Source organism: Paroedura picta, chromosome 7 (genome assembly GCF_049243985.1).
Source record: "Paroedura picta isolate Pp20150507F chromosome 7, Ppicta_v3.0, whole genome shotgun sequence".
Classification (NCBI taxonomy): Eukaryota; Metazoa; Chordata; class Lepidosauria; order Squamata; family Gekkonidae; genus Paroedura; species Paroedura picta.
In genome coordinates this window covers 34,278,163-34,422,341 of record NC_135375.1, presented here as the reverse complement: position 1 = coordinate 34,422,341, position 144,179 = coordinate 34,278,163, and the positions used below count along the sequence as shown (strand labels likewise).

The 144,179-nt window shown below is 42.9% G+C and overlaps 5 protein-coding genes across 12 annotated transcripts; 2 read left to right on the top strand and 3 right to left on the bottom strand.

Annotated features, from left to right (window-relative positions):
• Window positions 1-24,560: 24,560 nt before the first annotated feature.
• Window positions 24,561-40,936, bottom strand: ENC1 (ectodermal-neural cortex 1). Its single transcript, XM_077347415.1, has 3 exons — window positions 40,599-40,936; window positions 32,301-34,103; window positions 24,561-28,145 (listed from the first exon to the last, which is right to left on the bottom strand). Exon 2 carries the CDS (start codon window positions 34,089-34,091, stop codon window positions 32,322-32,324), a length of 1,770 nt encoding a protein of 589 aa, XP_077203530.1. The 5' UTR covers window positions 34,092-34,103; window positions 40,599-40,936; the 3' UTR covers window positions 24,561-28,145; window positions 32,301-32,321.
• A 28,179-nt stretch (window positions 40,937-69,115) lies between these two features.
• On the top strand, window positions 69,116-88,483 carry HEXB (hexosaminidase subunit beta). Its single transcript, XM_077347413.1, has 14 exons — window positions 69,116-69,437; window positions 71,551-71,699; window positions 74,780-74,845; window positions 75,485-75,531; window positions 77,005-77,115; window positions 77,778-77,879; window positions 80,504-80,633; window positions 81,205-81,385; window positions 82,682-82,768; window positions 83,597-83,669; window positions 85,440-85,614; window positions 86,312-86,402; window positions 87,258-87,362; window positions 88,122-88,483. The coding sequence occupies exons 1-14, from the start codon at window positions 69,190-69,192 to the stop codon at window positions 88,183-88,185; spliced, it is 1,629 nt and encodes a 542-aa protein (XP_077203528.1). The 5' UTR covers window positions 69,116-69,189; the 3' UTR covers window positions 88,186-88,483.
• Window positions 87,709-105,499, bottom strand: GFM2 (GTP dependent ribosome recycling factor mitochondrial 2). 3 transcript variants are annotated; one of them, XM_077347403.1, is made up of 20 exons: window positions 105,132-105,499; window positions 104,760-104,835; window positions 104,060-104,105; window positions 103,696-103,793; window positions 102,884-103,009; window positions 102,554-102,642; window positions 101,696-101,784; window positions 101,144-101,204; window positions 100,833-101,018; window positions 99,768-99,848; window positions 98,935-99,083; window positions 98,022-98,162; window positions 97,852-97,951; window positions 97,223-97,412; window positions 95,340-95,416; window positions 93,255-93,393; window positions 92,943-93,128; window positions 91,649-91,764; window positions 90,698-90,880; window positions 87,709-89,279 (listed from the first exon to the last, which is right to left on the bottom strand). In XM_077347403.1, exons 1-20 carry the CDS (start codon window positions 105,192-105,194, stop codon window positions 89,151-89,153), a joined length of 2,325 nt encoding a protein of 774 aa, XP_077203518.1. In that variant the 5' UTR covers window positions 105,195-105,499; the 3' UTR covers window positions 87,709-89,150. The 3 variants fall into 3 exon arrangements, with proteins under 3 accessions (XP_077203518.1, XP_077203519.1, XP_077203520.1); XM_077347404.1 differs by lacking the exon at window positions 104,060-104,105 and having other exon boundaries at window positions 105,132-105,149; XM_077347405.1 differs by lacking the exons at window positions 87,709-89,279; window positions 90,698-90,880; window positions 91,649-91,764 and having other exon boundaries at window positions 92,941-93,128; window positions 95,335-95,416.
• Window positions 105,500-105,649: 150 nt separating this feature from the next.
• Window positions 105,650-111,292, top strand: NSA2 (NSA2 ribosome biogenesis factor). Its single transcript, XM_077347414.1, has 6 exons — window positions 105,650-105,870; window positions 106,799-106,986; window positions 108,486-108,636; window positions 109,686-109,865; window positions 110,057-110,249; window positions 111,060-111,292. Exons 1-6 carry the CDS (start codon window positions 105,868-105,870, stop codon window positions 111,125-111,127), a joined length of 783 nt encoding a protein of 260 aa, XP_077203529.1. The 5' UTR covers window positions 105,650-105,867; the 3' UTR covers window positions 111,128-111,292.
• A 1,072-nt stretch (window positions 111,293-112,364) lies between these two features.
• Window positions 112,365-143,674, bottom strand: FAM169A (family with sequence similarity 169 member A). 6 transcript variants are annotated; one of them, XM_077347409.1, is made up of 13 exons: window positions 143,297-143,674; window positions 127,771-127,908; window positions 126,927-127,026; window positions 125,985-126,070; window positions 124,248-124,419; window positions 121,889-122,068; window positions 120,678-120,806; window positions 120,431-120,546; window positions 118,614-118,668; window positions 117,881-118,004; window positions 117,208-117,355; window positions 116,451-116,666; window positions 112,365-115,644 (listed from the first exon to the last, which is right to left on the bottom strand). In XM_077347409.1, the coding sequence occupies exons 2-13, from the start codon at window positions 127,903-127,905 to the stop codon at window positions 115,147-115,149; spliced, it is 1,959 nt and encodes a 652-aa protein (XP_077203524.1). In that variant the 5' UTR covers window positions 127,906-127,908; window positions 143,297-143,674; the 3' UTR covers window positions 112,365-115,146. The 6 variants fall into 6 exon arrangements, with proteins under 6 accessions (XP_077203524.1, XP_077203522.1, XP_077203527.1 ...); XM_077347407.1 differs by having other exon boundaries at window positions 143,214-143,673; XM_077347412.1 differs by lacking the exon at window positions 143,297-143,674 and adding an exon at window positions 142,502-142,520.
• Between the last annotated feature and the right edge of the window lie 505 nt (window positions 143,675-144,179).

The following is a 144,179-nucleotide window of genomic DNA, read 5'->3' as shown; positions in this document are numbered from 1 at the left end:
CCACAGGGGGAAATGCAGACGTGCACAACTATCATATGGATGTTCAAATCAGTCACAGATACTTTATGTCAGATATATCAACTCAGATAGTGTAGTAATTGGCATGTACTTAGTAACTGCCATGTAATCTAGCTGCTATGATATTCTATGGCTTTTTGTGCTTTTTAAGAGCAACTGCATTTGAAAGAGGCCAAACAACTAAGATGTTGTAGAGACATGTTAAATTAAGTGGAAATATTTAATATGAATTTCACAAGAAATAGATTTCAGATCTGTACTGTGATTATTATATACTGACAGAATATGATTGTGAAGCCTATATCCAACGACAGTATTTTTAAGTAATCATTTTACAACAAACTATTAATGCATACTCTTTACATCACTATAATAATATTTTATGTGCCCCGTAGTGTTCATCTAGATTTCAGTCCCCTCAAATATATGATTGTTAAAATCCTGTTTGAGTCTCATATGATTTTTCATATAAGTCTATTGGGAGCTTTATAGTCAGCTCAAAGGATTTATTCCAAGTTCCAATTTGCGTACAGAATTGTTCTACCAATAACTTCCCATTTTAATCCAAGAGATTGTCAATTGACAATTGCATTCCTTTGCATGTGGCACCCTCCATTGTAGGGACCACAGAAGGTTGCCAGATCCAGGTTGGGAAACTCTTGGAAATTTTTGTTTTAATTTTATTTTCAAATTTTTAGACTGCCACTCCCAGAAAACCAGATTGTGGTGGTTTACAAGAATCTAAAAACCTCATAAAACATTAAATTCCCAATAAAACCCCAAGATGACGGTAAAAACACAACAGCAGGATGAGCCACCTCTGGCGATGGAGCCTGGGGAGGACAGGTAACTCAGAGGGGTACAATGCCATAGTCAAAACATCTATTTCCTCTCGATTGTGGGAGAGAATGCTGACTAGGTGTAGTAGGTTGTTAGTGATTGAAGAAGTTTTTAGGGTTGATGGAATTGACAACATATTTAGGAGCCCTATTGTCCTGCAGATATGCATTGTTCTTTTGACTGGGAAGAGAATGAGGGCTTTTTCGCACATTGTCCATTATTGCGTGAAGCCTGCTGTATGGCAAAGCACTAGAATTAATCACGACTCACCAGCACTCCACACCTCTTGAACTGTCTTGCATGTTTGTGGCTGCTTTTCGCATGTCTTGTACTCCTCACTCGCTTCTGGAAAAGCGAGAAGAAAGAGCAACGCGCTTTCGGCTTGTTGCGCTTTGGCCTGCCTACCACTGTCAATCACTTTGGGCAACCAACCCCCTTCTGGCACTTCCGGTGATTGCCGATTTTTTTTCTAAATATACTTATTTGTTTAAATAAGTATATTCACATATTCATAGAGGTGCAGACAATCTTGGGGGCGGGTTTTTCCCGGGCACACAATGAGAATCTTGCATGGGCAAGGCTGTGTTAAACTGTAACCCGTGTGAAATGGGAACCTGATTGTAAAGTGCTTCTGTGTATCTGCAGATTCACCAAGGCAGTTCACGAAAGAAAGAAAGAAAGAAAGAAAGAAAGAAAGAAAGAAAGAAAGAAAGAAAGAAAGAAAGAAAGAAAGAAAGAAAGGAAGGAAGGAAGGAAGGAAGGAAGGAAGGAAGGAAGGAAGGAAGGAAGGAAGGAAGGAAGGAAGGAAGGAAGGAAGGAAGGAAGGAAGGAAGGAAGGAAGGGACATTGACGGTGGGTGTAGCGCTTCTTCGCTTCCATACATTGCTTATTCTGGTGTCCTGCTGGTTGTCCGTTGTGTGATAGCACTTTTTAGGTTGATGAATCCACTTTTTGCGATTCCCCAACTAGCGCTTTAAAATGGCGGATGTAGTAAGCAGTTTGCTGGCCAGACATGGGAGGTTGGCGACGTCATGTGGAGTGGCCGGAATATAGTGTCTTCACGGGGTAAGCATGATGCTACATTTATGGCATGCAGGAAAGCCCTTAATCAGTGGTTAACAGCCCCTATTGGTCTACAATGGTTTAATCTGAAGAGCCCAGGCTGCTCCTCGAAGCATGGCATAAGGCTGGTGTGCACAGTGTCATCTCTACTTGCAATCAAATAGTGCAATTTGGTCTGTTTAAGATCAGGGGTAGTCAAACTGCGGCTCTCCAGATGTCTATGGACTACAATTCCCAGGAGCCCCTGCCAGCGAATGCTGGCAGGGGCTCCTGGGAATTGTAGTCCATGGACATCTGGAGAGCCGCAGTTTGACTACCCCTGGTTTAGATGCAACGGATATCCATTTTGTATGTTTCAGCCTGGCAAGGCGATTGCAGAGCAATATGAACACAATGTGCGGGAAATATGAACGTGATGTGAGGAAGGATGTTTGTTGGCAAACTTGCCCTCAAAGTGAGGAGGGATCTGGCCATTAACATATCCACCTCTGTTCCTCATTAATGGCTATTGCTGGCAGCCGCAGAGAAACAGCCAAAGTAATTAAGCTGCATTTCCTACTATCTTCTCCAGGGCATTAGAGCAGGTAAAGGAAGAACTCATCACTGAAGGACACTGAAGGTAAAGGAAGAACTCATCACTTTAGGCTATTTCCCAGGGCAGAGATGACATCTGTATTTGACTGAATGTTATAATAAAATCAGAGTCCAGTGGCACCTTTAAGACCAACAAAGATTTATTCAAGGCATGAGCTTTCGAGTGCAAGCACTTCTGAGGAAGAGTGCTTGCACTCAAAAGCTCACGCCTTGAATAAATCTTTGTTGGTCTTAAAGGTGCTACTGGACTCTGATTTTATTGTGCTACTTCACACCAACACGGCTACTCATTTGAATGAATGTTATCATGTTTGTAAGGAGACAGTTTCATCCCCTTTTTTGCCTTCAAATAGCAACCCTACACTGAGCAGAATCAGACCCCCACACTGATCTTTTAACAGTTCATTCAGGTCTTATTCAACTGAATTGCTCCCTTGTTTCCTGAATGATTCTGCATGCTGGCTTCCTCTAAAATGATATCAGCGCAAACTAAGCAGAAGCATTACATCACCAGAACCATCTCTCATTGGATGTTCAGTGATGCAGTAACTTCTGTTACCTAGCAACTTCCTAGAGTGGTTAACTCCTTTTGCAGGTATTCCACACAGTACAGTAAATCTCTTTGCAAGGATCTGGATGGAAGAAATTTCAAAGAGATGTAGAGATTGTTAAAATGACAGCCTACTGTGAAGAATGCGTTACAAGGAAGATAATTCTGATGCTGCTGGAATGAATGTGTCCCTAGACTGTGGAGGGAAATGTTCCTGAACATCCATTTTAAAAATAGAAATCATTCATTAAATCTGACCTATAGCAGACCTCTTGTCTGAATATCTATGATAGATTGCAGGAGCTGATTAAACAGGGGTGGCTCTGAACATTCTTGCTCTTATAATTTTTAGAGCAGCTAGTCAACCCATCTGACTTTGGGAGGTACTGACGGTGTCAACATTATATGAACTAAGGTATCTCTCAAGGTCTGCTCTTAATAAGAAGCAATGCTTTTATTGTTGCACAAATGGAAAGACTTCTCAGTTTGGCTTTGGTGCACATGCTCCTACTGCCAAAAAGAAACAAAAGAAAGCTAGATAGCCTAGTGCCTTCACTAGAGACAGGCAAGGGATCTCAGCCAGAGGGAGGCTGGGAACTTCTGAGAGCTAGCAGGGGTAGTCAAACTGCAGCCCTCCAGATGTCCATGGACTACAATTCCCATGAGCCCATGGGAATTGTAGTCTAGGGACATCTGGAGGGCCGCAGTTTGACTACCCAAGTGGGTTAGAAGAGCAGCAGTAACGGACTGGGTCCAGGCGGGAGGGATTCCACATTACATCTGGCAAAGATAATAGTGAAACACGGATCTCACAAGGGTCTGAAAAGCCGTAGACTATCCATAGAAAGTGTGTTCTTACATTTGGATATATGGGGCATAAGTTTTTGAAATTGTTTTTCTGTTGGGCTCCATCTGAAAATGTTTTCTCTCTGCATTTCTTTGTTACCTCCTTTTTTCACCCTTGTCTTCTGGATCTGGAAAGGTAGAATCCATGCCTCCTCCACTTTTAAAGAGCAGATCTTCCCCATGTTCTTCCCTAATGTACACAATTGTATGTACATAACACCCATTATATTGTACTCAGTGACCATCCCAGTTGCACACAGAAGCTTCCCTCTTAGGACACTGTCAACTGTACATTAGTAAGCAATCCAAGTATCTCCCTTTACAGTTTTCTTTTTGTACACAACTCGAGAATTCTATTGATTTTTTTCCCCATTGTGTATACATTCCAATCTGCTTGCTTATTTTTGTGCAAAATGCATAGAGAAATGGCTGAAAAACTTTGTCCCTTTAATGTTGTTACCAGCAAGGTATAGCAATGTATATCAAATTACCACTTACAGGTTTTGTTCTGTAAAATAATGAAAAGAACCTTGGTCAAAAGACAAACTCCCATTGTCATTAATTTTATGTTTCTCACTGAGTTTTCAAATAGTAAATTTATTTATATGCAGCCCACGTAGAAGGTCCAGAACAGCTGTCCTCATGTGGGACAGAACAAAGCAGGAGGAGTCTCCTTCCCTTAATTGCTAATGTATTTTAACTATAATAATATACTATTTTCCCTGCAGTTTCTCAGACCTACCATTATTTCCGGTATTAAAGCAGTAGAAAAAGAGAATAATACATTTTATTCCAGCACATTACGCAGCCAGCCTTCTGAATCCACCCGTCAGTTTTGGCTCACTAAAAATTCCAGTATTACATTCTTTTCTCCATTAGAGAGATCCCTGCAGTTCAAGAAGCCATTTGGACCACCAGTTCTTTCCTTACATGCAGACCTACTCCTCCTAATAGCAGACATAATAGTAGGATAAGGAAATGGAAATATCCACAGATAAGGTCTAGGTTTCTGCCTACTCAGGGGTCTACTCAGATATGTAGGAAAATTATGTCTGTAATGTTTTTAAATGGATCAATCGTACTAATTGCAGGAGATGATGGGGGGGGCTATTGATCATCAGGCTGCTGAAGTGGGAGTGGGGAGAAAACAGATGGGAGATCAAGTCACTAACAGCTTTGTAGAGTGCTGGAGACACCTGTGGATTTCTTCATGAGATCCATATTCCCCAACCCGAGGCACCCTCCCCAGCCTTTAAGGGTTCTCTACTTTACAGGTGAAAGATTTGAGAATTAGGGACTGGAGGACGTCTTCTCCAGCCCTAATCCACCTTGCCAAACTAATTGTATCCCCCAAGGAATTTTTAAGACAAGAAAGGGCAAATCCATTAACAATGTATCCTAAAATGGGGAGTGAAATTAGAGTGAGGAATGCATTGCCACACCATACCCTCTCCCCCCCCCCAAAAAAAAAACACTTCTGTATAGCACAGGGGAAGATAGGTAAAATGCTACTCTCCCCAAACTGTAGCCCTTGGGTTCAAAAGGAGTTAGATTAGCAATTTTATTTATTTGTTTAGCACATATTTTATCTTACACTTCCACGCAAAGCATCGTTCTCCCCACCTCCATTTTATTGTCACAACATCCCTGTGAGGTAGATTGGATTGTAAATTTCATAGTTTTGTAGCAAGCAGGGATTTGAACTCTAGCCTTTCAGGTCCTAGCCCAATACTCTGACCATTAGACAACACTCGTTTCCACACACACACCAATTATGCCACAAAGCTAGATAGCTGAGCTTCAGAGCTGGGTTTCCACCTCCAGATTGAGAAATCCTTAAGAATTTGGGAATGGAGCCTGGGGAGAGAGGAGCTTACAGAGGGGCTAGACCTCAGCAAGGTATAATTCCACTGCGCCCACCCTCCAAAGAAGCCATTTTCTCCAGAGGAGATGACTTTTGTCATCTGGAGATCATCTGGAGATTGTAATTCTGATGATGTTGCCAAGTCTCAGAATTTGGCCCTGAGTTTCAACAGTTGCACTCAGGGCCACACATTGAGATCAGGGTTGATTGGTTCACTGGACAAGCCAGTGGGGCATGGGTGGAAAGTTACCTGGGTGTAGTCTGCACAGGGCTTTTTACCCAGTCTCTGTCTGAATAAATCCCTACCATCTACAATTAATCCAATTTCCACTTTGATTTGGGGCAATTTAAATTTTTCCTATGCAACATGCCTGATTGTCAGTCCAGCCCCAAACTGCCAATCAGCACAGCGCGGCTGCTGATTGGCTGTTTGCCCGGCAAACAACCAATTGGGAGGTGCAAAGCGCCTCCCAACCTACCCCACCCCCCACGAGAGCTCACCTTTGCTCCATGGTGGCCATTACTCTGCTGGCCGCCGAGAGCGAAGGTAGGACCGCTGGCCCCCGCCGTCTACACGAGAACTGCTCCCCAGGCCCTGGGGAGGCCGCTGGCCGGCTCGCTGAGCCACCGTGCGCCCTCCCTGGGGCCTGGGGACCGTTCTCGCTTGCTGGGACGGAGGCTAAACGCTCCCCAGGCTCCAGGAAACATGATCCGCGCCTCGCCAAGCCACGGGGCCTCCTCCCCGGGGCCTGGGGAGCCTTTTGCCAAGTGCAGGGGGGATGAAAAACACTCCCCAGGCCCAGGGGAGGACACTCCACCGCTCGCCGAGCCGCAGAGCATCCTCCCCAGGGCCTGGGGAGCATTTTGCAAAGCTGGGGGGAGGAAAAACGCTCCCCAAGCTCCGGGGAGGATACTCCGCGGCTCGGCGAGCGCCAGAGTGTCCTCCCCGGGGCCTGGGGAGCAATTTGCAAAGTCCGGGGGTGTGGGGCTGCGGCCGCCTACGTTGCCTTCTCCCCAGCCCTATACATGCCCATTTTTATAAATGGGCTTTCTCCCTAGTTCATAGCATAAAGTAGTAAAGAGAGCTAGGGCAGAAGTGCATCCCTACTTAATGCCACTCATTACAAGAAAGGGTTTAGGAAATCCTTATTCTCTGTCCCACCACCATCATTCCTGTTGTGAGCTGTCCACTGTCCCACGCAACCAGAGGTCCAAGAGCAGACTGTAAAATTCAGTTTCCTTTGGATGAAAGAGAGCTCCAGAGACTCAGACTGCATTTTATTCAGTAGATCTTACTCTCAGGATGGTGTCCTTAGGATTGCATCCTTGCGGTATCTTTGCATGTTCCTCAACGTTTAATAAACTAAAATTGGGAGGCACCTGTAGCATTAAGCTTATTTATTGTTTCACTTATTTATAGACCATGTTTCAACTGAAAGTTCCAAAGTGGTTCAGCTTTGAGTTTATTTAGGGATGACTATCTGACTTCCTTCACTTCACAATTACACAATGCTTCATGTTCTGTCCATGATCTGTCTGTATACTATATTAATTTTCTCTGCAATTACCTGCCTTTCCCTGAAGAAGAGTATTTGTTCTTTGGGTTAAAGATACTAAAATAAACCCCAGAATTGTCCTACAGCAGGTTATCAACAGTTCAAATTATACTTCAGCAGCTGCAGCATCTGAAAAGGCAGGCTGTGGCCTGCATAGAGCCTCCATGCCTGACAAATGCAATGATACCACAGACAAATAAGATACACACACCCTGTTCTTTTATATTTCCTGAGAGCCTAGGGATAGCAATTCACACTAAAGAATTATATTATCAAGCACCCCCATTTACAAGGGTCAGGTAGCTGAACAGAGACAATTGGCATGTGTCCCTCTGTGACCCTCTCCATATCTAGTAGTGAAGTGTGGCTCCCATCTGTGGATACATAAGTCCTCTGGTTGCGACCACACTGACACTAAACAGATTTTCCTGCAAACGTAGGTGACATCCGAGGGTGGCAGAAAAATCCATGGAGGCCCAAGTCACAAAGACTGCTCACTGCTAGGCATGGCAGCTCCCACTTTACTTGTCAACACCCAACCCAGCCGTAGTGATCCACACCATGGTCATCTCCAAGCTGGACTACTGTAACTCACTCTACACAGGGCTGCCCTTGAGGCTGCTCTGGAAGCTTCAACTGATCCAGAATGCAGCAGTGTGGGTCTTTACTGGAATCCAGTAGAAAATACATATTCAACCTCTGCTCCCTCAGCTGTACTGGCTCCAGATTGAAGACCGAATCAGGTTCAAGGTTTTGGTTATCATCTTTAAAGGCCTAAATGGTCTGAAACCTTTGTATCTGCAGGATTGCCTCCTTCCGTATGTCTCCCCAAAGGAGATTAAGATTGAGTGAGCAAAACCTGTCCAAAATCCCTGGCCCCAAAGAGGTTAAATTAGCCTCAACCAGCCTGGTGCAATGCTCTACCTAGAGAAATCAGGCCCTGTGAGACCCAGGACAGTTCCAGAGAGCCTGCAAAACACTCCTTTTGCCAGGCCTATAGGTGAAGCTGGAAACAATACCAAAATTCTGGCCTCCCTGCTCAAAACATCAGTCACATCATCACCTCATGTTTACATCTCCCCTATCAGTAGAAGGAGGAGGTGGCTTTAAAATGAATTGATTTTTAACCAGATGGTCTTCTGATGGCTGGCTGGATATTATTGGTGTTATTATTATTAAATGTATTGTGAGGTTTAAATTCTCCCCTCCCAAATAAAAAAATCATTCTCTACCCCTGCATGGTCATTGGTGGCTGTGGTAGAGCCAGAAGCCATACCTTCTCTGGCAAGAAAGTGGAAGAAGGAAAGATGGGATTTCCTCATGAGTCTTATGAGCCCATATAAACCTGCATATTCTAATTGTAAAGTCATCCAAATCTGAGGATACTTAAATCCAGTGACTGGACCTGTGGATGGGCAAGACAGTCTTTTCTACAAATCTGAAAAATTTTTATGTTTTATGTTTTAAAAAAACATAAAAAGAATGCCCCATATAAACCACCCCTCCCCCTCCCCTAATACTAACTGTACAAAAAGCTTTTTGCTAGACATGGATGCCCAGACAAATGTATGAATTGTGAATTTGAATGTTTCAGTGACTATGAATGGGATTGTATGTTTGCCTTCTTAACTGCCAGGAGATAAGGATAGTTGTTAATTTCCTGCAATTGCTCTCCTACGCTCCATTTACCAGAATATGAGATACTATTAAAAAAAACTGGGGGACCTGCAGGGACTCACACTGGTCCTCCCTCTCCTCCTTCCTACATTCTTACCATGTTCCCTTCTTCCCTCCCTCTCACAGCTTGTCCACTTCCTTTGCTTGCATGCTTCCTTCCCTTCCACCTTCCGCTCTCAGTTCCTCCATCTGCTGCGTTCCCCCCCAGTCCTCCCTTTTATTGCTTCATTCCTTCCAGCCCCCATGTTCCATTTTTCTTTCTCCCCTCTCTCACTCTGACTTTGCTTCCTTCCCCTCTCTATTTTCCTTGTCTTTCCTGCTTACTTACTGCACTTCAGGTTTCAGAATGATCACATGAAGCTGGCTTGTACTGAATCAGCCCATCAAAGTCAATGTCATCTGCTAAATACAGCAGCTCTCCAAGTTCTCAGAGGGAGGCCTTTCACATCCCCTACTACTTGATCCTTTCACCTGGAGATGTCAGTGATTGAACCTGGGACTTTCTGCATGTAAAGCTGATGCACTAGCACTGAGGTTCTTCCCCTAAAATGAAAGTACACTGGACATTTGGGGTTATCTACCCAACAATAGGCTGTTGGTTGCCTAGATCTTATTTATTTAATTTAATTATTTATTTGGATTTTTATACCACCCTTCCCTACAGCTCTGGGCAGTTTACATGGAACGTTGCACAAAATTACATAGAACATTATGACAATCTGGCATCTTTTATAAAATTAATTACAGATTCTTAAACTTTGGTCATGGCCACAGTCTCTTTCAGCAAGGAAGAGGAATTGTGGGAAGATGTATGCCAGTTGTCTGGATGGATGGATGGATGGATGGATGGATGGATGGATGGATGGATGGATAGATGGATAGATGGATAGATGGATAGATGGATAGATGGATAGATGGATAGATGGATAGATAGACAGACAGACAGACAGACAGACAGACAGACAGACAGACAGACATGGGCTAAGCTTTTGGTTCCATCCCCAATGGGACTTTCCATATGACTTACTATTGTTGGTGGTGTTTTGCTTTACATTATTGTAATTTAATGCATTTTTATGAATGCTCTGTATACTTTAAATTGGTTGTGAGCTACCATTATAGCTTAGTTTGATGCATACTTGAAATAATGAATGAAATATGGCCACTGCTGGGATATTTCCAAAAAGCACATTAACTGTCAGGTAAAAAATTCTCATCAAAGTATGTCTGAAAACAATTACTACTAATTATTAAATGATTCTTTAAATTTCACCTAATAAAATACATATCTGCAATTATGTCAGATAGCTGGACGTGTCTTTCCTTCATGACATATTTGATGGATAAATTTACCAAGATATTAAACAAGATATCTGCAAATACTTGGATCAATCACTATCAACTGACTTTATATTAGAGTAGGAGTTTTGAACATATGGCTTTTAGGGGCAGAACCAGCCTGTCCAGGGCTCTTATCTAGCCTGCAAGCAACTGGTGTGAGGGACAGAAGGCAAGAGGCTGCTTGGTGGGGGAACAGGCACACACTGTGAGATACACATGGTCAAAGCTGTGAATAAATAGAAAGGAAAGTGCTAAGGGGGTTGTGTTATGAAGCTGTGATAAAATAGTGTGGAGGGAATGGCAATGAAGGTGAAAAAAGAAGCAGCATGATGTTTTTGACCCCACACACCGACCCACTCACAAACCTCTTCCAATCACAACTCAGAAAGGACTAGTAAAGCCACAACATGGAAGAACAGAGCAAGTGTGACTGGCACTGCCACCATTGCACCAAATAGCAACCATGAGGGTGATTGGCAAGAGCAAGCTTGTGCAGTGGCCATTTGCTGAGGAAGGGAAGGGGCTTGTAGGGGAGAAAGGAAGAGGAGGGCCAGCACATGGATTGGAAGGCAGCTGGTCTGTCTTGTGCATGCCACCCTGAGGAGAAAGACATTCCAGCCTTGGAAGCAAGTGAAAGAGGGAGGGGAAGAAGAGTGGCTACTGTCACCACCATTCATATGAACAGCTACAGGGCCAAGTGACATGGTGAAGGCTGGAGCAAGTGGGGGACGGGGACCTCCTTTCCCTTCTCCCCACCCACCTGTTCTCTTGCTTGTGTTTTGAATAAAAATTAATACATTTAACTGAATTGGTGGCCTGTGTTGTTTTTATAGTATATATCTCTGGTACTTGAGATTACATTTTATGGCATACATGACTCGGCCCAACAAAGAAGGGTTTATGTCTGGTCCAGCCCTCCTAACAGTTGAGTTCAACAGAGCTGCATGAGAGGATGATTCAGTGGCCTTTACATCCCAGCCCCAGAGGACTTGTGGGCCAGAAACTGATTTTTATCATGCTGAGGCAATTCCTGGCTGATTAAAGAGTCGTTCTTCTAAATGTATCGAGAATGTGCTGACTGTGTTTCAAGAAGAAAAGATCACCTCCTTCCAAGTTCATAAGATGAGAAAAACAATGGATTGTGGACAGTGGCAAAGTCTTTATGAAGTGTTCATTGACCAATGAAACAATGAAGGCATCAACATGTGCATCACATGCTTTTATAAAAATGAGGATGGCAACCAACCTATGAAGAGAATTAGATATTTTAGGAAGGCCAGTGCACGGCTACAACCAGAAGTCACAGTGCTACATCTCTTCCTCCTTTTGGCCCAGTAATTGTAAAGAGGGCCCATTATGCACGAGCCATAAGGTCCGCACTTGCAGCAGCAGCGCTTCGGTTAAAATCACAGAGAACGCACGCTGCCACCGCGAGTGTGGGCGCCTTCCGGCCCCGGGCTCCAGAAGACTCTTCCTGAGCTTCCCGAGTAAGCTGGGGCTGCGGTGGCCCGGTGCTGTGCATAATCGGCAGTGCCGGGCTTGTTGGGCCGCCCAGCCTCGACCTGCAGTGTCCCTTAAGGGACACCACTCGCCCCTGCGGGCTCCATGGCAGCACTGAGCTGGCAGGTGCCACCCCCTGCCACCCCCCACTCCCCCCACCTCCCCCACCCACGGCGTTGCACTTACCTTGGCCGGGCCTCCTAGCCCTTGTGTAAAGCGCGCGCGCGTGCACTATGCCGGGGCAACCCAGCATGCCCCGCTCCCGCACATTCACGGGAAACGGCGGGGCATTGTGCCCCGCTGCAATGGCATGGCGCTGGCGTGCGGAATCTGGTGCCGTGCATAAAGGGCCTATGTGACATACCATTTCAATGTAAGTTCCCTGGCCACAATGGCATTTGGCAGGTGGGTGTGTGACTGCTGGGTTCCTCTTTAACCCCCTTTCCCCCATCACCTTCAATAGCTATGGCCCATTTTTCTCAAGCTGCTGTAAACCTGGTCCCTGGACAAATTAAGGGAGCTCTTCCAATACTTCCCCCTCAGTGTAGCAACACAATCCCAAGTTCATACTGATTGACTAGCAAAGACTAGTATTTAATGAATGTTTGATTGTGAGTGGCCAATAAGGCTAATTGTAATACCTGAAGAATGACAAAGAAGTCAAGATAAATGGAGGAAATTCTCCTGTCAATTTCCCCAGCAAACTTTAGTCAGTTTCAAAGTTTTGTTTTCCATAGACCAGTAGTCCCCAATATGGGGCCCATCAATATGTTCTTGATACTCTCTTCCTTCTTACCCAAAACATCTCTTTGCCAAAGCATGGGAAGCCCTTTAGCGGTATACCCACTACCTGTTCTCAGGGTTCCAGTGATGCCTCCACAAGCTTAAGAATCCCTGCTGTGGATAATTTTACTTTACCAACCAGCACTGCAACCATGATGAACTGATGGTATACAGTGAGATGACACGTTACCAAAACGTACTTAGCAACTTGGTGCCTCTTGTAGCACAGAGTGGTAAGCAGCAGAAATGCTGTCTGAAGCTATCTGCCCATGAGGTTGGGAGTTTGATCCCAGCAGCTGGATCAAGGGTGACTCAGCCTTCCATCCTTCTGAGGTCGGTAAAATGAGTACCCAGCTTGCTGGGGGGTAAAATGGCAATGACTGGGGAAGGGAATGGCAAGGCCACCTTGTATTGAGTCTGCCATGAAAACACTGGAGGGCGTCACCCCAAGGGTCAGACATGACACGGTACTTGCACAGGTGATACCTTTATCTTTACCTTTTACTTAGCAACTAGAGCAGCTCAAGATACAAATGTATTTTACCTGTCAGCATTACGGTGTCGAGACTTCTGCAATTTCTACAGGCCAATAGAAGTCTGCCTTCTTGAAAGGTCCACACAGCTGGGAACTCAGCTTTGCTATATTACAAGGTTATTGATTTTGCTGGCGATAGAAAGTGTGGCTCCTATCAATCATATAGCCCTTAAAGTTCTTTTTTTTCCTGGTATTCAAACCCTAAACACGTTACATGGAAAGGTCCCATGGATTTCACTAACACTTAGGTTCAACGAGTGACCGTCAAGTGTGTAGAATAGCTTGCTCCATTTCAACTGCCATAAACACGTGTTCACGACCGGTATAAAACAGATTTTTTTTCAGCCTTGAAATTAAATGCAGCAAACCTGTTTGCCACATGTCAGAATTCTTAGCTGTGTCTGCCTTCCAAATGCATATTGTGCACAAAGAGTTTTTTCCCCTTCTCATTTGACATCTTTTGTTGCCAGCAGCATGGGGGAAATCTTTTTTTTTTTAAATGATAAAATAAGGCATTTGGTATGTCTGGGCAGCAGCCACAGACACAGGACAGATGGCTCCAGGCAGCATCTTTCCTCGGTACCTGCTGGGAATTCCAGCCTGCCTGTGTGTTCGGATAAAGCTGAAGGGAGGTCCTGGGACCACCTGCAGCCTCTGCACAGGCCCGCCAAAAGCCCTCGCAAACAGTCCCATAGAATTGGCAGGTCCTGCTGGACTCCGTCCTAATCCCTTTCCTAACAAGGCTTCCATTCAGGCCTTCCTGCAGATTAGAAGCTCTGGTTTCTCAAGAAACTTTTCGAATGAAAACAAGGCTCTCCTGCTTTCAGAGGTCAAGATCCAATTACAATGCCAAGGAATGTATAGGCAGCCACAGATTTTGACTCTATACTTGTGTTCAGTTTTAGATGGCTACAAATAAGACTGCTAATCAGATGAAGAATCGTTTTCCCCCTCACCTCTCTCGCAGGTTTTGTCTAATTTCAGAAAGAATGTTTTTAATGTTTTTCACCAAGCTTAATTTTAAAAAACTTTAATATTCTAAATTAGCATAAGAAACAATTATAGATAACTTTTAGAACATTTGAACTTCTCTGCTGGACTGCTGGCGGTATGTGAACAAGCACTAGGAGAACTTGAAGAACAAGAGCATTTCTCTTTATGCCTGGTTTTTATCCCTAGAAATAGGATCATCGGGCTATGGGATGTGACATCTACCAGAAGCTATTATGAAAGGTTATCCAGAAATAAGTGTCACTAGCATGCAGATGACACTTCACCCGACTCCTTTCCAGCCAGTTCAGGTAAGGCAGCAGGAATTCTGGTAGGGAGAGGGCTAAAGTGAATCACAGTCCAGATCAGACTGGAGTATTGCTGGACAATAGTGAAGCCTACAGAGACTGAGATGTCAGCCTATCCAGGAAGAAGTTGTACTCCCCTTGAGTGGGTGGGTACTCTCGGACGAGTGTCTACAGAATCAGGTTTAGCTGTCATCTTTGGCCCATGGCACCTTTAGCCAGCTTCAGTGAGTTCATCAGCTGTGCTCCTTCCTAGAAAGCAAGACTTGGCTCCATTATCTATGCTTTGCTAACAGCTGAATTAGACTACTGCAGACCTGTCTAGATGGAGACGACATTTTTAGTCTGTCTAGAAAGTTCCGCTGGTCTGGACTGTAGCCAAAAGATGTAATATTTTGAACATACCTGATAAGTTCTGGAAGAATTTCAATGGCTTCCAGTTTGTTTCCAGTCACAATTAAGAGTGCTGATAGTAACCTTTAAAGCTCAGAAGGTATATAACTGGAGCTTCTCAAAGATTGCCTGCTTCCATAACGTGTCCAGGCATTAAAATCTTCACCCAAGACCCTGCTCTGTGTCCTCAGTTTCTGAAGTAATCAGTGTCTCCTTCTGTGAACTTTTCTTCGTGTAGCTAGCGTGCCCTCTTTTGAGGTTTAGGCACGTTTAGGCATTCTTATTCTACAGGTGTTTGGCAAGATGAAAATTAGGTGTCCACTGTGTTGATTGGTTTTAATTGTTGTGGCTACTGATTTCATTGAACTTACTGATAAATTTGAATCATTCTTTTTTACTGTTATTATACCTATATTTTTGTAAACTTGGGAACTTTATTATTCACAGTTCTGCAGCTGCATCCGGACGGTGGTCAAGATTCTGGATCCAAACCATCAGTACAACTCCAGTTCCAAATCACCGTCAGGCTAATTTTATATCTCCACACTGACAGCATTAGGACACAGAAGAATTACTTGTCGCTGTATTGTCACATGGTTAAACGTTATGTCTGAAAGCAGACTGAAGAAACACTAGAACCAACAAGGGCCAATGAGGACTGTGTGACAGCTACTTCCATTGCTTGCATACCGGTGTTCACCATAAGGAACACTGTAAAATGTGTAGGGGACACACACATAATATACTCTATGGACATGTGCCAGGGAGTCACAGCAAGTTGGGTGATGGCAATGTATACACAGCATGATCCAATATGTGAAACAGATCTAAAAGCCTTGTTAAAATGGCACAGATAAGGAAAAGCAGGAAAGTTTGAAACCTTTGTTAGTCTCTTCTTACAGCATTTAGGGTCCCTGTAAGTGCAGCTGCCCCCCAGGTTTGGGCCAAGTAGCACCCAAGAAATTAAGTATAGGTGTTTGATGTGTACATGGGAAGGAAGACATCTGTAGTTTGGAGGGACTGTAAGCTGCACAAATTTATACCAGGCAGCTGGTTCCTTGGCTCACGATCTTTATTTTAAAATAATGGAAGGAAGGAACGGATTAATGCAGAAGGGTGGTTTGAGAATGAGAAGCCAGAATTATTTTTCATTGCTTAGCAACTACTTTTGATAGTGCCTAAATCTTTTAATATCTAAGGCACCATATAGTAGTTGACAGCCCACATCAGCCCACATCTCTCTGTCTTCGTGTGTATTTATGTATGTTTATGTATATATATATATATATATATATATATATATATATATATATATATGTATGTATGTATGTATGTATGTATGTATGTATGTATGTATGTATGTATGTATGTATGTGTGTGTGTGTTTGTGTTTTCAGTCTACTCTTTTTAAGTAGCCAAGGAATAGCAGTATTCCTGAAAGAATCAGGGCACCTCCTCTAAGCTGTTCTGTGCAAGAAATATGCCTTCAGTATTGAAATACCTGCCAATATTGCTATGATCTATGCCTGTATGCAAATCCAGAAGAGACAGAAATCTTTTTTTTAAATCATTAACATGAAGGAGGAATCCCCCCCCCCAAAAAAAAATATATCCCCAGTGTTGGATCACGGATATAGGTACCAGGAAACTTAAGGTAGAGTTCTTATCCCTCCCACACGTATCTACTTCATTAATAGTTTGGTGTCGTGGTTTAAGAGCGGCAGCCTCTAATCTAGAAAACCAGGTTTTATTCCCCACTCCTTCACATGCAGCTAGGTGACCTTGGGCCAGTCATAGAATCATAGAATCATAGAATCATAGAATCATAGAATCATAGAATCATAGAAACATAGAGTTGGAAGGGGCCATACAGGCCATCTAGTCCAACCCCCAGCTCAACGCAGGATCAGCCCAAAGCATCCTAAAGCATCCAAGAAAAAGTGTGTATCCAACCTTTGCTTGAAGACTGCCAGTGAGGGGGAGCTCACCACCTCCTTAGGCAGCCTATTCCACTGCTGAACTACTCTGACTGTGAAATTTGTTTCCTGATATCTAGCCTATATTGTTGTACTTGTTGTTTAAATCCATTACTGCGTGTCCTTTCCTCTGCAGCCAACGGAAACAGCATCCTGCCCTCCTCCTTTCAAATACTTAAAGAGGGCTATCATGTCCCCTCTCAACCTCCTTTTCTCCAGGCTGAACATTCCCAAGTCCCTCAACCTATCTACATAGGGCTTGGTCCCTTGGCCCCAGATCATCCTCGTCGCTCTCCTCTGTACCCTTTCAATTTTATCCACGTCCTGCTTGAAGTGAGGCCTCCAGAACTGCACACAGTAATCCAGGTGTGGTCTGACCAGTGCTGTATACAATGGGACTATGATATCTTGTGATTTTGATGTGATACAGCCCAAAATGGCATTTGCCTTTTTACCACTGCATCACACTGCCTGCTCATGTTTAGCTTACAATCCACAAGTACCCCAAAGTCTCTTTCACACACAGTGTTACCTAGAAGCGTATCCCCCATCCAGTAGGAATGCTTTTCATTTTTCTGACCCAGACGCAAAGCTTTACACTTATCTTTATTAAATTGCATCTTGTTCTCATTTGTCCATTTTTCCATTGTGTTCAGATCTCTCTCTCTCAAAACTCTTTCAGCCTCACATACCTCAGAGTGTATCTGTTGTGTAGAGAGGAAATAAAGGTGACTGTAAGCCACTTTGAGATTCCTTCAGGTAGTAAAAGGTGGAGTACAGAAAACAAACAGATCTCAGGATGAAAGCCTGCTAGGTCTAACTCAAGGGTTGTCACTCTAGAGATGCTTTGACTTGCCCTCATTGGTGTGTTGCTGCTAGATGAGGACTACACCGAAACACATGAAGTCTTTGCGGCTCAGAGAAACCTGGGTTCAGATCTCTGGCTTTAACATGAAGCTCACCAGGTAATCTTGGTCCAGTCAGTATCATTCCATTTAGCCCACTTCACAGAGTACCTGTGAGGATAAAAATTCGGCAAAATGAGCTAACAGTCATGAACCTCATCCTACACTCCTCAGAGAAAGAGTGAGATACTGGATATATAGCGCAGTCTAGGTATGCTATACCCAGGCAACTGCTCCATGTCCAGCAAAGATACCTCACTTGCTAAATTTTCATAATCCTCAATCTTCCATCTCCTAGTGTGGTACCTGAAGAACAAATGGAAGGATGATGTGATGATGTACAACAATTGATTTCACCCCTTCCTGACATGGGGTCAACCTTCAACCCTCAGGTGGCAGCATGAGATCATGTGAGCTGTAAACATTTGTGAAGAAGAGGAGGTCTCTGAATTATGACCCTACCAATGTCAAGGTCAGGACCCTGACCTGCAGACTTGGGAAAGGAAACATAAACCGAACACCAGAAGATGTACCATAATGAGGAATAAGTCAAAGGTCATAGCCATAGAGGAACTCTCTATTGCTGCATGGCCTTGTATCACTCCCTGTCCAGCTGTCCCTCTCAGCTGGACAGAAGCAGAATGCATGGAGCTTTCCTTCTCTAAATGTGAGTACTAACAGCTGGTCCTTCCATAAAGCAGCAAAAAGGTCATGACCCAGTAGGTGGATTTCCTGGGTCTCCCTGAGAACCCTGGCCTGTGGGTTGAAGACTACTGGGTTAGAGGGTGATTAGAGGGTTCAGACATTCTGACCAACTCTGGTCCTTGGAAGCTCTGCAGCCTCCCATAGAGGCTTCAGTAGCTTGTCGCCAAACTCTTCCATCTTTTCAGCTGAGATATGAAGCTGCTGTGTCAACAAAGATTACATTATTACCATTTTGTACAAATGCAGTGAAACATGTAGTTGTCTTCACATGAATATTTGAAGCCAGCAATGGGCTTTTTCAGTGAAATTACGGCACCCCATTCCCCTCCCAAAAAAAGCCCCCCAGGTACAGGGACAATATTTGAAAAGATCCCCTGTGTGGCATGCAAGTTAGGCAGCTGCCACCAACATTTGACAACATAAGAGAAGGATTAGCCAGAGTATTTGCTGAAATGCCTACTGCTTCCCTTCCTTCAAGGCTCCCTCTTCAGAGATAAAGATTATGGTTGCTAAGGTAACTGAGCAAAGTAAAATAGGGGAGAAAATTTTGCCTAATTTAGTTTCTAGAGATTCTCAACGCACTATTGATGCAAAAGCCCAGCCTAAACCTGATTATAAGAGAGTGCTAATTTACTTAACCAAACTCATTATAATGCCTGGTCATGCCTTCTGCTCCTGAGGTTCTGTTCACATCCTAAGATCTCAAATACATAAGGATGCTTTCAATTCACAGACTGTTTTGAAAGTCACATACAAGACAGATGGCCTGTCTGTCTACATGCACACTTCAGGCATCACGCAAAATGGCATCTTGTGCCATTCAAGAAGTAGGCAGGCTCAGCTGTGTAGCTCAATGGTCAAACGCATGCCTTGCATGTAGAAAGGCCTGGGCTCAGTTGCTGGCATCTCTGGGCTCAAGGATATAGAGTTGTTGGGATGGAAGGGACCTTAGAGAGCTATGCTACTGCTAGGTAACAGGAATTAATAGACTGATTCTATACCTTCTGTTATCACCTTAAAAGAATTCAGAGTAGCAGACATGCTTGTCCTTTCTTTTTATTTTTGTAATTTCTGTGAGGTAGATTAAACTGAGAGTGACTGGCCTCCTAGCTGAGCTTCCTAGCTGAGTTGGGATTTAAACCTGCATCTCCCCAATACTATTAAGACACGATTCACCCTTATGCTCCCACATATAAGCTAGCCTAAGCCGTAGAATCATTTTACTACCGACACAGAAATAAAAGCCCTATATATAACAGTGACATATTTACTTAAAATCCTATAATAAAAGTCCAAAGAGCATGGCAATGCTCAGAGACTCAAGAGAGAGTCAAGAAATTCAGATATTGCTTGTTCTTCTCATACCATTTATGCTAGAAGTGATAGTGTTCTCTAGGAGTGATAATGCAAAACCAGAAAAAGGGGTGGGGGTAGACTAGGCATCACAGAATCAAGTTCCAGTTTAGCCATGTCACTGACACATGTAGGACTGATTGAGTGAAGGAAGGAACATGAAGGAACATACAGTTATGAGAGTTCTTAACAGCAGGCTGAGGTAATGTAGCTGAGAAACAGGTTTAAAAGTGCCTACAGGGTACACAGATCCTGTCTTTCTTTGACCCAAGGAATGGTCTTCACTTATTTCAGGAATTAACCTTGTTCAGGTCTACACATACACTTTACAAATTCTCCTTTATAATAATGACCACAGCTCTCTGGAAGACTCTTCTGTATTGGTTCCCGGGGCTAGGATTCTATTGTTCTTTCATCTACCCGCCTCACTAATAGGTGACCACACAATGCTGCATATTCATACCTGTCCAATACAGTTCTATGGCCTGAGGTGGTGGGTCTCCTTTTGCCATCAGGTATCTAGCAAGAAAAACCATGGTTCTTCACTCTAACCAGGCAGATGCCTTACTTTCTCCCACAATGAGCTCAGATTTGTGAGAAGTTTCCATAGAAGTTTATCTATGAAACAAGAAATAGGTTTTGCATATTGCAGTGTAATATCATAGTTGCTTGGATTAATTTTAGCTTTGTTCACCTCAGGATGCCAACAAAATACATGGGCAGTAGCTACTGTTTATTTTGTGGAATATTTTTAGTAGCTGCTCACGCAGATGGTCATGCACCAACTGACAAGAACATTATTAAGTGAAAAAACAATAAATCATAATAAAATATTAGGATACATGACCGCAACATACTACTATCAATCAGCCCAGAACATCTGGTTAACTTTCAAAAGCCAACCTGAACAGTTCTGCCTTACCAGCCCAGCAGAAACTAAGCAAATCCCACCTGAGATTTGTGTCACCAGAGATGGGTGTCGCCATAATGAAGAAGGCCCTTCCTCTTGTTAACAGCTAACCAAACCATCTTGGGCCAGGCACCTACAAGGGGCCCTGAGTGGATGACTGAAGGGGACATGAGGGATTATAATATGAAGGGTGGTCCCATAGGTAAGAAGGTCCCGGACTATAAAAAGTTTTAAAAGTTACTAACACCTTTAATTGGATCTGGAAATTAACTGGTAGCCAGAACAGCTTTACCTATGCCTGTCTTGGATGATAACCAAAATATTTTGTTGACTGTTCCCTTTCTGGCGAACCTATTCAATGCAACATTAAGGATGTGCTTCCCTGCCTTTGAAGGCAGATCCAGTGTTTAACCTGCCTTATGAACAAGATCCTGAAAAGTATAATTCAAGCCAGTTCCAGATGGCTTTGGTCATCCTGGTTAATTACCTTTGTGGAGGAGGGGTGAAAAGAATGAGATGGATGGTGGTCACCTGTCCCTCTCCCCTGGCTCCTTCCAGAAGCTGGTTATCATTGTGATTTTCCACATTTAATGGGAGCTTTAAAATCTGGGCTGCTCTTTTGCTGCTTACAACTATGCTGTTGTTCTTGGTTCATAACTTCATGAGCTACAGGAAAGTCTGACCTGTCACAGGGAAAATAATGGAGCATATTTTAAAAGGGGGCAATCTGCAAACACTGGAAGGACAATTTGTTGATCCAGGAAAGTCAGCATGGATGTGTCTCCAACAGGTCCTGCCAGACCAACCTTGTTTTCTTCTTTGACCAAGTGACAAGCTCACTAAATCATGGAAACTGAGTTGTTTACCAGGATTTCAGAAAGGCTTTTGATGAGGTTTCCTATGATGTTCTGATAGATAAACTATGGTGTTTCATCAGATTGGAGGAAGGTGAGCAGAGGTGTGCCACAGGGCTCAATACTGTCTGGCACTTTTCAACAATTTTATCAATTATCTGTATGAGGGGGTAGAAGAATTACTCATTAAATAGATGTCCAATTTGGAGGAATAGTGAACACCCCAGAAAATATAGAATTTAATGAGATCTGAACATGCAAGGAAAAGTGGGCAAATGAGAACACGATGCAATTCAATAAGAAGTGTAGAATTCTATACTTTGACCACAAAAATGAGAAACATACATACTGGAGAAAAGATATATTTCTGGGTAGCAGTGTGTGTGAATGAGATCTTGGGATACATGTGAAGTGTAAACCAAATGATCTGACAATGTGACACGGTGGTAAAAAAGACAAATGTAGCCTTGTGCTGTATCAACAGAGGCTGTATCACATCAAAATCGCAAGATGTCATAACCCCAGTGTATGCTGTATTGGTCAGATCGCACCTGGAGTACTATGTGCAGTTTGTGGGCCTCATTTGAAAAAGGATGTGGACAAAACTGAGAGGATGCAGAGGGATGGTGAGGATGATACAGGTGGAAGCTGGGGACCATGCCCTAAGAGGAAAGACTGAGGGATCTGGAAATGTTCAGCCTAGAGAAAGCCGAGAAGGGACATGATTGCTCTTTTGAAGGATTTGAAAGGTTGTCAGTTGGAGAGAGGAGGGAACAGCTCCTGTTGGCAGCAGAAGACTCAGTAATGGGTTTAATACACAATATACTCACATATAAGCCGAGGCACCTAATTTCACCACAAAATGCTGGAAAACCTTATTGACTCACATATAAGCCGAGGCTGGTGTTTGGATAGTGGCTTTTCCCCCTCCCCTTCCCTTTTGGACAGGATCTGTTTTTTTTTTTTCCCCTTTTCTTCCCATCCTCCTCCTCCCGCTTTCCTCTCCTCCCTGTTTCCTTCTGACCCCTCTTGCCTTTTTATATCCAATCCTTCTTATTCAATTCCCTTCTTCTTAGCTGGGTGATCTGTTCCTCTAGGGGCATTTCCTCCTTCTGCTCTCCCTGGGAGACAGAGGCTTCAGAGCTTCCTGCAGCAGCAGCATGTGCTAGCCTCATGCTAGCCTCGTTAAGGCAATGAGGGGGGGGAGGCGGAGACTGCTCTTCCCTCCCCTCGCCCTGTCCCTCCCAGGCTTGCTGCACCTCTGCTTCTTCCTGCATCTGCTTCTTCAGTTAAGTATACTCATCCCCAACCCCGTCCTCCTTTCTTGTATGGCAGCTTTTTTTTTATACCCACTTCAGCCTTAAAAAAGGGTTGAAAAACTTGGCTTATATGCAAGTATATACGGTATATGTAGAACAGTACCAACTAGGTATTGGGGGGGGGGGGGGGGAAGGAATTCAGTCAGTAGTTCAGTAATGGAATAGGCTGCCTAAGGAGGTGGTAAGCTCCCCATCACTGGCAGTCTTTAAGTAGTGGCTGTCATCACTGGCAGTCTTTAAGTAGGGACCTTTCCTGGATGCTTTAGGCTGATCCTGCATTGAGCAGGGTGTTGGACTAGACAGCCTATATGGCCCCTTCCTACTTTCAAGATACTGGTGTGTTTACAGGGATGTACTAGTTGGATCTAATATTTGTTGCAAGCCACTGTAATTGATGGGGGGAAATGCACCTGGGTTTCCTTGTGAGAAAGATAGGTAAAGGATGCAGGCAAGGGTGAAGACAGGGTCTTCTTCACACAATCTCCAGATATTTGTGTACTTCCCACTCAACTGTACTCCACCATCTGTGGTTCAGTCTCCATTCCTAAGCAGTACTAACACAACTTCTTCTGTGAATGTGTTCCTGAGAACCATGAGAAGTTTGTTTTCTCAGATTCAAAAACAGCAGATGGGAAAAGTAGAAGTGTCAAGGTGGCAGTGTCTACTGCATGTTAAAACCTACACTACTTTTTGTGCTGCCTTCAACTTTGCTGATCCTTATTTTTTCATCCAGGAGTTGTAGAAGAGGAGCATGGTGACCGTGGGGGGGATGCTAACAAAGGAACATCTCTCTCAAAAGGGATACTTGAGAGTTGATCCTCCTGCTTCAGTTTAAAAAAAATCTAGGAATCTCCTTACACTGAAACTTAAAACTTCACCTTTGTAGAGGGAAAAGAGAGGGTGATTTCCAATGATGCAATGAAATTTATGCATGTACAGTTCTGGGCTGGCATCCAGACTCGATTAATGGGCCTTTATGGCAAAATTCCCATTAGTTTTAATGGAATCGTAATTTTTCTTTTTGGAACAGGGAACACTCAGATTTCATTGCAAGACCGGGAATGCACGGCATGATTCCACCAGGCTTAAGTACTTTAAAATCCCATTGAGTTCAATGGGAAAGCGAACTAATGCACTTTAATTCTCCCACTGAAATAACTGAAACTTAAAACATGCTTATTGTTGGCTGGATCTCACCCATATTTTGTAACCCACACTGGGACTACACCGTATTATGGAAATAGGAAATGTTACAGAAGAAACATTCAAACTAAAACTATGTTCTACAGAAACATAGTATTTCTTCTCTCCCCACATCCCACCCCTCCAGTCCAGGAATAAATCTGCAGGATTTGACTTGTATAATTTCCTTCTGAAGTAGTATCAGTCACTATACCAGGCTTCAAGTGTTTGGGGCAAAAAAAAAATTACACATACTTACATTTCCTGTCCACAGAGCTTTGTTAAAGCTGCTGTCATTTTAGCTGCTGAACTTCTAGAGCAAGTTCATAGTAACAGTGAGAGAAGAGAACAAAGGGGGGGGGCATTCAAGTGTAACTCAAGCAGCTATTTAAAACATATCAGTGAACTGTTAGCTGGAGGTGCCTTTTTTGTTAAGAAAACGGGCGTTAAAAATAGAGTCAAACACACACACTCCTCCAGAAAATAAAACCTCAAAAGTGTGTTCATTGAAGAGAAAACTCCTAATAATTTATTGACCTTCAGTTCACATTGTGGAAAAAAAATGCAGTTTTACAAAACATCGAAATATAGTAGCAAACAAAGAGACACAAACATAGACATTTTACTTCTTCACTTGTACGGTTTTCCTTTTTTTTTCTTTTTCTTTTTTGGTATGTGAACCACATCTTCAATTGTCAAACAAGGGGCACCATTCAGCTCTAATCACTCTTATTCAGACAGGTGTCAGGCCTAGAGAAAAGGGACTACACAATTATACCAGAAGTGGTAGGCTGTCCTTTGTTTCACGTTTCCACAGCAACCAGCCCACAAAATACGGAGAACTTTCTTGTCTTATGCCAAGGTTTTTAGTGTGCACTCTTGTGTGAACTGCATTTGTCTCAGAAGTGTGGGCTGTTTTTTCAACTCAAATCACCAAGTAGTAAGCCAGAATTCCCACGTCAGTTCAAAGAACGTGAGTCCAAAATATCCGCCTGCAGGGACAGAGGCCCACCCTGATTTTTAGTTTCCTTCAACCCATACCCGGGAATTAAATCCAAGGACTTGAAAGCAAACCACTGCTTTGAAATGCAACAGCAGTAACTTCAGATACTTTAGGAAACTGGATGGTATTACAAAAACAGACTTGTGTTACAAGCTAAGCAGCTATCTAGAAAGCTGTCACAGACAGAATTGTCACTTCTCTCAACCAAGAAAAAAAAAGGATTTTCGACCCTTTACTTAAACACCTTGAATCATTCATGCTCGTGCAAAGTGAAAGCAAAGCACATGGGCAATCCCTTTACAGTTACCTATGTATTCAATGGGGCAGAGAGCACAACCCTTAATAGCAAATGGGGAACAGCAAGGATTTGCAGCAATAGAATTTAGACCAAATGAATGAGTTTTACGGTAGAGTTTGTAAATGTAAGATTCTAAGGCTCCCTTTCCAAGGTTTTAAATGAACAACCATATACTGCTTGAAGATGGATTGTTTTTCATAATTATTAACAGATCTTTCTATTGGTGATCCATATTGCTAGTATGGACATAGTCCTTTGCATTGCCTGCTCCAAGCAGTAATACTTAAACTCTGGACTAGGGAGTAACAATGAAACTAATGGAGGAAAATGCTAAGGCCCTTAAAAATTAAATTAAAAACACCACTCCTGCATTTCAACATAGCCTTATTGAACACTATAAGCCTTAACACAGGGGTAGTCAAACTGCGGCCCTCCGGATGTCCATGGACTACAATTCCCATGAGCCCCTGCCAGTGTTCGCTGGCAGGGGCTCATGGGAATTGTAGTCCATGGACATCTGGAGGGCCGCAGTTTGAATACTCCTGCCTTAACAAGTAATATCTGTTGACCACATCTTAGACTTTTTTCAGACACTGCATCCCCAGATCCTGAGAGCCGAACAACCACCCATATTGAGAGGTGCATGCTACCAATGGTGCTTTGGTTATTCATGCTGTCTAAACAACGCTGTAACATCTGAAAAGTATATGAACCTCTGCAAATCTAGCATGCTGACCCCACTGCCTGAACACACTACTTCAGCCAATGCACTCAGCATGTTTTCATCTGGGTGCAGGAAGGATGTTAATGTAGAGCCCTTTGTAGCAGCCTTCCTTGTTACAGTCACAGCATAAGAAAATGTGTCCCTTGCCCCTCTCAAAAAAAAACCATGCAAATCAGAACAGTGGTTTGCCATACAAAGTTTAAGAACCTTTGAATTACGGGAAACATTCACCAAAAACCTAACATATTTAAGAGCCACAGCTATTTGAAAAATGGAACACAATTCATTTCTTATTGACATACTATTTCAGAAATGAATATATACAGAGTCAGGAAAATTAGTCAATGGTAGTAGCCATGACAAAATTCTTGAAGACTGTAAAGCCCCCCCTCTCCCACTGGCAAAAGCTGTTAAGAGTTATGCTAGACTGAGAATCATCATTGTGACTTTTTAAAGGCATGCACACATGCATCTCAAAATAATCTTGTGCATATGATGTTCAGACATGACAACCAACCATGATGGAGGACCGACAGCTTTGGAGCCTGGGATACATGAATTCATATGAAATAGAACTCATGTCAATGGTGTGTTTTAGACTAACAGCCTGGCAGAGAAACCATGCGTGTTTAACAGGAAGGGTATCGTTAGACTTGACAGTATGAAGGAATTTACGATAATAAACTGGGGCTGGAGACACTTGGAAATCTCTTTAACCAGGGTCCTGTGTGACACCTGAGCCGTTCCTAATGAATGCAAAGTAATCTGAATGTTTGATTATCATTAATAAAGCAGGGCAGTGGTAAACATCTTATTATACAAAAATAAATAAATAAATAAAACAATCACTGGATAATGCCAAGAACAGGGCTGCATAATGAAAATCTGCCCGGGTTTCTCCCCACCACCACAACACTCTTTTTCCAGGAGTGTTCAAGCTGCACAAAAAAGAAAGCTCTTAAGTGACTGTGGCTGTTTGCAGTTGAGTTCATTCAAGAAGGCAAGACTAGGCAAGTAAAGCGTAACAGGGATCCTATCGATAAGCGGCATCCCCATGTCACCTGGAGAGTCAGTGGCTTGAGAAAGTGACCTCCTTGGCTTCTTCCTTTTGCAGGTATGTATTCTAAGACCCTGGCTTGCAAACTTCCCATTGCTGACCTTGTCCTCCTCTCCGTGATCTTACTCGGCCTTTTCCTTGTGCAGCAGAGCAAAGTCAGAGACCACAGAATGTGCAAAACAAACGATTCACGTAAGCCCTTACTTACAACTTGAAGACAACTTGTAGGGATCCTTTCAGCATGCAAGCACTGAACAATAAATATCTATATCTACAACAAGTAATTTCAAAGCAGACAGTGGTAGTAATTAATAAATACAGGAGGAAATCAAATGGGGGGGGAGTCATCTGTCTCCATCTGCCGATGTTGGAAAAGGCCTCCCCCCCACACACCCTTTAAAGTTGCCTTGCTCTATAGCAAGTAAACAGTTACTCCCGGCAGCTACAATGATACAGCTCAGACATTTTAACTGATGTTCTGGGCAATGCCTAAGAAAACAAGCTCATCTCAGTGGCTGGGGATACAGCTGCAACTTCATTCACAAAAGACATCTCACTGCTCCAGATCCTGCCCATTTCCTGTGCAGCTGCTGCTGACGCGTCAAACTGTCACAAAGAGAGGTGACAACCATTTCAAATTCCACACACAAACGGCAAAGTCCATGAAAAATCGAGGGTTGTGCTGTGTTGTGCAGTTCTGAAGAACTCCATATTTCTCTCCCCACCCCCCCACCCCTCCCGCACCCTCGCTCTGAAGGGCTGATTAAACTTGACATTAATCCACAATTACAAACACAGAGACCAGATCAGAAGTTCATTCATTCATAGTTTAACCATGTGCTGACATACTAAAGACAACGGTCTTCGTCCATTCCTTCATTACCAGCTTTAAGAATGTAGAAGGTGCAGAAGATTTTCTTCAAACTAAAAAAAAAAGTTTTTTCTTCATTAAAGCCAGTTCTCCACCACTGACGTTCTGCTTTCTTCACCAAATAATGGAATGCACTAAACAAAAGGAAGAAGAAAAGTTTTAAAGGATGTTGGTGAACTCATGCTATGAAGTCTATAGTAACACAGAGAAGCATCTGAGCCTGGACTCAGTGGACATAAAAAGGTGGTGTCTTTAGCTAGCTGCGGATGACTAATCAACTAAACACATCAAACTTGCTGAAAACCAGATGCTGCTGCTCAAACTAATATCTGACAGCATCCACGGTGGACTGCTCTGAATGTAAATTACTTGTCGTAAAAACGTGGCTTACAGTCCACAGACCAAACCAGTACCAAAATCTTCCCTGAGCTATACCGGTAATATGGCAGAGAGACAAGACAAAAATCATGTAATGCCGTCCCTCTCCAACAAGAAAGTCTCGCCTGACAGAAGTCGCAGGCTAGCCACTTTGGTCATGAGCCAAATCAAACTAGCAAAGAGGGGAAAGCCTGCCTGCTGGAAGAAGAGAATCCCCAACCAATGCCCTCCGTTAACCATGGAAAATCCTGAATAGAATTGATTCAGCATATGAATGGCAGACATATTAATCCCCTTATTTAAAAGGTTTCTGCTATTCATTATGTCAGAACTCTGTTTCGCTGGGCTTTGTCATGTGACAATATGGTATGCTTCAATGCCTCCCCTATTGAAGCCCATCCTGAAAGCTGATTATTCAGTGCAAAATACTGGCTTTGGATGCCACAGTTTGGCGTCTGCGCTGCATCTTCCCACTCCATTATGCTAAGGGCCGGTTTTCAAACCAGGCACCACGCTGATTTTTAAAGTAGCAATTAATAGCACTGCCAAATGCATGAGGCAAAGTTTTGACGGGTATAACGGGCATGGCTGCTCCAATTAACAGGGTGGCAATTGATTTGGAAGTGTCCATTCCCTACCAAAAGCTGGATTCAAACCTCAGATGTGATTGCTCTCCTCAGGCTCAGTAGAGTGGTGAACCGTTCTGCCCTGGCTTACAACATCCAGCAGTTTAAGGACAGACACTCCTCCCTACACACACACACACACACACACTCTTGTAGCTTTTGAGGCATTCCTTGTGTATTAGGGCCTTCCGCGCATTCCTGTGTCCACTGTCTCACTCTGTCCCCCACCTCACAATTTCTTCAGCCACTTACCCAATATTAATTTTGAAGGAAGAAACAAAGCAGACCAAGATCTCCTTAACTGCATTCAGGCCGGGGCCACACAGGGCCAAGAAAATGAGCACAATCAGAAGTAATTTCCTTTCTGTCCCTCCCTCCCACTGACAGAACAGCGGGAGCTAGCAAGACCCTCCTAGCAGGATGAGCGAGCAGAGCCAGAGACTGTAGTCTAAGGCCACCTCCGTTCAGTCATCTTTAAGCTAGGGAAAGGGGGAGGAGTGGAGCAGCGGAACAAGCAAATTTACTTTGTGCCCTTATTAACTTGAAAGGGCAGTCCTCAGAATACACACATCACATTCTTTTAGCCTCCTCACCTCCATCAAACATTGCCGTGGAATCCTGAAAGAATGTGTCAGTATTTTTCTGGGAACAAATCAAAAAAATGTCTGACTACTATGATAATCATATTAATCAGCACCAAAATAAATGGTGCTATTTGAAAAGGAGTGTGCCTAGTTCTCTCACAAGATTCCATGTTTTATTTGCTTGAATCTTGAGTAAGAGGGAATTTGTCGTTAGCAGCAGTTGTGCAGGTTACTCTCAAGCACACATGTTTCCCCCCAAATGGACAGAATCCCAGATTTTTCTTTTAAAAGAACAAGAAGGGGGCAGGTGTCTAATGCTGGCCCAAACGTTCAGAACTGGCCCACTACAAAAAACCTGAGTCACACAAAATATGATGAATTCCACTGAGAATTCCACTGTGAATCATGTTGGAGTGTCCACTTCTGTATTTCAAGGCAAAGCTATGGCAGTGCAGTATCTTCACAGAAGCCACAAGTCAGCTTTCTGACTGAAAACGAGAAGACATGTACAGTAGCAGAAGGGTAATATGACTGACTGGTTTCACAATAATTACATTAATGGGCCAACTATATATTCTACCACTTCGAACTCTGGGGGAAAAGCCCCAAGTGTGCTAACTGAGCTTGCGATATGGCAGCTGTATTGGCTGATGGATCTATGCTTCAACAGCCTAATCTACCATTGATTTGACAACAATCCCTAAATGGCTAGTTCAGTTCTTTAGTCACTTGGAATGATAACGGGCCATCCTGCTTTTATTGGAAGGGCCACTTTGCCAGTTCCTTTCAAGAGAAGGATGCCGAAGAGCTTTTACAACTAGAGTGAATTTATGGGCCCATTATGCTGCATCCAAGACCTAACAGAAATAACAGGGCACGTATCTGTTCAGAAAGTAGATCTATAATCCTTGGACCATTTCCACTGGAATAGCCCTGCTGCTAGTTAATATGTGGTTTAACATTCTGGGGGTAGATTATAAAACTGCACTGTGTCAGTTTTAGTGCAACTAGACTGGTAAGGCCGCAATTCTATGCATTTTTACGTGAGAGTAAATGACACTGAAGTCAGCAGGGCTAAAGGCATTGGGCTAATAATATGAAATAAGGAGGTTTATTTTGAAGAAAGTAAATGTTCTTTAGGATTCCAGTCTCAGTTGAGCTGAGCAATTCTGTGCCGATTTACTCCAGTCTAAACCCACTGGCTTCAATGGATTGGAGAAAGTACGCATGGGACTGTGCAGTAAATACGTTTCAGTCAAATTGCTGCCCTCTTGTTAAGTAAATGCTACTTGGCAAGTAAGATTTTATTGGCGTTTCAAAATGAAAACACATCAGAAGAGAGAAAATGTTTGCAAGAACAGCAAAAAATCTACACAGCCACCTGCACAAGCAGATTCTCATTCAGAGTAGCTTTCAAGCAGATGCCATTCCACTGAGGTCACCAGTACTGCACCTGCTCACATCATCAGATGTGAATTTGGGTCATGGCACTAAGCTATAAAGTAAAAATTATGCACTTTAGAACACTCTGAACTGCAGATGAATTTATTACTTGAATGAATTGGCACGTCTCCTTATAAGCATCAGGTCAGTGTGATCCATCATCACACACAGGAGCTACTCCCTGCCCCACCCCTCCCCAAAGCAGATGCTGTCTTCCTGGAAGCGGGAAATGCCCCAACTCCACAATGATCAGCTAGAAGAGCCTGCAACATTTCCAGGTGGCTCTACCTCTGGAATGGTCACAAGCTTTTCCCAAAGGAAGCTGGCTGGATATAATTTGGGCAGTCAGTTTGTCAACCTAGCCTACTTCATAGGGTTGTTGTGAAGATAAAATGGAGGGCAAAAAACTGACCCACATGACCCTGAGCTTCATGGAGGATGGGCAGGACATTACAATAATGAATAAACAGCCATCTCAAGCAGATTACAGTTTCCTAATTATACATCAATGTCAACTCGCCTGCTTAATCCATAAGCATAAATATATGAGTGTGTAATTAACCCTGATTTCAATGTAACTCCCCCCCCCAGTAACTCCATTCATTAGAGGAATCTGGTAAATAATGGCACGAACATGCTAATCGCATGCAATTAAGGTATCATCAGTTAATAGCAAAATGAATTAGTTCAAAGTGAACTTTAAGCATTCATCATACGATTCATCTACACAAACATCATTTCAGTGTGTGGCGGTTCTATGCACAATCAACTCTGGCTACTTGAATGCATGTGCTTATGTAAATGTGTACAGAGAGACATTACAGATACCCATCCAGAAGAAATGCCCATGGCCATATTAGATGAACAAAATTCTAAAATTAACCTAGGAATTGCTGTGGGCTGTACCTACAATTGTCTAACCCACACTTCACATTGCCCACACAAATGCAGCTGCGGGGCCAGTAGGCACTCTGAACAGCACTGAAGAAAACATCCTGTATGAGCCAGCTTTGTACTGCAACCCCATAAAGCAGGGGTAGTCAACCTGTGGTCCTCCGGATGTTCATGGACTACAATTCCCACAGGTTGACTAACCCTGCCGTAAAGGGTTGAACCCCGTTACTGACTATCTAAAATTTAGATTCTTAATAATCCCATTGCCCTTTCTCCTCTGAAAAGGGAAAGTCTACAGATGAGGCAGGCTGTAAGTGTAAAGTATCCTGTAAATATAAAGTATCCATCAGGTAGGGATTCTCACCTGTGTAAACCAGGCATGCAGTTAAGAAGGGAGATGCTTCCATGTGCTCACAAATGCGGTAGGAATGAGCGAGTAGGGCACTGTGGTTATGCTGTTCCAGACGTCTAGCGTGGGGTCGTAACAATCTAACGTTTTGCACCTCTGGATCCCAAAATACCCTCCAACGACGTACAGCTTGTTCCCAGACGCTACTGCATGGCAGCTCATTCTCTTCGCTGTCACATCGCCCACCTTAGTCCACTGGTAAGTTTCACTGTTGAATTTATAAGCTGAACATGCAGAAAATTCGGTATCTCCACCCATAATAAAAATCTGGTTACCCAGGACTGCTGCAGCTGTGTATCGCCACGGCTGGGGGCAAGTGGCTGGGACCGTCCACCTGTTTTCACACAGGTCATAACACTGAACTTTGGGTAGCTTATCATGGCTGACACTGGTACCACCGAAAGCAAATAGCTTCAGCTTTGCACTGACCACGGCTGCATTGCTTACTCCTTCGCGAAGCGGAGCAACCATTGTCCATTTGTTGGTCACAGGGTCATACTGTTCCACTTGTTTTAGGGATACTGAAGGCGATGCTGGGAGACATCCAGTGGCTGCTGTGTGCCCTCCCACAACATACAGACAGTGTTTGAGTTCAGCAGAGCCATGTCCAAATCGAGCTACCAGCATGGGAGCTGCCTTGGACCACTCTTCATGCAGCGTATCGTACACCCAAACATCTTTTGAGACCCCGTTCTCAGATCCCCGGCCACCAGTGATGTAGACTTTACAGCCGATAGCGCATGCACTGAACTCTTTCCTCGGGCTTGGAATGTCAGCTTTTGGAATGATCTCCTTGGCTTTTTGGTCCACCAGGTACAACTTGTCACACATGAAGGTTTGTCCTCCCAGAAGGAACAGGGCATGGCCAGTTTTCCGAGGTCTTGCACACAAGCTGGTGACCACGCCGTCATTCTGCAAAATCTTCAACTTGCACCTTATTGCTTCTTCTACAGTCTCTTTACTTTTCCTTTGCTTGGTGATAAGCTCCTCTGTAGCGACATTCTCCATTAGATAGATGGCTGGCAAAAGGGCCAGTCTCACAGTCTGCAACAGGTCTGGCAAATAACAGTGGCGTTTATTGAGATCATAGTTAACCCAGTTCATGGCAGACTCATAGACCAGCCGTTCATCTTCGGTCTCTAATTCTTCACTTGACAGGAGCTGCACAACCATGTCTTTGGGGAGCTGAAGAAAATCGTCACTTTTGCTAATCGTCTGGAAGTTGCTAAGGCACATCCTCCAAGAGAGCTCATAAAGTTTGGTACACTGGTGAGCATCTGACAGAAGCAGCATGCCAAGGCAATTAGTGGGGTGGAGGTTCTTCTCCAAGAATTCTGCGCAGGCGTCCCGGATGTCTTGGAATTCCAACATGTCGCCAGCCTCTAAAAGGGACTCTGCATTCTCTTCATTAATGATGACCCTTGAGGAGTAAGCATAGTCGAGGAGCAGTTCTAGAACCTCTGGGTGGATAGAATTATGGAAGTTGACTTCACTGGCTTGGCTCTCTTTAAGCCCTCCACTGAACATGGCTTCAAAATACCTACTGCAAGCTGCTAGGACAGCTCTGTGGCAAGGGAACGATTTGTTTCCAGCGTGAAGAAGCACATCTGTGAAAAGACGTTGCTGGCGCAGAAGGTTTAGATGAGTAAGGACACTATCAGCATATGAAGATTTGTGGAATAAATATATATTTATGGAGCCAGTGCTGGCTCTGGACTTGCGATTCTCGTGCATGCTGACTGACATTTTCTTCCACACCTAAATGAATAAATAAAAAAAGAACAAAGCATCTTTAAAAAAAAATGCTCTTTTCCCCAGTTTCCAAAGTATGAACGCTCAGCAGTGTTGAACAACAGCTAAAGGCAAAAAACTTGGTGCATATTTGTGTTTGTATCTTTCTAATGAATTTCCTGAGAGGCACATTCTAACAAGTTATTGCTCAAGACAACAAGTACATCTTGGCAAACCAGATCTCCTGCTTTCATGGCAATATATAGCAGCAGTCAGGACAGGGGAAAAAGTAAGAGAGATAGGCAGCTTTGTTTTTTTCTCACACCCAAATGTAAAGCAGCTGATTCACAAATATGCACATGTACACATACTTAAAGCATACTTTCGTTCTGAATCACAGCAGCAGAAACAGCAAGGCACAGTACTTCAGGAAAGTAAAAATACTGCATGGAGCACAAATTAAACCTGTTAAAAGTTATATGAAACTCATTAAAGTGATACTCTGATCAGACAGGCCCACATAGCCAAAGAAGAAAGAGATCACATTCCTAACTTTCTTTTCCTTTTTTTTTTACTATTATTAACCAAATGTCATAGGTAGATGCTAATTCACAGTGACACCTTCTGTCTATAGAAGCCCAAATTGCAAATAGTGCAATTGGAAAGTATATGGTACCTACTTAGGGATGCTAGCCTTCAGGTGGTACCTGGGGATCTCCCAGAATTACAGATCATCTCTAGACTACAGAAATCAGTTCCTCTGGAGAAAATGGATGCTTTAGAGTAGCAATCCCCAACCTGTGGGCCGCAGACCACATGTGGTCCTTCGACTAATTGGAGGTGGGCCCCGAAGGACGCCTTCTCCCCCCCCCGGCCCTTTACTTCATCCCCCCAGCCCTTTACAACACACTTCATTGTTGTGGCGTGTCTGTATCTTATTTTGAAGGGATGTTTAAACATTACCATAGCGATCAGAGAGCGCTAGGGCAGTGGTTGAGAGTAGGGGAGTAAACTACCCCCCCACCGGGCCTCAGTAAAAGGCGTTGAGTGGTCCCCAGTGATAAAAAGGTTGGTTCGCAACTTTTTTCAGGCTGCGAATCGGCGGCAGTGGGGAGGGCAATTGTCCGGCCGTGCATGCGCATTTGCGCCATGCACGGCAGCAAACACACGTGCATGCCACTCCTGCGCATGTGCGCAGGAGTGCCACACATGTGTGTTTGCGGCCGCACATGTGCGTTTGTGGCGATGCATCGCACAAACACGCATGCGTGACACAGCACAGCCCTGCGGAGGCAGGGAGCCGCAGCCCAGTGCCAGGGCCTTCGCAGCCCGGCACCGGGCCGCAGCCCAGTGGTTGGGGACCACCGCTTTAGAGGGTGGTCTATAGCACTATACCCCAGAGGTCTCTCTCCTCCAGGCTCCATGTGGAGTTTACCATCTGGGAGCTGGTAACCCCTACTCCCACTGGCCTGATTAAACCTGATAACCTTAAGGGAAGGGGAATCTCAAAAGTATCTTGGTGGAGCTTCTGTTTCTCTTGAGCCCTGAGTGAGGCTAGAAGTGTGAAGCAAAGTGCTCTTGGGTCTCAGCCCATGGGTTATCATCTACGCAAGAAATCACCATCTGCTGATCTTATGAACTTAGGCAGATTGTGAGTGGGTGGGCAGGAAAGGATGTGTCAGTGTTTGTCTCCTGTGGCCTTTTCCTGCATAGCCATGGAATTGCTGATTGCCACTGTAGGATAGTAGGTGAATTTCCTCCAAACTGGTTTCTGGAGATGGGGGGGGGGGGAGAGAGAGAGAGAGAATCAATTGACCATGAAATTTGGGTCACTATGACAGGTAGACAGGTAGTTGTGAATTCCTGCATTGTGTAGGGGGTTGGACTAGATGACTCTGGGTTTTTTGGAGTTTTGCAGTCTGACAAGATTTTGTGGTTCATGTTGGGTATTTTGATGCAACCTGAGGATGGAAGGGTTGGGGAGGGTCCAGGAGGAGGCATTTGTTAGAGTAGGAAGATCCTGACAAGAAGATGGGAGCACTACCACAATAATACAGCTGACCACAACAGAAAGCTCACTTGCTCAGACCTGAGTTTCTAGCCCTGTGGGGGTGAGGTCTGCCTGCTGTACAGGCCAAACCAGGTTTAACTGAGGTTTCATAGAAACCATTTCAGCCCAGAGGGAAGCCTACATCTCTACAGCATAGTCCAAAAGTAGGAATAAAGGCAGTTTGAAAGACAGGAAAAATGCAATTTGTCATGACCTCCATGAAACTTTCCCACAAGATTAAACCTGTCACCCAGCCAGAAAAGAGTCAACAGAACTTGAAGAGAGAGAAGCTGAGGTATTCATTAATCTGCTACTGGGTGATGAGTCAGATCTACCTCAGAGGACTTAGCCAAGCTCTATAAATATGGGAGCTGAGGGTGAACAGACCTGCTGTAAAATGCAAGCTGACCACAGGGCCTGGCTACAGGCTTGAAGCCTCAGTTTGCCTTGGAGACAAGCGGAGTAGCAACTACAAGCAGTAAAGGTGAGAATTAACCCAGCTCCACAACCCTCTTCCCTCATTGTTGCTATAAGGTTACTTACTGCTTTCTACACATGCTCTGTAACCCTCAAGGAAGCGGTTATTGTATAATTTAAAGGCATACCTCAGCCTGCACTAAATGCCAGTAATCCTTAATAGTATAATACTATTTAATTAATTGGATTTTGGTATTTAGTTTAGTAACCATCAGACTGCATTAACAGCTTCATGAAGATCTCTGTCCCATGTTACATTTTGCAAAGCAGTCACATAATCTGGACAATGCAATCTGGTCATAACATGTTGCACTTCTGCATTAACATAGCACAGTGCAAGTAATTAAGAATGTCATTACCCAGAAAAAGAAAACTAGTTCTCACATATATATATATATCTCAGAGAGTACAATATGATTGTTAGAAGGCATTTAATTCAATCAAGTTTTCTGACAAATAATCAACATTAATTTAACATTCAAGAGCCCCGGAGGCTAATCCTGGATTAAATTTACATTGTTGCCAAATGATTACCCTCAGTGAACCCCTTGCTGCAATTAGGGGGGAGGCTAAATTATATTATTTCTTTACCAGTTACATTAATCAGGTACAACCTTGCAACTAGAACTTGGTACATACTGTGAATCTGTCTTCTAACATTTTTTGTATCACTGTTCAAGGTCAAGATTTTTCCTGTGAGGTTTTAATTTAGTGTTGCCAAACCAGTGATGCTCAAGATCTTCAACCTCTAAACTCAGTGGGAAATAGACAGCTAGAAGGAACCCCATTCTCATTTTAGCCCACTGCTGCAAATAATGCTACCTTATATTCTAAATCTAAAGCACTGCTATGCCATGAGCACAGTGAAAGAAGAAAAGAATCTCTGAGATCCAGCTAACAACTTGATATAACAGTATTCCAAAACCTAAGAAGTCTCTGATATGAAATTATAATCATTTTCTTCTTGAGCTTTGCAGGGGTAGAATATTAATTTAGCTCCTAATTATTAAAACTATAGAGAAAGAAAATTCTATTAAGTCTATGTTCTGCACATGAAAGCATTTCCAGTCTATGTGCAGAATCTCAGCAAGCCAGTGGTAAGGTTGGTCTCTGTGCTTTTGAAAACACCTCTCTGACTACCATAACTTCAGAAGAATTCAGGGCAAGGTAAACAAAACTGGATAAAAATAACAAACACACACCCGCTATATTTATCTTTCATTAAGTCTCCAATCAAGGAAATATATACCCTGATAAAAAGATAATTTAAAAATAAATAAATAACACCTGAACGAGCATACACTTTCCACTCAAGTCGTTAACACAACGGATAAGAACTCCAAACCCCATTAAAAAGAATACTGATAAATGTGGTTTCAAATGAAGTGAGTATACTGGCTGACTTCCATGCAACTCCATCGCAAGTGGAGCCCTATGTACTCAACACACCCATTTGCATGAACCTTTGGTTACTTAGACAAGTTGGGTGCCCAACCAGCTCCTAAATAAGTAGGGCTGTACTGCATTCCAAGCAGTCTCCTGCTTGTTCCTCCATCTGTTGTGCAAATTATACAAACCTCACATCTTTTAGCAAAGGCAATCTACTTAGGCATTAAGCAAAATTCTTAAAAGGGTGAGGCAACATTATTCAAGCAAATTTCCCTATAAAAGAAGGCTGTATAGAAAGAGGTCAGTAGGCACAACACAGCTTACTCAAGACATTCAGTTTGAACTAAAACATTGCACCACTGGGAATTCAATAGGCAGCACATCAAATATAGTCGATGGCTGAGGCATGCTCTTCTTTTCTGAGCTGGTTTAAGAAACAGCATACAAGACTGTAGTCAAGTAGTACCAAGCTGATGAGATCTCATATACTGTTTACTGTGAGCTACATGTTGTATAAAATATTCACAGGTATACTGTCTCTGAACTTGAGTATTCCTCTTCATCATCATTATCATCATTTGCTTTGGACTTGGAAGACAGTATGCTGCCCAATGATTCCGTTGCACAGTCAAGAAGGAGAAAATAAATAAGTTCTTGGTATCTTATCTTCCTGACTAATCAATAAGTCTTCCCAAAATTGCACTGGAATGAATACATACATACATACATACATACATACATACATACATACATACATACATACATACATACATACATACATACATACATACATACATACATACATACATACATACATACATACATACATACATACATACATAAAACATGTTAGGTTTCAATCTTTAGAGATTAAGAACACTATGTTCTGAATGATGCCTTGATTCATCAACTTTGTATTCTGCATATGCACCTGAGAAACCTGAAAGGAAGATTTTTGCCTCAAGGTCTGTCTGTTTGTTTTACCCCTAAATCCTGCATACAGTCCTCTCTCTGGCTTCAAAAGACCTGCTTGTGTGGCAGAGTTGTTCTTCAATCTCATGTACCCTCTGCATGGGTTGTGAAACGATCCCTCTCTATTGTTTATTTAGCTAGTTTTGGTTTAGAGAGACCTCCCAGCCAGGGATACTTTAAACCCAGGGAGCACAAGACCACTCACTATTCGGCTTTCTTCCCAGGTGTGCAGAAAGAGTGTACAGTGCAATTTTACACACACTTGCTCAGAAGTCACCCCAATTTCAACAGGGCTTACTCTGAAGTCAGCATGCAAAGCATTGCTGCCTAAATCCATTCTTTTGATCCAGCAGAGAACATAATGTTTGGATAATCCTTTGCATAGGTTTTTAAATATGCAAAGGGAAAGCTTTGCGCACACACACACACCTAGTTTAAAGAAGCTCTTCTACAGCCCCAAAATTAAACGAGCTAGGAACAAACCACTCGGGTCGCCAGGCACCTTTTATTTTGTATTTGGGAACATAACAGAAAGGATTAAAATCCACGTTTCCATCCACAGGTGCCACAATCTCTTATTTCTGAGATCTTCATCTAGTAATCTAGCCATCACATCCTCAAAACTCTCCCGTGATTGGATGGGGAGTGTGTGGGAGGGGGGGGGAGAAATGGAGTTTTGTTTCATGTTCCGATCGATTTATTTTGTAGCCCCGCAGTTCACAGCCCTCGGTGATCTATCCCGCCTGAACTCGAACCACGCCGGCTCCAGGGCGCTCTCCCAGGTCCAGTTCGCACGTTTCGCAGCCGTTGGGAAAGGCAGCAAAGCATGCGCCCCGCCCCCCGTCCCCGTCCCCGTCCCCGTCCCCCGCAAAATATACAAAAGCTCTGTCAACGGCTGCACCGCGCTTCCCTTGGCTTTGAAATAAAACACCAGCAGGGCCATCCCGGGGAAGGCAGCGAGAGGAAGGAAGCACGCTGCACACCCTCTGACCCTCCCTCTTCCTGTGGGACGGGAAGGGAAGAAACGTGCCCTGCCTGGAGGGTGCAGCGACCCATCTCCGCTCCTCGGTGCTGCATCAACAGTCGCCGCCGCCTCGGGAGTAAACCCCAGGTGCACTGCACTCTCTTACACACACACACACACACACACACACACACAGAGAGAGACCTCCGTTGCACGAGGAGAGCTGCAGGGGTCCACTCAGTCACGATTGGAAGTTACGCTTCCTGACGCCGCAGCCCCTTTTCTCCCCCAAATCCCCTCGCTGCGGAGAAGGGTCGTGAGAAGGACCTTTGCACGTGCTCAAATGTCCCCTTTCTTTACAGTATTGCATTCGCTGTAGGACTCAACCCTGGCACGAAAGACGGGGCGGAGGGCGAGAACTATTACCCCGTGCCTCCGGCCCTGGTGGGGGAAGTCCCACGGAACTCCGCGGTTCTCATTTCGGAGGGCGCATCTGCAGAAACCCAGCCTCAACCCTGACTACAGGGGGGAAACCCCCGCACCCCGGCCACAGCGACGCCTCCCGGGAGACGCATCCACGCCGCTCGGCAAAGTGGCCAGCCCCCCGAACGCTGCAAGAAATCGGAACAACAGTGCAAACTTAGAGCCGGCGCTTCCACCGGGCGCTCACCTGCCTCCGCGGACCATGCAGCTCACGGCATAGAAGCGCAGGGGAGAGAAAGCGAGCCGGGTGGGGGGGGGGTCCCCTTCCCGCACGCGTTTCGCCGCGTCGCTCCCTCGCGGGGTCCTTCGGCTGCCTTCTGCGGAGCCAGGGGCAGCTGTCCACCCTCTCCAAGGCAAGGGAAGCTGCTACCCCCCGCGCAACCGCGCCGGTGCCTTTGCCTAAAGTACAGGCGGCGGCAGAGGTGCCGCAAGTGGCGGCGGAAAAGCACAAGGAGGTGGGGCCGCAACGCGCTGCCCGCCTCTCCTCCCCTCGCCTCCCTGGCCGCGGCTGCCGCGAGGAGGAAGCCTGTATCTGGATGGCTGGCGGGGCGGGCCTCGCATGCAAAGGAGGAGGCAGGCAGGGGGCGGGGCGTGGGGCGTGCGGGGGGCGGCAGAAGCAGCGCCTTGGCTCGGCGGGCAGAGCCGCCAGAAGCTGCCGGCGACGTAGCCAGGCGGGGCGCCGCACGGGCTGCGCGGAGGAAGGAAGGAAGGGAGGGACGCAGGGAAAGAGGGCCGGGCAGGAGCCAAGCCGGGGTCTCCGTCCGCAGCGTGTGAGCTTCCCACGAGGCTCGCCGCTGCAGTGCGTGGCCAGGTCCTGGAGGGCTCGTGGGCGGTTCCGTAGAGAGAGGGGACAGCGGCAAGGGGGGAGGGGGCGGATTAACCATGAAGTTTCGTAGCGGCTGTGCGACATTGGATGTATCCGAACGTAACCTACTTCTCAGAGGGGTTGTGTGTGTAAAATAGGGGGGGAGACAACGCTTCATGGTGTATAATAATATTTATTATATAAATATAATAATAAATAAAATAATAATAAATAAATGGTTGCCTGTGCGCCTGGGACCCGGGTTGTGATGGAAGAGCAACGGTAGCATTAGGCACACACCACCTTCGCAGTAGGAGGACATAACAGGGCAGGGGTGACCAAGAGGAAAATCAAAACTGCACAGCATTCCTCCTGTCTGGGGCACAGTGAGATGCCCTGCAACAACTGGTAATTTAAAAGGTACGCTTCCAGATCCTCCCATAACATTGAAGTGATTTAGTTGTCAACCACTAATTTTCCTTCTCTCCTGTGTTCTGGAGTTCTCTGAGGTTCAGCAGTCATTAACAAAGTTGCAAGATTCTGTTGCCAGTTCAACTGGATTGTATGGATCCAGGCACCAGAGGAGCACAGCTTGCATGGAGGGAGATCTCTGGGCATATTTGGGGTGCGGGGGATATGACTGGTTACACTCACAAGGACTCCTTGGGTCCAAGCCTGGCAAGCGGCAATTGCCAGGCAACCTGTTATCATTCAGTTTGCATGGCCTACCAAGAACTGGATGCTTGCTGTTGCTCCAACAGCAAGTCAGTGAAGTGTAGTGGTTACATTTTCAAACTAAGATCTGGAAACCCAAGTTTGTATCCACATTCTGCCAAGAAGCTCACTGGGTAACCTTGGGCCAGCCACATCTTTTCCGATTAACCTACCTCACAGGGTTATTGCTGTAAGATTGGAGGACAGGAGCACTAAGTGAGCTGCTTTGGGCCCCCATTGTGGAGAACCGCATGGCATAAGCGAAGTAAATAAATAATAAATATATGGGTGGGCAGACACAAAAGGGCTGGTAGACCAGAAGCAGAAAAGCAAAGAAAGGTGAAAATATGAGGGTTGCTAAGAAGAGGAAATGCTGTAGGAGGGGGGATAGGGGGGTAAGTGAGGTGCCCTTTGCAAGGTGTTGCATGATCCTCATTGTGCAACTGTGCCCCCCCCTGGCACCTGGCACCACACAACATGGCCATAGTGTTCCCATAGAGAGGGTGCCAGGGGGAAGGAAGGGGAGAAGCTGAAGACAAGGGTGGGCTGTTAAAGGTAAGTTGTCTCATGAGTGGGAAGGAGGGGGGCTATGGGGAAAGGGGGCAAGAACACATGGTGAGAAGTGGCACAAGCAAGTCCTTGTGGCTTCCCTACTTTGTGTTGTAGTTTTTTGCAATTATTCTTCATGATGATGAAGTGACCTTAAGATTGACTGTTGAATGTATATTGGAGATAGTCCATGTTATTCTGCAAGTACACAAGGGGGAAGTACACTTTGGAGGAAAACTTCCATTCCTTCTCAGGATGGCCCATTATGCACAGCTGCCGAAACGGCGATTTCGGGTCACATGGAAAACGCAAAGGAGGAAGAAGCGAAGCAAACCGCTTATGCACGGGACAGGATGCAACAACGGCAAAACTCAGAGAAACCGATTATGCACGCGGCGACCCCCGCGCTGCTTCTGGTTGCACCCCGGTCACCCGGAAGCTGCGCTTTCTTCCGCATTTCGCTAACGCGGCTTTTTTGGCGGTATGCACCAAATCTGCGGCCGGTTGCAGCCGGCTCCATGTGTTATCGGTGATTTTAGTTGCCGCCATTCCACCCCGAATGCGCGCTATCCCCCCCCCCGTGCATAATGGGCCCAAAAGAGAACAAAGAAGATGGAGTAGATCAGAACTAGAAAAATGTTGCTTTCTTTCCCTAATTTCAAAGTAAACTTTTCCTGAGCAGTTCAGCCCACACGTGCCTGTGCTGCATAGTTCCACTGTGCTTTCTCTGCTAAATATCCAACAAGTCCACCTCAGCCCCCAAAGACAGCATGTGCTCGGCTACCAGCTTTTTTAAAAGCAGCAGGGTTATATGATGCTTGAAGGCCAAGGGTCCTGAAGGCAGTGTGAAGATGAACTATTTTTGTCTTATTATTTCTAAAGGGCCACATCTTACTGGGATTATGACAGGCTTCTAAAGGCAGGCCAGATGGAATATGCGTTGGAGGTGATACTCCTCTTCAGTTCAGCAATCGGGAGCATTATACTGAAAGTCTCTCTGTCTAGTGCTGCTCTGTGTTAGGAGAGGGAAACGTGTATGCTGTCAAAGGGGGGGAAGCAGAATAGGAACAAAAAACTGCAGAAACTCCCTAGTTAATTTTCAGAGTGCAGTTTTGTTGTTTAAAGTTTGATAAAGAACAAAGCCTCCCAACAGGAGTCATTCCATTTGCAGGAGACGATGCTGCTGGTTTCAATGTAAACATGCCCTATCTTTGGGAAGCATCCAGTGCTGCAGAGCAGAAATGCTGCTCAATTGTTTTCCAAACTCTGTACTGCACCCTCCAGCTCCCCTGCAGCCAAGGCATTTCTCCAGTCCTCCCCCTCCCGAGGGCTTCCCAGCCAATGGTTGGTGATGCTTGATTCAAAGCAAAACAGCTTTTATGTGGGGCACGCATACTGTAAGGGCTACTCTACCGAGATAAACACACAGGCTGCTATCTGACCTTTCCCCTGTATGGGCTACTCTACAGAGATAAGTAAGCTGCTCTCCAACTGTCCTTTCCCCTGTACAAGCTACTCTATGGAGATAAATGCACAGGCTGCTCTCTGACAGAACTTTCCCCTGAAATTTTTTTCTCCATGAATATGTACAGTAATATGGTGGGCTGCTATAGGTAGCCCTCATGCACTTATTCCACACTGGGCTAGGTGTAAGAAAAGTGACACGGAAAGCAAATTTCTATCACAACCCAATTACTTTTCCTACTGGCAGTTATGGAACTGATGGGATAAATCACGGGGATGGAAGACAGCAAAATGCAGCCATCTGTATTAACATATACGCTACTCAAGTATTGCCACGGACACTGGGCAAAGGTAATTAAACTGTCATTAATTTACACACATCCTGGAGCAATGCTATAAAGAGGTGAATGCTCATTACATCCTGAACTGGCTGAACATGTAGTTCAATTCAGTCCTACTCCTAGAAGGCTTGCAACTACTAGGAGCTTCTCTCTGGAGGCCAAGAGAAGCCTTTGGGGAAGAAGACCAGCTGAGACTCAGCAGTCCCAGTGAGAAAGGACCTGAAGGACAGCCTGCCCCTTGACTCCCAACAGCCTGCAGGCTACAGAACATTCAAAGAGGTTGCTGCCTTTTAACTGATGGTCCCCTAATGCTGCTAAAATACTTAAGGTTTAGCACTTGGCTAGCTTGAGTGCTGATGCTTTTCTGCCTCCCTGAAGTCACTTTTCCTTCCCAGGCCTGGGGGCAGGAGCCTGGAAGCAGCAAATCACCTTAGAGTTTAAAAATAGCTCCACAGGAAGGTAGAAGGAAACTATTTAAACTTCCCCAAGAGGAAGTTTGTAATTTCACATGGCAGCTGGGCAAGTTCTTTCTTTCTTCCTGGAGAAGGGAAAGCATATTGGGTCATAAAAAGCCTCTCTTAAAAAAATTAATGTCCATTTTTTTAAATGATAAAAACAACACAGGCAGTAATGAGAAGATCTGCGAATGTGATGGTATCTGGGTTAAGTGTATCTAAGGCAGACTTAGTGGTATTGCCACGTGTATTCCCCTTCATAAGAGCCTCTTGTAGCGCAGAGTGGTAAGGCAGCCGTCTGAAAGCTTTGCCCATGAGGCTGGGAGTTCAATCCCAGCAGCCGGTTCAAGGTTGACTCAGCCTTCCATCCTTCCGAGGTCGGTAAAATGAGTACCCAGCTTGCTGGGGGGTAAACGGTAATGACTGGGGAAGGCACTGGCAAACCACCCCGTATTGAGTCTGCCATGAAAACACTGGAGGGCGTCACCCCAAGGGTCAGACATGACTCGGTGCTTGCACAGGGGATACCTTTACCTTTACCTTTATTCCCCTTCATGTGGCTCCTTAGGTACGCAGGGACTCTCTCTGGGGTTCTGATCACATGCCCAGGACTGCAACTTATTAGGGGGAGCTGAGCTCAGTGTCAGGGGGAATCTTCCCACTTCCACAACCTGGCTAGCTTAGAAAACTGGCACATTTGTCATGGGGGGGGGGGCAGAGCACGTGACCTAGGAACCTTTCCCTCCTAGAGATGGGCAGGCAATCTCAACGTGCCTCTAATAGGCTACCAGTAAGCCTAAAACAACCAACTCTTTTTCATAACAAGGTTTAGAATTTATTTAGGAGAAACATCATCCTAAAGGATTTGAAAGCATAAGGACAGTAAAACTGTTGTGTTCAGAGGGACCTGCATTTGAATTGTTGAATGAGAGGGGAGAACGAGTGGAAGCCAAGCTACTGGCCAAGCGAGAAGTCTGTGCTCCAGAACAGACCCAAGGAAGAGTGGAACAGGGAGGAGTTTAAAGAAGGAGAAAAGAGAATTTAAAGGAAAGGGAATTACAAGTCATCGTCTTCTGGAAGAAGAGAGATCCTAGCTCACGGGTTGGTAGGTCCCTCAGCCTACCTGTGACTATTCAGTGCCTTCCCCATCACAGAGAGACATGATCACAAAAAGTGGTTGGTTTTAATTTTGTTAATATGTGGGGACCAAATTAGGTATAGTTCCACAGAACAGGGCTGGCGTCATAGTTAACAAAACAAACAAACAAACTTTGCTTTTTGCCCAGGAGCACCCAGTGTTTCCTGTCTAGACATCTTTTCTGTTTCCAGGACTCCATGCCTCTAGGGCATTCCCGGCCCTCTTAAGTCCCATCAAGCTATGGATTGTGACCAATTGTTCCGCCTGTCTCAGTGAGCAGCCAAATAGTTTGGTCAGTCCTTATTTTCTAAAAAGGAAGTTGTTGTCCCTCAAGCTTGCCTGGATGCCTGCCCAGTAATCCCTTGCATGTGAGGATAAGCTTTGTCTCTGGAGCTATTTTGTGCAAAAGAAGCAAACTTGGCACATGCTCAGAGACACTTGACTTTATTAATGTTTCACATCAGAACCAGTTCTGGAGCTGAGCCCTGGCACAACTTGAGCCCTGCATCGAACTTCACAGTTTGCTTACGTCTTGACTGGGTCAAGAGACTGAAGAGCCATTCATTTCTCTCCATTCAATGCAAGGGACTCTTGGTTAACAAGGTCACATCACTACAGGCCTGCACTTTTCACTCCATCAGTGCTGATGGAATATCTGTAGGCTAAATTGGTATAAGATGCTCTATAGATGGTATTTGACACCTAAAGCTATTTGTAAAATGTCTAACTGATGATAGATGTTAGAAATGTCAAGATGCTGTCCGATCTTTTTTCCACGTGCATTGGAATTGTACATTGATTTTAAAAATCTGGATAAAAGTTCATGATAAATTGCAAACTATATTTAAGTGTAAATTTGCATTGGACCCAAAATATGCTGTTAAGCATTCTGCCCGCAGGTATACCAAAACAATGCACTGAATTCTACTTTCATGCAACAGGAGCAAGACATATAATGGCCTCCAGATGTAGGCAGCAGCAAGCTCCACACAGGGGCCCATTCTGCACACATAGGATAATGCACTTTCAATATGCTTTGGCAGCTGGATTTTCCTGTGCAGAACAGGAAAATCTACTTCTAAAGTGCATTGAAAGTGCATTATCTATTGTGTGCAGACTATGCCAGGGAGCAATGGAGCACAAAACTTAGAGAATTAGCTGTAATGGCTAAACTGAAGAATTTGATCAATCACAGACCACCAGGAAACTTTCAAAAGCACTGGGACGAATATTTGAAATATTTGTATGCTTTTCTATCTCTGTAACTCTTCTGATTTTACTTTGTAAAATAAAAAAAATGGAAAAGAAAATCTGCAGGTATCATTAGAAGCATTCTATAGTTGAGAGTGAATCTGCTCTCCCTTTTTCCCTCCTTCTTTCCCAGCAAAGCAAAAATAAATGAATAGCCAAGTCACTCCCTGTTTTGGGAAGTCCTCAGTAGAGATTCTGAGTCCTGCTCTGTCAAGGCAACTTACCCTCTCATTTGGATGCTAGGGAGCTGAACTCCTGAGCTAGCTGCGCAACAGACTGAGAGCCTGGTTCTAATGTTATTAAGCAACCACATCCTGAGCATGGCCATTTTAACATTGTGTTGCTAAGCTGCTAAACAAACAACATGGAATTAAACATATTAACAACCCTCGAACATTATTTAACTTTATGCTTCCTAATTCACACTTGGAATGAGTCAGAATAATCTAATGAATACTAGAGAGTTGCCCTCCCAGTGCTGGAAGTTTCTCCAGATAATACAGATCCCCATCCCCTACAATAGTCAACACCTGCCTTTCTTGGCCTTCTGTTTCTATGAGTTCCTCCAGGATGACCTGCAGCATGCTTGTGACTGAATCTACTTTTATTTCCTACTCAACTTTTTCACTCATGCTAACATTTGTATTATGAGAATGTTGACTAGTTGCACAGACTTCCTCGGCCTGTACTCAGCAACAAACTAGGGTTTGTTGCTTCGTCATATATACATGGCCCTCTTTTTCTCCTCCAGTGTTACATTTCTGTCCATTCATGTATTAACTTATTTATTTGGGGTCTTCTTAAACTACTTATTAATAGTGACTGACAAACGCAAGGGAGGTGTCAAATACAGGCATACTCCCAAGATCTTTCTAGCAGATACATGGGCCACAAACAATGTCATAAATCAGATGGTTTATAGACCCTTACAGTTGGCCAGTCTGGTATTAATTTATCACCAAAACTCATGCATCAGTCATGGAAAGCTGAGTCACTTAGCCTCACAAAGTTTACAACAGTCTCAACAAAGTGAGTGCCTTCCTCAAAGGTCATTTCACTGAGCAGGCCAAATATCTCCAAAGCAAAAGTTGGTTCTCACCATTTTTTCAGCTGGAGTCTAACCAACTTGTAGCCTAGTTTCATAATTACAATGTCAATTGCATGGTAATTGTTCACTCCATTCCTTTACATGACACAGTTGTTCCTGTTGCAAATTACCCCGAAAATCAGGTCATTTGGCAGGGATTGTAGGGCTCCTCCCTGGCATGCTGTTTTTCCACTTCCTGAGGCTTGTCCCCATCCCCACTCTTCCTAGATTACTGTGAGGTTCTAATGGCTATCAGATGAGGTGAGCATCTGGAAAAGAGGGTGCTGCCAACAGTGGGTGAGAAGCCACAGATTGACTACTGAATGACAGGATGGCCCCAGTCCAATAATAATTTAAAATTCATATAAAATATTAGACCAATGCCCTCCTCTAAAAATCATTAGCTTTGTATGTACATGTTCATAGACTACACATATGAAGTAAAATAGGCAGAAAAAAATAGAAATCCAGATTTTAAAAAGATTTTTTTAAACCCTACAGTGGATGTCTAGCAGCACCCAACATTGCTATATAGGAACATATACACACAAACAGACATGCAACATGAGTACAGCTCAAAAATATATTGTGAGCGCTGGGTAGGACCGCCAAGCCTGGCCTGGCAACCAGCAGAAGAATGGGGGACAGGGACCTGCAGTGGTAGCCATCACTCCCTGGGGGACATCCAGCAATCTCATGCCCCTCTAGGAACCTTTGGAAATGCTATAGCAAAATCACATTGGTTTCAGTAATTCTGAAAAGAGAAGATGACATAAGTTCTAGGCCGGTGGTCCCCAACCTTTTTATCACCGGGGACTGGTCAACGCTTGACAATTTTACTGAGGCCGGGGGGGGTAGTCTTTTGCCGAGGGACGTCGCTGCCTGAGCCCCAGCTCCGCTTGCTTTCCCGCTTGCTTTCTATGAATCAGTGAAAACACTATACCACCCTCCCATGCAAGCAGAACCTTTCCGCCACTGCTGCATCCCCTGTGGGGACACATTTCAGTGTGCCCCCTGCAGGGACACAGAACTCAGTGGACCAGGACTTTTCAGATATTCTGAAAGTTTGAGACAGGATTATTTTTTTGTCATTTAAGAGTTTGTGGTTTATTTTCGCTACATCTTATCTATTAGTTACATAATTCCACCACCGATTGGGTTAGATCCAACCAGCTGCTACGGTGGTGAAAAAAGGAGTAGGGAACCTCCTTAATTCATTTAAAATGACCATGGTGGAGATCATGGAATCTGAATGGACAAAGACCACATGGGACAGGAGATGTAGTAAAGAGAGAAACTGGGCAGAATTGAGTGAAAGAACTGGTTGGATCGAACCCATTATTTTATTTTTAAAAGCCTGTTCTTTCATGCTGCCAAACTATGTGTCCAATACTTTCATGTTACACTGAACGTTTCTGAGGTTTAGTTTTTGAAGGTAGACAACCCTCATTTCCTATCTCCATACTTTCTATTTCTTTTCAAAGCCATAATGTCTCTTCTAAGCTATTGAGTCTGTTTTATTTCATTTGAAAGGATTCTTTACTAGATCTCAGCCAATCAGATTTTATTTCAGTCAGTGAGACCAAATGAGGCTTCCCCCTTGTCCTTGCTCAAAAGTTGAGGTTGGAGAGAATACTTTCCTGGGATCCTGGCTGACTGTATAATCATTGCCTATCACCGCTACACTGCAACTGCACCATTGCCTTGATCATATATGATTAAGTGGAAATCTGGCCACTTGGTGCCAAATGTGACTGGAGATATACATTTGCTTCTCAGTACAGATGTCATCTATCCACAGTGAATCACTTGTGCATTTGGAGGAGTTTTTGGACTCACATTCCATCCCCAGCTGGCCACCTTCACAAAACTGGATCATTGCCTGGGCGATATGCTTCACATTCCTTCCCTGCCACGTAACACCATTGCAACTCCTGTCATGATGATTTCTCAAAGGGGGAAATTTTTGCGGGGGGTGCAAAATAATTGTGTAACATGCCACCCATTGTTTTGGCTCAGTTCTAGCATTCAGTCCAGCATGTAAACTATCGCCCAGCCACTGAATCTTTGGCATCACCATAGTTTTGTAAATAAGTTCTCAGAAGGCTAAGGTCCTTTTTCCCAATGATGCTTTTGTATTTTCCATCTGAATCATTAGGATTATTTGTTCATATCCTGTCCTTCCTCTGGGGTTGACAGACTGGAACCCAGAGATTCCTGTTATAGCTTTAAAGCTACCAATTAAATGGGAGGTGTGCCAGGTGCAGCTTGTCTACCCGGTCCTTCCCCAACCCTTTGGTCTGTCCCCTTCTCCTACCTGCTGTAGCAAGCAGGACTGCTGCATTACAGACAGGGAAGCAAGAAGGTAAAAGTACCGAGGAAGGGACAAGCAAAGACAACTGTAGTTGCTGCAACTCCCATTTAATTGGTGGTTTCAGATCTCCAGTAGGAGATCTTGTAACTAGTGCTGCCCCTCCCCCATCTCAACCATCCTAATGTGTAATTTGTGTGCTGGTTGAAAGTTCTTTGGGATCCTTTGGGGTTTTCTGATATTTTTATGTTGTGGTTATTTATTTTAGACATTTACTTTTTATATTTAGTACACTCTTTTGGCATATATTTGGCAACCCATCTTGTGCTTCTATTTTGGCCTTTGAGAGAGAACTAATTGGGGCCAGGCATAGCTCGCATTGCGAGCTCCAGGTTGGGAAATTCCTGGATATTTTGTGATGAAGTCTTAGGAGTGCAGGGCTTGGGGATCAGGTGAAGCCACAGCTTGTTACAATGCCGCAAAGCCCATTCTCCAAAGCAGCCACTTACTCCAGGCCACAGCTATTTGAAGTTCAGTTGTTATACTGGGGGATCTCCAGGTTCCTCCTGGAGGTTGACAACAGCAGGCCTGACAGCAGCCTCTGGGTTACTTGATGCCACCTGACCTGCATGTCTCAAGTAGACCTTGACACTGCTTGATACTGGTTAACAGCAGCCACCCTATGGTTGACATGTAACGTTAAAACCAATGTTATATTGTTACAATGCTCTATGTAATTACCCTGTGACCTTCCATGTAAACCGACCAGAGCTGTATGGAAGGGCGGTATAAAAATCTAAATAAATAAAATAAATAAAAATAGCAGTTAGTGAAGTGGTTAGGAGTGTGTCCTAATCTGGCATGCAAGGTTCGATTCCCTGCTCCCCCACATGTGGCCAGCTGGGTGACTTTGGACTCACCATGGCACTGATAAAGCTGTTATGACCGAGCTGTAATATCAGGGCTCTCTCAGCCTCACCCACCTCACACGGTGTCTGTTGTGGGGAGAGGAAAGAGAAGACAAATGTAAGCCGCTTTGAGCCTCCTTCTGGTAGAGAAAAGCAGCATATAAGAACCAACTCTTCTTCTTCTTCTAGAAGGAGAGAAGGGAGCAGGAAAAGGGGAGAGACTATGGGGACTTTCAGGAAAGGGGAAGAGGAAAGGAGAAAGTGAGAGGACTCCTGTAAGCCTTTGTGGGCTCCCACGTGTTTCTTCTGTGTACAATAAGGGCTGCCACTGGCCTGGAGGAAAATGTCATAGAGATTTAATGGGATATCATTTACTAGGTGATGGTCTTTATGGTCATACCATGACAAATTTCAGCTGCCCATTTTACACATTAAATCCATAGTAAAGATACAGGACATCCCCCCCCTCCCCCCAGGGCGACCCTACAGTAAAACTCATTTTAAGGAACAATAAACACACACAAAGAAGTCAAGCATCAATGTAAGTAAAAAGGATTTCAAAGTAGGGACATATTCATTTCTATTCAAGGTAAAAGATGTACAGTTTAAAGCTTTATTCAGCATTTAAAAGCAGATTTTGACACTATTACAATTGTAAAACTGATGTCTGCTCTGACGGCCCAATTAGTAGTAATAGGATTAAGTGGTTTTCAGGTTTGTGGCCATTAACTTTGTGTTCTAAATATTGATCAGACACAGCAACCCATAGCATCTAACTACCTCACACATTTTGCTGGCAGAGTTTTGAAAGGCTTTGTACTATGATCGATAAAATTTGTCCATACCAAATATTGACTTGTATTTGTGAAACTGTGCAGCCCTCACAGACTTAAGAGTTCTGCTGAGTTCGGGAAAACCAGATGACTAGGTTCAAATTGCATTAGATACCTGATCACTCCAAAAGCTGTAAAGTACTGATATTTTTGATCTGCATGCTGTTTAGTTAAATGCAGACCTTTAGAACATGCCCAGACATGTCTGCCCTCGAAAGAAAGGACCTGTAGAGAGCAAACTATATGTGTATACATTGGTCTAATTAAAGGACTCCATTCAAAGTTGTCTGGAAATGAAAACAGCATGGGTCGCTCCTTCTTATGAGACAGGTATTTGATCCCTGAAGAGGTAATACTTAAATACACACAGAAAGCAGTGGTTACATAACAGCGTGTGAAAATCTGTGTTTAGACAACATCCCTATTATTGCCTCCCATCACAGAAAGTGTTGGATTTATTGTATGAACACAGAAACTGCTGTGTAGGGCTGGTCAGAGTAGAAGCAGCCAGTATCATATGGCAGCAAAAACCCACAACCAAACTCTGGAATCTCCAGCCTCTATTGTTTCTCTTGTCGTTTGTGGCTATCAAGTGAGGGAATAGTGTCAGGAGCAGTGAAGACGCAACTAAAATTCATCCCCAGAACACAACTACTAACCACTTACAAGTTTTCTTTCAGTATACAAAAAGTACATTTTTTACCTAAGCACACTAAATGTGTCAGGGCTGAAAGGCAACCCATGAGTCCCCCCCCCCCCGCAAAGTACTATCCAGACAGATAAAGTTGATGTGTCTGATCAACTTTGCTGCCACATACACTCCAATAACACAATCACTGGACCTAACAACATCACCTACACCGTCAAAGGCTCCACATGCTCATCTTCTGACATTGTATATGCCATTAAATGCCAACAGTGCCCCTTTGTTCTCTACATAGGGCAAACAGGTCAAACCCTCTGCCAAAGAATTAATGGACACAAGTCTGACATAAAAAATCACAGGACAGAAAAACCTGTAGGGGAACGCTTCAACCTTCCAGGACATTCAATAAGGGACCTCAAAGTAGCTGTTTTGTTGCAAAGAAACTTCAAGAACAGACAGACCAGAAAGGGAGATTGCAGAAATTAAAGTTATTACAGCACCCAAAGCAATGGAATCCCCAGGGATATTAGTTTCCTTACTACATATGCTAACTTCACTCAATTCTTATATCCACACTCCTTATACTCCCCACTTCTTTTTTATTTTATTTGGGACAATGTGACTGTAATGTGATGTAATTAAGTAAGCAATGCAATTTAAAATCTAACTCTCTGGTTTCATGACAGAATAACAAATTCAGCATGGCTTATCACTTCTGGAGATGCTTCCATGCCTGGGTGGAGACCAACAGAGCTAGTAACAAGTCTCTTTAAATTACTTCTTTTCACAACTGGGAAAGTGTCTGCCATTAATCACTAACCTTGACATTTTTATTCCCCCAATATTTTGTGAATGACAATTGAATCCAAAGGACTGATTAGCTTTTCTAGCAAGGAATTATCATAATGCATAGTTTGGATGTGATGCTGTTTATTAATTTGCTACTAATTTACTTTTTCCTTATCTGTACTCTTATGATCCCTGTTCCATTGTCTGAGGAAGTGTGCGCACACATGAAAGCTCATGCCTTGAATAAATCTTTGTTGATCTTAAAGATGCCTTTGGACTCAGATTTTGTTGTGCTACTTCTGACCAACACGGCTACCCACTTGAAACAGCCCCTCTCAATTACTGGTGATCTCTCCTGATAATCTGGAGGACATTTACCTTAACAAAAGGAAATATGTTTGTCAAGTAGATAAATACCACAAACAAATACCACAGATCAGCAGCAAACTTTATACTTTTAAATATTATTATTAATGGACTTATTTTTCCTTTTATTTGTAAATATGTTTTCAAACTCCAGGTGCTAGTCTTCTACCATCATAAAGAAATGCCACTGTCCATTTTTCTATCCACGATGCACTGAAATTTTGTCTGTAGTTTAGTGTAGTGACTGCCAATAACAGGAAGGGAAGCTGAAGCCCAAGAGTCTTATTCACTCTGTTGCCCCCTTCATGCCTCCCTCCCTCCTGAAAGTGGGACTTCATCCTCTGGCATCTCAAGGGCCTCCGGGACACCCTCACATTTCTTGATAGGAGCACTGGAAGGAGAAGGCCTTGAACTTTTCTGTTCTGCTCTTAGCTCTACTGGCACTGCTTCAGTCGAAGCTTTCATGGCATCACCTGGTAATTGCTTGCAGATCAAACTCATCTTAAAGGAACAACTAGAGGGATACATTAAATATATACTTCACATCTAGCTAGAGTTAGAAGAAGAAGAAGAAGAGTTGGTTCTTATATGTCGCTTTTCCCTACCCGAAGGAGGCTCAAAGTGGCTTACAGTCACCTTCCCATTCCTCTCCCCACAACAGGCATCCTGTGGGGTGGGTGAGGATGAGAGAGCCCTGATATTACTGCTCAGTCAGAACAGTTTTATCAGTGCCGTGGCGAGCCCAAGGTCACCCAGCTGGTTGCATGTGGGGGAGCGCAGAATCGAACCTGGCATGCCAGATTAGAAGTCCGCACTCCTAACCACTACACCAAACTGGCTCTTAGGGTTAGGGTTGCCAACTGGTCTGGAGAAACATGTCCTTTCTCTTTAACAAAAGCTTAGTATGTGGAAATACACAGCTGAAATTTGTCCTGGCATGAATGTAAACACATTGCCTAATACATACCATCCCATAACGCCTCTGTTAAAAGGACTGGACATCTTTCTCCAGTCCTGTTGGCAAACCTACTAACAATGCATAATTGCTAGTATGATTATGAGCAGACTTGCTTTAGATTGCTTCCCAGGGAAAATAAAATAGTATTTCATCTTGAAACCAGTGGTTGAGTCCACTAATGACCCATGGAAACTTGCTGGGTGATCTTGGGCCAGTCATGCAGTCTAAGTGGGACCTACATTACAGGGTTGTTGTTATTGTTATTAATAACGATGATGATTCAATTTCTAAATCGCTCTTCTGAGACTGGCTCAGGGTTGCTGTGCAGATAAAATGAAAGAAAGCGAAATTGATGTAAGCTGTTCTGGGTCCCCACTGGGGGAAAGATGGAGTGTAAGTGATGTAAATGAATAAGTAAATATAGGTTAATTAATTACTTATATAATGGGATTGTTAGGAGGATAACAGTTATTTTGAAAGATATTTGGATCTTAAAAGTGTCACACAAGCGCTTAGGGATCAGTCTATGGGAGTCTTAGCCTGGCAAGTATCCATTCACTGCAGTTGCAGGACCACTGTAATGAGTTCATTTCTTGCTTAATGATTTAGTCAAAGCCAGTCCCAGAACCTGTTTGGAATGCCAGATCTCAACCCTAGAATATGCACAGTATTAACAGAGATTGTTTGACTGTTCACTGCCTTGATGATCCTAAGTTGAGTGTAAAGGTAGCATCAAAATAATTTGAATACATAATAAAAGAGGGCATATGAGAATGTGCAGAGTGCCCAGAGCCAATGTAACATCTATGACCAAATGGTACAGTCTGGAGCCTCAAATGAGCGTTGCTGAGAGAGTTTGAGAGTCGAAGAGAGAAGATGAGGGAAACCTTAATATTTTACTTAAAGGCACCTGACATGATGCTCATGGAAGCTAGGGAGAGCATATAGCCCCAATACTGAGTACGTAGGATTTTCTTTGCAGGGTATTAACGGAGGTCAAGCCAAATTAAGCTGACGGTTGAGTGGATGGCCAAGCTGGTGGCAAAACTCCCTGATGAAAGAGTTCTGCAGAGACATATTCATCCGGATGACCAGAAGCCAACTTCTGTCTGGAGAATCCTGTATGCAGCTGAAAAGAAACTCTATCCTTTAGACCAGGGGTAGTCAAACTGCGGCCCTCCAGATGTCCATGGACTACAATTCCCACGAGCCCCTGCCAGCAAGTGCTGGCAGGGGCTCGTGGGAATTGTAGTCCATGGACATCTGGAGGGCCACAGTTTGACTACCCCTGCTTTAGACTTTGAGAACTATTGTTACTCTGTTATGTATTGTTTGTACAAGTAAAAAGAAAGTAAAAAACGGTTAACTCTTTTTCTTAAGATATGTAAGTTTATTTTCCACCCTGCCCCACAGAACCTATAAAGAATCAGAGGTTACACCATCCTCTTTTAAATCTAGGATTCACATGTAAGGCTTCCAGGTTACCAAATGTGCCTTCTAAGCATGTCTAGGCCTATGACACTTCTCTGTTTTCCCTTTAATGTAGCAATCTGAAATATCCATCTTATGGTATTTCTAATGGTTGTGTTGGAAATACAAAGAAGCACAAAATATCTGAATGGAGGTCTCCTTCCAATCTTGCCCTGATGCTACTGAAACATTGAAGGGTATTTTAGTATTGTGAATGAAGCAAGAGCGCCCCCTAATGCTTACAGACTAGTACTTTTATAAGAACAAGTGTCAAAAGAAAATCTTCAATTCATAATAACAGAGCTCTGCTTGTATTGCTACTTGAAATATTTAGCAATGAGACAAAAGACACTGTCCTAGGTTGCCAGACTAGCCCAATCTCTTCAGATCTTGGGAATTAAGCAGGTTCACCTTCAGTTAGTACTTTGGATGGGACGCCACCACTGAAGTTGTAGATTGTCATGAGAAGGCAGGTAATTGCAAATCACCTCTGTCCATCTTGCAGTCACCATAAGTTGGCTGTGACTTAACAACACTTCACACACACATACATCAACACACAAAGAAACAAATGCAAACCTGTATGGAATTCCTTATAAGAAGCCACTGATAATATGTGATTGGTGCCACTAATTCTAATTCTGCTAATCCTGCAAAATGCCTGTGTTTTGTAGGCCACAGAGCTGTCACTGACATCAGCTCATGCATAATCCGGGGAGAGTTCACTAAATTCCAAACTGGCCCCGGTAGCCATTTTCCTCCCAGCTTGAGACTACCGATGCTCTAGGCTGTACATGCTGCCCAGAGGCACTGCTGGGAAAAGATGTATAGATGGGACACATTAGCAGCTTTCCTGGCAGCCAAGGTGGCAGCACTCTCCTACCTGCATGCACTGCCCAGATTCACTGCCCAGAAAGGAGGGCAGAAGAAGGAAACACAGGGTCTAGGACAGGAGTGGCAAAAGTGTAGCTCTCCAGATGTCTATAGACTACAATTACCATGAGCCCTTGCCAGTATGGACAGTTGGCAGGGGCTCATAGTAATTGTAGTGCATGGACATCTGGCAAACCACGGTTTGGCCACCCCTGGTTTAGGGGACCATGTACATAGAGGGACAGGAAAGGGGACTAGTGGTGGGCAAGAGCGGGGTGCTCTCTGCCCACGGATGCCCCCCCCCAAATCTGAAGCCCACTCTGAATGCAAATGTATTCATGACTCTCCAGAGATATGCCATTTTAACTGTTCCCCTACCCTTACAGAACAGGTGGATAAATCCAAATACACTGAAAGAGACAGGTGGGCTGACCATAAGAATGAAGTGAGTGATCTCAGCAGACTCCGAATTCTTAGCTCTCTACAGAAAACTTAACCTCACCTGTGCCTATTTCCCATGAATTGGGCACAAGACAACCTGGGCTAGCTTAGTGGTTGTCATGAAGCCAAGGACAGCAAAGCTGGATCAGACAAAGAAACATATATATACACAAAAAGCCTCCGGCATTTTCATTATGGCGATCTCCAAAACCAAGTGTAGGATCATCTCTATGAGTTCAATGGAAAAACCTGTTGACCAGGAAGATGAAAAATCAATAGGATCCTTACCCTGTGTCTAGAATGCAACATAAATACCATACAGTCAAGGCAAGCTATTGTTTATGCTCCAAATTGTAAATGGAGAAAGATCCCTCTTAGTTTTGAATGTACACAACATTAACCATCAACAAGGCTAGATGGAGAAACTGGATCTGTAGTGGGCACATTCTTTTTGGATACAGTCCTGGTTATACAAGAAATGAGAAGAAGAAGAAGAGGAGGAGGAAGAGGAAGAGGAAGAGGAAGAGGAAGAAGAAGAAGAAGAAGAAGAAGAAGAAGAAGAAAGAGTTGGTTCTTATATGCCGCTTTTCCCTAACCAAAGGAGGCTCAAAGCGGCTTATAGTCACCTTCCCATTCCTCTCCCCACAACAGACACCCTGTGAGGTGGGTGAGGCTGAGAGACCCCTGATATCACTGCCCGGTCAGAGCAGTTTTATCAGTGCCGTGGCAAGCCCAAGGTCACCCAGCTGCCTGCATGTGGGAGAGCGCAGAATCGAACCTGGCATGCCAGATTAGAAGGCCGCACTCCTAACCATTACACCAAACTGGCTCTCCAAACTGAGCACACATTTGTATCTGTTGTTACCACTTCCATTCCTCTCTGGTCTACACACCACCTGGATATTTCTGCAAAATCAGAGTCCAGTAGCACCTTTAAGACCAACGAAGATTTATTTAAGCCGTGAGCTTTCGAGTGCAAACACTCTTCCTCAGACTATGAACTACCATCATGACAGTGGGAATATAAAGCAAAAGTTAATTCTGTTAAATTAGAAAACTGTGTCACAACATCCAAATATAGCCATATGGTAATTCTTTGCCAAAACAGCCAATCAGTCCCCTCAAATTCAGTTAAATCTTTGTTGGTCTTAAAGGAGCTACTGGACTCTGATTTTGTTGTGCTACTTCAGACCAACATGGCTACCCATTTGGATATTTCTGGTGATGGAATCCTAGACATCTCTAGCAAAACATGCTATTATCCAGATGTTCACATGAGAAGGATGTGCAAGAAATTACATAATGAGTGAACAGTAAATATGGAACACTCTTATACTTAAAGGCCTGGGGCAGAGACTTTACTACACCTAATAGATGCAACAAAGACATAAAGGTAACTAGAACAGCAGGGCACAATCACCAAACAAGCTAATAAGACTCTGAACTGATATTTTGGTAACTTGCTCAGTTTTATCCAAACCGATTCATATCTAGACAATTATCAGAACTCATTCAGACGTGCAAATCATCCTCTTTTCCTGCTGCCTCTTTCTGCTCGGTACTAACCAGGGTTAGCTGTAGTGTCACTGCTAAGGTCTATGTAAGATTCGCCACAGAAGTTAACTTCCACCAAGGCTATTGCCCAGGTGTGACCCTTCAAGGACCCTTAAAGGAAGGGTCACCATTGGAAGTCTCCACTCTCTTCTGCCAAAGTGGCCATTGATCCCTGAAGGGGCTGGAGACATCTTAGTCTGTCCTTTCTGCCTTGAGTAACTCTACTAGGAGTTTGGACCCCTTATGGTACTGCTCTCAGCTTTGCTGATACACACAACTCCCCCCCCCCACACACACACACACATTAAGATAAGTGTCCAGCTGCATTACTGGCTTTTGAAATAAGCTTGGAAAATAACAGCCAAAATCTAAGGTGAGCTCAATTGATGCAGACCAGCTCTTTAAGACCCATATGTGGATTGTACCCTGCAAAAACCCCTACAGAGGTTTGTAAAAGGAGAGATTTTGCAGGTGGCTTTTGTGCAAAGTTATTACCTTAATGAGAAAATGGGAAAGGCTGAAGAATAAACATAAAGAAGTAGTTATCCCATAGTGCTGCAAATGTAACAGAACACAGACCCGTGCAGGACATAAACAACTGTAAGATCAAAAGGATTCATGGATCACCTCCATTGCAATAGTCAGTGGAAATTTAGAAGCCACATTCCCCTGACTTCACCAGCTTCCCATGAGTATGTAGTTAAATGTCAATTCACATTAGCCCTATTGTTTTCTAAGAGATACATTCACTTTTAAAAGATTTATACCTGACATATTGACAGCCTCTAATCACTCTGATACAATTCCCACTGTGAGTTATTAAAATATACCTGACATTTTAAATGCAATAAAGGGTATGAGTGAACATGCCTCTTTGCTTCATAACACATAAATACCACATCTGGTCCATAAAAATGTGCATTATAGAGAGTTTGTGGGGATGCCAGATACTCCTAACTTGGTGCTGTTTTATCCATTTAGCTTAATTTTCCAGATGTTTTATTACTTGTAGACACAAGTGTTGCAGAGCAGTTGATTGAAGCCCATTTATTTGAAGGAGGGTGCGACAAGGTTAAGCTACGGGAAACAGTTAATTGCATGTTGCACGAAACTGTTGTTTGATGGAAACCCTAATTTAATTATTTCATAATTTTATTACATAAAACCTGCATTCAGCTAACTCTGCAATAAAATTTCCAGACTGTTCTGAAATAAAATGATATATATAGTGTCTTGTTTTCTTGCAACATCATCAGTATATGTCACTATTATCTAAAATATATTTAACAGCATAGGGTGGCAGGCTCACATGTCCTTTCTAAACAGTGACATTTAGCAGTCTGAGATGTTATGTTGCTGTCTAATAGGTAAATGAATTAAAGATTAGATATCAGAATTAAAGATTAGGTATTAAATACATCTGAAATGTATACTCAACCTGAAATGTATACTCTAAATGTCAATGCAATTCAAAGCTAACCCAGGATGTATTCCTTTTAGTCCATGCTGTCTGGAGATGAGCTTCAGTGGTCCATGATCCATCTGGTTACAGAACATAGCAATAAATATGATGGAATATTTGTCCATGCCAGGTTAAGCACATATTTCCAAGTTCTGATATAGTGGCTGGTGTATTGGTCTAGGATCTGGAAGACAGGTTCAAATCACCCTTCTGTCATGGAAGTTTGCTGAGTGACTTGGACCTAGTCATACATCCTCAGCCTAACCTACTTCACAGGGTTGTTGTGAGGATAAAAGGGATGAGAGGAGCACAATGCAAGCTGCTCTGGGTTCTCATTGGGGAGAAAAGCAAATACGTAAATACAATCCCAAGGATTCAAGACCTTATCTCATTTTACCTTCACACCACCTTACAGTGCCTGCCTCATACTAAACCCATCTTTGGAAAGTTCCCTTTTAAAGTAGGATATAAAGGATACCATGCTGAGTCTGACAGCACCGCTAAGAACAGTGATGGAAGCGGATCAGCATGTAAAAGCCCTGCATGATCAGACTAGTGGTCCATCTAGTCAAACATCCTGTCTCACAGAGTTGCCAACCAGTTCCTCTGCAGGGCCAGCAACAGGGCATAGAGCCTGAGGCCATCCCCTGATGTTGCCTCCTGCCTCAGGGATGCAGACATTAAGTGCCTCTGGACATGGGGCTTCCCCTTAGTCACCATGGCTAGTAGCCATCAATAGAATTATCCTCCATGAATCTATCTATAAGAAAGAAAGAAAGAAAAGTCCAAGATAGAATATGGCGGTCGTCCTCTTGACCCAAAACGCTGACAGCCTGTAATCCGGGGAGATATACTCCCTAAAGGATTGGAGACGGCCCCAAGAGTTCCCTAGGACTTCCTGGGTAGAAAGGTGAGGTGGGGTTTGCGTACCCCTCCTCTTTTCTGCCAATTGCTTCCACAATTGGCCCCTGTCAGGCTTCAGTGATTGCACTGCAATCCTCTCAGGATGACATCTTGGCCACACCCCCTCCATGAATCTATCTAGACAGCCAGCTGGGTGTATTGGTTAAGATTGGTGGCCTCTAATCTGGTGAGCTGAGTTTGATTCCCCATTCCTCCACATGCAGCCAGCTGGGTGGCCTTAGGTTAGTCACAGTCCAGTTAGAGCTGTTCTCACAGATCAGTTCTGTCAGGGATCTCTCAGTACCACCTACCTCACAGGTGTCATGGGGGGCAAGGGATGGGAGGCAATTGTGAGCCACATTCGCTGGGTAGTGAAAAGCGGGGTATAAAAACCCAACTCTTCCTCTTCCTCTTCCTCTTCCTCTTCACCAGCAGTCTTCAAGCAAAGGTTGGATACGCACTTTTCTTGGATGCTTTAGGATGCTTTGGGCTGATCCTGCGTTGAGCAGGGGGTTGGACTAGATGGCCTGTATGGCTTCTTCCAACTCTATGATTCTATGATTCTATAATTCTTCTCCTCCCCCTTTCAATTTATTTATTCTTGCAGCCATCACTATATCCTGTGGTAGCAAATGCCACATTTTAATATGGTTAAGGGCTGGAACTGGGATCTGCGGAAATGGTTCCTAGAAGACCCTGGGTTGGTCTCCATGGAGTGCCCAGGCAGTTTGACTACAGGATTCCCAGCCCCATATCCTGTGCAAATTGAAGCATGCCTCCCAAACCCTATGACTACATACTAAGGCCTTCTACTCTCCTGCCATTATCCTAAAGTGGGATATAAAAGATCTCTGACACAGCTGTCTTGTGCAGGTGCCTTTTCATTTGAGGATTTTTGCAGCTAGCGGGGGGGAAAGCACATTTCTCATTGAAGCTGCTTATTTCCCAATTCATTCCCAGTGCTGTCACTTCCCTAAACCCTTTTTTTCAAAAGTGCACAAGTCTCCAGATTGTGCATTCCCCAAGGGGACAACTTCAGGAAATTATATCAGCATAACTGCTGTGGAACTGAGGGGGGGGGGGAGGGAGTTCTTGGATAGAAGGAGGCAATCTGTCACCATTTCAACCTCCTCCCAGATATAGTACAGATTCAAGCATCCACTAGGGCTACTTTATTATGTTCACGAGATTCAAAGCAGATGTAAACCTGTCTCAACTGTCTCGCCAATATAGCTTTTTGTCTGTTTTACATTAGCACAGCATGGCGGAGCAGATGGCTGGCCATGGTCATGATAGTTGAGCATGATCTACTCACACAGGCGATGTGTTTTGTGTTGCTGTGGGAGAGCTCTGCATAAGGGAGCAAGAAGGCTCAGTAATTTTGAGGGTGATTTGCAAAGGACAGGAGTGACTTTATGCATTGTTACTCTATCTGCACATCTGCCTCATGACAAGTTGACAGGATATCTACATGCAGAAGACAGCAGAGAAAAGCAGAACAAGAAAAATTCAGGTTAAGGTTTTTAAATCTAAATTTTATATTTATATGTTGTTATGTAGCTACTAAATAACAGTCTCTTTGTTAGGCTAATAGCCCAAGTGATGTTCCTTCATATTCTGATTTATGAAGGTATGACTATAACTAGCACTATTCTTAATAGCGCAACTGGACTAAAGCCAAAAATACTTAATGGGGTTTTGGAGGAGAGTTTTATGGCGACCACGGGCCACCAAAAAGACAAATATGTGGGTTATAGACCAAACCAAGCCAGAACTCTCCCTAGAAGCTAAAATGATTAACTGAGGCTATTGTGCTTTGGTCATGCTACGAGAAGACTAAACTCAGTGGAAAGGACAATAATGCTAAGGAAAGATGAATGAAGTAGGAAAAGAGGAACACCCAACATGAGATGGATTGACAGGAATGAAACCCCTTAATTTAAAAGAAATCCCAGCCACTAAAAATATGCCTATGGACATCTCAAAAGACTGTAATTAAGAACTTCTGGTAAATAAAATCTGTTTTATATGTAAAAGTTAGATTCCCCATTCCAACTCCCCTTTGTAAAGGAAATATACCCACATTGCACCTGGATAACTTTAAATGGCAGTCTTGAAAAGCAGCTTCAGGCTTAGACATAAGGACAAACTGCCCTGGGGGTATATATATTATGAACAAAAACATTAGAAATGCTTTTAATTAATAAATACATGGGGGTATTTACTGACAAGAGATTTCAGAAGAATGCATCAAAACAGATGATGATGAAGAATGAGGGGCAACAGAAGATGACATTTGCACACTTAATCCAACCCTTTTGATTTCATTTGTTTCAAGTTTCAACACCACAGTTCCATTCATGGCTGCAAACTCTTAAACATTATTATGTGCCCAGTGCCACCTATTGGCTGAGATGCATCACTGATCCTTACATTCTAATCAAGAATCTTCAAAATGATGCCCAGAACTTCTCAAATAGGTGTAGTATGATCTACAAACAGGTTTCCATGCTTGTCATGCCACCCACACATCATTTACAATCAAGAACAAAATATGTATTCAAAATATTTGCAAGGCTCTTCCTCAAAACATTTCTACTTTAGCCAGGGACACACAGACTACTCTCTCGTTCAGGTAATCCCCTTAACAGAGCTGTCATTTGCACTGTGGTTGCTGGCATCAGTTCTGCCTATCAGCAGCACTGGGATAGGTACAACTTGCCCTAAAGCAGAGGTAGTCAACCTGTGGTCCTCCAGATGTTCATGGACTACAATTCCCAGGAGCCCCTGCCAGCATTTGCTGGCAGAGGCTCCTGGGAACTGTAGTCCATGAACATCTGGAGGACCACAGGTTGACTACCCCTGCCCTAAAGAATCATTTCCAGTTGGTCGGAATTTGTGTGCGGGTATGAAAGCCAATACTTGGGGATGGTGCCAGGTGTTTGATGGAGGGTTATCACAAGTTAGCATCATTGTTTTCACTTAGAGCACATGGTTAAGTTGTGCATTTCACACATGGACACCAAGGAGCCATGTCTCTGTGATTGCTTGAGGTACCATCATACCCATTTCAGAAGTGTGTGTTTATGGCTCCTTCATAGTCACCCTCCACAGGTTTTCTGGGGGCTCATGGAAGAAGAATGGGAGGGAGCATTTTGTCACTAACCACTGTGAGTTTTGCACTTATATCTGCCTTACTGTCCTGTCCTGCACCCCATACTAGAATTCAAGCACAGGCTCACCCCAGCATGTGCCAATATCAACATCAGGCATAACAAGATCATTTTTTTTAATTTGGGATTTGAACCCCACAAGTATCTGCTGTTTCCACCCTGACCCTAACTAGGTATCCAAATGTTGCCCAACAAAGCAGAGCAGCATTTCCCACATCCTGGTGAAATGGGAAAGTTTTATGTGTTAAATATTAGTCCTTCTCATAGCTGCTGAAAACACAGGAGCCCAGGCAGGGAAAAAACGTTCCTAACAATCTATCATTCACACAAGTATTCAAATCTTTGTGACTACACAGCCGTCAAAAATGTTACTAGTTATGTGGGTCCCCCATAAAAACAAGAGTAGACTAGAGAAGTCATAAGAAATCAAATACTTAGAGCAGGGGTAGTCAAACTGCGGCCCTCCAGATGTCCATGGACTACAATTCCCAGGAGCCCCCTGCCAGCGAATGCTTAGAGCAGGGGTAGTCAAACTGCGGCCCTCCAGATGTCCATGGACTACAATTCCCAGGAGCCCCCTGCCAGCAAATGCTTAGAGCAGGGGTAGTCAAACTGCGGTCCTCCAGATGTCCATGGACTACAATTCCCAGGAGCCCCCTGCCAGCGAATGCTTAGAGCAACATAAAACATCAGGTCATCTACAAGACAGCCCTACTCTATCAAAAGGTAACGTATGTCCAGTTAAAAAGAGTACACTTCTTAGAACGTCATCATACTCCTCTATCACGCTGACTATGATCATGTTTGTCTTCAGATCCATTTCTTTAAAATAGTATATTCTGATGAAGCCTGTGGATCTACAATGAAGCCAGAATTGTTAGTTTTCTGTTGTTGTTGTTGTTGTTGTTGGGTTTATTATAGTAGCAGTTCCACTTCCTTCCAGCAGCAGGTCTTGAGAAATTGTGCCCCTTGGTGAATCTTAAAGTTGTTTTAATGTTGGTAAATGAATCCAATACAGTCAGATGAGCAATTGTTTTGTTTCTCTGAAAAACGCCACTCCGTTGTATTGCAAAGACATAAATCTGTAAAAGCTACCTTTACTTTCCCCCCTTTGTTGTGACAACAACAAGCCTGGTTAAGGCATCCACTGACAATCTCTTGCCCGAGAGCTTTCAGATGCCTAGAAGCAAAACTTATCTGTTCAGCCTCATGTAGGAGAGGCTTCCAGCAATTTTACTCAGAGAACAAGTCCCGTTCTGTGCGACTGATACACTTGCAAAGCTTATTACAAAGGGGTGGTTGACCTTATCATTTGCTTCTGCTTTTCTCATATAGTCCTCAAGGCCCCAGTTGTGCATTTATTGCTCTAGTGACTATTAACACTTAACCAAAACACTTAACAACATTCATAGACTCTGGTTCATATATTATCCAGTGATTTGTATAGCTTTATGCGTTTGACTAATTAAGCCATGTTGGCACTTCAATTAGAATATAGTCACATAATAAAGCCATCTGATATGGCATTTTCCTTATCATGGTTATGTACTTTAAATAAATGTGACTATGAGATTGTGAGGTCATATATATCACGTCTGAGTAAATGCCAGTTATCACACTTGGTGGTTTCATATTCATTAAAAGGTGCATAACAATGCAGAAAAGGATAATTGTCTTTGGCCAAAAATTATTTTGAAAAATCTGGACTTAGATTGAACTTTACAACCTGACTGCATTATATTGTCATGCCCAACCCCCAACCCCCCCAAAACAAATACTGCATCTATTGCATTCAAAATGTCATGGTTCTCATGAAGATATTGCTAACATTTGGCAGCGATTGGCGATTCATGCAACACCTAAGGATGTTCTGAGACATTCTGCTATTACATATTCAAATGTGTGTTTGTAATCATAATAACTGCATATTATCATATTTATTTAATTGTCCTTCCATCAAGAAACAATGTACAAAAAGTAATAAAATGCATTCATTCACATTAGAACTTCAATTAAAAGCTGATCAAAAGAATAGCTAGAACCACGCACAGACCTCTAGTTTGACATCCTCTGTAAAAGGGGCCTCTGTGTCCCCTTTTTGAAGGCTTAAGAGGGCAAATGCGGATTTAACTCCTAGGGATCGGAAATTCTACAATCCCAGGACAACCACTAAAAAAAGCTGTGGATCCTAGCCTTCCTCGCCAACCTTTAGTTCCTGAGAGTGCCATTTGGAGATCTCAACAATAGGGCAGGATAGTATGGGTGGAGGCAGTCTTTCAAATAAACTCAGGGGCCAGGCTGCTTAAGGCCTTGATGGTTAATAAGGATGGCAGGCTCCAAGTAGGGCTTGGGGATCCTCTGGGATTAGTAGTAGTAGTAGTAGTAGTAGTAGTAGTAGTAGTAGTAGTATTTGATTTATTGTCCTTCCATTACAGCTCTTCTGCAGACTACAGAGATGCTCCCCTGGATAAAATGGCTGCTTGAGAGGGCATTGTACCCCACTGAAGTCCCTGTCCTCCCCAATTCTCCAGTAGTTCTCCAACCTGGATGAGGCAACTCTGCCCCCTCCTCCCATCCCCTGCAGGTAGCCAGGAGAGCTCTGACAACCCTCATGGTTAATATCAGCACCTTTACTTGGCCCTAGAAACAAGCTGTCAGCCAAGGAAGTTGGAATAATACCAACTTAATATATTATTACCATGGCAAATCCCTGTAAGAACTCTTATAATGGTATTCTGGACAAACGGAAGGCTCAAGCTGTCTTCAAGGGCATCTCAAAATTACAGCCTGTTTCAAAACCCCTCTTCAAAAGATCTATTTATCATTTTCTGCTCAAATCATTGTGTAGAACTACGCCCCAGCCAATGGGCATTTATTTATTATTAAAACATTTATACCTTGCCTTTCTTCGTGATTTAATGTACATCTAAACAACCAATAAGCTTAACTTTTCCAAGGTCCTTGTTCACATTCTCAGTTTTAAATCAAAAACATCCTATAAAGATGGAATAAATCACTGAAGGAGTGCGACGCTGGGATTTCAAAAGCAACACAGGAAAAAATCCAGCAAAAACTACAAATCTCTCCTGCAAACCTACTGCTTAAAAAGAACCTGAATATGATAAACTGGAGGACAAGCACATTATTAGCATATTCCTCTTACAGCTTCTACAGCTGTTGGGCTGGTCACAATTTTGTTGGAACAGACAATGTCAGGTGTACAAAGAAGAGAAGACCCTGCAGGGGGCAGAAAGAAGACTGTTAGAGAGAATAGTGAGGTCAGGACCTTCTCTCCTGTTAAGTGTCATTCTTTGCTGTCTCCAAATTGCTACTCTTAGGGGCAATTTCCTGCTTCTTCCAGGAAGCCACAGTTCCTGCCTCTCTCTCTCTCTCCTCTGCACTATCAAGTATGGTAATTCTCTAATAAACCTTTTACCTATTCTAAAATCAGGGCGTGCAACCTTACTGCCTTATTTACTCTGCTAACAAATTTGACACCCAGACAAAAATGTGTGAAGCATCCTGCCACACCCTGAGCAAAGGGCCCTGACCATTGCTTAACCTCGGTTTCCGGGTGCATCCCTGGTTTTCTAAAACAAACAAACAAAAAGGAAGCATCCAATTGGAAATACAGAAAATGGTAGCTAAGTGTCTTATCCAGCACACACCCCCAAACACACACAAAAGCCCCCTAAAATGGTCAGGGCCCAAAATAACAACTACTAATCAAAGTTGGCCTCACAGCTGGGAGCTTCTGATGCCAGTCCCCCCACCCCCGGAATAATTAGTTGGGAGCATCCAGACGTATAATGTTTTAATGTTTGTAACCTATTTGTATAGGATGCTTTATGGATAACAGAGGGAAAAGTAATAGTGAATTAATGTTAACTGATTAAATACTATAGATTGTATTAATTTATTTGAATACACTGTATTTTAAACTGAACTGGGAATGATACCGCCATTCTTAGCTCGGCACCGTTTCAGCTTCGTATTCCACACAAGAGGCGCCCAAGGCCAACTCTGGAGGTGATGCATTTCGTTTCCCCTCCCTCAATTCACTCAACTGTTGGTGCCCAGCGCGATGGAAAGCCCCCCGGGGGGTGGGGGGTTTCACACTTCCTAGCATTGCGCAATCCTACTAAGCGGCCCCGATGGGGCCGGGAAAAGAAGGCGGGGCCAGCCACCGGCGGGGCGGGCCTGGCCTCTCCTCTCTCCGTCAGGTGACCGCCGGCAACTGGGGCCTCGGTCGCAGTCGGCCCTCTGCGGAGAAGGGCTGGAGGCGCGATGGAGGTGTGGGCGCAGCTGCTGTGGGTCTCGGCGGCGCTGGCTGCCTCCTCCCTGCGGTCGCCCCGGGATGTGAAGCCGCCGCCGCCGCGGAGCGCGTCCCCCGGGGGCTCGCCGTGGCCCTTGCCCCGCTCGATCCACGTCTCCTGCAGCCAGCTGCAGCTGGCGCCGAAGCGCTTCCAGATCGTCCACGGGCCAGGGTCTTCGGCGGGGCCACGCTGCTCCCTGCTGCAGGACGCCTTCCGCAGGTGAAGCCTCCGGCCCCTCCTGCTCCTGGGAACGGGCCTGGGGGGAGGGCTGCGGGGTCGCTTGCCCGGCGACGGTCCGAAGGTTTGTCATAAGACCCCCCCCCCACACACACACACACACACTTAGTGTGGGCAGCCTTTTTTGAGCGCCAGCTAAGGGCACGGGGAAAGCGTGGCAGGGGAAGCTATGCTCCGTTTGGCTGGGCGCGGTTTCTGTAATTCAACGGTTTGTTCTGAGATTTCTTGAGAGTTAGTTCACAGAGCATTAAAGTGATGGATTTCCTCTGGTTTTGCCTGTGCTTGTCTGAGGCAGCAATTGGAAACAGATAATACCACTGTTATCCTCAAGGCCAGTACACAGTATTCCAGTAAAAGCTCATTTCATCAGATGCCTAGAAGTCAAATGGAAAAGCATCAACCGAATGGGAAGACACACTCCTGTGCATCTGATGAAGTGAGCTGAGCTCTTGTGCATGAAAGCGTTTGCTGGAATAAAATGCATGATTCTTTAAGGTGTTATGGGATTCTCGTTTTATTTTTCTGATAGACCTGTCATCTGTACCTTTAATACTTCTGTCAGTTCTCCCGGCCATCGCTGTTTCTGATGTGGTGAGCCAATGGGAAAATCTTAGCTTCCTGAATCTCTGTATGTGGCTACAACCATGGAGGGTGAAAATTGACTCTAATTGACTCTACTGCTGTCCTTACTGGGTTGTAATTGACTGAATCATTAAATTCCAAGGGAGAGAAGACTGCGCATAGGAAGTTGCATGATGGGAATAAAGGAAATACTGGCTGAAATAACTTTTGTCATCTCTGCAGCAGTATGTTATATTTTGTGCCTACTAGTAAGCCCCTTTCCTATGTAATTATGAAAGGTACAAAAGATTTCTTTTCACCTGGCTACCCTGTGTAATACAAACACCGGTAGATGCCACCTGTCAGATTTCCCCCAAGTTGACTGGTAGAAGAACATACCAATTTCATGTTTCACTACCTGTAATCTCACCATTTAGCAGCTGTGTACATTTAATGTTGAAGGTTTTTAATAATGTTTAAAGGATATAAGAAGCATCATGAAGTAATTTGTTCATGCTGCTTACTCTCTAACTAGTTGTGCAAAGTCGTTTAATCGATCCTGTGAAAATCTATGAACTTCCTTCAGCCTTTTTGCTTACATGGTTAACTGATGAGCTGCAAGTTGAAATGATCTGAAAGATCACCTCCTCAAGTAATAGCTGAAATTCTTGACCTGGGTTAGATGGTCATGCAAATGAAAATAGGGTTGCTGGTGAAGTTTGCTGTTCCAAAGTTGCCTGGTTGGCAGAGGTTAGTGGCCGCAATCCAGCACAAAGTTGTGAGTGCTCAATTAAACATGACCTACTTTGTGCTGGGTTGTGATCAGAAGAAAGTACATGCTAAACATTTTGTTAAAGGAGATGGAGCTTGAGGCAGCAAACTGGCTTTCTAACTGACTGTGGGACACACATAGAAATTCCTTTTGTATTGCAGAAAGTTCTGTGTGTTCCTGGAATGCATAGACAGTTCACATGGAGTGCTAGACACTGTGTTCAATGCATAGAAGACATCGCCTCTGTCTTAGGTTTGAGAACTGCAAGGGAAACTTTTAATCCAATAAAAACAGAGTCCAATAGCACCTTTAAGACCAACAAGATTTATTCATTAGTACATTTCTCTTTGGAGAATCCCTGATAAGATTCTAGAGCTCCACAGAACATGATTTGAAAAACCACTGCTGTAAACCACCCTATTGAAGAGCTACTCCCTCAAATGGATTGACTTATTTTTATCTAACAATTATGAGACAATAAATATGCAAGCCCATTCAGCCTTGCCTCCTTCTTGTCCATTCACAGCAAGAAGCCAAAGACACCAGTTTTAAAACTACAGCCATTCCGTCTACAAAACTCAAAGGAGAAATAGCCCTGTGGGTAAATAGCACTCTTAAGAGAATGTGTACAAACCTGGTTAAATTATCTGTAGAGTCATAATACTGGATTGAGCCATTCCTAGGAAACCTCCCCTGTTTGTGATGGTGTGGGAGTGAGAATGTTTTATAAAATCTTGCCTGAGTCTTTTGATTAACTTTTAGGTACTATGAATACATATTTGGGTATTCCCAGTGGCAGAATCATGATGAAAAATCGCCGCCTGAAACTGAGTTAGCTGCACTTCAGGTTATTATTACTTCGGAGGAATCTGACTGTGACAAATATCCTGACCTCTCATCAGATGAAGCTTGTGAGTATCTGACAGTGTATTCCAGGGGTAGTCAACCTGTGGTCCTCCAGATGTCCATGGACTACAATTCCCATGAGCCCCTGCCGGCGTTTGCTGGCAGGGGCTCATGGGAATTGTAGTCTATGGGCATCTGGAGGCCCACAGGTTGACTACCCCTGGTGTATTCGATTGGAGCCCTCTTCCTTCAGGCTGTCTGTTGCCACACCCTGTGGAGCGTTCTGCTCGCTTGCCTCGGTTCAAAGGGCTTTGTTTTTCAAGCACATACATAGTTGATTGTTACCTTCTTCTTCATCCTTAACAGTTTTTTTATCAGGTGTATTGTTGAGGACAATGACTTGGCTCAGCAATTAAAGAAGCCTTGAATGTGAGTCATCTAGGTTAACAGCTGTGTTAATGGTTAGCATACTAAAAGTGTGATAGTAGATATCTAGGGAGTCAGGGTTATTTGCACAGTGCTTGATGCATGGCATTGCTCTGTGCAGTAATCGTATGTATCCAAGACCTGTTGAATAATCTACATTTGGATATGTGGTGCAACATGTTTTTGTTGCCTATACCTTGGGCTTATACTAATTTTAATGGACCTTGTGTGTTTTTATTCTTTGCCTCATAATTTGAGCCAATGAGTACCAGTGGCATGGTGTAGAATGAGGGCATTCTTGATAACTGGATTTCCCATAATTTGGCGGAACCAACGTAGAAAGGGAATCATGCAAGTATTGAAGCACCGTTTTATTTCTTCATTGTGCTCCATTGACAGGTGTGGCACCCTAAGGGAGGGATGGGATTGGGAAAGGAAGCTGAGGTCAGATGCACTGATGTGCTGTGCCTAGTTGAATAAAACATGAAAATATCCAGAAGACAAAATATTGGTCACAAATTCCGCTGAAACACTTTACAGTATAGTTCCTGGGAGTAAGCCTCATTGAATAGACGTGAGTAGGATTCTGAGTAGGTCTGCTAAGGATTCTTCTGCATAGGTGGCAACATTTCTCAGAAGTGAAGTCATTAAGAAGTCGAGAGCCTTGGGGCATTTCCGCACATCTAGAAAAATAGCGTTACGCCAGCATAATGGCGTAGTGCTAAAAATAATCGTGCCTCCGGCCATTCCTCACCTTCTTCCTGTCTCGCTTCCGTCTGCCACCTTTTTGCACTCCTTACACTCCACATGCCTACTTGAAATGGCAGAAGAGAGCAGTTTGCTTTACACACGACTCTCCCGCCTGTCAATCAAGCCAGGCAACCAATCTCCTTCCTCAGCATTTTAAAGGGCCTGCGATGCCTGCTAAATTTTTTTAAATTCAAACCTTCTCTGTTGAAATGACTGTGCATCTAATCATCTAATCACGAAACTTAAGAAAAAATAATTTTTGGCTTTCCCTGCGTGCTTGTACACATATTCATTGCTCCAGGCAGTTTGCTTAAAACAAAAAACACCCGTCCCAGGGAGAATGGAAAGGGAGGTGGGTGAGACGGTGGAACATTGGAAGCGGGGATAGCGCTTCTTCATCTCCATACATTTCTTTGGCTGGTGGCCTGTTGGTTGCTCTCCTGTAGCTCGCACTACATAGGTTGGGGAATACACTTTATGCAATTCCCCAACTACCGCTTTAAAATGGTGGGTGTAGCGAGCAGTTTGCTGCTTGGACGCTGGATGTTGGTGATGTCATGCAGAGCATCCAGAATATAACGACTACCTAAGGTAAGCATTACTCTATATTTATCGGTTGCAGAATTGCCCTTGTTTTTGCAAGGAGGCGTTAGAGATAACAAGCCCTTTTTGCTTCACTGTCAGCTGTGAGCATGCACTCTGGTTTGGCTTGTTCCCTAGTGTTTATGATTGCCAACAACTTTTCACTTGCCCTAAATCTTCTAGCCTTCAGAAGAGGAGAGGGATGGAGCTTCCCAAGAAAGCAGAGCCACAGGAATCCTTGTTGTGCCCTTTCTGCTGCATGGCACCATTTGAAACAAGCACCCTTCTCTGAATCCTCAGAACTGTGCACTGCTTCTGCCTGTTCCACAGCTTGTATGGCTTTTTAAAAAGCCTTCTGCAAATCTACTGCAAAGGCCAGATGGAGAGAGGACCTCATCTTGCTTTGGACTTGGCATTGAGCAGTAGCTAATGGGAATCTCTTGACCCGTTCCTATCTGCCCCAAAGTTAACTGTGCCATGAGAGGCTTCCGGGAGGGAAATCCCTGCAGAGGGCTCAGGATAGTGATGCTGAGTGTCAGGATTTGTGGGGGCCTGCTGCTAGTGCGCTGCTAGGAAACAGCATTAAGGGGCTTCTTCCTTTTTTTCATTAGAAAAGACAAGGACAGAAATACTGTTATTGGTTGTGGTCTGGTTCATTGGTTGGAGTATATAGGCCTTTGTGCTGATCGATTCAAATGTGTAGCCTCCCTCAAAAATGAATAAATTAATACCGTTTTACTTTCCATTCAGTTGGCTTGATGAGGATTCTTGTGTTTAAGGAACTGTTGCTTCCTCTGGGTTTTAATTGGCAATGCGGAGCAGGTGTGATAGGCTTTGAAGCAGGAAATAGACAAATGCATTCTGAAATAAGATCCAGCTGCTTGCTTCCTCCTGTGTTGGGGGAAGCATACAAGGGAAGGCAGTGTTATTAATTCCAAGTAATTACACAAGCAGACCTTACCCAACTTGTCACTCAGGATGCCAAATGCAACCGTCACCAGCAGCTTCCCAGACGCTTGATCATCCTTATTGCTCTTGCTGCCTGTGTTGGACTCCAAAAACAAAACAGTGTCAATCAGATAGCAGGCTGTGGCATGTGACTGGTGGGCGTGTGTTTGGCTTGCCGAATCACAAGTCATCTTTCTTTCTAATAGCACTTTGAATTTTAGTTGCTTGCAGAGGGACTTTGATTTTTCAATCTTTTCTTAGAGCATCAAATCAGTTCTATTACTACGGCTACAGACTGCGTGGATTTCAGTGAGCTGTCAACAGTCTGCATGCAGAACTGTCATCCTGATTCTTAGCATTGTTTTTCTTAAAGTTATCACTATACATTTCTGTAGTTACTGAAAGGCAATTCTGTATTAATCGTCACTTTCCTTTCAAGATCAACTCAGCGTGGAAGAGCCCGTGGCTGTACTGAAGGCTGGCAAAGTTTGGGGAGCATTAAGAGGTGAGCACAGAAGAATCCCATCTCCTAAGGCCCAGGACCCATCCAGTTCTGTATCCTGCTTTGGCATGAAGGCAAAAGCTTTCCCCTGTTCATAGCAGGTGGTAGTTACCATACTTATTAAGTCACTATTGAAAGATTTGTCTCATTCCATTAAAAATTTTTGTAAGGCAGTGGCCATCACCAAGGCGTGTAGCAATGAATTCCACAGATTTCTTATGCAATATGTGATGCAATACTTTATTTTCTTTGTCTTGAATTCACTGCCAGCTAGAAACCGAGTACATGTGTTGGGAGATCCACTTTAACAGATACCATCGTCTTTTATGACTAATTCCCACCCCTTGAGCATTTCCGATATTCCAAGGAAACAGTGGGAATCCCCTTGTGTCTGGGTCTCACCTGAAGCAAGGAGAAGTGTCTCCCCATGGGCCTTATGAGTACGTTCTGTCCCAGTGTCAGAATACACATCCACGTGCACAGGATCTGTGCCTCTCTCCTTAGATGAGGTTCAGCTATGGAAAGTACAAGTCAACTATTTTTCCTCTCTCGCAATGTCCTTGGAGTTCCAAAGTGGTTCTTGCATGGTTTTGATGTTACTTTGTCAATCGTGGGTCACTGTTCATTCTGTTTGACTTTCAGGATTGGAAACATTCAGCCAGTTAGTATACGAAGATGACTATGGAAGTGTGAGTATTCTTTTGGATTTCCACCACCGGGTTGGATTTTCCTTCTGATTTGGACTTAAAATAATGGACTGTGTGGTGCATCAAAGACATTTGGGAAACTACTCCCTGTGTAACACAAGGTGGTCACCAGGGACAGCATAAACCAGCACTCCAGAGTGGGGCTGATCTGGCTGAGCGTGGTGCATGGTCACACCACTGGGCTAGCAGTGGGGGGCTCTGTCTGCCAGCTTCGTTGTTAAAAGGGAATACATTTCTGACCAGCTGAGGTAAATGTTAGAAAATAAAGACCCCCACAGATAAAGGAAGTCGGAATGGTTTCCATTTCAGCCATAGTATTTGTTTGTTTATTTATTTTGGGATTTATATTCTGCCCTGTCAGGCTGGATTACAAACTTGTACAATACATAAAATCCCTGTACAGAACTCAAGATTAATAACAATTAAAATTGATTTCTATATTTCATTAAACTCTTATTCAAATGATAAAATATTAAGTATTAAAATGGGCCGTGGGGATTTTCCCATTCCTCTCCCCACAAAAGACACCCAGTGAAGTAGGTGGGTCTGATAAAGCTCTAAGAGAACGGTTCTGCCAGAACAGCTCTTAGAGAACTGTGACTAGCTGAAGATCACCCAGCTGGCTGCGTGAGGAGGAGCGGGGAATCAAACCACATTCTCCAGATTAGTGTCTGCTGCTCTTAACCACAACACCACACTGGCTCTCCAAGTGCAGAGAGAAATCTGTCAATAAAGCTTTTTGAAACTGGATCTGCCAGGTCCTAGCCCAGCATTCTAACCATTACACCATGCCAGCTCCCAATAAGGCTGGTAAAGACTATCTGTGAGTCAGATCTGTCTGCACACAATCCTGTTTTATACTGAATCAGGCTATGGGTGTAAATCACTGTTGTCTGCTCTGACAGGCAGAGACTCTCTGGTAGAGGTCTTTTACCATCACTACTGTTTGATCATCTTAACTGGAGATGCCAGGGATTGAACCTGGGACATTCTGGGGGCTAAGCAGATGCTCTTGCAGTGAATCATAACCTCTCCCCTAAATATAAGACCTTTCTGTGTTGCAGTTTGCATTTAGAGCTAGGGTTATGTCGGTCCAGACTCTTTTTTAAACCACGGTGCTGTGGGACTGTGAACAGGGAGCACATTCTAATATAATTTTCTGATATCTGGATATATGAAGGCATATATCTAACAGCCTTCTCAGTAAAGAGATTTCCTGCTTTTCCCTCCTGCTGTAGTCCACTGACCCCTCTGGAATTCTGTTTCTGGGGGTCAGCAGAACCTCAGCATAAGGGGCAAAGTGGGAATCTGCATTGGTAAGGGGGAACTGGTGGGGACTGCCAATAAATAAATATGCCATGCTGTTATTGGGACATATGCTATTATTAGGATGTGTGCAGTGTTCTTCCTGTACCTTACCAAAAAAAAGAACTTTACACCTTTTTATTTTCATAGTATTTTATCAATGCATCTGACATTACTGACTTCCCAAGATTTGCTCATAGAGGAATCTTAATTGATACATCAAGGCATTTTCTACCTATGAAAAGTATCCTCACCAATTTGGTAAGTTGGCAGTTAAGTCAGACTTCTTCCCCCCCCCCCTGTCCACAGCCTTCTGCAATAGTCAGCACTGTAAATTTAACTGGAAAAAGGTCACCTGAGATAGTTAATAGGGATCTGAGAGCCACAAAATCATTCACCCTGCAATATGTCAAGCCCTGGGGTGTCCAGAGCTCCCAATGCTGACTGTGGCTGAGGCCACATCAACTTAGGCTACAACTGCACTGGATGTATTGAATATAACAGATTTAAGCCTAGTTTGTATAGTCTGTTTCATACAGAGAGCATTAGGAAGTCTGACAGGTGAAGTAGTAAGTAGTATTTATCGATTTATTTATTAGAGTCGTCTGAAGGCCAAGCAGGTCTTCCACCCAGCCAAAAGCTCTTCTGCTTGGGCCTTTAGGCTCACTCAGGCCTTAAGCACCTGGGAGAAGAGAAATATTCAGATCTTCCTTGATTTCTCCACTGTGTTCCTGGTGCTTTCCAAGATTTAGAAGACATGTAGGGGATGGATAAGCAATGCTGAGATCATTACTTTATGGTTCTCAAATGCCTACAGAATATTACTGTTGGAGCTAGGCTTTAAGTGATAGGCAAAACTCCCTCTTTAAAAACAGCTTAGCTTACAAATGGACCAAAACATGATCTTGCTTTCTATGTTGCAGGATGCCATGGCTTTCAACAAGTTCAATGTCTTGCACTGGCATATTGTAGACGACCAGTCCTTTCCTTACCAGAGTATCACTTTTCCTGAACTGAGTGCTCAGGTGAGTAAATGTCATATGGAACTTCTGGAGATTCCTTATCTTAATACAAAAAATATGATGAAAGAAAGCTTTGGGGGAACTGGAACATCAATTTTCTTTTATATCGGTTGCTACTTAGAAGACACAGTGAGTCACAGATTCAAGTGGGTAGCTAGCAGAACCAAGTTTGTGTCCAACGGGGCCTTTAAGTCCAACAAAGTTTTATTCAAGGTAGAAGCTTTCATGTGACTCAGTGTATGTTCACACAGAAGTTTATACCTTGAATAGAACTTTGTCGTTCTTAAAGGTGCCACTGAATTTTGTTCAAATGAGTTGGTAAACAGTTTTCTTGGCTGCTGCTCCTGGGATCCCTAGAACTAGCACAATATTGCAAGGTCTTTTCCAGAACTGCCAGTTAGGCATCTCAGTAGATCAGAACTATCCCAGGGGTGCTGCTGTAACAGACCAAGTGATCGTCAAGTGCCTTACCAATTAATTGGTGGGAAAATCTGGAAATCACATGAATATGCTAAAATTTAGGTTGTGCGCAGCAGTGTCCAAATCGGTTTGTGTGCACCAAGTTACGCACCGATTTGGAGGCTGCCATGCACAACCCTATGCTAAATGGCTAGAGGCTGCAAAAACAAACTAAATATTTCCAAGATGTTTCAGATTTTTCTTCTGCCTTGATGCTCATCTTCGATTTTCTTTAGTTATTTATTTAATTTACTTCAGATAATGTTACTGATTTTCAGTTCCTTTTTGCTTTTCATTGCCAGCTTTGTAACATAGATGCTTGTAGGATTTAACTTTGGAGCAAACCCAACAATTTCTTCCTTGCCTTCTGGCCTTGAAACTTTAGCTCTTGGGTAGTGTTCACTGGGTTTTTAGTTCAAATGGTACCTGCAAGTGGGTGCCAGTAGCTGGGTGAGATTAAAAGCTTAACAGCACAGCTAAAAATAGGAAGAGCTCCAGGGAACTGCAGGGATCATAAAAACAATTTGGACTTCTGGGCCCCTATCTTAGCTTCACTCTTCACCTGCATTGATATTCATGATACCTAAAGACAGGGGACTCGCGATTGTTATCCCAATATACAAAAAAGCAAGCAAGAGTGACCTTGCTGATTATCGACCAATTAGCATCCTCAACACAGTAAACTTTACATAAGGCATTTGCAGTCCGAATTTTAGGATTGGTAAGAACAGGAAAACATTCTTGCAGAGGAGCAAGCTGGCTTCAGAGAAGGTCGATCAACTGTCAGTCAGTGTCTGGTACTACATCATCTTATTGAGAAGCAATCTTCCTGCAATACAACTTTCCCCTGTGTCATTTATAAATCTTAGAGCAGCTTTTGACTCCATTTCTCAAATCAAATTGGGGGAAAAATAGACCTCTTGGTTATCTTTATTTAATATGCAAGTTAAGGAACTTCACAGAAAGTGCAGTGTAATCATGTTTCCACCACTGTCAACAATAAAAAAGATGTCAAGCAAGAATGTATACTGGCCCTCCTTTTATTTAATTTGTACACCAATGATATAGTGAACCATCTTACTAACATGGATGCCCACCCTCTGAAACTTGCTGGAAGACAACATTTCCTGAGATACAATGTACAGTGTATCGGAGGAAGTGTGCGTGCACATGAAAGCTCATACCGTGAATAAAACTTTGGTCTTAAAGTTGCTATTAGACTCAAACTTTGTTCTGCTGCTTCAGACCAACACAGTTGAATCTCCCTAATGATTCAGAGAGATTCAACCCACTTGAATCTCCCTAATGATTCAGAGAGCTGTCTGTGATTGATCAGAATAATTTCCTATATGTTATCTCTGTTTACTGTAATAATCTATTCTATACTTTTAGCAGTTTTATGATCTAAGCTAGGTAAAGGTATCCCCTGTGCAAGCACCGGGTCATGTCTGATCCTAGCGTTTTCATGGCAGACTCAATACGGGGTGGTTTGCCAGTGCCTTCCCCAGTCATTACCGTTTACCCCCCAGCAAGCTGGGTACTCATTTTACCGACCTCGGAAGGATGGAAGGCTGAGTCAACCTTGAGCCGGCTGCTGGGAGTGAACTCCCAGCCTTATGGGCAAAGCTTTCAGACTGCATGTCTGCTGCCTTACCACTCTGCGCCACAAGAGGCTCTAAGCTATTTTACAGTATGAGCAAATTAAATGCTTTTAGCTGTTTTATGCTTTTTGCTGTCTGTTCCCTTGCTGATTATTAATTTTCCTTATCCTGGTCTATGACTGTAATAAAGATCTGACTGATCTGCAATGGCACCTGTGAAACTGCAGGCTTCTCCCATCCTTGCATTTCAGCCTTATACACCTTCAAAGCCGCCAAGGTGACTGTATGCGGCAGCCCACAAGAATAAAGAGTGTTGCTGTGGGAGAGTTTAGCTATCCAGTGCAATGGGAAGTTCATTACAAGACTTGGGCAGGGTCCCCTCAGCCAGAATTCCTTCACCTTTGTGAAGAAGACTTCACGTGATAAGAATTGCAAAGTGTTTTGTGCACTGGATTAAATCAGCTTCTGATGGATGTATTGGGATTGTTTCATGTACAATTCATTTGAGGGTTTTTTTTCTTGGTATCATAATGTAAAACCATTAATACATGTGAACATTTTTCACAGGGGTCCTATTCTTACAATCACATTTACACTCCTACAGATGTCCGTCTGGTGATAGAATATGCTCGATTACGTGGCATTAGAGTCCTCCCAGAGTTTGATACCCCAGGGCATACACAGTCTTGGGGGAAAGGTAAGAGGCATATTATTCCAAAAAAAAAAACAACAACCCAGATATTGACAGTGAAAAAGACTGGCAGCAATAGTCCAGCAAAGAGTTTCACCAAACCAGTATGAAGCAAGGCTGAAGCAAGGCTGTAATTAAACGCCTTCCAGACGTTGTTTAAATTGCGAAAAAGCTGACCACAACCTGAAATGGATGAGCTTTTAAAATTATTACTGTTGTCAGCCTTTGAATTTGGTTCCTAAGACCTCTTTTGTACATAGACAAGAAACTCTTATGTGCTGGAGTACAATAGATCTGGAGCTCTCATCGCATACTTCACGCTATGGAGGCTCTGAAATGCTTCTGGTATGAAGTGCTGCATTCTGAATGCCACTGATCAAAGGCATAGAAGCTCAAGGAAATGGAAACAAACATTCAGTAGCCTTGAATTGAGAACAGAAGGTGTTGATCTCTGGCGTAAAGCAAATTAAAACCTCTGAGTCACATTTAAGGGTTTGGAATGGGTTTTAAAACTAAGATAGAGGGTTATGATTTAAATTAATGTGCACCCACCAAGCATATTTTTTGTATGTTCAAGGACATAAAGATATCCTCACACCATGCTACAACGGAGAACGTCCGAGTGGTTCTTACGGACCTGTAAACCCCATTTTGAATTCAACGTACGATTTCATGGCTAAATTATTCAAGGAAATTGCCACAGTATTTCCTGACGAGTACATCCACCTAGGAGGAGATGAAGTGGATTTCAGCTGTTGGTAATGTGTGACACTTTAAAGGTCCCAAATTATTTCTGTCTCAAATGTATCCCTAGGTGAAGATAGTAGCAGACTAGGAATCCACGGAACCTCTTGGGTGTGGATAGCCTGACTGTTGTTCCATCTCTGCATCTGGCCAACTCCCCAAGTTCCCCTGAGTGTGTGAGCTGCACATGGAAAGCTGTTTGGGGAAGAGGAGGGTGGCCTCAGGTTGGCAAGAGCATTGACACTTGCAGACTTAGATTTGGAATGAGGTCTCTGGGGATAATTGCAAGAGCATAGGGTGTATTATGAAAACACAGGAAAAATAGTAAAATGCTAGGAGTCACAAATGCTTTACTTTTTCTGAATTGTGCCTGGAAGTGCAGCAATTGCCTGTCTGATAGCAATTGCCTTATTCTTAAAATCATAGCCTTCATTTCTTGAACATGGTATTATGCCGTGAAATGTTTAATAATTACATTTAATAATTACATTTAATAATTACATTCGTTTTATTGCACTTCATGAACTCTGGACATAAGGCTCTGGACATAAAGTCTGGACATAAACTCTGGACATAAAGCAGTACTTGCTGCTTCTGGCATTTATAAAAGGGAAGGAAGCCAGAAGTTTATCACAGGCCAGCACGCTAGCGCCGTCCTACCATGATTCCAGCTTCTTTCCTTGTTCATACTTGTTATTACAGCGTAGTGACCTCTTAGTAGACAGTGGTCAGAGAGGGACAGGTTGGAAGCAGGATATGAGTACAGTAGCCTTTTATCCCCCTTGATAATCAGAGTTGCAACCTCGGCATTCAGAGACCACAGAGTGGTCTGCAGAACTAGTGACCTGCCAAGCTATGTTTTTGGAAGTCCACCAGATGCATGGAAACCTCCACATTTATTTTGACTGCTCCAAGCAGGAAACAAAAACAAGACCGTTATCAAACTTCAGTATTACTGTAGGTGGCTGGTGGCATTTGGGAGGGTAGACCCCAGCAACCAATCACTGATGAGGCTGTTCTCTGTGTAGGATCTCGTTGAAAAGCCAGAGATGCTGCCTGGAATTTTAATGTGCAGCAAAACTGAGAGCTATAGGTGGATAGGATACAGTCCCCAATCCATTACAGAAGGAGATCATTATCCTCCCCTCTTCTTCAACCACCAAAGATAGCTTATCAAGGGGGATGAATCTCCTGATTTCTCCATGGTTTTGCAGACTGTGGGACCCTGAAACTGATAGTGACCCAGACTTTTGCTTTACACTGGTACAGCTTTTGCAAGAAATGTAGTTATGCTTCTCTTTAATTTATAGGAGATCCAACCCTGATGTGAAAGAGTTTGTGAGGAAGCAAGGGATTTGGTATACCTATGCAAAATTGGAATCCTATTACATTGATAAGTGAGTTTCTGCCTCTTCGTGCAGGATTCCTTACTACATTCTTTCTCACAGTGTTGCTACTTACCCAGTTACCACTTTACTAAATCTGGCAAGAAATCTTGCTTGCTAAGAGGAATGAACATCTCTTGTGGTTTTAAACTTTAAGTATGATGCTTCCATCTGTTTGATATTGTGGAGAACCTCACTCCCAAGCACACTCATAACTCAGAGGCCACAGTCCAGCACAGATCTGGCCTCACGTCTGCAACAAAAATAGACAAATCCATTTATCTCCATTCCTAATGTTCATTTTCCATAAATAGTCTGTTGACTGGCACAGAAGTATGGCTGATAGAGCCACCAGAAAAATTTAGGAAAAATGGGACTGAACAGAGGTTTGGGGGGAACGGTTTGTTTCAGAAGCTTTACTCCTTGAATTCTGCATACATCAGTGGATACTCTAGATTTTCAAAATAGCTCCACTGTCAGAGATGGTTTCCATTCTTATGTGTTTTTTCTCACAAATCAATAACTGTTTCTTCTTACAGTACATTGGCCTATCCATGAAACTTGATGGTGTTGTTTCCCCCCACTCCTCAAAATCCTGTTTCTGCAGCAGAGGGCCCCCAGGGACAGATTTCGGGAGGGTTTTTAGGCTGCTGTAGAAACATTAGTCCAGGTCCAACTCCTTGAGATCCTAGAACACAAATATATAAATAAATAGCATCAGAGATGGCTTATGTTATCTGTGAATGAATAATAACCTCTTTTTTAACTTTCTAAATACAGCATCAGTGTCAGGTTACAGAAATAATTTAACAATAAATTATGCTTTTCTATTTCTTCTAGAATGTTGGACATTGTGTCCTCTGTGAACAAGAAATCCATAGTCTGGCAGGAGGTATTCGATAATGGAGCAGAGGTATGGTCAAAGATGATCCTATTTGTTGTGCAATAATTTGAAAATATTGATATGGGACACATCTTCTGGCACGCCTCATCAAATGTAAATGAATACAGATGTGACATCCGCAGTCCCGCCCACAAAGCGTTCCAGAAGATGAAGAGGGATCTAGGCAGTCGCTGCACGCCCACCAGGGACTGAGGCAGCGGCCACACCAGCCCCGGGGCCTTAGACTGCTGCTGCTAAGGCCCCGGCTGGTTGTGGTACAGCTGCTCTGCCCACAAGGCCTTGGCAGTGGCCGTATTGGCCCTGGTGGCCTAGGCAGCTGATGCGTGACCAGCGGAGGCCGAGACAGCAGCAGAGAAGGTTAGCAGGAAGAGGGAAGGAGGAAGGGAGTGTGTTTGTGTGTGTGTTTGCAAGGGAGGGAGGAGGAACCAAGGAGGAGGTTGGGAAAACAACAGGTAAGGGGGAAAATGCTGTGGGCGGAGGGGGGAGTCTCTGAATATCTGTTTGTATATGTATGCATGTTTGCCAGGGAGGGAGGAGGACCTGACCAAGTAGCCCCAGAGCAGGTATGTGTCCCACATATGCTCTGAGAGACAGGCTTTCGATAGATTTTTTTATCGTGTGTAAGAATATCTACATCCTAATTTATTTGGGATGCAAATTAATCTAGGGCTGACGTTTAGCCAAACATTAAACAAGTTAATTTACATCACAAGGAAGAAGTAACCGATGTGTGAGTCACAGAACTACACAGTAGGATGATCACGTATGCAGCTTTTTTCAGTTTTCTCATTTCTAACTTGTGCATTTCTGAAGTTACAGTCAATTCTCTAAAGCAGTGGTCCCCAACCTTTTTTGCGATGCGCGGCACGGCCCTGATTCCCTCTCCCCCCCTCCCGCAGTAAGAAGCTTCCCGGGCCGCAAGCTTGCGGCCTGGGAAGTTTTTTACTGCGGGGGGGCGGGGAGAGGGAACCGCGGCCCGGCGCCATGGCCTTTGCGGCCCGCAGGTTGGGGACCACTGCTCTAAAGCATCCAGTTGTGCCGAAGCAATTTTTAAAAGTTTCTTATTGCCTAGGATGTAGTCTAACAAAACAATTTGAACCTTGGTAAACAGATTTTATACTCTATTATTATGGTATTTCCCAAAATAAATATGATTTTGCACTAAGAAAAGAAACAGATAAAGCAGGTTATTTTTTAAAACTCTGTTTGAACGTAAGCAACTTTTATGATTAAATTGACAACATATGCCATAAATACTCAAAGGACAAGCCTCCTTAGTATAGGTGCAGTGCTCACATACAGGGATCTTCATGGGCTGATTGCAGATGTTATTTATCCTAATCTGACAGTGTGTGGAATGGTGGGGGGTGGAGGATCTGTGTTTTAACTTGTCTGTTTCTATGTAGCTGCTTGAACTTAGTATCTCAAAAACTCTCTGCTTGAACTTAGAATGTAGCTTGCATTGTACAGTGAATAGCAGGGGTAGTCAAACTGCCGCCCTCCAGATGTCCATGGACTACAATTCCCATGAGCCCCTGCCAGCGAATGCTGGCAGCAGCTCATCGTAATTGTAGTCCATGGACATCTGGAGGACTGCAGTTTGACTACCCCTGGTGAAGAGGATAGGGGAGGGGGATGGGCTAAAATAGTTTCTACTCACAGTCCTGTTTTGTTACGTGCATGCATATTAGGGGTGGGGGGGTGCTGTGGGAGCTTTGCAGACTGCTGTTATGTTAAGAAGGCTTACCTACGTATTGTGTCTTTCAATCATTTTGCTAGCTACCAGAAGATTCAGTGGTTGAAGTTTGGATGGCAAACTTCTATGAAGACGAATTAAAACAAGTAACAAAAGAGGGACTCTCTGCGATCCTAGCAGCACCTTGGTACCTAGACTACATTAGCTATGGCCAAGACTGGAAGAAATACTACAAAGTTGAACCACTCAACTTCTATGGTTTGTTAAAGTCCGCTCCTTGGACATGAAATTAAAGATGGTTAAGTCCTGTTCCTTTCAATGTGATCATTATACAACCTACTACTGTACCAGTTTAAGAAAATAAGCGATCTATTATTTATCCCGTTTCCTTTCACCTAAGTTAACAATCTAGCTTATTGGTAGAGAGACTGTGTCCTAGTTTGGCAAATCGGATTGCTTTTTTATTACATTAATCATGGGAAAGGAACATTTCCTGTTCTTAATTCCTATTCTTGCTGAAGGAGGAATAGGTAATACCATTTGATTCCAGTTAAGAAAAGGTATTGAGCTGTAATATGTAATTCACCCTCTGCACTCAATTAATTTTTCCAGTGATGTTGTATGAGTAAATATTAGTTGCAAGTTCTGCAAACAGGTATTCTGAAATAGCCCTGAGAATGTTTAACTACGCAATACTTGCTTCATTATTGGTAGTAGTCATGTGACTTGTGGAGTAGTAGTGGCAGCCTCTAATCTGGAGAACAGAGTTTCATTCTCCACTCCTTCACATGCAGCCAGCTGAGTGGCCTTGGGCTAGTCACAGTTCTCTTAGGACAGGCTGTCTGTTATGGGGAGAGGAAGGAAAGGCAAATGTAAGCCACTTTGAGACCCCTTTGGGTATTGAAGTGCAGAGTATAAGCCAAACTTTTTTCATATCATTTTTATTTTAACACAGGGGGCGATTCACAGAAAAACCTGGTACTTGGAGGAGAAGCCTGTCTATGGGGAGAATATGTAGATGCAACTAATCTCATTCCAAGACTTTGGTATGTTTATTCATTGGACATTTTATCTGCAAGTTTTCATTTTATTCTGACATTTATTGCAACATGTCTTAACACAATCTCATGCCTAAATTTGAGAGCCCTTCCATACCTGGCCCCAATTCCCCATGGACAAAGAATGCCGTCACCCGTGGAGAGACTTGTAAACATTTGCGGCTGGACTGAAACTAAATTTTCCAGAGACAGACTGGACTTCCGTGTCTCCTTCCCTGCCCCCACCCAACTCCACAAAGCTGCTTCTGGGAGACGGGATCTCAAGAAATGACACGAGGGATTCTACCATGTGAAAGGCAGTTAAGCATGTTACTTAGTCTGGGTCTGCTGTTCTATCTTGAACCATCTCCTATAGTTGACACCATTTGCCCTCAATTTCTAGAGAGACCTGTTCAATGAGTTTGGATCACTGCCCCATAGTAGATCATGGTAATAATCCTTGCGTTTATTTTCCACTTAGGGCACTTCTTCTTGTAACCCAAATGTTCTCTCTCATGTCTTCTGAAGCAGCTAGTTTCCCAATTGGTAGCTATGATAAATTGAACATGTTTGTAATTGAATCACATCATTGCATTCTTGGGGAACATACATCAAAGCCCCTTGCCATACGCACTTAATTGTCTTCTGTGCTGTAGAGTTACGCTTAGTTTGTTAAGGATTTTGATTTGGTTCTTTCTAGGCAGATGTAAAGATTCTAAAGATCACGTTTGTGAATACAAGAGATCCAGAACTTTCTAGCTGAATTGCAAATCAATTAAGAGAGTTTGAGGAGGAATCTGAGTGTAAACTTTGTATTCTTCAAGATTCTTCATCCTTTTTCTTTGCTCACTTTCATAATACCAGGCCTCGGGCAAGTGCTGTTGGTGAGAGACTCTGGAGTAGTAAAAATGTGACTGATCTTGAAGATGCTTATAACAGACTAGTTGGACATCGCTGTCGCATGCTTAGGTAAGAAATGGAATAACTAAATATGTTGTAGCCCAGTATGGACTACCTGTTCTACTAGGCCTTAACAGCTACTGTGTCACTCCTAAGGAAACAACCTGTGTTTTCCAGTTGTTGTTGTTTTTTACTGCGCACCTTGGGGTGGTAAGTCCCTTACTTAGCAGAAGCAGCACTGAGGCCTGTTATTAGAAGCCATACTCAGCTTGAAGGTTGGGATAAGAACAGAGAGTAACATCTGAGATGCTGTGGTCTCCCCTCCTTCCCCATTTCTATCAATTATGCCTGATCCAAACAAATATTAGAATATTTGGTAAAGCTGCTTTAGACAATGAAGGAGAACAGAACTCTCTTTAGTAGGTGGAATATACTTTAATAGTAAATTCATTATGGTCTGTTTAAATTAATTTGCATTAACATATTCTGTTTGAAAACTAAGAGAACATTTTCAGATGGCAACTTGGGTGGGGCAAAGTAAAAGCAAACCTACCTGCAAGGAATGTTTTGTCCTCCAATACATAGTTTCAAAAATATTAGGCTTCTACTGAGAATTAAATACACATTCTCCAGAGCTATGACAGTATGTGAAGCCTTTCTCCAGCCAAGTACATGGGGGGGGGGGGGGAGTGTAGCCACGGCTGTTTTTAATATAGCTTGGCAACAGAGGTAAAAAAAAGCAAAGTCCTTGAATCTAGTTTCAATATAACAGCTGGCTGAGTCAAACTAACCACTTGTTATCTCAAAATCAATCTTTTTTTCTTATAGGCGTGGAATAGAAGCACAGCCTTTGAATGTTGGATTCTGTCACCACGAAGCAAGAAATCCATGACACCTACAAGATGTGAGATGAGGTGACTAGCAGTGCCTTTTGGATTGAGAAATTTGCACACTGCTTGAACTATCTGCACTGGAGCCGTCAAGTTCAAAATGCTGGAATTTTACTTAGTTAAATTTTGCACATGTTTGGGGAAAGTTTCTTCTCATTAGATAATTTAAAAATAAATGCTACTGTGTTTACTGCTATCCTTCTATAATATTCTTCAATAAGGAGACACTTCCACAAAAACATATCCCAGTTCTACAGTGCAGTAGTTTCTTTCAATAATAAAAGCACATTATGCCTTTAACTGGCCTCTCATTTTTCCCGTGTCCTCTAACCTGCCACTGCTTCCTCCTTTCCTACCTAACTAGTCCCTCTAATTGCTTCCCTGCCCTCCTGCTAAGCCTCTCACCTTTTGGGCACTCCTACCCCTATCTTTTCCTGTTCTTCCCCTCCCCATCCCTGCCTTGGCCAACAGGATCCAAGGTGAGATCAGTACTGGTTTCCAATCAGAGGGTAGGAGGACAGCATGGAATAATTACGGTAAATTATTTACCAATTATAAAGAGATTAAAAATTATAGTACATAAACTTTGGCAAAACCAAAGAACTTTATCATGTGACTTCATAAGGCAAATGATCGCATTTAAACTGTTGCAACTTACGCGATTATTTAGCACAGATGGCAGTACAAATCAGCAAGGGATATCTGGGGTACAACCCAACCACTCTTAGCAGCAGTTTAAACCCTGCAAAGTTCTATGGAGCACCTCTTTGCCTTGTATCCTGATGTCTAAACTGGGCCTCAGTAGCATAGAAACACATGTTTGCATGTATGGATACCTCTTGTAAAAATGCTTGCCAAGTCAAGTTTATTTTTTCTTCACATTTTAAGATCAATGACAGCACAATTATGGCCACAGAATTTTAGATGCAGCATCTCTCCACCACTTCTCAAACGGAAGCAAGTCGGTTTATGCCAATCCAGTCCTCCTATTAAACAATGCAGTTTGCTCATGTCGGCTCATAGCTTGATAGCTTGCCAGTTCCAGAGTGAATGTCCCCGAGCCAGATGTTAAAGTGCGCAGAATTGTTGAATATCCCTAGGACAAATCAAAGCATGTATTAGCAATAAAAGTGCAAAACAAGTTTAAGCACCTAGCTTAAACTTGTCACTAGCAACACTATAATACAACAACTATATTAGTGTACTGATTTAAACATGATTTAACATTACATTGTAGCTATGAAAAAATGCAGATTACTAGAATCTCCAAAATAATGTTTAAAAGGAAGCAACACAATACAGCAGCAGAGTTTTACCCACAAGATTGTTATTGTTGTTGTTATGTGCGAAGTCGTGTCCGACCCATCGCGACCCCATGGACAATGATCCTCCAGGCCTTCCTGTCCTCTACCATTCCCCGGAGTCCATTTAAGTTTGCACCTACTGCTTCAGTGACTCCATCCAGCCACCTCATTCTCTGTCGTCCCCTTCTTCTTTTGCCCTTGATCGCTCCCAGCATTAGGCTCTTCTCCAGGGAGTCCTTCCTTCTCATGAGGTGGCCAAAGTATTTGAGTTTCATCTTCAGGATCTGGCCTTCTAAAGAGCAGTCAGGGCTGATCTACTCTAGGACTGACCGGTTTGTTCGCCTTGCAGTCCAAGGGACTCGCAAGAGACTTCTCCAGCACCAGAGTTCAAAAGCCTCAATTCTTTGATGCTCGGCCTTCCTTATGGTCCAACTTTCGCAGCAAGATTAGGTCAGGCTTAATCCCGGCCATTCCACTTAAAGGCTGGGAAATATGATTCTGGAACTTCTGACCTGCAGGAGCTCTGATGAAAATGCTTAGCATAAGATCTCTGGCAGGTGGTACTGGGAAAGACCTTTTGTTTTAGCCTGTGGGCAGTCACTCACAGGAGGAGATACAAGGCTAAATGTTCCATTTAGACCAGGGGTAGTCAACCTGTGGTCCTCCAGATGTTCATAGACTACAATTCCCATGAGCCCCTGCCAGCAAATGCTGGCAGGGGCTCATGGGAATTGTAGTCCATGAACATCTGGAGGACCACAGGTTGACTACCCCTGATTTAGACCTCTTAACCGTATGCCCATATTCATATAATGCTCAGCGGAAGACATCTTCCACTGTTAACGTGTGCCTTCCGTAACTGCGCCCCATCAGCATAACTGTCCCTATGCAAACTGTCTTTCAGCACATGACATAAAACACAGAATCCCTCCTTCAATGTAGCTTCTCAAATCAAGCCATGAAGCAGAGAATTGCTTCTCAGAAGTTCAAAAAGGGTTTCCTGGGATACAATGTAATGAGAAAGAACTCTCAGTACCTCTAAAAAAAAAAAAACCATCCTTGGAAAAAGTTAAGCCAATTCCATGACTAATTTAGGCAGGCCCTGCTTCATTCAGGCATGATGTAACAATATGTCCTGAAGCAGGTGTAAATTAAAAGACACTTGCTACACTTTTAAGTTTCCTTTGGGCCAGTTTATGTACACACACACCATCATTTCCGCTAGAGGCACACATGCAATCACGACTTTGTTATCTTGACGGCTCTGAATTTCTTGAATGCTGCCTCTTCTTTGGGCCAGGTCCCTAAGCACTGCGCTAAGATGACTCTCGCCCACTGTTATCTCCAGGTTCATGAGAGGCTCCAGCACTTGCTTATCAGCTTTTTTCAGAGCCTGGAGGGGAGAAAAAGAAGAGGCTACATTCACTAACTTCTGCCCAAACATCAACGTGACTAAATTGTAACTATATGTAACTCGTCCTCTATGACTTCATAATACCTTTGCTTGCTATACAAAACAAAACAGTCATTCCATAGGGAAGTACATTAAGTCAGGGGTAGTCAACCTGTGGTCCTCCAGATGTTCATGAATTTGCTGGCAGGGGCTCATGGGAATTGTAGTCCATGAACATCTGAAGGACCACAGGTTGACTACCCCTGCATTAAGTAACCAAATGTATCAACCATAGTAATGGAAAATTAGGTAAGGAAAAAAGGATACTGAATATTAAAAAATCCTAAACTAAAGGAAACGATCCAGAACAGGGATCCTCAACCACCGGTCCGTGGCCTGGTACTGGGCCACCAGCGGCCGCGCCTTCCTCCCCCGGCACGCCAGTGATGCAAACGCGCACGCGCAGAGCTGCTGCGCATGCACATGTTGCGCCCCCTGCTGGTGAAAACGTGCACGTGCGGCAGCTCTGCGCATGCGCGTTATCGCCACCTAGTGGCAAAAACGCGCATGCGCGACAACCCTCGGAGGCGGTCCCCGACTAATAGAAGGTTGGGGACCGCTGATCCAGAAGATATCAAAAGATGTCCTTACCCCTGTACTGATAAAGGGTTACCCCCCAAAAAAGAACCCAAATAGGACAAAACTAAAGAAGGATTTAGAAAGCATGGATAAAAAATGCTCTAGACAAATCTATTTTACTCTCTGTACCTTTTGCATGCACCGGGAAACACAAGCAGAAACCATTGTTGGAGAGGAATCAGGATTTGCAGCCACAGCACGTACCGTCACGACTACATCTTGAACTGGAAAGCCCAGAAGTGGACCTACACACAAAAAATTCAAACACCAAACTAGTAACTTAGTTAACCATGAAAACAACTTTTAAAAAACTTTTTGTAATAGTATTTGATGCTATTTAACGCTATTTACAATGGAAAGTGTGCTACAATAAGCTATATTAACATTCCATCTGAGGTTGCAGGTAATTCTGGGATACACGGCAGTTTCAAATGTTCAAATATCATGCAGGGTGTATCCACACCTGAACACAAACACATTGTATTCTCATAATGACAGCATGAACAGAGAGGAAACATCAGTACCCCTTGGGGAAAGTAGTTAGTCTGGTTCGGTTCCTTATGCAAATCTATTCCTATCCGAATCATGACTTATCAATCATCAGTTTAATCAAAAATTAAGGAGAGTGAACAAATTCATAGGCTTTCAATGTCTGTCTACTCCTTCCAGGATCAGAGTTAGTAGGCCTCTCTAAATTAGTTGCTGGGGGGCACAGGCAGGATAATCATTTTGCACACTTCCTCTTTGAGGGCCAGTAAGCAGCCACGGTGTGGGCCCTTGATCCAGCACGGCTCTACTTACGTCCTTATTACATTTATATTGTATGGCACCAACAACCAAATGAGATAATTACTGTAATGCATGAGACTCATGTAAGGGAATTTTCAAATTCTGCCTCTACACAAGGGTCAGCTGAACATGAAGGTCGTACAGAACATTCACATAATGAACATTCACATAATGGCCTTACTTAAGATTGGGGGAATTAATACATTCTATACCGTATCAGTGGAGACATAGCTGAACTCATCCAACCAGCATCTGACAACATGAGATAACCACAGGAATGACATATTAGACAAACAGCAAGGAGGCAGTTCTCTTTCTTTTAAAAAATGCACTTTGCATTTAGGCATGCTCTGTTTGGGTGGGTGGGTTTACAAAAGAACCTTTCCAAATAAGGATGGGAGGAGAGGTTGTTTACAAAATACACATGCCAAAAAAACCCAAATGCACAGTCCTGCCCAGTAAGGCACTTCCACCACTGCTCTAGAAAAATAATATATTTTCAGGAATTGATTACATTTGTCATTTTGCATAGGCATTTGTGACATACTGCCAGATCCCAGTCCAATGCTAACCATTACACCACACTGTATGTATTTCTATTCTACTGAATATCAAAAAGAGAAGTGGCTTTTACCTTGAAGATAAGAGGTATGAATTCCGTTCTCTACAGCTTCTCGAAGTTCTGGTTGAAGCAAACTGCAGGCATTTTCAGCATACTCAATGACTGGTGCTATTGCTGATTGTTCTCCATCCCAGGGTCTCAGATCTAGTTCAACAGTCACATGGTGTCGTTTTTCTCCTATAATCCTGTCCAGCGTATCTGTGATCATTTATTTAATATGAAGAATTACACAAAAACAGCCTGATTCAGAAAGCTAATTTGGAAAACTTTTTTAGCCATTTTTCAAAAGGCTCAGCTGCAGATTCAGGATTTTAGATCTCTTACCTGTAGCTTGGACTGGGTTTTGAATGGTTTCTCTGTAAGCTACTTGAAGAGGTCCAAGGTAGGTCTCAAGTCCATATTCACGTTTGATTCGGTCATGAATGATCTCAATGTGCAACTCTCCCATGCCGCAAAGGACAGTCTGTCAAAAAACATGAAGGCAATATGAAAGTATCCTTAATTGAACAGAAACATCAGAAGCAGTGGGTAAGTTTCCATACATAGTCCAAGAATGTTCACTTCTAAAAGAACTGAACAGAGATAGACCTGAGTCAGAGAACTGCAATAAAGTGGTAACCCACTAGCATTTGACAGCCGTTTCAATCTATATTCGGACAGCATCACTAATTTATCAAACATGTATTAATACGCAAATACAGGGGGAAATAGCTACAACACGTGAGTCAAATCCATCCAGTTTTTATGCTGGTGAATAAGGAGCTATCCTTTGACCATTCAAAAAGTCTGTGCTGAGGAACATGGGTCCTACATGTATACAAGCCATGTAGGATGAGAAGCACAGCATGGAAAGTAATCAGGCTAGATTAAGTGAAAAAATTGACTGGATTCAAGCTTATGTTTTGCATTCTGAAGATCTTAGATGCAATGCCCAAATCTCCAGTTCAGTAGCCCTACTAGGAAAGACCTCTGGCTGAGTTGCTACAAAGTTACTGCTGGTCAGAATAAACAGCATTAAACTTCTGAGGCTTAAACTCAAGCATCTCTATATATTTGCAGTTCTGAAGTTAAATGTTTCAGAGTACAGTTGGCAATTTGCAATCAGCAAAGCCTATACTGAGATACAAGTATTAAAGGTTGCTAGAATTTAGGAACTTAGTAAAAAGTTACTAAATATATAACTAAACTAAGCAAAAACAGCATTATGTATCTGATCCTAACCCAGGTCATATAGGATATGATTAATAGGTTAGAAAAATGGAGCTAGGGATAGACAGGGAGGAGTCTACAATCCTGAAGTCAATCCCAGGTTTGCAGAAAAATCTGGCACCAGCAATCACTGCTCAGCTTGGCCAGATTTTTCCAGGGAGAGGATTCAGGGAAAACAGTAGCACAGATAAACAATGGTTGGCTGGTAGGCAGGAAAGAGAAAAGCAAGCTATGTCGGCTGCCAGGGAAGGAAAAGAAATAGTGTGGGAGGAAAATACTGGGGTTATGGGCCTACAAAATCCTTGTGAATCCCTTGCTTGTTATTGTATAATCCAGAACAGGATACAATGCAAGTAAATGGAGTTTAAATGTATTTACAGAACATGAGCAAATGAAAGTATCTGTCAGTACTCGCCTTTACAAAAGCAGCATTCAGAGGATGTCACCCCTCTTTGCCACATCTCAACTACTTCTGGAACTAGTAATGCAACAAGTTGTGCGCAGCTAACAGGTGGAAAATCACAGAATATTGCAGTATTTTTACCTCCTCTGTTTGATAAAATTTCCTACAGTCCCCCATGCAAAGCTGCTTTTTCAATTTTTCTATAATTTTTCACTGTTATTCTACGAAACAAATATTTCTGAAAATATATTAACAATGCAAATCCGTTACAACCTACATTTTGGCTTCCTGTTTGGTGAGAGTGCGAAGAATTCTGTTAGAAATGTTGGAAGAAGAAGAGTTGGTTCTTATATGCTGCTTTTCTCTACCTGAAGGAGGCTCAAAGCAGCTTACAGTCACCTTCCCTTTCCTCTCCCCACAATGGACACCCTGTGAGGTGGGTAAGGCTGAGAGAGCCCTGATATCACTGCTTGGCCAGAACAGCTTTATCAGTGCTGTGGCAACCCCAAGGTCATCCAGATGGCTGCATGTGGGGGAGCGCAGAATTGAACCTGGCTTGCAGAAGTCTACACTCCTAACCACTACACCAAGCTGGCTCTCAAGTGTAGTCCTTGTGAAAAATAAACTTCCCAGGATCTCCTGACAGAATGCAACTGCAGTACAGCCAAATCCATAATATGTAGATGGAGCATAAAAAATTGCATTGGCTGTCACAATAGATCACCCACCCCGCCTTAAAATGCCATAATGTAATAGGATCATTCAAATATGGAGAGAATTGTACTGATGCACCTTACTTGTCCAGTATCAGCATCTAACTTGACTTTCAGACTGGGATCTTCACGCTGCAGGCAAGCCAAGGCATGGTCCAGATCTGAAGTAAAACATCAAACTATGTTAGACATAAATACTGCATTAGATTTTAGCTTACACGCACACTGAACAAAGCACTTTCAGTCCACGTTCAATTACTCTGCAAGTGGATTCCACCAAGTGAAATGGCAAAATCCACTTGCAAACAATTGCTAAGGAGGACTGGATGTGCATTATTGGGGGCCATTTCGCACGGCTTCAAAGTAGCAGAATGGTTGCTATTTGGAAACGCTACTAATTTGACATAACCCACGACGTCGTAGACAATCTGCAACAATCCTGAAACCAATCAGCAAAAAGCGCTTCGTTGTGGCGCTTTCAGGGGAATCCAGAAAAGTGGATTCACCCTCCGGATAGCGATACACTCCTGCAACCAATCTGCAACAGTAGCGCTAAAGATCTGTGCGTTACCATTGTTGCTGGTTCTTCAAAGTCCCTCCCCCTGGCTCTCTCCTCCAAACTTCCGGCGAAGCGATCGCCATTTTTTTTTCTCCGAGCGAGCGGGGATAAACGCACCGGCGAGCCTCTTTCTGTTTAGAGGCTTCCCTGGCTTCAGTCCTTCACCTTTAATCACTAAGCACAAACAACTGAAAAGCCCGTTTGCTGAAATAAAGTCCCTTTATTTTTTACAAATAAATTCAGCCAAAAATCGTGCCCGTGAGAGGGGGGGGGGGATTTTTTTTTTTATCACTCGAGGCAGCGTGCAAATGATCATACAATCAAACGACAGCTCACATTAGGCAGCTGGATGGGTCTCTCCGTAGCAACGAATCTACCTAAATTCATTGCTATGGGTCGTTTTTTTTTTAAAAAAAACCTTTCTTAAAGGGAAAGGGGCTGTTTGGGAGCATGCTAACGGCTGCCCATTGGCTGCTTGACGGCCAGGGGCGGGACGAGCTTGGCAATAGCGCTTCCTTTCTAGCGATTTCTGCCGAGACCGGAAGCCTGTGGGAAACGCTAAAAAACGCAACTGATTCCACTACAAAGGCAGGTATGCATAACGACGAATTCCACTATTTTAAATGGCGATTTTTCATTCTGCAAACAATTTGCAACAAAGATCCCTGTGCGAAAAGGCCCTGAGTATATGCTGCAACAGCAGGAGGCTCTGCTATAAAACTAACTAGTCTTTGGAGGAGTGGGAGAAATAAGCCTCAAACGAAGGATGCCAGTCACTATTTCTTCCCCTTCCCAAATAATACGGCAAGGACGGAAAACAGGGTTAATACTAGCCCAAGCTTGTAAGCAGCAATGCTGATGACCCGTGCTACTATAATTTATGCTGGGTACCACTACTGCTGAAGAATCTTTTTAGAATGTAATAGTTGTTTCTATAAACGTATCTGCTTTGAACACCAAAGTTCCGCAACACAAGAAAAGCCAAAGAGTCTGAAAAGCCAAGAAAACCAATCTAGCCAGGAATAGAAGTGCTAAACAATTTTCTTCCCCGCCCCCTGCCCTTTGAACAGCACGAGATATTTCTAACTATTTTTGCTACTCCTCTAAATTCAGGAATCATTGCCATATATTGCAGGAGGTGATTGTATAAGGCCAGAACAGCCTTTATTAGAACGATAGGTGACCAGTGGACCAAACCATTCTCTTTCAGGCTAGAGTTTAAAAACTTCTCCAAATGGGCAACGCACACTCATCTCTCCCTGGGGGACAGGTTCCAGATGAGAATGTTGGGCATTGACTGTTTTCCTAGTGATGTAACGCATTATTAAGAAACTTCACTGAAAACCTGGATTTTCTCAAAACTATATGCCGAGATCAGTATCAGCTGTTTTTGGCAGTTGCATTACACCTGGTTGTGTGGCCATGGACGGAGGCTCTATTGTACAAAAGAAGACTGGCTCTGGAATCTCAACTCCTGCCAACAGAAGGTTCTCTACTCCACAGGTTCGACCACCATTTGACCTCATATCTTTCTCAGCTTCCTGGACTGCAGCCTTCACAGAAGCCTTTGATGAAACTATGGTGTCTCCAGTGGCACTCTAAGGCAAGCCAAAAGAAAAATGCATACTGTATTGTTAACGTATAATTGGTGTTCATCATTCCACAACACTGTAAGCCGACCAATTAGTGAAGGCTGCCTTTTTGTAGTTAAAAAGCAAGCCAAACTGGAATGACAGTAATTAGAAAGGTTTTTTTTTAATTATGCCACAAAAGACAAAACAAAAATGAAACCACCTTCAAAACAACTAAACTGCGTTCTTTGTGGGTATAGCTAGAGACACACTCAAAAAGGATTTTCAAACTGATTCAATTAAATAAATATACTGTAAAAGACAGGGAAATTACTGGACACATTCACTTTAACACTAGGAGAAATTAGACAAATAGGATCAGCAAAACATCAATCACCTCCCCCACATGAATGCTTCCCATGCAATCCTATACAAACAAAAAGGATGCACTTTTTTTTTCTGTCACCTGTTTCAACCCAACAGTCAGGGCAATGTTGCCAGCTGTTAGTGAAGAGATCTCTATTTGCTGATCGGCAAAAGGAAGCAGCAGGCGGCTCATTCTCTCTCTGCAATGGAAGATACCGGTTACACGGGAATATGGACACTTCCCCGCCCACCCTCACTCTGTTTACTCACGTGCAGTTTTTGTTAATATTGTAGACAGCCGACTGAGGCTTCATTGTGCCTGAGTAAATGCGCACAAATACCAGTGGCCCACGCTGTTTGTCATGGAGAACTTTAAATGCTAGAGCACACAAGTCATCCTTATACCATTGCCTAAAAAACAAAATTAGAAGAGACACTGCACAGGTGACAAAAGCGTACAAATAATAGTTAATTATTCCAATAATCTCCATTAATTATTCCAATTTTAAAATCCACAGGAAATATGAATACATATTAATGGGTATATATTTGGAAAGGCTGAAACAATGAAACTGATGAATAGCAATTAAAGCTAGAGGAACTAGCTCTGCCTCCCACCTCAGTGTGGCATAGAGCAGGGGTAGTCAACCTGTGGTACTCCAGATGTCCATGGACTACAATTCCCATGGACTCACGGGAATTGTAGTCCATGGGCATCTGGAGGACCACAGGGTGACTACCCCTGGCATAGAGCATAAGAGTCATGGACTCCAAGATGGAGAACTGAGTTTTGATCCCCTCTCCTCCACATGAGCAATACTGGGTGACCTTAAGCCAGTCACAGTTCTCTCATAACTCTCTCCACCTCACCTGCAGTGGTGGAGAGAAGGGGAAGGTGATCCTAAGCTGCTTTGAGACTCATTAGGGAGAGAAAAGCAGGGATATAAAAATCAACTCTTCTTCTCAGAGAGAGACCAGCCCAGGACTTAAAAGGAGACCCCTGCTGTCTTCCAAGTTGGCTATCAACACCATATGTGTACTACATTCAAGACAATTCTGTAATCTAATTATCCTTCTCATACTCTCATGTCCAATCTACACACTACTTATGCTCCTCAGTAAGATATTAAGAAAAGATGGGAAGTGAAACTGTTAACAAGATATACCATCTTCTTATACTCACAAAAAATCATAATTGCGCTCATTTGGAGCAGGCAAGTACTTGGTGACGGCATCCAATAATGGTTGAACCCCTTTATTTTTCAGTGCACTCCCACAAAATACTGGAACTGCTTTCTGAGCCAGAGTTACTCTTCGTACAGCGGACTGTAACTGCAGAAGACCAAACACATTCATACTTAAGACAGAGACCTACTCATCATTCAATTAAGCAATTGATGGAGCAAAGTGTCAACATGTCCCCTTCCTTAAGTCTACTCTCAGGTCTTCCTCTCAAGATTGCCTAGTTAGAGTGCAAACCATTCTCTATATCTTGATTATAGCTTTGTCCCAAATCCTCAAATCTATTATTTTTTTAAAAAAGCAAGAATCACGAGTGAGTTACATACTTACTTCTTAATAAACAGCTATTCTCCTTAATAACAAAATCAATCATGACTTATCAGAAACTGACAACAGATTCTGTTTTCAGCATGCCCTAGTGAAGAATTAAATCCAAAAGCTTCCATAAAGGAAAGAAACATTTTTTTCACCCTTCACCTTGAAAAGCCACTGCTGAGTCAAAGCAAACTCACAGAGCAACATGCTGGGGGGGGGGGGGGGGGGATTTGCAAGAAAAAAGCTGTTTTCTACATTTTTTCCTAGACTCATTTTGGCAGTCTTTTTGCTGTTTATTATTACCATGTGACATAGTGTTCAGATTCTGTGTGTATTTTTTGCTTTCTTGAACATTTGTATAACCAAAAGTTAGGCTCTAAACATTTTAAAGTACTCTACTAAAGACAACAAAAATATGATTCTGCGATATCCATATTATGACCTACCCAAGCCAATTACCTTATCGGCTGGCAATGAATCAAAATTCTCACTGAACTCTCTCAGGACAAGTTCAGCAAATTCATCATCCAGATCTGCAACCTTGTAAGAGAAAGAGAAAGGCCCAAAATTTCTATTTAACCAACTAACAGATCAGCCAGAATATATATACGTCTCTCCAACTACCAATTCAAGACTATGTTACCAAGTGAAAAGAACTCCCACAACTGCTAGCCAAAATGCAATTTCATTTCTAAGTCTTCTTAGAACAACTTCAACCAGATATAACGATTCATCTTAAATCACCGTCTTGCACATGCATGAAACTACAGCAACAGAAAGACCACAATACTTCACCAGCAATTCCCCAAGGTCAGCAACACTGTTCAAGAAGTCTACCACCATGTACATGATTGTGCAGCAGAAGGTTCTTTAGCAAGATGTTCAATGAGCCAACACCAAGCAAAAAGTCTCCATTTATCAGTGCAGAAACTGGCTTCATGATTGATGCACAGCTATCTTCCCATTTGAGTTCATGCTGTGCGTTAGAAAATGTTTATTTTTGCAGCACTGCCTACTGAGCTTAGAAATGTGCCAAAGTTTCAGATGCTGGCTACAAAATGAGCAAATATCATTTCATAAAATTAGGTGCATTTTCATGAGACACACAAACAATGCACGTTCGGTTTTCACATATATTGTAGAGGTGGGCATGCACCACAGAAGAAAAAGCATTCTACTGAGCTTCCCACAGCACTACCTAACAAAGGGAATGGTAGAAACCTGCATTGAACTACAGGGATCAGGAAGAAAAAGCATTAGATTCAATTGGCAATACTGTGGGGCTTCAGCAGAGCTGCTTAACCTTTGCACTCTAGTTCTTTGCAATGGAAAACTGAAGACTAAATCTAAAATATCTTAACCAGACTTTATGTCACTATCAACATGTATTTGACTTCATAGGCAATAGCCTACATTTATTAGCATTCATTTAAAAAAGCATCTTGTCTTTGAAGTCAGCACATAAAAGCAGCACATTTTTAATTCTCCGTACAAACATTTCACATATTTACTTTAGAACTTTACTTGTTCTATTAAGGCAGTTCTCGCATCAATGGTATCCCTTAACAGGTCAGGACTGTCTGCTTCTTTTAAGGGTTTCCGCTCAAAGTCCTTTCCATCATCCGATCCAGTTGCAGACTTCCAAATACATTGTTCCTTGGTCACAACGTCAACTATTCCTCTAAAAGTCTTGGCCTCTCCAACTGGCAACTATAAGCAGGAATTTTTGTTTTAAAAAGAAAAAAAGATACTTAATAAGTCTGGTAGCCTGAAGAAAACACCCAGCTTAGTTGAACAGTGAATAATTATTTTAATGTTAATGCCTTTTCTACAACCTGTAAAAGCAAAGGCTTGGTCTTCAGCTTCTGTTCAATGCTCTCAACAGCATACCTGAAACTGAAACAAATTGTTCCTCTATTAGTGTGAAAAACGCTCACCTGGTTATTTCTTGTCATCTCCTCCCATCCCCCCGAAGCTAAATGGATCTAGATATGTAGGAAATGGGGGAGGGGGGAGGGGAGAGAGAGATAGAGAGTATACAGGGAGCCATAAGTTGCCTGGCAACACATTCATAAACAAGATCTCATTAACTGATTTTTCAGATATACCAGTAAAATATCCTAAGAAAACCCCAAATGGAACACATTATTAGTTAAAGGTTAGGATTAAAGAAAAACACATAAATGACCCTGAAGATTTTTGTCAAGTTACTAAAGTCTTGGTTACCTCGAGAAGATTTTGCCTGATTTTAAAATAATTTAAACAAATTTTCAACAGTCACTAAATCATAACAATAGTCGGTAATAAACAATTACACTCACATTACACAATGCAGCAGCATTTGCTCCTATCACTTAGCCATGGGGAAAAAATAGCTGTCTTCATACCTGGCTCCAGTTTTGTCCATTTTGTTTAAAAAACAGATGCGTGGTACGTTGTGTTTGTCTGCTTGCCTCCACACTGTCAGAGTCTGTGCCTAAACAAAGATGAAAAGTGTCAATGCTTTTTGCTTACTAACACCACCTATCCCTTAAAACCTACTAAACTTTACTAAATACATCTGTCATTAATACTTCATTTTGGTCACCAATTAAGTTCATAAGAGGCAAAGCACTGCTACACAGCCCAACTTTGAGGAACTGACCACCATAAGACACAGAGACATCTAACTGCTTGCATGATTTTTGAAAGGAAGTATCGGCATAATCTTTCAACATAATCCATCAGAATAGCTGTACAAAAGTTCCATCTTAGGGATGTGTCTCTACCCCTAAATAGCAGATACTGTGCACTGACAAATAAGGAATTGACCATCTTCTTCACGGCCATTTAAAAAATTCAAGATGCCTTTCACTGGACGCTGCCAGAGACAATGTCAGACCTAGTGGCCAATTTGATCTGGCAATACAATGTGTAAGTAACCACACGAAAGACACTATTTTGGACCATCATTGTGACTATTCCTTCCTGTGCCTATGCAGTCCAGCACTCTGCAGAAACAGGATCTGCTTTAACCAAGTCTCTTTATAGCTAACCAATCCCAATCCTTACACTTCTTTCTTCCATGATAATGTTTTAGCTACTCATAAACATACAAGTCAAAACATGGACCAAACACTTATTAGTAGAAATTGGTTTGTTTTATGCCCTATGTTAGCAACTAAAATCAAGGGCTGTAAACAGGATTGGTACAATTCAAAGCTTAGTCTATGTTAAGCAAACACATGCTACAAATTCATTTTTACCTCCACACCAGCTGAGGCATCAAATACAGCCACTGCTCCATCCAGCACTCTCAGAGACCGTTCCACTTCCAATGTAAAGTCCACATGACCTAAAATTCAGTTTATAGAGAACAGTAGTGAGGGATAAAATAATTAAGAGTAACATTTCATTAACAGACGAATCAAGTATCTAATCTAAGAACTGATAAAGGTCCTTTTTTAAAGGTCCTATTTTAAAATCATGTATTTTTCAACACTTTAAAATCATGTATTTTTTTAACCCCACTATTTTCTTTACCTTGAAACACTTATTTTAAAAAGGCCAAGATTGATAAAATCAAAAGAATGTACCTGGTGTATCTATTAGGTTGATTCTGTGGCCTGCCCAGTCAAAAGTCACAGCAGCTGACTGAATCGTGATGCCACGTTCTCTTTCCTGAGCCATGAAATCTGTTACTGTGTCTCCATCATCAACATCTGGTCAACAAGAAGATCATACACCATATCCATTTGGTTAGAGGACTTTAATACTTGTTATATTATAATCATATCATCATCATAATAACAGTAGAATAAAACACCAAAATACAAAGCACTGTAACACAACACCTAAGGCTCTAGTACTAACTAGGGAAGAACTGGACGGGATGCCAATAAACCAGTCTGACACTGGTGCTAGTATACAATGCAGCTACAGGACTCATCCCTTGCAATAATGCAGCCATACATATACAATTGTACTGCATGACACAGCACAGCCCCCAAGTGGGCAGAAGACTGAGCATGGGAATGGAAGGGCAAGTTTACTTAGCATCTTATTCTCAATACCAGTAAGACCGCACTTTAAAAACATAAGTCAAAGGAGAAGCACTAATAACAATAGAGAGCCCAGTGCAACTTACTGTACATGTGTGGGCAGGTAAAATACTAACATCACAAAAGGATTCCCCAGAACAGAGCCTTCAGATACCACTCCCCAAAGCTAGTGAACAAACCCCTAGTCAAGAGTCACTGCAAAGAATCCTCTCATAGCCAAAGAGGTAAAATGGTCATGTTCAATAACAAGATGCTATCTTTCATTCAAAAGTCAAGAAGTAACTTTTAGTCACATCTTAGTAATTATTTCAGTAAAATGTCACAAAACTAAACATTCCAGTACCAACCTCCAAGGCTTCTTATGTATTCTGAATAATACAGCATCCTTTCAGTGGTGGTTGTCTTTCCTGCATCAATGTGAGCCATGATACCAATATTACGGATTCTGTGAGAAAAGTAAACGCTGTTCAACTATCTTATGTATTTTGTAAACTAAATTGTCCTACAATCAATGATATAAAGTACTCTATGTTTCTTATAACAATTATACAAAATATCATATTTATTTATTATTCATTAGGCTAAAACACACTTGTCTTAAGTGACTGAAAATATTGCTTAATGACCATGTGTACATAGAACAAATAGTCCTTTGGTTGTAAGATTGATACTATCAGTACACTCTACAGAAAGAAAACAAATATTACTTACTTAGATACAGGCGGAGTGATAATAGAACGTAAAGATTTTACCTCACCTGTTTAACAAAAAGCCAGAATTTATAACTCTAATAATTAAAATGAATGCAATATCAAAATTTCTGGAATACATATAAGTCCCAGGCAAAAATCCTCTTCCATAGTTGCATACTACTGAAATAAATGATTTCTTCTTTTCCTGAATGGCAAGCTATTTCCTTTGTATTCACTCCTTGTATATATAGATCAGAAAGAGCAATTAATGGAGTATTTTCAAATAACTGTACTTTGTAGACTAAACATATGTTTAAATTATTCAATAAGATACCTGATTATTAATTCTAAACAATCTTTAAAATGCTACCAACTTTTGTAGAATTTCAATGCCAATTCAACTAAAGAAATAATGTCACACCAAAACAGAAACAAGAAACCAGAAGAACCTCTCAAGCACACATATCAATTTAATTATTTTCTACTCCACATTTATTACCAACTTTGCAAAACCAGTTGTTTTGTTTCTAATGCCTTATTTTTAATATTGCAAGAACATTATTTGTAAACTACCTCAAGCAGGATTCTGAAGCGGTGGTATAGAAATAATCTAAATAAATAAATAAATCAGGTCTCCTAACACAGAAGCATGTATTAGAAGTGTCTTTCATTGCTTTCATTTTATTTATGCAGGTTGCAGAGTATCCAAAAACAATTACCTGGTGGGGAACTGTAATTCCTCTGGATTCTGATTTTTTTAATGCATAAAGTTCTTGCTTTTTGACAATATGAGCACTTTGAAGAAAAGAAAAACAACCAGAATCAGGATTGCAATAATGAATTATTGCAATAATAAATACTGTAAATTGTTGTAGCAAATTCAGTTTCAAAGTTTAAACAGCAAATCTTTGTAGACTGATACAGAAACTAAAATCTTTGTAGACTGATACAGAAACTAGGAATCATAACCACTACCAACAAATGTATCCTAACCCTCTGAAATCTACTGCATTTTATTCATCTCTGCAAAGCTAAATCATATTAAAAATACTCGTTCCACACACAAGGTCTTAATGATCCCATAGACCTACCTGACTATCGAAGTACACCCTTTTTAGGTCCCTCAGTACCAGTTTGCTCTTATTTCGCAGCATATTGATATCTCGTTTACAAAACCGCCATGTAAAAATGCACGCCCGTAAATCAGCAGCCTTAAGAATTCCTATTAAAGCTAGCAGCTAATGTCCATTGATCCAAGCACCGACTTAGGAAGTCTTATTTAAAAACAGGTCCTGTTTTGTTCCAAAATTAATCCACGGCAGCCAGAGCATCGCCTCTTTCAAGCTGCGAAAGTCGCTCCGCCACCCACTGCGGCACTTCCTTCTCAGAAACCGGGAGGAACCACAGAAAAGGACCCAAAAGCGACCTTGCTTCTAAAGCAACTTCCGGCGTCTTTAGGCGCTCCGCGTGAGAAACACGCTGCTTCCGGCGGGGTGTCCCTTGGTTGCCTTCCGTCTCTGCTAGGGGAGGCGCCAGGCGGCCTTCAACTGACACTTGCACCGAGAACCTCTGCTCCTACTTTACAGGTCCAGCCTGTCGCCGTTTCCTCTGGCCTGCAGCCACGAAAGGGAGAAGCTCCTGCCTTCGGAGGCGCCACAACCCTGGGCCCGCTCACTAGGAGGGCGGAACGAGAGGCACCGGAAGCGGTTGTCACTCGGGCCTCTTTTGCGGTAACACGTTCCTTTTTCTCGCGAGACCGGCGGGCTTGATCCAGGTTTTCTGAGCCTCGGGCACAAGACTGGGCCGGTTCCCTCGAGCTTGGCAATCATGGTGAGTGGCGGGGCAAGCGGGCCGGTGGTGATGATGATAGTTGGTTGATTGATTGGAGTGGGTCTCTAACTGGAATCGCTGGCTTGCGTTCAGCAGCTGCTCGAAGGGCTGGGTGTTAAAAGCCCCCCTTCCTCGGCATGGGGGCCAGGGCCAAGCGTAGTGCTCTGGGAGAGGGGCCAGCTGAGTTGTTTACTGTCACACGGCTGCCTTCTACATTGGAGACCAGTGGCACCTTTAGGACCAACAAAGATTTGATCAAGTTGTGAGCTTTCGGGTGCACACACACTTCCAGTTTTGTTATGCTGCTTCAGACCAACACGGTTCCCATCTGAATTATGGCTAACTTCTGGGGTTACAAGTGTGAACATATGTCCTTTAGTGACTCATGGGGTGTTTGTGTGAGATAAGACCATGTGGTTGACAGAATGGTATTGATTCAGGAGAAAGGATATGTGAGTGAGCCAGAGAAGGGAGGGATGTTTTCCTCTATGGTCATGACAGGCTCCTTGAGGGGGACTGCACTTTCCAGGTATCCAGCAGCTGATGATGGCCTTGGGCCTCATTGGACCTGGAGGAAAATGTTCTGTCCCATTAATAGAATCTCTATGTGTTGAAATGGATAACTGAAAATTTTAATGATGTGAAAATGATCCACTATTAAAGGGTCTTTTGGTAACCAAACTCAAATACCATAATAAGGAAGAAAGCAGGAGAATTGCAGTGAAACTTTTTAAACAGAGATGATTTAATTATTATCCAGTGTATTATGTAAACTTATTTGAGAACATTTTGTTGAAGGCAAAGTTTGAAAGCCATAGTTGCCTGCAATTTATTTCAATTTTTTTTTAAAATTCCATAAACAAAATTATGTTTTGCTACTCATATTCCTATCACTGTTTACAAACTTCTAATCTTTTTAATGTAACAGCCGCAAAACGAATATATAGAGTTACATCGTAAGCGCTATGGTTATCGCTTGGATTACCATGAGAAAAAAAGGAAGAAAGAGGGCCGTGAGGCACATGAACGTTCAAAGAAAGCCAAGAAAATGATTGGTTTGAAGGCCAAGCTTTACCATAAACAGCGCCATGCAGAGAAGATACAGATGAAAAAGACGTGAGTAGTTCTTGATTCTGTTTTGGAATAGTCCAGCAGCATACTTGATCCTGCTGGAGTGTAAACTATTGTGTCATTGATTTATTATTATTAATCAGAGCTTTATAAAGCTAGACCAGAATTAATACCTCTGGCTCAATGTACTCATATTGTGGGGGGAATACAACAAAATTACCACCCATTGACATTCGTTTTGCATAGTTTTGGGGTGTTATTATTTGGTTGCTTATCGGCTTTGTAAAATATTATTGCTTCATTCAAATGTTTCAAAAAGCCTAGGATTTGTGACTGATGTCGGAGACCAGGTTTGACTCCCCACTCTTCCTTGGAAGCTTGCTGTCGATCCTGGGCCAGTCACACACATTCAGCTTGACCTATTTCAAGGCATTTGTTGTGAGAATAAATTGGAGAAGTAAGCCAGCTTGAGCCCCTGTTGGGGAGAAAATCAGCATGTAAAGTAAAATGCCAAAGAGGAAAGGAGCACAAGAGTCCAACAATAAATCTTGCTCAGTCCAGATAAGACTGAGATAGTGCTCATCTTTGACAGAGGAGTCAGCCTGTCTCGGAAGAGGTTCTAAAGGAACAGGCTTGTAGCTTGGAGGTTCTGCTGAATCCTGGACTCTCTTTAGAGGCCAAGATCTCCACTTTGGCATGTTGTGCTTTTAGCAGTTTTGGCTGATATGCATCTATGGCCATTTTTCCAAAAGGATCACCTGGCCACATTGAATTATGCTCTGATTATATTTAGATTCAATTACTCCAATGCACTTTATGTGGGGCTGCTTTTGAAAATGGTCCAGAAGCATCAGCTCATCCAAAACACAGCATCCAAAACACAGCCAGGCTATTGTCAAGGCCAAGATACAGGGACTGTATTGCTGCAGTGGTGAATGATCTTCACTGGCTGCCCGTTTGTTTCTGGTTGTAATTCAAAGAACTGATTCTCACTTTTAAAACTCTAAATGGCTTGTTGTCAGGATGCTTGAAGGACTGCCTCCTTCCCTCTTGTCCAGCCTCATAAGCCTTGCTCTCTATGCTTCCACCTTCAGAAGTGAGCAGGTGGCTACCAGAGACCTTAGTAGTGATAGTGATACCTTGCTTATGCAATTTCCCTTGAGACTTATCTGGTGCTTACACTGTTTTAGGTGCTAGGCCAAAACATTTCGGTTCTCTCAGATTCTTAAAGGGTTGATTTTTTTTTTTAGTCTTTTAGTCTGGAACCTGTTATTTTAAACTGTCAATTATCTTTATGCCAGGCTAGATTTTTAATCCTTGATTTTAATTACTTTTTAATGTTTTGTTTTTATTATTTTTCTTTTTAAATTTTCACAAAAAAATTTAGATTCATGCCCATCATCAGTTTTGGATTGTATATTAATACAGGCGTTGACTGATATGAGATTTATTTGCTGCTGCTGATACTATTCTCAATGGTCCTTGCAGTTTATATATTTTTTTCCACTTATGTATTTCTGGTTTGATTAATTTTTTTCTTCTAGTATTAAGATGCATGAAAAGAGAAATACCAAGCAGAAGAATGATGAAAAAACTCCAGAAGGAGCTGTGCCAGCATACCTTCTAGACAGAGAAGGCCAGTCCCGAGCTAAAGTTCTTTCCAACATGATTAAACAGAAGCGAAAAGAGAAAGCAGTAAGTAACACTAGGAATATTTCAATTATGGTTACTTTGCATTTTAAATGGCCTTTTAAAACACTGAACTGCATAAATGGCTCTGAGAGAGCATTAAATAATTTAGGGGTGTTCTTTTATTATAACAGTAGAAACACAATGGGGGAAATTAGTTGACGAGTTGGTTTCATCCCCTCCTTCCTTTTCTACCAGAAGGAGATTCAAAGTGGCTTACAATTGCCCTTCCTTCTTCTCACAGGCATCCTGTGAGGTAGCTGAGAGAGCCCTGATGCTACTGCCCTGTGAGAGCAGCACTATCAGGGCTGTGATGAGCCCACGATCACCCAGCTGGCTGCATGTGAAGGAGCAGGGAATCATACCTGCCTCACCAGATTAGAAGCTGCTGCTCTTAACCACTACAAGAAGTGGATAAACATGTGGCTTCTTAGGTAGAGTGGGCAAAGATATGGCTGGTACAGTATACAGCTATTAAAGGAACTCTGTATAGCCTCTTACCAAAAACAGCAATTTCTTATTAAACTCTTCCTTACAGTTTGACTCTTAGTGTAGATATAGCACTGGTATAATTTCTTCCAGAAGTATCAGGTAAGACAGCTTAATACCTTGACAAATTTCCCTTCCAAACATTCCTTTCTTCTGTTTTCTCTAAGAACTGCAAAGAATAAGAAGGAATGGGATGTTCTCTTATGTTTTGCTGTGTTTTAGAGTTAACCAAACTTCTCTCTACTCCAAGCCGTGTAGCAAAGGACAACTTTTCATGGAGATGTGAGCAGGGAGTACTGATAGAACTTGTGCCTGCTCCAAAAAGCAGCTGAGCATGAAATAAATCAACTAACCATCCAACAATGGCAAGCACAAATTACTGCCTACTGAAAAAGCCAGATATGTAAATCTATGGACAACTAAACTATGTTTCATTCATGACGTCATTTCCTTTTCCAACTGGATTTCTAAGGCCATCTTAAAACTCTCATGTTCCTGTTAATTATAATTATATTTTCATCTTCCAGCGTCCCCACTAATAATGCTTTTACTGGGTTTTTTTATAGGGGAAATGGGAGGTTCCTGTACCAAAAGTCCGTGCCCAGGGAGAGACCGAAGTTCTTAAAGTGATTCGGACAGGAAAGAGAAAGAAGAAGGCATGGAAAAGAATGGTTACAAAAGTCTGTTTTGTTGGGGATGGCTTCACACGAAAACCTCCAAAATACGAACGATTCATTCGGCCAATGGTAAATGCTTTCATCGTTTTGTTAATCAGCGGGTAATGTGTTGTTTTCTGATGGATAGCACTTTTCAGTAAAGTTTTCATTTTAACTACATGTGATTTATAATTCATGAACAAAGCTGTCTGCAAGAACATGACTCAGTAGGTGTCCCATGAAAAATAATGTAACTGGTCTGTTTAATCAATCCGTAACAGGGTTTGCGATTCAAGAAGGCCCATGTGACACATCCTGAACTCAAAGCCACTTTTTGTCTGCCTATACTTGGGGTAAAAAAGAATCCTTCTTCTCCTCTGTATACATCTCTTGGAGTAATCACAAAAGGCACCGTCATCGAGGTGAACGTTAGTGAACTTGGTCTTGTGACACAAGGAGGCAAAGTAGTTTGGGGTGAGTATCCAAATACATTGGGGGCAAGGATTACCAACAAGTTCGTATTGGCAGAGCAAAGAGCTCTCCGGGGTACAGAATGGAACTGGTGGTTCCATTCAGATACGTGGGGCCCAGACTGCATGTTGGAGGGCAGGTCTAATATGGGCCCTCTACTGTAGGGGTAGTCAACCTGTGGTCCTCCAGATGTCCATTCACACACCGCTACCCAAACATGCATCTCCCAACCAGTATGCATGCTTCTCATTTTTGTGAATCAGATGTAGAACTCTGCACTTCTCATTGAATTGCATCTTGTTCTCATTTGCCTACTTTCCCAGCATGTTTAGATCACATTGAACTGTATCTCAGTTTTCTGGGGTGCTTGCAACTCATCCCAATTTGGTGTCATCTGCACATTTAATGAGTAATCCCTCCACTCCCTCATCCAGATCATTGATAAAGATGTTGAATAGTACCGGACCCCACTGCTCACCTTTTTCCAGTCTGATGAAACACCATTGCAACTTCTCTATGGGTGCTGTTTTGTAACTAGTTCCCTATCCACCCAACCATCTGAAAATCCACTCTGCAATCCTATCATATCAAGGTCTTCTTTCCCAGTGGAAACACTGAAGGGTTTTCTGTCCTTTCATTATCGCCATTCTAAATGGTACCATCCATATCTACAGAAGCAAACTTTACAGCTATTGCTTCTTTACCCTTTCTAGGCAGTGTTTATTGGTCTTTTCTTTGCCAGTTACAGTAACCCTTATGCAGATTATAGTTCCATTTTGATTCAAGGTTTTCAATATTTTTTTTCTTCTTCAGGAAAATATGCTCAAGTGACCAACAATCCAGAAAATGATGGATGCATTAATGCACTTCTACTTGTATAGGTGGCCCAGAATACTTCACTGCCTTTTTCCCAAGCAGACGAGTATCTCAATATGGACAGATAACAGCTTGTTTTGCCATATCAACACTGGATAAACTGAAAAGTTGTATACTATTTTGTTCATTGTATCATCACCAGTAATAAAAGAAAACCAATTTTGACCAAAGGTTATTTCCTCCAGATGAACTTACTAGATGAGACTGATAAAACCTGGCATAAGGTAAAGGTAAAGGTATCCCCTGTGCAAGCACTGAGTCATGTCTGACCCTTGGGGTGACGCCCTCTAGCATTTTCTTGGCAGACTCAATACGGGGTGGTTTGCCAGTGCCTTCCCCAGTCATTACCGTTTACCCCCCAGCAAGCTGGGTACTCATTTTACCGACCTCGGAAGGATGGAAGGCTGAGTCAACCTTGAGCCGGCTGCTGGGATTGAACTCCCAGCCTCATGGGCAAAGCTTTCAGACGGCTGCCTTACCACTCTGCGCCACAAGAGGCTCTTGAAACCTGGCATATCTAGAAGCTAAAAATGAACTGTGGCTGGAAGGATATCCTGACCATGGTATACCTTGCTGTGTGGTTCTAAAAAAAGGAACTGGCACTAGAGCAAGTGGAAGGAAGACAGGCTACTATGCATTGAACATTTTAATAAGCTGAAGGTTTTTCTTCGTGCCTTAGCCCTAGAATGGCCAAGATCAGTATTTGTGTACTTTATCATGTATAGGTGAATTTAACTTCCGCTGGTATACGAAGTACTTAAACACAAAAGAGAGTCACTAATGGTAGAACGTAAGCTGTGAATTATCTTACGTTAACCCTGTTAGGGTCAATATATTGCTGCTTTTTAGGTAGCTTTATAATGGCTCCAACAGAGTCTTTTACGACCCACAATAACAGGGCTCTGTAGACATGACTGCCTTTTCAGCACTGGTTCTTTGCTTTTTATTTTCAAAATGCCCAAGAACAAGTGTCTGACTGCAACTGGAGCAAAAATATGTTTGTGCACACTTGGCCTTGGCAAAACATCTTAAAAGAAGAGAGTTGCTGCTTACTCTGCCCAGCTATTTTTATAAATCTGTCTGATTTTGACTGCACTGTAGAACACAGTAGACGAGTAGGATTTGTTCAAGTATTACATAGTTACCCTTGGTGGCTTGTGAAGCCTATATTTCTCATATTGATATTTGTGAGGATGATAGAAACGTGCAGGAGCAGACTTTTAAACGGACTAAAACCAGGTGAAAATTACAAAAAAACTTTTAATGACTATTTCAAAACATAAGCTAAAAAGGAACACACATAAGTAAAGCACTACTGCAGGACAGCATCACAATAAGAGATTCATAAACAGTACCACAAGTCTATAAAACAGGTCAGGGTTGTGACAATTGTTCAACTGAAGACTGAATGAGTAGGGAAAGTGGAGCTGAAATCTGAACTACTTATTGCTCATGTCTGTACTGCAGCAAAGGGTAGTACTGGCATCTATGATCCTGTAAAGATCAAAGTGGTAATACAGAGGATTGTTAATAACTGGAATGTTTTACTCCTGGGACAAGCTTAGGTCTGATGTAGTGATGAGATCTAACATACATCATGACATTAGAAAAAAACCATATTATCTGCACAGGAACGTTTCTAACAGAACACAGCTAGAAGCAAAACTCGTAAAGTTTATCCATTAATCTTTTGATCTTGTCCCATCAAACAACAGAAGTAATACCACTCATCACATTTGGTAACATTTTATGGCCGAGTAAAACTTTTGCCTATTACTGTATCAAGTGCTGAAGAGTAAGATCCCTAACTCTCAAAGATTCCTCCCTCTATGAAATCAGGAACACAGTCGTGATGGTTCTTCCATTTCTTTCACATAACGGCTACTTGAAGCCTTTCAGCCCAATACTGTCATTCCTTACTTAAATTCATGTATCCTAACATTAGAAGCTTGCTAACAATTTAAGAAACACAAATACTACCATCAGATGCTCGTAGGTAGGAACAATTGTACTTCAATAGACAGTGTGCAGCCCTTAACCGATGTTCAATGTTGATTTTTAGTTCTTAGACTTCAGAGAGTTAATTTTGATCAAGCATAATTTTTATATACAACACATTTTAATGGTTCAGAACGTCACAAACTGGACTTTACGACACGGAAACATTTCCCAGTTTTGCTTACATGCAAAAACCTTATAAGAATTGGCGGCACATATCCACAGTAATGAATCCAGTTCACACAACTGGCTGCACGCCTGAAGTCTCTTAACATTAGACCTCCCTAAGACATGAACACTCCTGTACGTACAGTGAAGTCCAGCTCTCACAGATAAATGTTTGAAATCAGGTGCTGGTATGCCATTTTGAATTTCAGAACAAGAAACAAAAATGAATCGACTTCACTAACAAATTTCTATCGCCTTCAACGCAATAAGACAATAGAGGAAAAGACACAGATTTAAGCACACTAAACCATGTGATTAGCAACCAAGCCAGAAGTTGTCATAGGAATACAGATTTGAGTCACCTCAAAAAATGTAGCTAGATTTACAGATGAAGAATCTTATAAGTCCCACAAAACATTTACTCTTTAAAGCTTAACCAGACACCTAACACATCCTATATTTGTTAAAACACTGTATTTTAAATCTAATCCCCATCATCCTCATTCCCATCCTAGTGATATAGCAAAAACTAGACAGTTCTTAAATCATCAAGGCATTTATTTTAAGAAAAAAATCTTGGTTCTACAAGAAAGAGACAAGCCGTGAGTATTTATAATTGGATTTCATGTGCTTCATAGAAAGTATTTAATCCGTGTTAGAAATGCTGAAAGTTCACTTAAATAAAGTTTGTTATAAACAAGTAGCAATTCTGCATCTGCACTTTTGATCCACAACATACAAATGTACATTGAGATGGGAAGTGCAACACAAAAATCCAGTTCCAGCTTGGCAATTCCATACACTTCAAGTCCAAAGCTTCTAACAACACACTTCTTAAAAATAATAAACAACACTTTGTATTCAAGAAGACAAGAGTTTAAAAAGCCGTGTCTCATTAACAGATGCTATTAGAAAATACCTAGAATGGAAGCCCACTCTTAGGAGTTTAAAATAAATCACTGAAACCTATGCAGGTGAACTTTTATTAATATACACTAAAAAAAATTACCTCCGTTTAATAAGACATTCTTTATGAACCTTCCTAATTATTTATAAAAGGGTTAACAGTATAAATCTGAAGTTATCTGTACATTTCCTACCATTCTAAATGCTAGAGTGTCATTTGTGGAAATAAATACCAGATTTATTGGCCAAGATATCAGTTTAACTAGTCCATACCTGGGTGCATATACCACTGGTTTAACTAACAAAGTTGGATGTCAACATCCTGAAGAGGAATATAAATACTGTCAGATATTTTGAATTATCTACTAACAGAAATATTTTAATTTACTGTGAAATAATTACACTATTTCTGAAAAGAGTGTGATTAGAATCTATTCCTCACAAAATATTACACACAACAATGTTTAAGTAATCCTTCCATGGAATGTAGATCAGTCTAATAGGGCATTAGCTGGAAAAGTTCTAGAGTTATGGGAACCACTGAAGTCTGTACCATATAGCTCATATTAAACCATGGATACCCCATTCAGCCTTCTGGAGCAACAGCTATTCTTAAAAAAAAAAAACCCAACCAACCAACCACAGTTGAGAGCTGTATTAAGAAGCTGAGTGACTAAGATGCCAGATAAAATGTCCTGGGTCTCTCTAATTTCTCTCACAAGGATGACACAAAAGTATGATGTCTACCAAACTACTATGCTAAGTTCTTACAGTATTACTTCCACACTTAATTGGTGTACAGTATTACTTCCACACTTAATTGGTTTTTAAAGGGGGAGGTGTGAATGCCAGTGTTTGATGATATGTGTTCTACAGTTCAATACAGTTTTAAATAACCAATTTAAAAAATACACACACAGTAATTGTTCCAGCTGTAACAACAGCTCCCGATTTAAATAAGCTTTCCTTTTTTCTTGGGTGGTCCTTTGTACCCTTTGGCCTTTCTTCGCAAGGTCCGCCTGTCTATTATGGGAACTTCGACTTCCACTTCCTCAGAACTGCTGTCTGCAGCTCTCTCAGAGGCTGGCTCTGCTGACTCCTCAGACTGTTCATCCATTTGATTCTTTTGCCCCTCTGTGTGCTGCTGGTATGCAATATCCTCCAGTTCAACCATCACTAAGGACCCCTGACCCAGAGCAACAGGGGCCTCTGGTGAGTCAGACCCTCCTTCACTTTGCTCCTCCAGGGAAGAGGTGGTATTGGGAGACACGTTCTCAGAAACAGCATCTTCTGGAGCTTCAGTTGCTACCGAGTTCGAAAGGCCATTATTGGAGGGCTCTTCCTTTTGTGATGATGCAACAAAATCTGCATTATGTACAGCTGCCTTTTTCCTAGATGCTACTCCTTGTTCCTCTTCCAGTGGTACTTCTGAATCTGCTATGCTCTCAATCTGAGGGAGGAAAAAAATTGTTGTGTTTTAGGTGGCACTTTATATCTGCAAAATATATTAACTTCTTTAGTATATCTGCATCTCACATTTTGGCTCCAAGGAGCTGAGGACGCATGTGAGATTCACTCTCGGCACAGAATTATATAATAGCAAAGAGTGGTGACCCTAGGCACATATCATAGGGAGTGGTCTCCAAAAAGGATAAAATTTACATATATTGGTTGGAGCCATAATTTACAGATCCCATTCAACCACTCAGCTAAACTTTATAAAGAGTTTAATATAGATGTTTTATATAGAGCGTATTATCACAGTTCTGACCACTGAGGAAGACCCAGTAGGATCGAAACGCATTTGGTCTTATGTGCTGTTAGTTCTGTATAGTTTTTATGAAGTTTTTATTCTGTTTTTATTTGTGCACTATAATAAATAACCAACAAGTTTTACATGATTTTATTGTACAGCTTAACTTTTCCTTCCTAATCCGCATTTATAACCTGAATAATGATCACCATCGTCTTAGGCATGCAAACATATCATCATTGAAATAAATATCTGTCATTCCTATGTTCTACTCTCTGGAATCCTTCAAATATTTTATAGAAGGAAGGAGAGAACTGAAGGCAGAAATATGTGCCCACCTATTTAATGTTATATTGCACAAATTACAGATTTTGGTTTAATAGCATAAGGCTCTTTTCTTGCACAGGAATAGGGGACAGTGCTTTCCGCCCTCTTCCCAGGGCTCTTCACAAGAAAATGAATAATCAGACCAGAAAATACATTGTTTTCTAAATTTCCTTCACCTTATCTGACATATTGTCATCACTGCCTTCGGGAGATTTCTCTGAAGAGTCAAGAATTAACGGGACTAATAAAGTTAAAGTGGCTTCTTCTGAACTATCCGATTGCAGCTTTGCTTCTCCGTCCATAGCTTCACTTGCAGTTTCCCCTTCGGTCACCAATGAAACCTTGATAGCATGTTCTGTTAGCTCTCCATTGAGTGGCTCCACATCTGAATCCTACAAGGACATTTGTTCATCAAAATCTATTCATCCATCACAGCCCCTGCAACATCTTAATTTGCTAATATTTTATTCAGCGGCAACAACAGATGCAAATCTAATTCACCCATTAAATTTTCTATTTAATATCAGACAGTAGTAAGCCTCAGTTTTCAGTATACCCTTGGCCCTGTGTGGAAAATATTATCACAGTACTGGACTAATCTTTACCAACCCCAAGGATTACACTTCCGCATACGGAGCAGAATCATTAGAGACAATTACCCTTTTGCACATACCCAAAAGCAAGTGCTATGGCATGAGAACTTTTTAACCTTTTTCCTCAAAAAGATTTAGCGACTTTGCTCAGTCCTACTCCCCCTTCCCTCCTGCAGCTCTCATGGTACATTATTCCGGAAGGTTTTCCCAACCCTTAGTAGGAACTGTTGGAGAAAGCAATGGAAGCATATTGAAAGAAGAGGAAAATAGGTGAAAAATCTGCTTCTATCTACTCTTTCCATTTGCAGGATCCAATTTAGAATCTTTAACCAAAATGTACCTCTTTATCATCTTGTTTCTCGGACAACTGTTGCACTTCTTGAACCGGTTGCTTTCTAGCTTCAGTTAACTCCTCTAGTTCATGTTCAGCTATATTTTCTTCTATCAACTCTTCTGAGCTTTCAGACACACGAGCAGCAGGTTCCAGTCTGTGCACAAGAAACAGAGTAAATGTATCTATCAAGAATGATGTAAGATGCTTTAGAATGATGTAAGAATGATGTAAGATGTCTTGGATGCTTTAGGATGCTTTGGGCTGATCTTGCCTTGAGCAGGGGGTTGGACTAGATGGCCTGTATGGCCCCTTCCAACTCTATGATTCTATGATTCTAAGACTGAGATGCGTGCTCTTGGAGTACTATAAAGAACAACAACTGGAGAATTCATCAACTAGCCTAATATACAGACGATGCTCCGTCTCATTTCTTGTGAATTTAAAAATGAAGACAAGTCTTCTGCTCTGGATACTTTTATTAGTGCTTAAGCAATGCCTCACCACGGATGTCCCCATGCAACTACTTCGCTCATCTGAACAGGACATTGCCCATGTGCCCTCCTGCAAACCACCAACCATATTCTTGCATTCTCTGTATATTCTCTCTATAACCACTGAGCAACTTTTCACCCATTTTAGTACATCTCTGATATAACTAAAACATCCACCTACATCATACCTGTTTTCTGATGCTTCAGAAATGTTTCCATCTTCACCATCAGCTTCTTGGATCCTTTTCCCCAACTTGGGACGCTTCAAATGATTGCTTCGTGATCGAGTTGAAAATGGCGTAGCATTAAGTTCTAAGAGGCAATGTTGAAAGAAGTACAGCACATTTTTATTCTGATGTAAATAACTCAAGAGCACCTGGAATCGAGGATTATGTCTAGGCACATAACTGCCCCAAAACTTGATGCTGATGCCTAAACATTTATACCCACCATAACCCTCCTAGATACACACAGCTGCCAGTCAGGTTCAGGGCAAACCACTGACAACATAGTTGGGGCTCAGCCATGCTCCCAGCACTCCTTGCCAAATACAGCTGTCAGTCTTCGTTTCTTCTCTATCCTGCTTTTTGTTTGGTGCCATACAAATTAATGGTGTGGCATTTGCTTTCACTCTCAGCTAAAAAACGGGTGCCTCCCCCTGAGCCAGACATCCTGTGTTCTTTAGCTTAGGGAATGAGGAGATGTGAACTGCAGGGACTGTATTAAGTTTATTCTGATTTCTGCCCTGAAAAGGAAAAAAAAAAACCTTTCTAAAGTGCCATTCTTCTCCCATTCCCCCATCTTTGGTTACTGTGCAAACCATGATTTGACATAATCTCTGTGCAGAAGTTATAATTAATTATTTAAGCAATAATACACTGAGAAAGATTTAACAGGAGACATGCAAGGTGGAGATGTTACCTTCAGAAGTGCCTTCACATACATCTGTACCATCTTTGTTTTTTGGGGAGTCCACCTGTACAAGAGAAACATACTGAAGTATGGAAAGCAGAGAAAAAAAGGAGGTTCAAACTTTAGAGTTCTAACAATTATGCCACAGATCAGGGCCACATACAAGCTAAACAGATTTTCCTGCAAAAATTTGCAGAAAAATCTTAAACATAAAGTATATAGGAGGAATTTAAAATCTCCCCCCCCCCCACAACTCCATTCTCTGTGCATGTGCAGAGAATGCACTTGGGGAGCCCCTCCTAGCTCATCCGCAGCAGCAACAGATGCTGGCAACAGAGCTCCATAGTAGGGGGTGGGGCTTGAAGCCTCACCAGATTGCCCCTCCCACAAACCCTTTGGGCCACTCACTAGTCCACAATTATTGCCCATTCTTTAATTATATCTTAAATCAAGATATTGAAGATAATGTTATATTCATTTTGTTTATTGAACAGAAGTGATCTTTCTTTCAGCTCGGATCATCTGTAGAAAGAGTAGATCCTCTGTTCTTTCCTCTCATCAGGAGAGCCCTGCATCAGTTGAAATCATCAGGACTAAAGCACTTTCCCATTACCATTGCATTCCACAAAGGAAGAAGGCCCAATGCTCAAAGCGGAAAAATAAAATCTATACTGCCTGCAAAGTGAAATTTCCTACTCAGATTTCCAACCCCAAAGCAGAGACTAAGGCTGCTTCACTATGGCCCAGACCTTTCAATATCTGCTTTCCTAAAAAGTATAAGCTGAGTAGTTCTGAGTAAAACTTCATCCTCTTAAGGTGGGGGTCGTCAACCCCTGGGCTGTGGCCCAGCACCGAGCCGCTGCCGGCCGCGCCTCCCTCCTCCTCCCCCGCAGCGAGAAGCTCGCTGGGACTTGAGCAAATCAGCCACTTTGGTGGCCGATTCACTTGCAGCTCGGTAAGCACTGCGCTGCGGGAGGGGGGGGGAGAGGAAGGAGTGGTTGCCGGCATGCCAGCAGGCACAAATGGGCATGCGCACAGCTGCTGCACATGTGTTTGTGCCCACCAGGGGGTGCAAACGGGCACGCGTGGCAGCTCCGCGCATGCATGTTTGCACGGAGTTGCCGCACATAAGCAGCGCCCGGGTCTCACTCTCCCCCCACCCTCGCCGGCCGGTCCCCAGCCTTAAAAAGGTTGGGAGCCAGTCCCCTAAGGCATATTTTTGAGCAGTGCTGCTTCTAAACCAGGGGTCCCCAATACCATGCCACCCTTCACGGTACCCACCAAAAACTGCTTAAACTGGGCAGGGCCAGAGAGGGATTCTGCCCAGCAAGGATCCTGATCGGTCAACCGAGATTTAATTGGCTATGCAGATTTTTAAAAACTCTGCTTTGGCAGCAGCTGCTACCACAGCACAACAATCATCATTGTATGACTGAAGGGAAGCTGCAATGGCCATTTCATGGCTGACCCCACCTCCTGTAGCAGCCATCTTATGGCAGCCAATTATGGGGGCTGCACCCCCACACTGTGTGAAGTCCAAAGTCCCCTGCAGATTCAAAAAGGCTGGGCACCCCTGTTCTAAACACTTGCAACGCTTCACATGCCCCTTGCTACTTCAGTTCCTAAAATGCATTTATGTTATTCAGAACAAAATTACTTCTAGTACAAGATGAAAAGGAGGAGGAAAAGTGTCAAGCAAAATCATTTTAATGCATTCCGTACTTTTCTCTTTCTGAGAATAAAAATTCTCACAAGTCACAAAAACAACTAAATGGACAATCATGCGAAACTCTCAGAAAGTTTACAGAACCATATTGTATACCTACACTTAGCTGTGTATCACTGGGATCAGATGCTTGTTCATCTGAGGTGTTGAGCTCCACAGCAGACTGCAAAAAACTCTCCTCGACCTGAGAACTGCTGCTTTCCTTCTGCAAGTCTCCTGCTCTCAGAAAAATTCAACAGGGAAAATGCAAACAGCATGCCTTTTATTGCAGCTACATAAATTAAGTAGTATTGATGCAGATTCTTCAGCACTTCAGAGTATCCAAGTCATGCCCACAACGATCTTACCTTTGTACTGGAGCGTTTCTCTCTCCAATATACTAGCGACAAGTGTCCTCTGATGCCAGTGGCCCACTCCTTCAACTTCCCACAGAAGATCATGATCTCCAGGGTATTTTTCAAAGTACTTCTGGCAAGCTGGGGAACACAGCATAAGCTAGAACTTGTACAAGAGGCTTTCTTATTCCCAAATTTTATTTATTTAGTCATTGTATTTATATTCCACCCTCCCCAAAGGCTCATGACATGTTACTGACAAAGCTGTCTTCTTATGTAAACAGTAGAAGCAATTAGATAATTTAACATCCTAATTACCCTTCACAGTAAAGTATCCAAAAGTTTACTCTAATATGCAAACAATCACAATTAGTTTTGTAAGAGGCCTTGGCTGCATAATATACAAACATACACACACACAGGCTTTGCTCAGATGAAAAGTTGGAAGAGAAATGTCTTTTGCAGCATGCTATCAAAAAAGACTCTTGTGGCGCAGAGTGGTAAGGCAGCTGTCTGAAAGCTTTGCCCATAAGGCTGGGAGTTCAATCCCAGCAGCCGGCTCAAGGTTGACTCAGCCTTCCATCCTTCCGAGGTCGGTAAAATGAGTACCCAGCTTGCTGGGGGGTAAACGGTCATGACTGGGGAAGGCACTGGCAAACCACCCCGTATTGAGTCTGCCATGAAAACGCTAGAGGGCGTCACCCCAAGGGTCAGACATGACTCGGTGCTTGCACAGGGGATACCTTTACCTTTACCTTTTATCAAAAAAGACAATGAAGTACTAAACATTTTTAATGCTGGCTAGAGCTGTGCCATCCATGCTAGGAGCCTAAGCCGAGGACTCTTGCATTAGAGAATTAAATCTCTCCTCCAGTGCCCCTCCCTGGGAAAGTAAATTGATAGCAACAATGGAAGGCAGCCTGATTTATTTCATTTATCTTAGATTCTTCCCCCATAGCAACAACTTTTTCTCTCTTCCTTCTTGCCAAGGATATTATCTGCCTTTTTTGTTAATTACATATATTATAAATGTTCAAGAATCTTGAAAACTAGAAGTCAAATTTTTCACCAAAAAAGCTGAGCATCTATTCTATTTTTATTTGCACAAACCATGTGCAGCCACATACAGTCCCCTGGAAAATTCACAATTTCAATAAAAAGGTAAGTTGTAAAATGTACACGTAATCAGCTCTCACACCCTACATCTGGTTAGAAGGGCTTACCAATGTGCATAAAAGATGTCATTGGGTACCGCAGGCCAAGCGTGTCTTCCGTAAAGGAATCCACAAAATCTTCCAATATGAGCAGACCAAACTCTTTCCCTCTATGTTTCTTCCTCACAAACATTGTGTCCAGAACTGGAAGCTGGTAGCTCTGGGTAAGGAATGAACTACACATGCTTCCTGAAATCATAACAACAGCTTTGGTTAACATTCCTAGGACGGAATAATTCCCTTCATTCAGCAAAACCTTTGTTACCTGGCACTAGGTTATCCAGAACGCCAAGCTAGCACCTCCAGAGGACAAACTCCTTCCCATCAGCCACTAGAGCTCAGCCACTAATGTCCACTACTACTTCTCCAGCCAGCCAGCTTGATGCCCATCTCAAGTGCCTCTCTCCCCTCTGCCTGCCTTGAGTTGCTAGAAGTCAGTCTTCTGACAGCCTGTTGGCAATCCGTGTGCTTGACTTCTGTGTAGACTGGCTCCACGGCTTGGGAGGACAGGGCCATGTCAGCGTGGGAGCGCTTGCCATATTATTTCTAATGGATGTGGGGTTTGGTTGCTGAGGATTCCTAAGTAATGGGTAGGACAAAGCAATAAGCCAGCTTGGTGTAGTGGTTAGGAGCAGCAGGTTCTAATATGGTGAACGGGGTTTGATTCTGCGCTCCTCACATGCAGCCAGCAGGGTGACCTTGGGCTCGTCACAGCACTGATAAAGCTGTTCTGACAGAGCAGTGATATCAGGGCTCTCTCAGCCTCACCTACCTCACAGGGGGTCTGTTGCGGAGAGAGGAAAGGGAAGGCGACTGTAAGCCACTTTGAGACTCCTTCAGGTAGAGAAAAGCAGCATATAAAAGCCAACTATTCTTCTTCCTTATTTCCAGCAATCTGATTGGCAACCCCCATTCCCGATAAGTGCTAGATAACTAAGCATTTTATTGTATATCCAAGATGGTGTCCCCAAAAGGTTCTTTTCTCCCACCCTCCAGCATTATTATTTGGACAACTCAGCTCTATATGTTTTGGGTATTCACCTTTCTTCCTAAATCATCTTTACCCAGCTTCACCACTGTCGGGACACATCACCTCTGCTTAACCTGAATCATCTCTTTCCATTATTCTCCAAATTCTGTATCCATCTATATTTAAAATGCAGCTGATTTTACTTTAACCAAGTGATGCAAATTTTTAAAAAGCAACCACTTTGATTTTTAGAAGTATTATTATTTAAACATTAAGAAGCTCACACACACTCTTGCGAATTGATTCCAGAGATTGCTCAGGACAATGGTACACAGTGGCTCCTTTCACTAGAGGATCTGGGAATCCACTTTTCAACTGACTAGAAACTTTAGTGATATTTGGCCTCTGCCTCACAGCAGGTTACCTACCCTTCCTTCTAGGGTAATTTAAATATCTGCTGGACAGGCTAAGTTCTCTGGACATGCAGGAATCACCTGCGACCAAGACAGCTGCAACAGTCATAAGTCACCTTTCGTTCAGCCAACTTGGACTTCTGCAGCCTTGCATTAATGTACAAAGTTCTGCCCAGCAGCAACTCCCAACCCTGTTTATGTTTGCAACAATATACTAGCAGAAAATAGTATTTGGCATTTTAATGTTTAATATTTTAAATTCCTATTTCCAAGAACCAACTGCTCATACATAAATCCTCTGGTTTAGAAGTGATAAAGTTTGACAGCAGTGCCACAGATGGAAGAGTTGGGGTGTGATTTGTTACAAATTTGACATAATTTAGCCAAATCCACCCGAGTCTTAGTTTCACTGCTTCCAGTCTTTCATGATAAGGCAACCATTATGTTTAACTGAGAATTTTATAACAGTTATACTTCCCCTACTTATAAATAAGCATAATTTATCCCTCGTAGGTAAGATTTCTGGAAACTATTCAGAGACTTGGAAGTTCTGAAACATACACTATTTTCACAAGGTCAAAATTACAGGGGGCAGAAGGAAAGAGAAACCGAGCCATCTGCTTATTGTTCCTTTTCCCCACCTCCCACAACCTAAGTTTGACCACACTAAAGGCCCATCTGGCTGAATATCAAGTTTCCAACCGTTGTCAAGGCTATATAACATGCTTGACAACCAATTTCCCTAGAAATTAAGCCGCAGTCCCAAGAAAGCAGCTACTATGACTCTACAATGTTTCTGAAGAAGAAGTATATTTCTTCTTGGAGCAAAATTTCGACAGTATTTAAACAAATCCTTGAAGACCAATTCAATTTTTTAAACTATAATTAAGGGTTGTCTGTTCACAACAGAAAAGACTGTATCAACCCAGACTGGTTCCTTCTCGCTCACATTAAATGTCTTTTGTAATTTTAAAGCAAGACTTACCTGTAGGTTTAACAGAATAAAACCCAATTGCTTCTCCTTTCTTCCACAGAATCTTCGCATAATCATGGCTACCATGACAGAGGAATGGAAACTCATTTTTTTCAATCTCTTGTTTGCGATAGATTATTCTATTTAATACATAAAGAACTACTCTCTCCCCAATAGTCTTCACCTATTTAACAAATAGAGAAAAATACAACAGCTAGTGGTAGAAAAATATTTCATTTCAAAAAAGTGACATCTTTAAGAAGTTGCTAAAAGCCATAATCCTACTACCAAGGCAGCGGGGGGCAGCAGAATATAGAGAGTATCTTCTAAAAATATATACCATGGAAAAAAACATTTTGTGAAACCCTGACTGGATATGTCTGTATTATAAAGCTGAAATGGTTTAAAGTACTGTAATTTATCACGAGGAACCATGAAAATAAACTATGGTAAGTCATTCAAAACTACAGTTCTCAGGGATCCTTCAACGGAACATCAACTTAGCTTTGAAATGAATAGTTAAAATCTCTACCTTTCTGTAACATTAGAATGTATTTATTTGAACCATTTCTATGCTGTCTTCCCACCCAAATAGGGTTCCCAGGGCAGTGAATGCCAAAACCTGGGAGAAGGACCAATAGCAATTATTGGGGAGGGGATGTCATATGACAAATCCCAAAAGTCATCACCCACTGGTAGATGATAGAGGTGGGGCTGACAAATCTCCATGAAGAGGTATTTCCAAAGTTATGGCACCACAACCGAGAAGCCCTTTACAGAATGACCCAAAGCAAAGTCTAAAAATTACTAAAATGGGGAGATAGGTTCATACGGGAGAAGGCAGTCCTTCGGGTAAGCTGGCTCCAAGCCATAATAGAACTTTAAAGGTCAATATTAGCACCATGAATTGGGCATGGAAATGGAAATAAATTAGCAATCAGTGCAGTATAGATGAAACAAGACTGGAATGACATGGTCCCTACAATCTACTCCAGACAACATTCTAGCTATGGCATTCTACACCAATCGTAGCTTCCAGTCTTCAAGGAAAGCCCCATGAATAGTACATTACAGTAATCTAACCCACACTGGCAAGATCTTTCCTGCTCAGGGAGGGCTGCAGCTGGCTCACCAGCAAAAGCTAGTGAAAGGCACCTCTGGCCATTGCTGCCACCTGTTTATCCAACGCAAGGCCCAGGTCCAGCAGCAGCCACAAGCTATGAGCCAGATCCAGCACCTCCATTTTATCAAGATTAACCTCCAGCTTGCTAGCCCTCATCCTCTTAAAATTGCCTCCAGGCACTTGTTCATGGTTTCTACAGTCTCTCTAGGATCTTTATGAAGCACCAAATAGAGCTGTTGTCCACAAATTGGTAGCAAATCAGCCAAAATCTCAGGATTACTTCAAATTCAAATACAAGAAGCTTACAGTACAAACTAGTCATAATCACTTCTATAAACATTTCATAACCACACATGGTAATGACTGGGGAAGGCACTGGCAAAGCAACCCATATTGAGTCTGCCATGAAAACGCTAGAGGGCGTCAACCCAAGGGTCAGACATGATACCTTTACCTTTCAACCACACACAACCCAGTTCCACTGCACATAGGGGATGCCCAGTTCCACTGCACATAAAACCTGAGAGCACTTTCTCTACTTAACCCTAGTAGGCTACTTGTGAAGTGTTTTCAAAGTTCCTGCCTGCAGCCAGAACACTGTTTAATGTAGCAGCAGTACTATTTACCTGCTGAAGTCCTTCTCTAGAAAGAGCAGATGTTCTCACAATGTCATCAATAGTCCACCACTGATCTGCAAGGAACAGGGCGACAGCTGAAATGAGAAATGGAAGTCTGATATTAGTGCACATTTAAATAAGCCAAGCTTGTGTTCTATTTCATTACGCACTTTTAAAATAATTAAGTCACTTTTATGTTTGATTAGAATGCAACACTGAATACTTGCACATATCCATAAACAATATTTTTAAGATGCTTTAACGTAGCCAGTCAACATTCCACAATGAAGCACCATATCTTAAGCAAAAAATCTGCAGCTCTCAGATTTCTATGGCATTTCCTTTCCAGTAGCATTCATGGGCCTCACAACCAAAGGGTACAGTTTTCTCCAAAAGGAGGAGGGGGAGAGAAATACTGGGTAGGATTTCTTCCTTAACCTCCAAACCAGCAGTACTGAGAGGAAAAACAAGGAGTCCTGTTTCTCTGCAGCTGCCTACCATCTGGGTCTCTCACAGGCTCCTGGGTTAAGAGAGTCCATCTCTTCACATCTCAAAGGAGGTGGGAGAAGGGCTGGCCCTCATTGTACTGTAAGTTGTTCCCAATCAGTGGTGGAAACGTACAGACCCTCAGTTTTCTGGGAAACACCCTACCAAGGACGGCCTCTAAGATAACTTTAGAGTGATTGTTTTGTTACCTACCTACCTTTGAGGGGTACAATGGCCATACCAATATCTTGCTTCCTGACCTAGGCATTATGTAACTGGGCTAGAAGTAGTTACCCTTTTTCTAGCAATTGCATGGCCACTTTTAGTCATGCCAGCTTTGTACCATGACAGCCAGGAACATGCCAAAAGCCAGGACACAACTGCATTAGATCTTCACAAGACAAACAAGAAACAGACATAAAGCAGAATTATACAATTCTGAGATTAACATTTTAAAAGTAAGACCTGCAAGTGAATCCTCTGGAGCAAACAAAGCAAGAACTTTGTGTCTCTCCTCTCCACCATAAAGAGGGACAAAGCCTACTGTTGATAAGCAAATTGGTATCTGGGAAGAGAGAGAAAACAAGTTTACCATTTTCAATTGACTTTTTTTGTACACTGTTAGCACAGAAACGCAGACAATAATGGTCTAAAGAAGAGACAATAGGCTTAGTTTTCTAATTCCAGCACTAAAGGATTCAAGGTTAAAACATAACATAAATGCCCCTGTTTGCTTTGTATCAATTTCTGAAGGACTATATGTATGAAATACAGCTATAGCTGCTGTTAATGTGAGGTAAAAATATTAGCACAAGAGCAACTGAAGTGGGAGAAACAGAAAAAAAGGACTAAAACTGCGAGTAGTACCAAGGAACCCTGGTAGCAGGAAATGAGGAGAGAATAATTAAGTTAATTTTGTATTTTTAGCCCACCCTTCCCATGAAGCTCAGGGTGGGTTACAGCAGGGTTTGATTCATCTGGTCTTTCTGGAAATATTCTGCCCTCAAAAGTTTGGCCTGGTTAGCAGGCCCCCATGTACTCTACTCTAATGGTTGGAGCTAAATATTTCATAGTTCACCTAATTCTACCTCACGCAAAAGCATGTATCAAGGCCCTGGGGGTTGAAAAAAGCTCTAAGAGTTGTAAAGAACACCAGGTATCAAAAACAGGTTTTTGGGGAGGGAGCATTTTTTTATCCTACAATATAGTGGTATTTGACTTGGGTTAGTGGATACACTAACTACAATTTATACACCTTTTTTCACACAGCTAATATAAAAAGTTAAACCACTTTTTTCTGGAGACTTACTTTGACATTATTAACAAGAGAAAGGAACTCTGGGTTTTCTGGATCCCCACACCTTAGATCAGAAAGGTAATCTTCTGCAGAACTCTCCAGATCTTCATGACTGTAGTTTTCCAGCAGGTCCACAGGGAATGCCATCCCCTGGAAACAGATCCCATATGCAGGGTTACTGGTATAGACACACTAAAGCAACCAAACCTATACATCAAATTGGTAGAACTCCTTAATATCCACTCTTCACATGTACTCACTGATACAAGATTGTTTACACAGAGGATCACACCGTGTAGGCCTCTTGCTCTTAAAAACCCTGCAGGCAGAACAGTCATAGCAAGGCCCTACTTTTGAGGGTAGGCCTTGGCTGTTAGGCCTGTTACACTCACAGCTGGATCAACTGGGTTGCAGACAAAAGAAGGATAAAATGGAGCTTCCAATCAGTCATATTAAAATTAAGACAGCAATCTATGAGCCAGTAACTTAAATCTTCAATCAAAATAACTTCGCACGTACTTTTCTTTTGGTATTAGTAAAGGCCTAGCAGTGGTCCCCAACCTTTTTATCACCGGGGACCACTCAACGCTTGACAATTTTACTGAGGCCCGGGAGGGGGGGGTAGTTTACTCCTCTATTCTCAACCACTGCCCTAACGCTCTCTGATAGCTATGGTAATGTTTAAACATCCCTTCAAAATAAGATGCAGACACGCCACAACTATGAACATAAGGAACATTTTATTTTCATGGAAATTTTAACTCATGCCAATGACAAATCAATGGGAACCCTGATCTTGTTTCTCTGCAACGAGATAGGCCCATCTGGGAGTGATGGGAGACAATGACACCCGAAGTGTGTTGTAAAGGGCCGGGGGGATGAAGTAAAGGGCCGGGGGGGGGGGAGAAGGCGTCCTTTGCGGCCCACCTCCAATTAGTCGACGGACCACATGTGGTCCGAGGCCCACAGGTTGGGGATCGCTAGCCTAGCTGACAGAAAGAAATATAAAGATTATATTATTAACTTTGCTGAAACACATATTTAGCATTTATATCTGTAACTAGGAACAACTGATCTTCTATCACTACAATTTACATACAATGCTCATGATTAGGGTCAAGAGGCCCTGTTTGGCAATTAGAAGGAACCAGGGGGGCACCAGTGATGAAGCTGTCTCACTTCTGGGGAAGCCTGGAAGGGACTTGCAGGAATCACTGAAAACTCTATCCTAAAACTGTAGAATGAGCAATTCCTTGGTAGGACTAACATCACGTCCTGGTTTTCCCAGAATTGACATCGCACTATCAGCCAAAATGCTGCTCTTCTGGGAGCTGGGCAAAGGGAACTGGGGCAGTGTATGTCATATCCCCAGAAGGGGCCTGGCACTCCTGCTCATGATGCATGCAATCCTAAACACACCTCTCCTCCCCCCCCAAAAAAAAATAATACCCAGTTTGTGCCTGCAATGACACAATGTCCCAACTGGAAGCTGGCTACTGTGGGTATAATGCCTAGGAGTCTCCCCCCCCCCTTCAGAGCAGCCATCTTCTCCAGGGAAACTGATCTCTTTCATCTTCAGGTCCCACCCGTAGGCTGGCATCTAGAGGTTTAATGCCATGGAGTCCTCTCTCCAAAGCAACCATTTTCTTCAGGGGGTCTGATCTCTACCCCCAGATCCCACCTGGAGACTGACATCCCTACAGTGCTGCCCATTTGAAACTCCAGACCTCACTCCACACAACTCACACTGGTCCACTGCCTAGCACCTGCTGCCTTTCAAGATGCAACAGGCTTTCCCTCTAGTTTGAAAATAGAACTTTGTCCAAAGAAGTGAAAATGTTTGAACACTAACATTCAAAATACATTCAAACCCATTTAGTTTTTAATTCAACTAATTTTATTTGGTGCATGATTTTAAGGAAATAATACAGGACATAAATATGTTAAATAGAGCAGTATTGTGTGTCAGTTCACCTCTCATTAGAAGCAACATGGAAGCATAAGATTGTCACATTGCTACTTTTCTACATTAAAAGCACAGCCACACAGAGTATGGTTGCACCAACTGTTATGTACCGTGACAAGTACCCAAATATATGAAATTACCCATCAATGATCACAGCCATGCCTTCTTGCAATATCAAAGTAAAATTGCAAAAACATCATTTTGTGATCCAAGCATTTCCACTTGCTGGGTACCCATTTCCATAAATGGTAAATGGGAGCAGCAAATTTTGGTCTTCACTGAGATCTATCATCACGGTAACATGAAATATCGATTCCCGATGTTACAATCGAACAGATGCCTCAGATTGGAATCACCTCATTATGAAGTTCAAATTCTACTCTGGTTGCAAGAGCAAATAACGCACTTAGAACTACACGGATTGTTTTTTCAACCTTTAGACTAAAGCAGATTAGGGGCAAATGACATTCTAATTAGGGGCAAATGACATTCCAGAACCAGTACAGACCCACCATTTAAAAAGGCAATTAAAATAGGGCTTCAATAGGAAACCTTTTGTCTTGCAAGGCCCAGGGAACTATGAATTGAACAAAGATTCAGGAGCAGATTAGCCATTTATCAGCTATATATCCTCTCCCTCTAAAGACCTTAAAACAGATTCCAATTTGTTTCTAGTTGTCTTCCATCTAGGAAGTCTGGCAACACAAATCAACAATAATGGTACATCACATGCCTCCCAGAGGAATATGTTCAAGGTATTTTGCTTGCCCATGCAGATCCTTAGGGCACAGTACATGGCTGGGAGAAAGTAATCCTTAGCAAGAAGACTAGAATTCACCTTGGAGCCAGACAACAGTAAGGCAGGTAAGAGGAACTATGTACACCTGTCAATTCTACCCATGCCAACATGGCACCCCAAGCAGACACCTGGACATTTGCATGGTGAACCATCACAGGAGCCATTACTGACCCTGAACACAGATGCTCCTCCGGGATACAAGAAATGACACTTCACTAAATATTTCTAATGAAGCAGCACAATCAAAGATCCAGAAGCAGGCAATGTATAAATGAGAATAAAGCCATTTTTTTTTCAAAGAAACAAAATTAAGCACAACTGAAGCACCCAAAAAATGTATTTAAAGGGGGGAGTGCAGAAGAATCACAGCATACTGCAATACAAGCTTTTATCATGCTTACACAACAATGAGACACGCAAACCAGCTGCCGTAACAACAAAGCCTCCAGGTCATCATTCCTGGCATTTTTTGAATAAAGTAGAATCAAAGAAGAAAATATGCCGCAACAGCTGCTTAAAAAATAAATCCGACTGTATTTCCAATTATTAAAACATTCAGGAAGGAGAATAATTTAGCAAACTCTTTTCTTTATGTGGACCTCACGAAGCAAAAGTAAATCGGTCTGTTGCATGGGACAGCCCTTAAAGGCAGTTCAGAAACTAGATCAGGTACAGCAGTTATTACAGGGAGCTACATGCTCAGAACATGCATATTAAATACATTTGCAATCTCTCCCTTAGTCACCAATCATTTATGGGTTTAATTCAATATGCCTTAGACCCACGTATCTCCAAGACCATCTCTTCTGCTATGCTCCACCACAACAGCTTGGCCCAGCTTGCTGAACAGCTTGCCTGAGCTGGCCAAGAAGGATCCTATGTTTCTCTCTTTCTGTAGAATGTGTACAATGCAAGTGCTTAGGAGAGAAGTTATTTGGGGAAATAGAAGTGTAGTATCATGGAATGGTTCAGGAAGGTGTTCTTCTAAACGAAGTAGGATTGCAGTCAACCACCAATGAGATGTAGTGGTCAGAGTGTCAGGCTAAGATCTGGGAGAATCAAGTTCAAACCTCACTTTGCCATGGAAGGTTGCTGAGTGAACTTGAGCCAGGCTCAACTTAACCTACCTCACAAGGTTGTCAACACAAAATGGAGAACTATGGGGGAAAGGACTGCATATTAATGATGTAAATAAATAACCAACACTGTTTATTGGATGTAGTATCTTGTTTTCGCTATCTTTTATTTCTGTAATCCATTTCCTGCATTTTATGGTACATCACGTCTTGAAATGTCTTTGTCTGAATTATCTCTTGTTTCTGTAATCCTACTCCTACCGCATTATCCAATGGATCTTTTATGTTAACTATATTGTTTTAGTATCTTGTCATCTGCCCTGAATATCAGTGAAAAATGTGGACTATAAATGAGATAAATAAGCAAGAACATACTACTCAAAGTTTTCCCTCAGCAATTGTTTCTTAAACTGAAGTCCAACAGAACTGAATGAATCCCAGTAACTTTCATTGTTAGGTTTAAACACATCCAGCAACAATTTGAGAAAAGTAATTCTCCATTTCAATCACCATCAAATCTACTTCTTCAGGACAGCCTACTTTTACCCATAAAGGTAAAGGTATCCCCTGTGCAAGCACCGAGTCATGTCTGACCCTTAGGGTGACGCCCTCTAGCGTTTTCATGGCAGACTCAATACGGGGTGGTTTGCCAGTGCCTTCCCCAGTCATTACCGTTAACCCCCCAGCAAGCTGGGTACTCATTTTACCGACCTCGGAAGGATGGAAGGCTGAGTCAACCTTGAGCCGGCTGCTGGGATTGAACTCCCAGCCTCATGGGCAAAGCTTTCAGACGGCTGCCTTACCACTCTGCGCCACAAGAGGCCCTTTGCGCCACTTTTACCCATAGGCGACAGTAATAAAGAAATGCCAATTCTCCATCAGACGTAAACAAATGCCTTGAAAAAGCTAATTTAATCCTCAGCTTTGTTTTTCTTAAAATATTTATGCCGTCTCTGCAGAGAAATACGTGATATAGCATTTATGACATTACTAAAGGTTTAGGAATCCGAAGGCATGAAAAAAAAGCATTTCATTGTTCAAAAGCCCCCCTGCCTTGCACTCTTATCAGGTGGTTGATATTTTAAGAGTTTTCATTTGGGGAACTCTGTTATAGGCATGAGTTTGTCAACACTTGGCTTATGAAAATGAAGCTAAACAGTAAGCCTTTTTGAAAGTTGGCATGTACCATTTGAGCAAGGCCGCTTTTCTGGGAAGCACCCGGCATCTTCCATTGCAATGGGGAGTGGGGGGGGGGGGGGAGTCTGAGGCAGTATAGTCTCCCTTACAAAGCCTAAATCTGCTTTTCCCTCCCCACTACTTTAAGCCTCTGCACATTGCATGAGAGTAAAACTGTCAGGTCGAATCCATGTCATGTACTCTGGGACTGTGCTCTGTCCCTGGGATAACCACCCGATTGGCCAGTGAATATTATGGCTGGCTGAGCAAAGTCAATGTTGCCTACAGCAAACTAGATTGTCATCAGCATTCATACAAAATAAAAATTGAAAGAGATGGGAGGGGGGAAGAATGCCAAATAATTAAATAACAATTAGGGAAGTATTTTTTTCTGTGACTGAAATGAGCTTACACTCACTTTATTGCATTATTTAAAAAGCACACCACAATGCATGCTTATGTAACAGAATTAAAGGCTCTTTGTGCTAAGACCCAGAAGTTGAGCTTGCTTTCCCTGCAACAGCCACAGACTTTCCAACCTCGCCATGATTGTGCAGAATGATTATGCTACAAATAGCACGTCCGTCAGTGTGGCACTGCTGCGTTTGGATTCAGCGTAAGAAACAACACAAAATTACAGAAGAGGTTTCTATAGCGTTTTTGTGTTGAAATGACTGAAATTAGTGTGACTAGAAATGAAGAGTTAAAGAGACATTTATATAGGGAAAAAGCTCGAAATCCTGCTTATTGTGCCGAAATGAAGGGGGGAGCGAAAGGGAGGGCTGAGAGGGATTGCAGCCATTTAATCTCAGCAATGGGCAGGTATGCCCTCTAAACGGTTCAGCTGTAATGGCTGGGAGCCATCTCAGCTCTCCCTTCCCCTGGAAAGGGGAAGGGAACAGAGGGCTGAAAGGGTTACCAGCCATTTCAGCAGACCATTTCACTCTCCCCCTACCTCACTCCTACCCCAACCCCTTCAAATATCTACTGAACTTTCCCCTGAAGGTAACTGACCAGGAATTTGGGGAATTTTCCCAAGTGAATCGGGACTCATCAAACTGCATATAGGGGAGGAGATAAAAGAGACAGCTTTAGGGTGAACAGCAAAGGAATTCACACAGGAAACAAAACAGACTAGTATTTCACGGGGTCAGCGAAAGGGAGCTCCTCCACCAGGCATTTGCTTGAGGTCAACCAACCCAACATCATCTGCTAGTCCCCCCTCAGACACCCCCTTCCATGATTGAATAATCTGACCTACCTAAGGGTTCTGTCAAAGTTGCCATTCCTGCTGAAATATTGTTCTTGTGATAATATGTTATGATTGTTGTATTTGTTATGATGTTCCCTGTAATTATCCTATTATGTAAACTGCCCAGAGCCGTATGGAAGGGCAGTATAAAAATCTAAATAAATCAAATAAAATAAAAATATTGCAGTTTCTATTCTAGAGTTTAGCCTTTTCCACAGCAGGAGCTAACTCTGTCAAACAGGATCAGCCTTGAAGATAAATGCAAATGTTAAATCATATCCATCATATGCCCTTGTTCTGGGTGGGGCCACATCTCCCCTGAAGGCACATTTCCCCCCATTTCCCTATCTTGCCTATTTCTCATCTGATCAGCCCATTCAGGAAATCAGCAGTCACTGAGAAATGACACTGACTTACCTGATTCAGATGCAAAGAAGATACAGACCCATGTCATCAGCATACTTACGGCACCACACCCCAAATCCCTGCAGCCCATTTCCAGGCAATGTCTCCATAGCTGTTCAAAAGCTACACGAGATGCAACCCTACACTGGGACTCAGTAAAGTTCCATCCGTCTAATAGAAAAGCAGACTGTCAGCAGCCCCCAAGCAAACCCGATTAACGCAGCCACCATTATGCGTAATCTCTCTGAAGCAGCTTATACTGCTGCAGAGTAGTAAGAGACAAAAATCATAGCTTTCAATCAGAGCTAGTCGTGTTAGCCTGCGGGGAGCCCAAAACAAATGAGAGTCTAGCGGCCTGTTTCTGGTGGACTAAAATTCCAGCTATGCAATGCACGGAAGGCTTATAATCAAATGGGCAATGGTGCTGGTTTTGTAGTCCTATAACAGGGTATTTTGGGGGCTAACCTGAAATTTTTTCGAGGGGATTAATAGAGAAGTAGTGATTTTAAACTTCCATGTATACTAGTGGTGTTGGTGACTTGTCAATTACCTACCACAGAATATGACAGATGATCCATTGTGTGTTTCCATAGTGGTTATTGGTGCAGAACAAGTTGTTGCATTTGTGTTTCAGGTTAGAGAGTTAAAAAGGACTCTAGTGGACAGGAGGCCATCACGGAATACCAGGATACCTACGCTGAGGCAGGCTATGGCCACCTCTGAATATCTCTTGCCTTGAAAACCCTACGGGGTCGGTATAAGTCAGCTGCAACTTGATGGCAGAAAACAAAAACAGTATATCACACAATATTCAATCCTTTGGCAATCACACTATATCCTTTGGCAATAAGTGCCATCGTATTTTGGTATCCATTTACCACCACAGTAGCTAGCAACTTGCACAAACACAAAAAAGTAAGAACTCCTTGACGACCATTTGTAGACCACTCAAATGAGCACAGAAATCTTCATATAGCTTGTACACAATAAGGGGCTCTTCCCCAGAACACCATCATGTTTTCAAGCAGAAGATACACTGCTCAGAATAGCATTGCCATCTTTTCTATTGCAAGCAGACCTCTTCAGTGAAAGTCCAACTCAAAGGAATAGTTCTACTAGTCCTGTTACATTTTTGCTAGGAATTTTAATACAATTAACATGAGCCACTTTTATGTATACTGTTTTATGCGTTTTCAGCTTTGTCCAAACCAATCCTGTTATTTGGACTCTCGGTGGTCCAACTGCCAAGTCCAAGTGACACAAAGGAAATAAAGGCCAATTTCAGTAGGAAAAACTAATTTTGATTATAAAATGTATCCATGCATCTGGTAAAGTGGATTCTAGCTCATTAATGTTTACAATTAAGTCATTAGTTTTGGAGTGTCAACAGACTGCAGCAAATGGAGCTTCCCTTTGGGCATCTCTCCAAACTGTATCTGAGATGGGGCACTGATTAGTTCAAATGTTCCAGCTACTAAAGACGTGGCCAACAGCAACGGGGCTAGAAATGTAGAGAGTAGTGGCAGAATGCTAATGTTCTTCCAGAATCTGGACTTTAAAACGGATGCCTACTCGAAGACTATGTTGGTGTAGAAATTTACGTACTACAAGTAGCCTTGTGTAGTTAACAAGACTACTTACCCAGATCCTTGGAAGTTTTTGTTATGGACTTCAACAAGTTATCTCAAGTCACAATAAAAGAACAAGAACCCAGAGCTGGTTAACAAATTGTTGACAAAAATCCCCATGTACCTCAAAGATGTGTTTCCCCCTTGGCTGGAGCCAGAAAAAATTCTCAACCTGGAGATTTTTTATGAATGCCTGCATTGATGGCTTATTCTCTATTCCATGCCAAACAGACAGGAGCAGTATTTAAAATTGCCAACATTCATTATAGGCTATTGCCACTAAACAGACAGCTATCAGTTATCTGTGAATGTCAACAATCCCCAATTTCTGATATTCATACTAACACACACACCAATTTTACTTGCTGGTTTGCAAACTGAAGCAAATGAACATACACTTTTCCAACCAAAGCTTGTCAAACAAAACTTAGTTAATGCAGTATTTCCTACAAAAAAAAAGATTTTTTTAAAGCTTTCAAAGGCTACTGTGGAACTAATCCTGTTTCAGAATTATATTGACATTGTGTGAAGGTTAATTCTTTTGAAGGAAAAGTTTTAACTAAGTAGTCTGGTACACTGAACTTGCAGAATTGAAGATTTTCAGGCAAGCTCTGTTAATGAAACGATACATAAACGTTCTGCTTAAAACAGATCCTTAAGGTGGACAAGAGATTGTTGAAGATTACCCAGACTTTATATCAGAAACTAACAGAAATCTGAACTGCACAACTCATTCTCTTAACTACTATACATCTTTTTCAACATTATAAAAAGTTATAATGAAATATTAGGGAATCCTACATCTACTGGAATATATATACAAGCTTTAGAAGTATACTAAAGTAATTATCAGACCTAAACATGAAGGAAAATAAATCTCAGGTACCAACCTCCAGACTCCTGTAACCTACTAATGGAATTTACAATTCTGGCAACTATGTTCAAGGATGTTTTTAAAACACAAGTTGTGCTTTATTTTCAGGAAATATCCATTTAATTTCAGAATTCCAAGTTCTGCAATTACTTTGGATATTGACCCTTCTCTCCAGATTAGGAAGACAGACAACACAGGGAGAGACCCTTCTTCAAAGCAGGGACTTTCCTACTAGCAGATAAGGAATCTCTGCCCTCAATCCTGATTTCCTGTTTCCACAGGACAACAACACGATTTATAAATTCCTTCAGAGAGAGAAAAAACAGGAAGTGAAGGCAACATCTGGATCTAAGAGTGAAGGTGGCAGACTGCCCCCAAAGAAAAATAAGAATTGGAAAACCCATCTGACACACATACGCAGCAGAAGTGAGTAAAAGGAGTCTACTGCTCTTTTATCACAAGGAAGAAAAAACCTAGACTCCTTTGAGAATTTGATTATAATGATCTCAAATAGCTGGCCCAGACCTCACCACCAGAGTACGAAACAATGCAGGGAGGGCACAGACACTGTCCAATAGGAACCTCCAACACTGGCATGCCTACTATACTACTTATCGTATGGCATGTGTGCAGTATAGCCAGTAGATCCTAGGATTGACTAGCAGCCAGGCAGGAGGCATTCAAAGGTGGTTTGGCATTGCCTGCCTCCGCATCATGACCCCTAGTGTTCTTTGGAGGTCTCCTATCCAGGGCTGACCCTGCTTAGTTTACAAGATCTGACAAGATCGGGCTTGCCTGGGCTATCCAGGTCGGGGAGCACATCTACCTATATTAAAAAACATGCAATCGTTCACAGCTCCAGTAAACTGGTACCTAACCCCATTTTCCTCACACATGCAACACAGGGTGGATTTGGCTTCCTCCAACTTGGTGGGTAGATGAACATATGAGCAAACCCAATATTGATTGTCTCGGCCCTCTCCACGCTTTAGGTATGTAATATGGTATTATCTTCTCCCACGTGTACATTTTTCACCGTAATCACAAAGTCCAAATTTGTTCTGCGGATTGGGGAAATGGGAGTTTTGATGACATACCAGCCCATAAATTGGATTTACCATAGCATCTGAGGGCACAAGAGCATCTATCTACAGAGCATGATTTTCTCAGCTCCCCCTTATTGTGGCGGCTCAAAATGCTACAAGAAACCCCCAAGAACAAAATTCCTGGAGCATTTTGGTGGGGGAAACTATGAAAGTTGCACTTTGGAGGTAAATGTCAACAAGCAGAAGTATTGAGCTGGATCCAAGCCCACCACTATTGACTCTCATCTTTCCCTATAGAAGAACAATTGGATTTTTCTACCCTGCTTTTCACTGGCCGAAGGACTCTCAAAGCACCTTACAATCACCTTCCCTTCCTGTTTGTTCAAAGCTCAATCCTTGAAGGAGGAAAATATGTTTGAATCCAGCACCATTATCATGTCTACAAATCTGTCTAACTGCTTTGAAAATGAAATCTGTATTCACCTAAAGCGTCCCCTCCAAACTACTAATAGTGAGTTAACAGCACTCTATAGCAGTGGTCAGAAAACCACTTTTGCTTATAGTTAATTGAAGTAAAAACATGGGAACAAGTCCTTGTTCATAATGGAGCAGGAAATACAGACTAACAGAGCATGCAAAGCTGAGCATGCTTACCATACAGCAAATCTCAGCAGAGTCAGAGGAATTCATCCCCAGTTTGAGATTGAGATTGAGAAAATCACTTCTGCAAGTAAATCTTTTTCTCAAGGCGAGTAACACCATAGGCTCTGTGGAATTTCATCAAGCACACATTCCTTTATTACAGCATACAAAGCCACCAAACGAAAGCATTCACAAAGTAGGTGCTACTGTGACAACCATGTGTGGTGACATCGCACACTTCTGTTATGCAATGTTTTTAGCAACTTCTGCACCCTACATTATAGAAACTGGGCACATTCATATCAGAGAATGCATGCTGCAACAAATAAAGTGTCTGGGGGTTTGATGTTATCAAACACTTTATGCTGGAAAGGTTAGAAAGTCATAACCAGGATCTACAGTTAACACCTATCAACTCACTGGAGGCCTCACAGAACTCTTTAAGCTAGACTTATTATAACGAATTCACACCCTATGAATTATTTGCTTGTTTTTCCAACACAGGGACCTCAGGATTTCATAGATTATCAGACATTCCATAACAAAGAGACTGGCCACCTACTCATCTATGATCAATGATCTTTCATTAGAACTCGGAAGGAATGCTGGACTTTAATTGTGCATGAGTGGCAAAGCACAAGAATGCTGACTTGCAGTTGTAAATCAACCTTCCTGCATAATCATCAATTGATTTACAAACCATCTCAGAAAAAGCACATTTAGAACTGCCAGTTTTTACGTGGCAGAAATCTGATACTTGCACATGTAGAACTGCCTTTTTGTTTTTCCACATTTGCCTGCTGATAGAAGGAGGACTGAAATGCTTAGGAGCATTTGAGTTCAATCTCCATTTTTCACTAGCTGGTCATTCCTAGCAAATCAACCTGGAACAAGTCCTTCTAGGGTAGAAGTTTGGCTTCTAAATCCAAGACTAAATGCCATTTTGTAGGAAGGGGTTGAAAGAAGCAGTCAAAAAATGCCTGCATCAGTGAAGACTGAAGATTATTCCGTAAAAACAACAGCCTTGGTTTCCAAAAAGAAGAGGATGTAAACAAGGAGTTCATTAAGGTCTCTTTTTTTAAGGGTCTCTTTAATAGACTGTCACTAAATAATTTGTGAAAGCTTCACACTTGTTGTGTACAATGTATAATAGTGCCTTCTAATGTTGAAGATGGTCAACTGCTGAGGAAACCAGAAACATAGGTATCTTCCATACAGGAACAGATTTGTATGGCTTCCCCATGGCTGCTACAGACGCAAACAGAGTTGGGTTTTATACTCGGCTTTTTACTAGCAGGAGTCCCAAAGTGGCTTACAATTGTCTTCCTTTTCTCTCCCTACAACAGACACCTTGCAAAGTAAGTGGGGCTCAAAGAGAACCGTGACTGACCCAAGCTCGCCCAGTTGACTTCATATGAAGTAGTAGGGAAACAAACCCAGTTCTCCATATTAGAGCCCAGCTCTTTTTACCATTACAAAGGTTGGCTAGCACTGGTTCAATTGGTTTCAACATGGCAAGTTTCCCTGCAGTTCCCCTGTCCCACTCCCCTAAAAGGAACCACCTCCCTCACCTGGGCTTTTGTATTTAAAATACACTAGAATAAATCTGCACTAGAATAAATCCATCATTGTAACTATAAGTGTTGCAGGTTCCCAATTCCGAGCTTCCTTTTTTATTTTGTAAGTCTCTAGTCCCTTCCCTTGTGAAGATATGTTTTTCCCTTACCAACAAAAGGAAAGGCACTCAAGACTTTTCAAAATTAACGCTGGGGATTCAGAAAACCTGCGACAGCTGTTACAATGGTATTGTCAATAAACAATATTCTAGAGCAGGTGTGAAATGGGGAGGAAATGGTTGTTAGGAACAGGGAGCAAAGCAGATAGGAGAAAAGCTGCCCCAAACCCCAGGAGGTATATGAACATACCACAGAGCTGTGGGGAAACAAGGACTAAAATCCAGCTTCCAAAAGCATTGACCTCAGGAACAAATAACTCACATGAAGATGGTGGTTTCCCCACCTCCTTTTAATACCTCAGTTATTTTCCTGGTGGTCCCCACCTAGGGTAGGAAGCCAGACAGATCCCCACTGGAATGTCTGAGATGCAGTCTCCCAGTTAAACTCTTATTCCAAAACCACTTATGTGCATAATAGAAACAAGGATATGAGTCTCCCAGAAAAATCAGAACTGGAAATCTTCCCGCAAAAAAATAGTGTATTCAGCTGCCTCTTCACAGCTGAGACACAGCTAAGGGGCAGGAATAAAAATGGAGCTGAGCTCCGCCCCTTCCCTGATTGGTTACAGGCTGAGCTTCCACCAGGCTACTGACGACTTTCTCTTTATGTCAAAGGTGCTTTTTTGTTTCTTCTATCTTAAAGGGGGCAAGGCTGGTACAATGGCTGGTAGTGGCTCTCTACAAGAAGCAAAGGAACAGGGCAAAAAATGCTCCATGAGAAAACCCACCAGAGTTCAGGTCTCATCCATGGAGGTCACTGGGGTAGCTCATCTGCATTAGCTATAAATTCCAGATCAGATTGGTGACAGCAATTCTTTCTTCCAATAGGACAAAAGAGACACCAGTTTAGCACTGACCTGCAAAGGCAGCCAGGTTTTTACATGGATCACTATATGTATTTATCGTTTTCTCTCCTTCTCTGTTTACAAATTAATAAAACATAACTTGTACTCTCCATTGGGATAATCATCTGGAAAACATTTATTACAACTTTGCCAACTACCAAACTCGCTTAACACTGAATTAGCAATTATATCCATTCATTGCTAATGAGTTTTATGAAACAATAAATAATTAGAAACAGACATTCTTCCATGCAAAAATAAAACATCTCATATCTTGCTTAGAATTTCTAACTATGGTGCAATCAATTGGTGATGGTACAGTTTCCCCACCTGCCATTAGTCTGCAGTTGGTGAGGTCCTGTGGAAGTCCAGGGAGCAGAAATGTATGTAAAGATGGTTAGAACTGTTCCTAGCAAACTACCACAGCTATGTAAGCAAGTGGAATTTCTGCAGCTTTGTCAGTCACCTCAAGGCAAGGAAAAATTATGCTATTTCCCAAAGGTAACAGGAGATAGATGCAAATTGGCTGAAAAGGAAGAAACCCAGATGATACAAGAGTCTGAAGCATGTTTTAAGGGAAATAATGTGAAAAAAGATGGAAGAGCTCAAGAGGAAAAAAAGCCAGCTTTGCCGATGTATTCTATTATGCATCTGCATGGCTCACAAAAATTCTGAGGGGTGAGCGAATAAATGTTTTTAGGTACATACTTCCAGTTACAACTGGCTCCTCTACATAACATGCGGATTTTCCACATAACTAGAAACTGGTATAAACCTACTACGGTAAAGACCACCACAGCAAGGCCGCGGGTTTACAACGCCCTCGTGCAGAACCCATAACCACCCACCTTCCTTCCTCAACAGTCCCCGGTTCATCTTATCCCCAAAACCATTCAAAGGGCAATACCCCCGGGATCCCAGTAACACCTACTTACCTAAATGCCTACCTTGGGCCAAAGCCCACCGGCAGCTAAGCATGTGCAACTCCACCCCTTGAATGAGCCCTCCCACCGGCAACGTTAACCCCTTACATGCTGCAAAGTCTTTGTGTAAACAGCTGGCTGCAAGAAAGGCCGTGCAACCTTCCAGCATCCTTAACAGACTGCATTCCTTTCACATGTCTGAAAATGCATTTTCCCCGACGCTCCCGGCCCTTTGCAAAAGGCTTGAAACCCAATTGTCGGCATCGCCCCATTGCCTGGCAATTTGTAACGGCCTGTGCAAACGCAACATCGCGGTATTGGAAGAGCCGGGGGGAGGGGGAAGGATCTATTTAAAAGGGGAGGGGGACATGCTAACCGAAGGCTCCGCGTCACAATTAAGAATCCTGCTGGCCTGCTGTATTTGCAAATGCTCTGCCTCACGGAAACCTCTTCGTTCCGACTGGAACAATCTCAACCCAGAGCGCGGATTTATTGCATTCTGCACAGCTGAGGCCGGCCTCACGTTACGTTCCCAGATAACCCACGGGCCGTGGGCGCGCAAGGGAACCGTGCAGGGAACCGTGCAAGGGCGGGAGGGACCACCTCGATCCTTGCCGGGGGAAGTTAAGAAGCACGCTCGAGAGCGGCAGGAGGCTCAGCCAGATCCGCCGGGCCACATAAGGGATGCCGCCACGGACACTCACGCATTCCCATTATCTGTCTCTCAAGCCACACACAAGCGCGCACCTAGCTGGCGCAGAAAGGCCTAGAGAACATGGCACAGGGTGGGCGTGCGTGTGAAGCACGAGCAAGCATTGCCTCACGGGCGCCCCTTCCCCACCTGGCTGGCACGATTAAGCACCCCCTCTCCCTCGCGCCCTGGGCTCGCAGAGGCCCCCTATCTCCCCCCATCCCGCGGAATTCCTAGCAAAGAGGCTGCCTCGCCCGCCCGCCACCAGAAAGCAGAGCGGCTGCTTCCCAGTCCCTCCGCCAGGCCTGGATTATCTGGCCGGGGGAGAGGGAGGGGGCTGGAAATCAGTCTCCCCCGCCCGCAGGTTGGCAGCAGCCAAAGGCCCCCAGTCGCTCACCTCTGCCCAGGCTGTCCTTTGGGGCTGCAGGGAAAAGGGCGGCAAAGGTGGGCGGCGCGCGAGACGAAGCCAGCCCGGCTCACCTTCGCCGGCTGCTGCTGCTGCTGCTGCTGCCGCTACTGCTGCCCGGCGCCTGAGCTCATCCTCGGCGTCCCTCCCCTTCTCCGCTCGCTCCGAGTCTGACGCACTTGTTCTGCAACGTCTCCCGCTTCCAGCTGCACCCACTCCCTGCCCGCTCGCTGCTTTCCCCGCCGCTCCGGGCAGCCCCCAGCAGCCGGCGAGAAGCCGCTGCAACAAAAGGAGGCGGGCGGCGGATCAAACCTCCGGCCCCCGACTCACCGCCCGGACCAACGGCGGGGAGCGGGACGCGGCCCGGTTCACACCTGGCCCTCATCGGGAAGGGCATCCAGAAGCATCTCTCCGGGTGCCTTCCTGGCTGCGCCGGCCGCCCGGGCAATGGCTGCGAATAAGCCAGAGAACAATATGACTGCCTGGTGGGGAGGGAAGCCTTGGGACTCCTGCTCTCTTCGAGGCGAGGAGGGCAGAGGAAGGAGGAATGGGGGGTTTGAGAAGGAAATAGGTTAAGGTGACCAGATTTTAACATTGGTAAAGCGGGACACCATTGACACGACGCAGGGAGGGGGGGGTGTTCTTGATTTAAAAATTGGCCTATATGCAGCAACAAAAATTTTCATAGAATGCAAAAATAGTATAGAATGCAAAAATAGTATTGTAATATATATATTTTTAATTTCAACATAAGTACAATTTGCCAGGTGCCTCCAGATGTCCCTCCAAAAGTGGGACAATCTGGTCACCTTAAAATAGGTGAAAATGTGTTTGCAAAATAAAAACTTTAAGCTATAAAGAAGAATTAACTCTTTCAGAAAGGATATTCTCCCCCCCCCCCCCCCGGCAGTCCAATCTCAATTTCACTGCAGTAACTTTGAACAAATCTCACCTGAA

Excerpts from the sequence above, each read along its gene's own strand:
- ENC1 (XM_077347415.1), bottom strand. The coding sequence starts at position 34,091 with ATGTCAGTCAGCATGCACGAGAATCGCAAGTCCAGAGCCAGCACTGGC.
- HEXB (XM_077347413.1), top strand. The coding sequence starts at position 69,190 with ATGGAGGTGTGGGCGCAGCTGCTGTGGGTCTCGGCGGCGCTGGCTGCC. Across the intron at positions 77,116-77,777 it reads AAAGTATCCTCACCAATTTG|GATGCCATGGCTTTCAACAA; the intron begins GTAAGTTGGCAG and ends TCTATGTTGCAG. Across the intron at positions 87,363-88,121 it reads CATCGCTGTCGCATGCTTAG|GCGTGGAATAGAAGCACAGC; the intron begins GTAAGAAATGGA and ends TTTTTCTTATAG.
- GFM2 (XM_077347403.1), bottom strand. The coding sequence starts at position 105,194 with ATGCTGCGAAATAAGAGCAAACTGGTACTGAGGGACCTAAAAAGGGTG. Across the intron at positions 99,849-100,832 it reads GAACTGCCTTAATAGAACAA|GTTGCAGATCTGGATGATGA; the intron begins GTAAAGTTCTAA and ends TTCTCTTACAAG. Across the intron at positions 98,163-98,934 it reads GAGCGCAATTATGATTTTTT|GCAATGGTATAAGGATGACT; the intron begins GTGAGTATAAGA and ends TTTGTTTTTTAG.
- NSA2 (XM_077347414.1), top strand. Across the intron at positions 106,987-108,485 it reads AAGATACAGATGAAAAAGAC|TATTAAGATGCATGAAAAGA; the intron begins GTGAGTAGTTCT and ends TTTTTCTTCTAG. Across the intron at positions 109,866-110,056 it reads AACGATTCATTCGGCCAATG|GGTTTGCGATTCAAGAAGGC; the intron begins GTAAATGCTTTC and ends AATCCGTAACAG.
- FAM169A (XM_077347409.1), bottom strand. The coding sequence starts at position 127,905 with ATGGCATTCCCTGTGGACCTGCTGGAAAACTACAGTCATGAAGATCTG. Across the intron at positions 118,669-120,430 it reads CCAGTGATACACAGCTAAGT|GTGGACTCCCCAAAAAACAA; the intron begins GTAGGTATACAA and ends TCTCTTGTACAG. Across the intron at positions 118,005-118,613 it reads ATGTGAAGGCACTTCTGAAG|AACTTAATGCTACGCCATTT; the intron begins GTAACATCTCCA and ends ATTGCCTCTTAG.